General features: G+C 39.2%; 2 protein-coding genes across 7 annotated transcripts; one reads left to right on the top strand and one right to left on the bottom strand.

The window, feature by feature from the left end:
- The first annotated feature begins 5,251 nt into the window (after window positions 1-5,251).
- KCNK10 (potassium two pore domain channel subfamily K member 10) lies at window positions 5,252-59,386 on the top strand. The gene is made up of 7 exons (XM_066322301.1): window positions 5,252-5,303; window positions 28,476-28,804; window positions 37,795-37,912; window positions 40,514-40,674; window positions 52,751-52,937; window positions 56,052-56,194; window positions 58,060-59,386. The coding sequence occupies exons 1-7, from the start codon at window positions 5,252-5,254 to the stop codon at window positions 58,669-58,671; spliced, it is 1,602 nt and encodes a 533-aa protein (XP_066178398.1). The 3' UTR covers window positions 58,672-59,386.
- A 56,433-nt stretch (window positions 59,387-115,819) lies between these two features.
- GPR65 (G protein-coupled receptor 65) lies at window positions 115,820-122,521 on the bottom strand. 6 transcript variants are annotated; one of them, XM_066321952.1, is made up of 4 exons: window positions 122,208-122,521; window positions 120,422-120,517; window positions 119,392-119,446; window positions 115,820-117,559 (listed from the first exon to the last, which is right to left on the bottom strand). In XM_066321952.1, the coding sequence occupies exon 4, from the start codon at window positions 117,436-117,438 to the stop codon at window positions 116,440-116,442; it is 999 nt and encodes a 332-aa protein (XP_066178049.1). In that variant the 5' UTR covers window positions 117,439-117,559; window positions 119,392-119,446; window positions 120,422-120,517; window positions 122,208-122,521; the 3' UTR covers window positions 115,820-116,439. The 6 variants fall into 6 exon arrangements, with proteins under 6 accessions (XP_066178049.1, XP_066178050.1, XP_066178047.1 ...); XM_066321953.1 differs by lacking the exon at window positions 119,392-119,446 and having other exon boundaries at window positions 120,422-120,487; XM_066321950.1 differs by lacking the exon at window positions 119,392-119,446 and having other exon boundaries at window positions 115,820-117,938; window positions 120,422-120,487.
- Window positions 122,522-124,888: the final 2,367 nt, after the last annotated feature.

Genomic DNA, 124,888 nt, shown 5'->3' on the forward strand with positions numbered 1-124,888 from the left:
CCAAATTTCCTGTTTAATATGGAGGAAAGTTATCAGATGGCTAAGATAGAGTTTCATGTATCTATCAAATGAGAAATCTTGGGAAAATGACATGAGGGAAGAGAATAGTACTGCTTAAAATGAACTTGGTGGCTTGTTTTTAATAATCAGGCTTGCTATTTTTGTCAGATATCAGCCTTTGATCTTATGAGCATTCTTCAGGGACATAATGGAAAAACTGAGAGGCAGATTGTAATTCTCTCATGACTATGATGCAGGAGTAATTGAACTGAAGTCAAATTAAACTAATGTGAAACAGATGTAAGTGAGTTCAAACAGACTCAGTACTCTGAAGCTTTAGTTAATATTTTCTTACGTGGCAAAAAAACCCCAACCAAACAAACCTAAAATATGCTAGTACACTAATAATGTGCATGCACTTTTTCAAATAGAGCAAAAATGTGAGGGAACTACTACACTATAGGCCCTGCTGGCCATACAAAGGGACTGATATAAAATGTTTCTGAAAGCTGGAGTCTGGCTAATGAGGAATGGGTATCAGAAAAGAGCCAAGACTGGTGAAGATGATTACAAACTGTGAACAAGGTACCCCCCATCCTCTTCTGGCACTTAAATGATTGATATGTTAGGATGTGAGAGGCAGGATCAGAGTGGATTCTATTTAGTGTCACTGGTCAAAGGAGCTTCAGACAGGCTGTGGTACCATCCCAGCATAGTTTATTGCTGATGTGTAGTTGCCTCAGGCAGATTCACTGCTTTCACTGCAGCCATTTCTGCCAATAAGTAAATTTTCTGTTCTGTGGATTAATTCATGAAATAAAGAAAACATGGCACTGCATGCTATAAGTTAAAAAGTGATAAGAAACTCTGTGAAATAGAAGACAATAGAAATAACAGGTTGCCTTTCCTTGCACAGTCCTGATTTCTAGTTAACTCTCTGATTCCTAATGGCACTATAAACCTTCTGAAAACTATTTGAACAAGAAGTTTTCAGGTTATCCTAAAGAGAAGGCTTTAAATGTTCTTCTTGACAGAAAGCTTCCTAGAGAATAAGGAAATTATAAAAGGATTCTGCACAGGATCATGTACAAATTAGTACTATCACAGAATGGGTCAAGAGAATATAAAGAACAGGGTGCAACTCACTTGAGTTGCTCTCTTGATCTCAGTGTAAATAATAACACTCCTGTGGCAATAAACTGAATGAAAAATAATCTTCACAATTAGAAATACCAGATTTCAAACAACTATATGGTTAACCATAAACTGAATAGTTATATACTCAAATGAGTACATTGTTAAGTGACAGCACAAAGATGGTCTAGACTTCCATCTAGCCTGGTCTCATTTCTTCAGAGCATCTAAGAAATGGAATATACAAGTTACAGATGATTTCTATCTACTATCAAGTAATTTTTCCATTCCTGCTCACTAGATTTAAGTAGGTATAAAATGGATTTATGAATGTTTTTCTGTGGCTTTCTTCGAAATTGCATCGAATTCACTTCTTAATCACTCATGCCATATTACTAATGAACACTAAAAAGGCACTTAGCATTTTACTCTTTTTTCAATGAGATGGCTTGTAATAGAAAACCTTTTTTCTATTGTGTTGTGACTGTCACAGGCCCTGTCCTGTAAGGCACTGACTGTCAACTAACTTGAGCTCTGAGGACATGAGGTCAGAACAATAAACCCTGAATGAGAAGTAAGAATTTAGGAAGACAAGTCAAATCCTGGAAATTCTTATCCAGGTACTAAAATAGGCTTCTTTTTCTTGGTGGGCTTTCATTTAAACATTGAACATTACTGAATCCACTTAGTTTGTAAAAGTTGATAGAGTAACAGATTGAAACACTATAGCTTCAAGGCACCAGTTCTCCCTGTCATAAGAATATGACATCACCGAGGGGTGAAAGGCCTTTTATTTGCATAAGATAATAGTTACGTTTCTATGCAGCAGCTGTGCTGTCAGTGAAAGATGCCAAATCTATCTCTGGAGTAACCTCATTGATTTTAAATGAGTTACTTTGGGAATAAATTGGCCCACTCAATTAAATTGCAGGTTTGAGGCATTGAAATAATTTAGCAAGTTTTCCATGATAATAACATGGTTAAAAAAATTCGCAAAACGATTACATGATGTCATGCATTTATGTACCTGATAGAACAAAACTGATTTGCCACAAGGTTTTCCAGCCATATAACTAGAGCAAGTATGTAGAGCTTACAGACAGTTTTTGGGAATATGAGGACATTAAGGGAATACAAAAAAACATGAATATGGTATTGTGTCATTATTATCTATCTAGTATTACAATAAGTCAAACAAATATGAGATGTCTCCATCATATTATTTTCATGACAATTCCTCTTCTTTAGACAGTAACAATCAGGATGTGTTTCTGGTAATGAATCTGAAGAATTCACCTCCAGACTATAGATTTCTTGCATGTCTTAGCAGGAATTTAATGTTGTCAGCTTATCAGAGGACTGTTTTAGTTTGATTATCTTAGGTGAGTTCTCTGGACAGGTGTCTGTGGCAGAATATACACTTCATCAGTTAACTGCTGATAGTTATGGTGGAGGGGCAGGATAGTGCTTGGGTTAGGGTGACACAATTGGGTAATATTTGTTTATATGTTAGGTTTTCCCTGGTAATGTACAAGGGAGATGCCAGTAAGCTGGCAACTTTTGCATGCTAAGGAAAAGTTATTTACACCAATATATATATTATATACATATGCGTGTGTATACATACATGAATTGTTCTTTTTTTGTTACATGTTTGATAATTGATCTTGTTGGGGGTTCAGAAAGCTTCTGAAACCTTTTAGCTCACTGTAACCATAATTCAAGCAATTACACAGCACAATTAGCAAAGGCTACTCTCACTTTTGTTCCCACTCAGTTTGCAGAAGTAATGTCAACAGAAATCCCGAAGCGTGTTCAGAATGCATCATGGTTTGCTTGCAAAGGAAATACCTTGTGCTCCTGATGTCATCATTGCAATCATCTCAAATTGAAGTCTGACTGAGCAGGCTCATTATCATTCTCACCATGTCCTCCCTTAGAGCAGCCTCTCCCTCCTCCTGCTGTACAGCACAAAACAAGATCCACAGGGGTGCTCAGATTAGGGGAAGGAGAGACTCCTAGCATCTCCCCTGAGAAAACTTGCTGCATTACTTCCACCCAGTTTCTTCAAACTACATGCTGCTTCACAGGACCTTGCACACCACCACTAAATGAAAGTGTGGATGCCCCAGTAGTGATTTCCTCTTCCTGTTTAGGGTTGAACAAAGACTGGGAAAAAGCATGTATTTAGTTTCACAATGTGGATATGAAAAATGTGCCAACCTTCATAGTAAGAGTTTCCCGGGGAGAGTCACACATTTTGGACTGCATTGGGTTTGTTTTTTTTTTTTTCTTCACTGGGGCAGATTTCTTCTTTTTAGTCTTACGAGGCTAGCTAACATTCAAGCAACAGATGGAAGAACAAAACAAAACAAAACAAAACAAAACAAAAATCCCAGAAAAAGGGCAGCTGAGAAAAATAAGTACAGGGAAAAATACGGGGAACAAATTATCACAGGTGCCAGGTTTAGATCCCGGTCACATTTCCTGAAAATTCAGAAGGTCTGTGGACCTCTGGACTGATTCTGGTATAAATCTCTGACCATAACATGCGAGAATTTGTGGATCTCTCCACTAAATCATCCTCTGTGGACGATCCCCTTCACACAAAGAGTTGATTTCCACTGTGGAAGAGAATAGGCAGGACAGGGTTAACCTCACACAGTTTTCCTTCAGGCCCCAGAGGGGCTGGGGTTTTGTTTTCCTGGCTAAGGGAGGGGAGCTGGGGTGTATTGTAACTGGGATTGGAGACCTTTCTGGTGTTAACTAGCCTGGTTTGGGTTTGAGGGAAAGCCTGGAGAACGAGGAAGAGGAGGGAGAATGCAGATTTGGAAAGAGGCAAGTGCCTGGTAATTGCACAAGTGTCCTCCGTTTCCCCGAAGGCCCCTGAGAGCTTAGGGGGGGCTCTTCCCTCCTGCCCCCTCCCTGCAGCTTGGCCACATCTTACAGCCCGGCTGTGCCAGGCATTGCCTTGACGCGAAGTGTCCATCCCTGTCCACAGTGCGGATCGGGGACAGAAAGGGGAGCAGGGGTCCCCTGGCTTTGGGGTACCCGCTCCTGGTCCCCAGAGCCTGAGGGGGCTCGGACCATCCCCTGCCCTTCCCCTCCCCCTGCGCTGCAGAGCCTCTGGATGCTGCCGTACTCCTGCCATGTGCTGCCGCCACCGCCGCTGCTGCTCGTAGCTTAGTAGAGCGTGTCTCCGGCTGCAAACTCCGCCAAACAAGCCTGCATCCCCCTCTCGGGAAGGATACCTCGTGAGTACAGCCGGAGCCTGCCCCCTCCCTAGGCACCCCGCCACTGCCTCTTACAAAGGGACTCGCAGGCTCTCCCCACCCCCTTTTTATGCCAGTGCAGAGAGGGGCTCCGTGAATTCCCTCCAAAGCTATAGGGTGGCTCCCTCCTCTTCCTTCTCTTCTTCCTGCTCCGGCTCTCCTGGGCGAGCCAGGCTGCTGCTGCATTGAGCCGGGGTGGTCCCCAGCCTCGCCCCCGCCTCGCCCCAGCCATGCTGCTGCGGCTCACGCCCCACGGCGGACTTTTGCTACCCCTCTAGTGCCCGGGGCTGAACCGAGGTGCGCTCATTTTTGGGGGATGGCTGAGGCTAGGGAGCTTGTGCACGTGTGGGAGGTGTCTCTGGGGGCGTGGGGGGCTGGACGACTCCCCGATTGTTGCCAGCCTGCGTTCTCTCCATCCCGGGTCCCCCTCGGGCGGGCGCAGCAGAGGGGCCGCGCTGCAGCGGGGACCCCGCCACCCTGACATCTGCAGGTGGACGGGGCGAAACAGCTGCGGAGCCTCCCCAGGAGCCAGCAGCACCCTGGACCCGCTGCCTACCTGTCTGCTCCGTTCCTGCTCCTCCAGATTCTCTCCGGTCCTCAGTCCATCCCTTATACCCCTCTCTGTGCTGGGGTGCCTGCAAACCCTTCCGCTCCACTCCCCTGCCCGCCCTTCCCCACCTTCTTCGATTTATTTGTGTATTTCTTTCCCTGGCAACCACCAGTTTCCCTCTGTCAAACAGCGCAGGCTCCCTATAATTTGAAATTAATTTGTTTGACTGCAGCATCGAGACAGGAAGGTTGGGAATTCATTTAATTCTTTTTACTCCCTTTGCAAAAAGGAAGCGATGAAATTTCCAATTGAGAATCCAAGAAAACAGGTGAACTGGGATCCTCAAGGTTGGTGATTCTCTATTACTATAATTACTACCGTAATAACAATTATTATTATTCCTTGTGTCTATTGACTCATAGGGGACTATGTGACTCCAAATGGGAGGAGGCGTTGGATGTTTGTCTGCTTCCCATGAGCATAGCTCAGTCTTTCTTGCTCAGTTCTATAGCAGTGCATTAGAAAATGCTACTCAGATATGGGGTTGGGTGGCTGCATGGCTAAAACCTCTTCTAGGTGTAAGTTTTACAGTTTTGTATTAGATGTTTCTCTTGCCTCCCCCTCTTCCTTTTTCTTGAGTATTTTCAAGGCAAACTTGGCTGGCATGGCAGTGATCTCTGGCTCACAGCATTGTTTGTTTTATCAGTGGCTCCTTTGTTGTTTCTAGTGATCATTGTCTCTGCTAAATGGGTGGTACAGGAGTGGACATGGATGTGAGTGCTTGTTTGGGGCTCCTAGATGGCACATGTTTGCTGGCAGGAGTAGAATGCCGCAGCAATATAACCTTTAGTGTGGACAGACCTTTAGTCTGGATGGAATAAAATGACAGATTAAATAAGGGAGCCCGAAGGGACCTTTATGCTCTTTATTGTATCCTATTAATGCCTGATCGGCCCAAGTGGATAGTTTGATTAACTACATGGGTACATTTGCACTCAATCTTAGGGAATGTGTTTGTGTGATGGTGGAATGAGATTTACGCCAGTGCAGTGGTTTTCAATAAGATGATCCAAGTAGTATTTAAAAATAAATCATAGTCAAATAGTCTCCTAGCCTCTGGAGGGAGTAGGTTCATCTGCATCCTACAGAAGTGACTGAAAAAACTCTGTTGGTAATTTGTACACTGGTGTGTCATATTTCTGTGCATGGGTACAGGAGCAGAACCACTTGAAGCCATTGCTCAGGTTTGCAGCAGAACTGCCAGTTGCTGTACAGCAGTGCTTGCAGGAATTATGAAGTGATAACATGAGCTTTGATTATTCCTCTTTATTCCACAGGTTTGGTTTTACTGGTCGATTTGCCTGTCATCCTCCATGCCCTCACATTTACAAAATGAAATGTTAGTTTCTCATGTTATAGAAGGAATACAGTAGAAAAATCTGCTGTACACACAATTCAGGCTTAGTTTAAGCCTTAGTACATCTTTAATTAGGTGAAGGCTGAAATCAACACATCAGCCTCCTCCACCCTCATCCTCCTAATGAACACATGGATAGTAGTGCTAACAGAGATTTGATTATTTAAATAATGGTATATTCCTTAGCCTAAGGTCTAAATTCTTCGTGGTGAAAACTTGCTCTACCCAGGTGCTTTTCTAATGCGGGTCTGCTGCAGCTTAATTTAAATTCATTTTATGAATTGCAAAATCCATGAAATTAATTTAAATGTCTTTTAATGCAAAAAATATCTTTCCTTCTTTTGTCTGACAAGGCACACAGGAGGATGTATGGGTGACATTATCTGTGTAGCTTCTTTGCTTGGCAATCAGCTTTAAAGCATATGGATCCAACAGGTGGTTGGCCACAATTTACTGATGGCACAAAACCGTAGAGTACTGTAGCAGTTAAAAGACCCCAAACCCACCAAGCTGAATGCCTGCTGAAAACTTCAGAATCCTACCAGTTATTTCCCCTCAGTGTATTGACTTTGTTAGGCAGACAGAAAAGATGCTGATGTATTGCCAAGGAGGAAGCAAAAAAAGTTATTTTCTAATTCTCCAAGAGACTCAGAAAATAGATAAAATTTGGTAGAATGGAAAAAAGGCAATTTGGCAAGCAAAAGCTGTCTAAGTCCCAATCCTTTAACCAACAGAGAAACAGTGCAGTGACATTGTACTCTCATAATCCCACTGAAGAATTATGTGTATAGAAGATAAGGTAGATCAGAATTCTATTATTTTTAAAACAAAAATATATTTATGTAGATATAAATGTTAGCAATGATCTACGTGAAATAACTAAAAGCTCTGGAATGAATCTCATTTACATTCATGTATGTAGTCGGTTCTCTGCACATACAAGAATGATGTTATGTTTTGCATCCTGTGTGGTGTGTCTGGAGTTAAGAGCTGAAGTAGCTTTTCTCAGACACAAAGATCAATGTGTAGAAAGTTGGTGGTGAAGGGACGCAAAGAGCCCTGAGTATTAGAACACAGCTCATGTCCACTTAGTATTCACACTCTAATACCAGGCTCATTTCAGAGAGTATTTTATGGTTGTGCACTGTTCTGGCTGTCAGCCAGAGAACATGCAGTTTCCATAGTTTTGTCCAGTTTGAATTGTGATAACTTGTGCTAACAGTACTTGGAATAGATCAAGTGATGCTCCTGGCAAGCAAGCTAGCAGCCCAAGGACATAAGTGGGAGCTATGACATCTCTAAGACTGTTTAGACCTGGCAATATTTTCTAGAAAGTATACACATTTCTAAAGACTGGGACCCTTTTTGTGGAGATATGGCTGGCTTGGAATTGATGATATTGCTGGTTTGAACCCAGGTCAGAATGATAGTCATTGAAATGAATTAATGCTCAATCCCATAATGCTGAGCAAACTATAAATATTTACATAGAGAAGTGGATTAGGGGCTGCTGGTAACTTTCATCTGGCATAGAACTGGTATTAGTTCCCATCAGCAAAGACCAATAAAGCATAGAAAGACTTTTGGAGAGAAGATGTTTAAAGGAATAGTATTGGCATGAGGAATGGTCTGACAGACAGGTTATGGGAGACTGATTTCTTAACCATTACACTGGTACAAGCAGGGCTTGGAGATGAAACTGTGATTTTTCATGTTGTGTATTATCTTCATGGGTCTTGGGCATAAAGTATATCTCTGTGTCACATGTAAATGCTGAGTGTGTTTTCTAGATAAACCAAATATTTCATAAATCTGGAAGTGTATAGGGTCCAGATTCTTATGGTGAAGCGCCCATACTACATCAAACTCAATCACAAAACTCATTGGGACTTGGTCTTGACAATCCAATGTGAAATATGCCCTAGAATTTGATATATATTGATTAAAATCCATGCAATTTATATTCAGTGAAGGAATAGGATAAGAAATTACTCAGAAAGCCCCAAGCAGGTATTTCAAGAATGTTTTAGGGACCACTGGACATATTGTGTAGGAGTAAAGGATATCACAGTACCTGGCTTTACATTTTAAAAAACATGTTTGTTATTTTGTGTTACTGGTGGAATCAGTATGTATGTACTCAATCAGAAAACATTTGATCTGCCAATCTCTTATTGTCACTTCTCACAATAGGTATAATTCGGATAAAGTGGAAATAACTGAAATTAGTGTAAGAACAGATTTCCAGTTTCATACTTCATACAACCTCTCATCTATACTTTCTAGAATATAAGATTGGATTTTTAGCCACATATGAAGACTTTAATTCTCATAATTGTCATTCATATCTCTCCTTTCTTGCAGTCCTCCTGCTGTTTGTTACACCCACCTGTTTTCTGTGCTTGAATTAGCTCATAATGTCTTTGCAGATATATTTTTATATAGTACCTAAACCAGTGTGACTCTCATCCTGTCTGAGACATCTGGATGTTACAGCAATATCAGCTTTTTTCCTAAAAATTATCTGCCTAAACCTGATGTTACTTTGTAGAAAAAACCCCAAAAAAACCCAGATGAGACAGTTTCAAATAGGCTTAGAAATTATCCCCAAGTGTGAGTGTCTTTTAGGGTGAGGGCGAGATGTCTTTTTCAAGGGAGGGATGTCTTGTGATGCTCTTAGCAGGGAGTTAATGGAATTCAGTCTTGTTTGTTTCTTTGTGCCTGCAGTTTCTGCTGTCATTGCAGTGAAATGGATTGTCAGAGCCTTTTGGATATCCAGCTCAATGTTTACCTCAACACTAAAGTTTTGGAACTCTGAAGTTTTCATTCAAGTTCCTGATCCTTTCGCAAATGCACTGTTTGCAGTTTGAAACTCTAAAATCGCTTATTTATTACTATCCTTACATTTAGCATGGGTGTTAATGGTCTGTGGGAAATTCAAACTGTGGTTGAGGGTCTGGAGTTCCTTTTTAAATTTTGCTACTGACACTGTTTAACCTTCAGGAAGCCACTTACCCTTTCTTGTCTTCCCTTTTTCCTAGACTGGAAAACAGGAATATTAATACTTCCCTAATGCACAAGGGTGTTGTGAAATATAATTAACTTGTTTAGAGCAATCTAAAATCTGCTATTGAAAGGAGAGCTTATGCATTGCAATTAAATGCTAAAACAATTAGGAGGGAGCAAAACAACCTGTCATCATACACAGATCACATCAATTAAGAAATAAGGTTGTCTCTGCACTTTACAACTAGAGGAAACCAGTATCACTTAGTTCTTTACAGACACTGAACTGTCAATTGAGTTTCCCATTAAAAGTATCTAAACACATTTTATATTCCCCAGCTAATGCTTCAGAGGGACCCAAATTTTCCATAGGTCCTTTGTCACTGGCCTTGGGATTTCTCACTTCACCTGAGACATCTCAAGCATCACTGGACATCTCTGTGTGCAACAATGAACTGAGTCTCAAATGCCTTCATTGAAGATATCAGGATTGGAGCATTCCTTAACGATTGTTTGAAAAATCTCCAACATCAGCACTCAGTACAAATTAAATTGACGCTGCTGGTGAAGTGTTACAAATTGCTGCAGTACCTGATTTTTCTGTTCTATTGTTTGAAGAGACCAAAGCTGAAGGTCAACTTGATTAGAAAGGCCTAGATGATTAGAATAAAGGTGTTGGTTTCTGTCCTCTGTTTTCAAGAAGATAGGTAAAAAAGTAGCAGAATGCAACTGTGAGTTAGACAATATCTTTCTGCACTAGCAGAAGTTGGTTGTTACTAGCTCAGTAGATGAAGATTGTTCTGGGAAGCTGTAATGTGTGAAAAAGTAGGTCTGATCCCTGCCAATGACCCATGGTCAGAGGTTACTGACCCTGTGCTAATTGTGTGGCAAAGTTATATTGGCTATTTACCCACCCATCTGATAGACTGCGACTCTGCTGTGCCTAGTAAGTATGGATTGTAGAACACTGCAGGGAGTTTATTTAAATGAGATATCTGAAGGAGGGTGTAAATTGGACAAACAGGAGGACACTCCTGGAAGTGCATGGTGTAGGCATAATAGTGCCAAATACTGTAAGGTGAAAATTTGAAGAGCTTGGAAAACAAATAGAAGAGAATGAAAAAACGAGAACTTTAGTAAAGGGTATGTGGGGCCTGCAGAGAAGACAGATGAGTACTGTGGATGCCAGTGTGGTAAGAGATAGAAAGATACAATTGAATTAGGAGGAGAGAAAGAAAGACAAGCAGACAGCTATTAGTTTGTCATTGTTGTCTTAGGATGCCCTGCTAATGGTGAAATGAAGGATTCAGAAAAGTAAAATTAGTAGTAGGAAAGTGGCAGAGCAAAAGACTTGACAGCAGCTTTTTTAGAGTAGTGAAGGAAGACAACTCTAGTCGAGGTAAGAAAGATGAAGGATAGGGTACCATTAAGATGTCATCTGTAGTATGAGGAAAAGGGAATAAAATCAAAGGCAATAGGAAGCTGTAAGTCTAAGATAGGAAGAGCAATAGAATTGTCATCAATTGGCAGAGGTTAGGACAGGATTATGATTTCAGTGAAGAATACCAATGCTCTTTTTAGCCATGTATGTACAAGAGTAATCCATTAATGGCTTTTGGACAGAAAAGTCCCTTGGGCAACTCCTGAAAAAACTGATGCTACCTGAAGTGATGGAGGTTGCTCTTGGGATGAAGATATATGACACCAGTTGTAATTGGGCAGGTTTTGTTTCAGCTTTTGGCATTTATGTGGATTTATGTAGCTAGTGTGTGGACTATATCAGCTTCAGAGAGAAGAGTGCATATAGATGGTGCATTCTTACCCTCTTTATTTAATCCAGAGCTAGGACTTTTACCATTCACTTCAGTGTGAGCAAAATGCAATTCTTCCTTTTAAAAGAACTGTGTTATTGCCACAGGTTTTGCTGAGTTAAGAGTAAGGCAATGTCTGGAATTACTAGGAAAACAGAGGCCCTAGGTTTTGTGTTCTAAATAGGATAAGCACCTGGAGTGAAATGGGAAGGGAAAAATGAGAACATCAATATAAGAAAGGGATAAGCAACACACTAGTATTCAAGGTAGAGTATTAAAGAGCTCAGTGTGATGCAAGTACCTAACCATCATTTTATAATAATCTCAGTGTAATAGCAAAGGCTGAAGCAGAGAATATTATTGCTGAACATTGTCTGTTTTTCATATAGAAGTTTTATATAGAAGAAGTGACATTCAGCAAAAGGCCAAATAATATCTTTTAAAATCTCTTTTTCATAGGAATATCTCTGGTCTTTTTTTTCTGTAGGAATTAAAAACATCCTGGGACCTGGCCTTTGTCCAACAGAGGCTGCCTATATCCTGATTCCTGAGACAATGATTATATTTCTGTTGTTTATCTGTAGTGTAATGGGAAACATGCACCAAGATCAACCTGCTGACTTTCATAAATGATGTGCTATGCAGTTCTCAATGAGATAAAACAACAGGTGAGAACAGCATATATCCTACACCCGTGTACTTCAGGGTGGTAGTACCAACCCTTTTTAGTCCATCAGCCACTATTGTTCTCCAAACATACTTTCTGGGCTGTTTTTCTCAAAATCAAGTATCAACTCAGAGTATTTAAACAAAAATATATTTCAAAATTGAACTATATATCTCTTACCATGTTAATGAGTCACAGAATTTAGGACTGTTTCCTTGGTTTGGGAATGCTGAAACCAAGAATTCAGATTTCATCTTATTTAATTGCTAATACAATTCTTATGCTATTACAAATCTTACTGTTGGCAAAGTGTCTCAGGTACATGTGTTATCCAATCGTCCTAAAATATGAGCTTAGGAGAACATTGGTGCAATTTTGAGGTTAGGATAGAAATTTCAGTGTGGTTTTATATATCTCTATATCTATATATATGTCATGGTGTTGGAAGTTGAAATGAACGCTAGTAAGGTGATAGAATCTGTTATTAAAATTTGTATGAAGGAATAAAAAGGTGGAAGAGAATGCACAAGCCTGGCTTAATTTTAATTTTCTGCTTTTAAAATGGAAAAAGAACATCCTGGAAGCTGGAGTTGTTACAAAAGATGTAAGATACAGCATATATGAAAGGGCTTGAAACATGATGCACTTAGGATCTGGAGTCCTGAATAGGAGTAGTAATCAGTCGCAAAATCTGGGTGTGGCTCAATTTCTTTTTTGCAATCCAGACATACTTAGGTCTAGCATTTTCTAAAAGTTTGCTATTTGAAATTTTAGAAGGCATTTGGAAAGAAATAAAGACCTAATAAAGAGAGACAAAATAAGTTACTTGAGGAAGTATGGATTACAAAAGAGTGGGTCCAAAGAGTGACAGGGTTAGATTTGCTGACAGAAGTGCAGAAAATGCAGAATGAACAGAGTCTACCTGTGGTAAGGCTGAAAATGCTGTGAAAAGAAATGTGTGGACATAAAGATGAGTTTGGCTGCCTTACACTAGAATGCACAGTTTTCAAGCACATGATGCTATTTCTGACTTTTAGAAGTAAGCATGTATCATAGTTAATATTTTAAAAATTCCTGAAATATCTTTGTGTTCTCTATTGGTGCCTCAGGCATGTATCAAGGTCTTCCTCTGTGAGCAAAAATAAATCACATTATAACTAATCTCATGGACATATTACAAAATATTTTTATCTCATGTATTAGGTATCTGTCATAGATGATGATCTGTTTATTCAACTAGTCTTTCATTGGAGAAACATGCTTAATGTTTCTTCCATTTGTTCCTCTGTTTTGTCCCCAAATTGATGCATTTAATAGATCTTTAAATTGCTTCAGTTCTTTTTCTGGTAATCTGTGTATTATGCATGATTGTGTGATACTTTTTTTTTTTTTTTTTTTTTTTTTTTTTTTTTTTTTTTTTTTTTTTTTTCCTGAAGACAATAGACTGTTTTGCTAGCAGGCAATGACAAAAGACAACACCCTAAAGAATCTTCTTAGAAAGCAATACAAGTTATTATGGTATCACTATACAGGATCATCACAGTGCTTTAAGCACCAGGCTTTGAGTACCTAGGTTTTTAGAGCCATATGTTCATATCTCAGCAGGACTGACTCATCTTTTCTTCCCTAGGAAGAAAAAACCACATGCCACTGACTTTACTGGATGAGGATTTTGGATTTTGGCACCTTGCACTTGTGCCGCTGAGTTTTTGAAGATTCAGTGATATGTTGTTGAAGGATGTTTGGATTATTTCTTACTTGATGTTGTAATATAATAACATTAGCATGATTTGAAAACAGAAAATACATACGGACAGCTTGTCCAGAGCTTTTAACCTCTCAAATTTCAGCTTTTCATCTTAAGAAATAAAGGACAGTCACTAGGTACCGTGTGTGAAAGATCTCATTGATGAGAGAATTATGAAAGAAATGGTACACTGCAGAAGCTCCCAGCTGAAATGCAGGAAGCAGCAGGAACATCTCAAAGATGTCCTAGGTTAAACCAGGTCTATCAGTGATTACTCAAATGTTAACATTGCTAAGTTTGGATTGCACAAGACAGCATTGGGCAGAGAGCCTTGAGCAGCAGCAATCATGACAACTGCAGAAACACCACCAGAATTGCCTCTTTATGATCCTACAGCCTAATTTGTCTTCATAGGAAATAGAGTCTGTTTATTGGGTTACAATGATATACTGACATGTAACTTTGTGACCTGAATTTCTCATTGCTACCACACACTTTTTTGCTGATTCAGTTTTCTAAAAATAGGCATCTGCTGACATTTAAGGAGCTTCAAGGTAGCTGAGATATTTGTATAGGTATATGTGATAATAGATCTAAGGGAGACTTCTGCCCTTCTGGAACACAGCTTAAGGGCTGTTACGTTATCCCATAACTCTCATTTGATAGTGGGATGGGCAACTGAATTACACCATTTGAGTGTGACTTAGTTGGAGAATAAAACACCTAAATATAAGTAGGTATCTGAAATTCTAGGGAATTCTAAGTTTCTAAGGACCTGCTATGTTTAAGGGAGCTACAGTCAAATGTTGTTATTGGAGCTAGGAGAATTTGCAGTAAACCTCTGGTTTAGAGTCAGCAGAATCTCTCTAGGCTGCACTGATTGATTTGACCACATCTGCGTTGACAGATTAATGGGATGTATTCCAAGTTAGAGCCAAGCAAAGAAATGAGGCAAGGATTGTTTCTGCTGACTTACACACTGAAAGTGTGAATGAAAATGTGTATATTATAAAGAATTTAGAATAAGAGAATATAAAAATGCCTATGCTGAATAAATGCTTTTCAGATAGCAACTTTCTCTTGTGAAAAATCTTTTCTGCACAGATTAATTTTTTCCTACCTGTCTTATATGTATTCTTCATCCTGTTTCAGAATAGGTTTTTTAAGAGTTGGGAAGCTTTCATTCACTTTAACTAAGAGTATTAATGTGTATGAGAACTTCAAACATCAAAATTGATTGGATCCTCAGGCTATGCAAATAGTGTAGCTTCAGAACTAAAAGTGAGCCTGAGCAATGTGCTTCTTACAAGATTTCTGACCATTGCCACATGGAAAAATCCACTCTTATTGCTGTTGCACAGAAAATTTGAGAAATTATCACTTAATTAAAATGGTAAATCACTAATGAGATCTGCTTGAATTCAAAGTATTTTTCTATAGATCCCAATCAGTGGTCAAATTGGGGGAGACACCACTAGCCTAATGTCCAGTCAGTGGTGCTGCTAAAGTCCCCTTCTCATGACTGAGATGATCAAGGAATTCCTTAACTCCACTGTAAGGCTGTATCTTTGGCAGACAACCAGCATCAATCTTATGCCAATTGTAGATTAGATAGCTTCCTTCTAGGAGGGCCAGCATGGCCTTTGCTTTGTTGTCTCTTCCACTTCATTGTTTTACAGCTAGGTTTCTTTCATTAAGAATGTCCTATCCTTTGTACACAGGCCTTCTTATGCTAAATTCCAAGAGTTAGGTTTCCTTGACTATTTGGTATGGCCATGAGACCATTGGCTGAATCTCTTTTCTGAATCTGTGAGATAGGATATTTGGAAGATCCCAGCAAAACCCCTGACCCTACATCATCCTGTGAGTGCTTTGAAGTGTGCTTTCAACACACTGAAAACCTGTGTTGGGAGATTCAGACTCTTCCTAAATGTTGCTGTAATCCTGGAACACTTCCTATTGAGGAAAAACTAAACAACTCGTTTCATACAAAGCACATAATGATGTAATGAAAAATTTTGGTTTAGTCTGTAAAAAGAAGATTATGGATAAATAGCAGCATCACTGTTCAACCTGTCTGTTGGTCACTGAAGGATGAAATCTGCAGAGAACCAGAGAGCAGCTGTTTATTCCTTGGTGCTTGTACCATACTGATAAAAAAAAATCAGTTTTTCTATGTGTTCCCTAATGAGGAAAAACAATGGTATGGTCATTTCTTCTGACAAGAACTCTTTTTCATCTCTACATCTCAAGATCTTGAGCCAAAAGCACTTGCTTCCTATTTGGCAGAGCAGAGACCTGCATGAACTAGAATTCTCAATTTTAGCAGGAGCAAGAATTACCAATTGATTGCTAGGGAAACAGATTTTAGCATGTTCTATTGGTTTTAGTCTTATTTCAGGAAGAGAAAGGTGAGAATTTTTCACGAGTTTCTCCGTATTCAGTTTCTCTATAAATAGCCTCATAAAGCTGATGATAGCTCTGCTGCCAATGGGTGTGTTGGAACAAACACAGTCACCAATCTTGAAGCAGAAGGGCTCCATATTTGGGACTTGACCCTGTCAATCACTTCTAATCTCCCCTCAGTACTTCCTGCTCCTCACTGTATTGCTCTTCTGCTCAATTTTTCATTCTCCTGAGGTTCACTGATGAGCCCTGTCCCACATGAACGTGGGCTCAGGTGTTGGGGGTATGGGAAGGGTAGTGCCGAGAAGAGGAACTGAGCAGAGAGTTATGAGTGTGTTACCTTCCATGCTGCCAGCACAGTTGGAAAGAAGTGAGGGACAAGAGCAGATGGATGGATTTGGAGGAGGGCAGGGTGGAAGAGAGGTCAGGAGAGAGAGAGAAAGCAAAGCAAGGGAAACAAAATCCAAACTGCCCTCAGCAGTGAGTGTACAATCTCACTCCAGCACAAGACAAACCTCTATCAAGTATTCGTCTGGACTTGGCAGCTCTGTAAGTAGTGCTACAAATGGTGTCAGCAGCAAGTGCATCTTCATGCGAATGCCAGTGTTAGCTAGGAACCTCCCTGAGGACTGCTGTCCTGAAGCCAAACAGAAAAAAACCCTGATGCTTTCAGCTATTCCTGGAGTTCATGTCCTGCCTTAGCACATTTATTCTTTTGACCAGTGAGCTGTCACGTATGCATTAGAATAGTGCAGTGCCTGGGAGAGGGAGGAGGGAGGAGAAAGTATCCCAGCATCCCATGACCATGACTTTTGCAGAGATTTTTTTTTAATGTCAGTGGATAAGTCCTGGCAGATACCTGCTCAAACCAGCCTTGGGCTTACTGTTGTTTCCCTGGCATTTCCATAGCCTTAGTAGCAGGAGATCTTAAGCTGTGCTTGCAAGAGAGTAACTCTTGTGCAGTCCATTTTGAGTTCATGGGCACACTCAGACTGCAATTCTGACAGAGGAGAGGCTGGGTCAGAATCTGGAGGTTCTTGTAAATGATCATCTAGAGCAGATTACATGTGGTTACGATATTCTTGCTTTGTAACCAGCAAAAGAAAGGAATCTGATTTATGATTGTCTATTAATTTTGTAACAGATATAATGGCATTCTGTAATGTATAGTAAAGAACATGTCCTCTAAAAGAACCTGAAAATTTGCTAATACATTGATGAAAAATCGTTGTACCTTCTTAATGCACATATGTTGAAGAGCTTGTTTAATCAACTTTTGAAATTACCCTTGAATTTAATTAATTTGCTAAACCTGTGGCAGGGTTTACATGAGACAAACTGTGAACATATACATTGTTATTTCTTAGTGTCACAGGGTTAATCTATTATTTGTGAAATGCTATGAGATTTGGCACAACTGATACAAAAAGGAATGTTGAGGTGTGATTGACTGTTGTACATTGAAGGGGAGGAAAAGGATTTCAAGAGCATTTCCTGCTAGGAGTTGAGACTAGATTGTCAAGATGAAAGTTTGGGGTTTTTTTTTTAATATACCTTTTACATTCCATTTACATTTACAGATTCTGGATGTTGAATACAACATTAGGCTGTTTTTCTCTGTTAATCTTCACTAGCTTTTCTTCTCGGATTCACAGGGGTATGCAGGACATGGATAACACTGACAATTTCTGGCAGGTGATTTTATGCACTGTTCTTAGATACTTCCAATAAAGGACATTTCAATATATTGATGGCTGTTCCCATACTTAGCTCTCCTTGTAGCTAGACTTTTTCCTAGTGTGTATATTCCCCTACTTGGTACAGATTAATCTGTTATTTCCTGCACTGTTCTTAAGAGCTCCAGGAAAGAATTCATCGCCCTCTTTAGTTATTCAGAGTCTTATTGTCATTTGTGACATCACCTTTTTACATATAATCTAAACAGCATTTTCATTTATATTAAGCAAGTACTTTGGAAATTGATGTGGGTTGTTGAAAAGATGACTGTGTTGACTATTAATAAGGACATATACAAAAACTAATTTAGGAACAAACTTATTGGCATAGTGAGATTTTCTGGGGTTTAAATGATTAAGGGCCCTTAGATTTTAGCCCTTCAGACTTCTTATTTTCCTAGACCACCATTGTGAGTTTTCCCTTTCCTTGCTTTGAAAGATCCTGTGAGATGCTCGAACTGCCATTCTTCTGTGCTTTAAAACATTCACAATTAGAAATGGCACTGTCTTTCAGAAATAGAATAAGCATGAAAATGGTACTCAGACCCTCCTCTCTCACTACACTTTCTTGACTAAAATTAAATTTGCTGATACATACATTTTTCTATCTCTTTAGGGACAGTAGGTTTAGAACTGCTAAATTATAGAATAGCAGAGAGTTTTACAACAGCCTCACAAAGCAGAGGGACATGGCATAGCTCAGGGGAATGATAATTGCATAGACTTTTTAATCTTTTGCATACTTGTTAAACTGATTAAAACTAGACTAATAAGTAATCCAACTTGTCAGGTCTACCCAACACCCAATTTCAAGCCATTTAGCATCTACAAGAAGATTGAAGTTTTCTTATACTTCTTTAGAATTGTCAGAGACATCACATTGTATTGCTACTTCATTGGTTACGTATGCATGCGCTTCCTGCCAGCAATGAAATATTTTATCAATTTGACATTTAGCTTTATGTGAAAATGTGGGCTTCTGGCATCAATTTTTGAATGTGTGTAGAAAGTGAGTGATGTAAAATGCTTATGTTTGAGAAGGGAAAATTAGAATGAAAGGTGATAAAAAGTGAAAAAAATCAAATCCACTCAACAAGATAAATGAATGTTTTTATTCCAAATTGACCTAGCTCCAGTAGAGAGTGACAAAAATGCATTATTGTTTGCTGCCTCTGTAGCTAACTCCTGTTCATCATTGTTGTTTAAATCCTGATCTGTACATTGATATTCTTAGTGTTTGGACTGATGACTTTTTTCACCAAATCCATATACAAGTACCTGGTGAGACTTAGAGGAAAGCGTTGGTGAAAAATAGAGTCTGACTTGTGTCCTCATCTTTATTGCACCTGTGCAAACTCTCTGTGGTGAGTTGACCTTGGCTGGCTACCAGATGCTCACACAGCAACTTTCATTCCTCCTCCTCAACAGGAGAGGGGGAGAAAATAAGAAAACTGGAAAATTTGTGGGTTGAGATAAAGCCAGGGAGACCAGTTAGAGATTGCCATCACAGGCAAATGAGACTTGACTCGGGGAAAATATATTTAATTTATAGATAATTAAAATAGATGTGGATGATAAGAAATAAAGACAAAGGTTAAAATACCCTGCTTTACTTTTTCCTAGCAACTTTATTGCTTCATTCCTGACTCCTCTTCTTCCTCCCCACCTCACATGGTGCAGGGAGGATTTGGGAGTAGGGGTTTTTGGTGGGTCTAGCTCCTCTAGACTGCACCTTTCCCCTTATACTTTTTCCTTGCTCCTGCATGCGTCCATACCATGGGCTGCAGTCCTTTAGGATTAACATCCTCCAGCATGGTCTCTCCACAGGTAGCAGAACTTCAGGAAATATCATTGTGCCCTCAATTGGCATCCTACACATGCTGCAGTATGAATATCTGCTCTAGTGTCATCCTCTCCATGAGCTCCAGGGAAATACCAAATCCATCATAATTTCTTCCAAAATTCACAGGTCACAGGAGAATATCTCCTACAGCTCCTGGAGTGCCTCTTTCTCCTCCACTGACCTTGGTGTTTCTAGGATTCTTTCTCACACTTTTTTCATCAGTCTTCAAAGTCTGCACAATATTTTCCTTTTCTAAAGTCTGCTTTCACAGGAGTTCTACCAGCTTCCCTGATGTCCTGTTGTGGGTCTGTTGGAATCAGAAGGAGCTGGCTGTGTCCAGAAAGGGGCAGCCCTAAGCCTTCCACAGAGACCACCACTGTAGCCACCCTGCCCCCATCACCTTGCCACCCAAGGCAAAAAACACTGTCATGCAGACCAGATAGCCAGGTACTTGTTTCTGTCAGGCACTTGCTGCACAGGTGAATGGGAACAGTATATTCTGGTAGTATGGACAGGAAAGATTTCCCTCAAGATTTGTTCTTTGGAAAAAACTGGTTTCAGATGGAAAAAATTCATTCTAATTACTTACTGCATAACTAAGTTCTTGTCTGACACTAAAGAAGCTCTTTGGGAAGAGACAAGAGGCTTGGGTTCTCCTCAGTACTGATGACTTACAGTACCACCAGCACCACCACTATGTGAAGACTCTCGTCACCACTGCAAAGCTCTTCCTAAAGAGACACCTTAACTCAGACCATACTGATTTCTTAATTTTTTACCATGTTCCAATTTATCTGTCCAAAATTTTGTTTTTGCCTAAACTATAGTTTTCTAATGAAAAAAAATGAAAAACGTTATAAAACAGTGCCTTTTTGTTTTCTCATAATAACTATGTTCCACATTAATTAAGTAGCTGGGGGTATTCCAAGAGCTATTAATTAGTATGTTTCAATTATAACTAAAGCAGCAGAAGTATGTAGATGGTTTTGGAAGCTTACTAAGAATCATTACTTTGAGCACTAGATGGGAATATATCACAAATGGTACGGAAATTGCAGAACCCTTTTGGTATAACTTACTTCCCAAAGTTGCTGCCAGGGACGGCAAAACAATGGTCAGATATACTTCCCTCTGATACATATTGCTGACATTTCTCTCCCCACCAACAGGGATAACTCAGTATTATGAACTTTTACTCTATTTCACTAACATTACCCTATAATAGGAAGCAAACAGTGCCTTTATTCCTTATGCACGTTTCTAACCTAACATACTCCTCCCCTCTTACCACCCCACTCAGGGAAAGAGGCAATTGGGAGCAATCAATGCTACTTTTCTTCTAACAGCACAACCAGTCTGTTTTGTTTAATGTGTATTGCCCTTTCTGCCTTTACCTTTCTGTCTCATACTCCGTGGAATGCCTTGCTACTGGTGACTGCATTTGCAGCAGACAGCTGAGATGTTGCTGAAGTCAGCAGCATTAATGCTGCATTAGAGGATCTTCCTCGGGGAAAACAGTGCTAGATTTAACCCAGGGGGTGCTGCTGCAGTGAAAAGCTCTATGCTCAGAGGCACTCCATGTTTTCCTAACAAACAATATGTCAAGCTTTGCTTTCATGAACAGTAAATGCATTGGTAATGCTTCTCACTTCAGTGGCAGTTCTCAGCAAAACGCCATCGAAGCAGTAGGGTGAAATTCCCCTTGTGTGGCAAGCTTGTAATGGCTTTCACTGCTCAGTTTGTGTGCCTTGGGGATAGGCAGAAGGACTAGGGCCAAACTGGTGTAAAACATGTCAGCACTGATAGCAGTTTTCTTGATCCATGACTGTATGAGTCCTGTGGTCCCCAGACAGCAATTCTCATTATTCTTATTCCTCAATCCAGAACAACTGCCACAGGGATACTTGTGTTCTGTCCCATATGTAATCGTAGCCTGCAGGCAGGATTTTTCTCCCATTTCTTGATCACAGCTGTAATGTCACCTGTTAATTAGCCCACATCATGCAAAGATGCTGTACAAACACAAAGGCCATTGTCTACTGGGATTTTTGTTCTAAAAGCCAGACTTTCTAAACCAGCATCAGATTTTTGAATGCCCAGTTATAAAAATTCAGCATTCATTGTGCTGGTTAAATGGACTCTCTCTGCAAAACCTGTTAAAAACCACAGCAAAAAGAGGTGAATGGAAGGTGAGTGGGAGTGGAATAACAAGCAAACTGGATAGTGAAAATGATTTGCCATATCCTCAAAATGCAAAATTTTGATAGTTTAATGATTTTTTGGTAACATGGATGGAAACGTCAGTGTTTCATTACTTTCACCTGCTTCATGTTATGCCATCCAATTCCCTTTTGATTGCATTTTCTGGTTTTGACATATTCTTGAGAAGTTCATATAGATGATAGGTAATACACTGATTGCCTCCGCTATTTCTCTAAAATACCTCTTATACTTGCTATGATTTCCAGGCACAGCCCTGCTATCTTAACTCCAGCAGCCCTTATCTGAAGGAACCTGGGGAGTCTGTGGGAAAGATTTGAGACTGGAAGCATATGCCAGATACCCACATCCCCCAGGAACTTCTGTTTGGAGATGAGCAAGAGCCTTGGAGTGAAAGATTAATATGTTATCCACTGGTGGGCTGCTCATTTTCCTGCCTTTTTATATTGTTCAGTCAGGAAGCCTTTTAATGTTAAATTCAGTGTGTGGCTACTTCAGAAGAAGGACTGGGGGAGGAAAAAAACCTGTCCACTTAAATTGAGATAAATGACTCAAAACCAATTATGGCCAGTTAAGTATCTTCTCCAGTCCTTTATGATCCATTCTAAAGAAGGTGGATCCACCTACTTTTAGTGATCAGTTCAGGGAAGCTGCAGAGGATTTTGTTAACACCTCACAGACATTTCTGAGCTTTGGTGCATGAGAGCTCTGTCCGGCAACTTCATAGGAAAATACACTTGACAAAAAAAATTGTATCTCCATATTAGATCAGGAAGGAATGCTGGCTGATAAAGTAGTGCTACGGGAAGGATGTAGAAGTGCCAAAAACCCAGTGTACAATCTTGTAAAAGCTGTAGGGAAGACTATTTGCTCCTGAATTTTCAGCGAAACTGGACTACATGATGAGATTGCTTTATAATTCTACCTCTGTAGTTTAATATAAACATAAAAAAGGCTTCATGGGAAATTTTGGATATTTGAATATGAACATGTCTGAAGAAATCATAATTTCCTTTCTTTAAAGAAACCTCCTGTTGTATTATGAGGATTTTGGGAAAAAATATTGGTACTTACCTTTAGACCCGCATCAGCAAACCTTTTTACTTGAACTGAAAGTATTTTGTTTCCTTCCTTCGATAGCACCACTAAAATGGGAGATGAAATGTCCAGTTTCAGTTTTGATCAACTCATGTTTCAAACTCAAATCCTGTTGCTGAGGTTATAAATGTATAAGTGCATATGGCCTCTATGTAATTCTGTGTTGAATCCTGTGAAAGCAGCATTTTTATTAGATTTGTCTATTATTCTCTCTTTAAAATGTACATACATTGCTCTCTGCCTGTGTAACACAGGAAAGTGGAAGAAAATGAAGTACTGAATAAGACACTATTGAACCTGACTTATATTTTTTCACAACAGAAATTGTGACAGCAGTAACACAGAGAAGGACATGTTTATTAAAAAAAAATAAATTAGTTTAAACAATTTAAGAAACTCTCCTCCAAAATCTGGTTTCTTTGTATCTGTTATGTTCTTAGCATATTGAGTAAGATAGTTGCCAGGATACAGGTCACTGTGGCAAAGCCACATTTTCATAGTCAAAGGTCAGTTGAACATACGCTGTCACTGACGACTGAGGTAAAAAAGTTGTTGAGTACCCCAGCCTTCTCCTCATCTGTTGTTACCAGTTTACCAGTGTTGTTTATCAGAGGGCTACTGTTGTGTATCAGGGGGCTTTGACTTCCCTTTCCTGGTTAACATACTAGCAGAAGCCCTTCTTGTTATTATTGGTGTGCCTTGTGAGGTTCAGTTTCAGTTTTGCCTTAGCCTTCCTTACCCCATCCCTCCATCTCCACTGATGTCCTTGTCTCCGCTGTCTGTGCATTTGTCTCCTTACCTTTAGTTGGACCAGCAGTTCCCTACTCAGCCTCAGCTATACCAGTCTTTTGCTTTCCTTGTCCAATTTCTTGCTCCTGGGGATTTCCAGGCTGCCTTCCTAGAGGAACACCCCATTATTCTTTTCAGATATTTCCCTGGTGTTTCCCTGTGGCCTCTGTTAGGACTCCCTGGCTCATCTCCCTGTGAGTGGTATGATCCAGGGTGGCTAGCACAGTTCAGAGTCACTGCAAAGAACCCTCCCTAGCACCCTGTCCCTTTATCTGTCTTCACATCTTCTCACTTTTGGCAGGGACAAGCCTCATATTGCCCCTCTACCCCCTCACATCTAGTTCAAAGCCCTACCAGTTCCTGAGCAAAGACTCCTCCAATGCACAGCGAGGTGAATCCCGTCTGATGCCAGCATGCCTGGGGCTGTGTAGAGCTCTTCCATTCTCAAAACCCCCAACATTTTGATGATATCAGCCACGGAGCCATTCTGTGCAGTTTGTCCATTTCTTCCCATGTTGCTGCCTTCAACTGTAGCTAGAAAGGAGACCGTAACCCACACCCCAGGTTCCCTGAGCGAACATCAGAAGGCCCTGAAGTCCTTTTTGCTCGCCCTTGGACTGTGTGCTGCCGTTTCCTGGGCCCCTGACGTGGCAGACCAGGAAGGGCAGCAGTGTGAGGGCCATTCCAGCCGGGAAGTGTCCTGGTGATGTCCCAGGCCGCAGGAGGCAGCACGCCCCGCCATGGGCCCGGCCTGGCCACGTCATCCGGCCCTCTGCGTAGGAGGGAATTGCCTACAACGTTAACCTGTTAAGCTTTACCCCATCATCTTGATGATGAGTGAGAGTTTTGCTTCCTTAATTCTCATCAATATTAGCAGAAATCTGAGGTATTTAAGCTCTCCACATGTCAGGGGGAGCCCTGGCAGTGATCACCATTACAAGCGCAGGTAATGTGGTAATATCAGATGTGAATGACTGTACAGATCCTAACATTGCAATTTCACTTGTAGAATTAAGATCTTCAGTTGTTTCATTTTGAAGGTTATCAAAAAAATCAGGAATTTACTTTTCCTTGCTCTCTGGCATCCTTTTACTGGGAAAGGGCCTGTTTTGAAACACTGGAGTGTTCCTTTGAGGTTCCTGTACCTATGAGATTAGCTGTCAGCTAATACAGTGCATGCATGTGAATGGTTATCTATCATTGTTTTCTCTGAGGCTGATTAAGTCTTCTTTGATACAATTTAACAAACGTATGGATGAGGCTATGTTTGGGGAAAAGCCTGTTCTGTCTGCAGCTTGCCTTGAAAAAACATGAACAAATGAAGTAGGGATTGTTCTGTATTTATTGTAAACATGTCCTCTTCTCTTTTGCTCTGTTTGTCCTAAGCTATGGTCTAAACTGTCTCTACAAATGCAAGAATTTATGAAGTCCTTTATCTTTTTAAGCTGTATACCTCTGCACATTGTTGAATTGCCAATGTAGTTCATCCTTTGATTTTAGTAAAATTACTTGTTAAACTTCTGGAATTTCATGTAGCTCTTATTTTCAGAAATTAACTCTTCCCAGGGCACTTGTAGAAAAGTAAGCACTACCTTCTCTTTTTGCAGTGCATGAAACCGTGGTTTAAAGGCAAATGGCAGCACTTTTGTGAGAGTATAGATTCACAGAGACAGTGTTCCAATTAGAAATCAAGATTTCTGACTTCTTACCATGTGCTTAAGTCACTAACCCCACTGTCTTGTAAAGAGTGGGGTAGCTCCTTGATGGAGTATCTACACTGTTCTAATAACTAACTCCTTAAAATGTCAGCAGTATTGACTACAGCTGTGCCTTGAGCTTTGTAAGACCATTTCTGTTACACATTAGTTGTTTAAACTAGCTGCTTTAGTACAGTCTTCCTATGAATTTATTTATATAATATAAAATACTTTAGGATCAACAGTACTACATTCACTTAGGATAGCTATTAGTAACAGCAGAAAATGAAAAACTAAGACAGTTCTTCTTTTCCTCTTCTTTTCAGAGATAAGCAAGCAGAGCATAGTAATTCACTAAGCTGTTTAAGTGACAAAATATTTATAAGAAGGTTTTATGTTCTCCACTGTGAAAGTCCCATCTTGTTCTAAAATCAGTACAACGCATTTTTCTTAGAAGACAGAACCAAGCAAGCCATGATTTTACTGTAAGGCTGTTACTAACACTTTACCAGAAACATTATTTGAGTAAGAAAAAAAACATTTATAGTAGCAGACAGGAAAAGAAAACTCAAAAATGCTGTTTTAGTGATACCAGCTCTTGACTTCATCTTCTTGACTTATTTGTGTCATATTAAAGGCAGACATTGCTTTTCACTGAGAGGCTCACTCAGTCTACACTGGACTATGCCAGTAAGGATACCTGTTTCAAAAAATTGTAACATTCTGTCACAGAAATTCTGCTCCCTTCTTACCGTGTGAGCCTTGGATCCTGATGCTGAGTAATCCAAAGAGTGAAAAATCAGCCCTCAGGCTCGCAGATTTTGTGTTGGTCTACAGTACAAACAGTAGCTATAGGCCCTAACTAATTCAAATTGTATGAATTCTATGAAATCTATGGAAGCTATGTTACACTGGGTTACATCAGCTGGGCCACTTCTGTGAGTATGCAAATTTAGTTCAGTAAGGAGATGTTGTCACTCAGATTTAAGGTACTTGCCTATAGAGAAAGGGAAGTTCTAACTGCTTCATACAACCTCGATATTTTATATTTCTTCTGCATATTTTTCTGGTGTTTCCTGCTGAAATTCACTGTATTTATTAGAATAATACTTTCAGGAAACTTAGAGAATAAATATACTGATATCTTACAAAAATTGTGACTTCTTTCTAATTCTGTCACTCTTCTTCCTACTCTCACATAAAATTCTTAACAGTCACATGAAATATATCTGGAGATAAGAGAAAATATCCTTTTAAGTTTGATGTCACCCCATCCTGGTTAATAAGTGTTGAGAATCATAAAGGTCTTTTGATAGTCAAACTGAACACCTATGCCACATGGTGTTGCAAAACAAACAGAAAAGGAATCCACCACAAAGGCTTTTGCTCTGATCCTGGATCCTTTCTAATCTACTTGGTATCTGGACCTCTAAATCATATATGAAACAAAATATTAACTGTAAGTATAAATCAACTACAGATTTCTGTTGTTATTGATTATCAGATAAGCTGCAAGCTCTATCCTCCGTGCAATGCTTTAGAGTTGTATTGCTTGTAGAAAAACATGAGTGTAGTAAACACCTGAGTGATTACTGAAAATATTCAGAATCATAAAATGGTTTCTGTTAGGAAAGAATTGTGGCCCTCTTCAGACTCAAGGTATAATCATGTTGTATGTTTAAATTTTAGAGAGTGGGGTTGCAATGCCACTCTGATGGGGTGTTGTAAATATTTCTGCTTTAATTTCTAAGTGAAACAGCAAAGGCACATTGTGAATAAGTTCAGAGAATGCACCTAAAATGGCTGTATTGTAGCTGTAATCTGATTTAGGTCTTATATGCAAAAAATTAATCTGGTTTCAAAGAAATTAAGACCAGTGGCAGCTGCACCATGATAAGATTACACAGGAATTTGGTTTAAAATGAATCCAGCATCTTCAAATCCTACATCCTACATGGTACCATTATGCCAGTGGATGCTGAGGAGCCCGGCCACATCTGCCATTGGTAACACTGGCAACAGAGAATGGGGAAGTGTGATGATAAGACATCTGAATTATTTGGAGGTGACCCAGCTTTGATTTACATGTCTTGGCAGCTTGACACAGTGGTCAGGCTATTAAGTCCAACTGGAGGCCAGGACTTGTTAGCTCTGATGTATTGTAAAGGTCATCTGGGCTATACAGTGTCTCAGTCCCAAGGTGAGAGGTCCACAGTTGCACTTGGTGTGTGAATTTGACCTCAAACATCTTGTATACTCTAGCAGACACATGATTTATGCTAAACTTTGTGTTCCAGCCTTTAAGGACATTTGCAGGAGTGATGGTTTTGTGAATCCAGGTAAATAGTATGGGCCAGTTTATGTCAGTGAGCGAAACACCACTGTGGTTTGCAAAGCATTTTCTGTTTTTGTCAATACCAGCTCAGGCAGTGATAAGTGTTCATTAAGAGTTCAATTTCTTAGCACTATTAACACTGCTAGTTTTATGATTTAAGGATGTAAATCACTGCCAGAGTCCTTCACCAAACACCACCTTGTGTAATTTATATCCTAGGTGGTCAAAATTTTCATGTTCATTTTGCATAAAAGGTTTTCTGCATATTTCTGAACCTTTTGCACATGTAACTGGCCTGTCCAGTTTAGAGGTAATGGGTGAAGTTCTAGAGGTAATGGGCAAAGCAAACCCTTGTGTATCACAGAATGTGTAGATTGGAAGAGACCTTCAAGATCATCAAGTCCAACCCAGCCCTAACACCTCAAATAGATCATGGCATCGAGTGCCACATCCAGTCTTTTTTTAAACACATCCAGGGATGGTGACTCCACCACCTCCCTGGGCAGACTATTCCAGTATTTAATCACTCTTTCCATGAAAAACTTCTTCCTAATATCCAATCTATATTTCTCTTGCAATGTCAAGGCAAATATATGTATGTGTATGGATGGACAACCTTCCAGATGTATGTGAATAACATGACTTATGTAAAAGCTTGAAAATGTTATTTAGGGAAGATTTTATGAAAATCAAGGTCATGCCCTAAGAGATTTGATTTTGAATAAGGTTTTTTGCTTTGTGTTTCAGTGGCTGTTCCCTCACCAGTGCCGGCTTGTGAGCCTGAGCCCAAAACTAACGGACATTACCCATCTCCACAATTCTCCGTTTCCCCCCGAGCCACTGTTGTTGCTGCCATGGAAGCCCCTTCTCAAGGCCGGCAGAAAGTCATGGACTGGAGAGCAGTGGTGGCAATCTTTTTCGTGGTGGTAGTTTATCTGGTGGCGGGAGGACTCGTCTTCCGTGCCCTGGAGCAGCCCTTTGAAAGCAGGCTGAAGAACACAATCGCGTCGGAGAAGGCTGTCTTTCTTCAGGAGCACATCTGCGTAACCGAGATGGAGCTGGAGACACTGATTCAGGTAGGCCACGTGAAGAAGATGGTACTTCTTGGAAGTTAGCAGAAACAGCTCAGTGGTTAATTGACCAGCGGAGTTGGTGGGGCACAAAATTGTGCACAGAGGCCTTGGAATGGGCAGTGTGAAGAGCAGGCTCTTTCCTAGTCATTTTGAGGTCTGAGAAGCAAAAATTTTATCTCCAGAATATTGTAAATATAGAACTGTAGAATCATAGCATAGGCTTGAGTTAGAAGATACCCATCAGGATCTTCGAGTCCAACTCCTGACCCCATGCAGGACACCCTTAGAGTCACATCATGTGCCTGATAGCATTATGCAAATGCTTCTTGGACTCTGTCAGGCTTGGGGCTATGGCCACTTCTCTGGGGATCCTGTTCCAGTGCCAAACCACCCTCTGGGTAAAAAGCTTTCTCTTGATATCCAACGTAGATCTCTCACATCTCACATCTCTCAGATTCAGGCCATTTCCTTAAGTCCTGTCACTGGTCATGAGAATGAAGAGACTGGTACTTGAATTCACCAGAATAATGAAAGATATATGCAGAGAAAAGCAGAACCTAATACCTGGAAAAAAATTTTGAGAGAGGTGACAGATTTGCAAGACATATACCCTCATCTCTACAAATGGTCTTTCAAGTGGTCTTAAGTTCTTTATTCTTTTTCAAAAATTCAACACAGCAACTGGGAGGGGCACATAGAACAGGACAGGTGGGATTTTTGAAATAAATATTTAGCCAAAAGTTCTGAACTTACAGGTTTGCTGCTGTAATTTTTAATTCAATTAAGGAGGATGAAGTATACAAATCAAAATAGAAATTAATTGTCATTTAAAACTTTGGAAGTTTTAGTCCAATGTAGTATGAAAAGTTTTATAATCAATTATGAAGGAAATGATTATCAAATGTGCAAAGGTAACCAGAAAATGTAATAACATGCAAGAAAGGTCTATCAAGGATAGATTTATTTCTCATTGATTAAAACTCTAGACAAGAAAATTATTATGGATCTTACAAGAATTTCAGTAGAGTATCTTCTGGGATTCCATGTGAAAGCCTATCAGATAGCCCAGAGAAAAAAAATATTAGATAAGAAATGTGACATACCTAAGGAATATATTTAAACTTCAGCCTCATATTTCACATCCGAAATCGTGTCAGCCTTCCAAGAGCACAGTGTTTCCCTTTGGGGTGTTGCACCAGAGCTCTCTTGTTGATTTCAGGCTGTTTGAAAGAACGTGGAGCTATCCCCTGAATTCTTGTGTCCATCTAGTCAGTTGTGTTAAAAATCCCTTTCTATAGGTGAATCAAATTTATAAGCTTGTTTCTTTTAATAAGATATTCCAGTATCTCAGTGATGTGACAGAAAAGGCCTTCTCCTACTTTTCAGCCTAAACTTTTTTGCAAATAGATGTGCTCTTGTGCTCTGTGTTCACGGAAGACAGAACAGTCCTTCTTTAGCAGGAAGTAATATTGCTTGGATCAGGGGTAGCTTGGATCACATCCTTGATCTGTCTGCAAAAGACAGGTGAACATGTTTAGTTGGCAGGATGCAGGGATATTGGTTCAGATGTGTTTCTCTTGGCAGTCTTGCAGAGATTTGTATTTCCCTTTACTCCTTAGAAATAATGATTAAAGGATGTTTTGAAAACATTAAAAGCAAGAAGCTTTTATTCATTTGGTGGGATTGTCACTAGTAAAAGATACGCAAAATACATTCTTTCCAACCAGAAAGCAGAACTAGTGTAGGGTACAACAAGGAAAGCACCTCAGCAGATTGTGGACTTCTGCATACCAACTGCAGCAGTAACAGCCCTTATTCTCTAGCCTAAGTTATGGACCAACACCAATTCTTTATTTTACACAATATTTTTCTTCTTTCACCTCAAAAGTGGTTATACTAAAATAAAGAGCACACATACTCTGTCATTAGATATTCTGGACAAATTGTATCATCTGAGATTTCAGTATGGCCTCAGGCATTACAGTGGGTAACTGGAAGTCATTGTTCAAAAGTAAATTAAAATGAGTTTAGTAGCTTAGAATTTGAAGGCCTTAAGGCCAAGTGATGTGAAATATTGAAATAGATTTGTCAATAAACAACATGTTTCTTTGGATTCTTCTGTATGTCTGGAGGTGAAACTGGCTCCAGGAATATATTTGGGTGTGCTTATACAGAAAACTGATTGTAACTAACTTGCACAGAAGAGCAGTGAATGAACTTGCTTGAAGATAAGGTCAGAGAGTTAATGCTGGGCTTCCACAACTTCATGTCAATGATCTCAGAAGTGACATCCCCCTGGATGCTTTGCACATTTCTGCATTGCACCAAATGCTGTAAATGCAACAGCCTTTATAGCTGTGAGTTCAGACTGATGGGGCAACTTGCATGGGTCCTAGCTGCTGTGCTGTGTGCAGTGTACCACTGAAGGAACTATTCATAATTAATGTTATTTGACTACCTGAAAGCTCTTAGATGAACACAGACCATACTCTGCAGAATGACTGTGTTGATTCACTTCTGTGCTTTGGAGAATGTGGAAAAATACAAAAAGGGAAAACTTTGAACTAACTTGTATTATTTTACTGTGGGGATGGCTCTGGAACAATCTTTTAAGAAGACCAAGGGAGTATAGTGGTCCTTACAAGACTAATGATGGAGAAATGTATACCTTTTCCTAAATTTCAGTCTTTCAAAGGATTCTGCTTTGGGAAGATGTACAGCACTGTATAAGGAAGCTGTTAAAATTTAGTGGGGATGACATATACTTTTCACATTTATCACCAAAAATCTATTGCAAATATTAGCACTGGTAGCACAAATGTGAATTGCTGAGTTCAGACTTGGAAGTTCGTTCTCAGACTTCAGAAGAAATACAGTGATGAAAGCAGTACAAATTGTTAGGAAGATTCAAAATATTTTTAATTTGTATTTACTGTTGGATTTTGGTTCAGGTCTATCTAAAACTAACTCAATGACAGGTGATTTTTTCATAACAATGTCAAGTGTTTCACAGTGCAGTCCAAATTTTCTAAAGCCACCTCAGGTGGAAGTTCTTAAATGGAAATTTTTAAAGGCCATTTCTGCATCTGAAGGTGTTTGTTGCAGTGAAGTCAGTACACTGTTCAAGGCTGTAGGTGGTCTATAGCTGGGCAAAATAGTGAATACCAGATAAAGAAAATGACAATATTGTGTATTCTATCTCAACACTTTATGAGTTGCTTAGAGTTTTCAGAGTTAGAAAAAATGAAACCTAGAACATGCTAAAAGATAATGAAGCTTTAGGTTCTTCAAGTACATTTAGCTGCATTGTACCTATTAGATCAAATAGCAGAAGACAGCAGGACTTAGGTGACTGGACATAGAGTTGAAAAGAAAAATGACATTGGTAGATATATTTGCTAACATACTACAAACCTTTTGTTTTTATGTGTTATAAAATAATCTTATTAGTAGCTGTGTTCAAAACCAAGTCATCCTGTTTTTGTAATAACACACATGGAGAGTGTATAATGGGGTGGTTACTCTTCTCAGAAAGATCAGATTTTATCTGTAATTAGGAGAGATAGGAGGACCATCTTTGTGTTTTGGAAAGGTAATTCCTATGGACCTGATAAGAGCATTCATACTCTGTTTCTATATATCCTGTGCACTGTATATGAGTAAAGACTTGCATAATGAGCCCTGCTTTCATAGTGAACCCTGCAAAATTATGCAAAATAGAGTGGCTTGCTACTTAAGAACTTACTTATGTTACTGTCGGGCTGCTTTCTTCTTCCTAGTCCATTTGGTTTAATTTAGGAGTGTGAGTGAGTGATTACAGTATATATGTATTTAAAGAAAAATCACCCACCTGGTAACTAAGTCATATTATTAATGTCCACTAATGACTACAGCAAGCTGAAAAGGAAGCAAAGCTGGAAATAAGCTAATCAGGCTTTACTGCCTAATTATGTTAGTAAGAATTGATATTTTGGATAGGGACTTTGGATTAATGTTCTGAACCAGTTTTGCTTTGAAGGTAAGTAAGAAAGGGAACATCCTACAGAGATGTTTAATTTTGCTACTGCTTGCTTGGTTCATTAGTGTCATAAGCCAGCTTTTCTTTCCAGGCTGTTTCCATGTCAAAGGAAAAGAATTTTCATGTTCTAGAAGATAACTCTAGATAGAGCAGGTAAAAAATAGTGCTTTGAATTAACTATAGAGAAGACTTGCATGTTGCTGAAGACAAGAAAAGACTGTTTGAACTGTGAAGAAAAACAGTGGTAAATATCTGATTATTGAACCTACTACCTGTGCCTCTGGAGGTCATCTTGTCCCAGCTTCCTTTCTGCCCCTGTTCCTATTTTACCCTATTCCTCCTAAAAGGATAGGAAAAAAGGGATTCAGATCTCTTGGGTCCTGTCCTAGTTGGTGCAGGCACCCTCGTTTGTAACATCAATCCAGAGCTGCTCAGCTGTGTAGTAGGAGACATACTGAGCCTAAGATGGTTCACAAGTCTGCAGCTGTCCTGTAGCTATGCTGCTTCCAGGATTTAGCTGATATCTTTGCAGGGAGCTAAACCTTTTGGACTTAGTTCTCTGTGCAGATCCCTTGTTGAATGCTGGAGATCTACCTACAGGTAGGACCTACCAACAGGTAGGACACAGTACATGCACAGAGCATCAAATCACTCCAAGTGTAGGTAGATCACTTTGTGGCTGGTTGGCTCCTAAAGTCTTTTGTGGGATAGGGAGAAATATTTAAGGAATGGGCTTTGAAAGCTTGTTACTTTTGATTCAGCCTGAAAAAAATTGCTGGCCTTGATCCTTAGAAAATACTGTCATGGATAAGTGAATAAATGTGAATTTATATTGAGGGTCCTTAATCACTGTGTAAGAGGTGGTGAGAATAAGTAGAGAGTTAGGGAGAATAGAAAAAAGTTATTAAAGTATTAGTTATTAAAAGCTGCTTGCTAATGAGAAGCATCCTAATAATCCTAATAGAGAAATATTAGAGCATGAAAGGCAATTGAAGCAACTCTTTGTATACTTGAAAGGAATCTGCTTGGAAAAAGAATTGTAGAGGGAGATAATAATTATTGGATTAGAAGGATCTGTGGAGAGGAATTAATAGAGCTAGGAAAAAAAAACAAACCAAGAATTTTCTTTTCCTATCAAATTCCTATCCTTGATAACACAAGGATAGGTACATCTTTGACTGTCGCATCACTTGAGGGGAATATTGCACTTGTCCTTGAAAAAGATTTGTCTTCTTCATACTTGGGATCTAACTGGAGAAATTACAGAAAGATGAACAAATGAACCAGATAAAAACCTTTCTTCATGGAGAAACCAGAAGCAGTCTGTTTTTCTCCTCTCTCCTCATAAGCTGCACTGGCTTCCAGTTAATCTTGTTGCTCATGCAAGCAAAATTGATGAAGTGTACTGAGATGCAGTTTGGTTTCACTCTCCTTGGGAATACAGGAGTCGATTGTTCCAGTATCACCACAAATGCTGAGCTTCTGCTCTGGGATTTGCCTTTGGTCCCATGCAGACCATATCACTAGGCCATGTCTTTTTTTGTTACAGAAGGACTGTACTGGGCTGATACCTAAGGGGCTGAGAGTAAAATACACATCTATGCAATGATAGGGAGCAAACCAGAAAGTTAAGATCAGAAATACATGTTCTTAAAAACAAATAATATCAAGTACTTTTATTTACTTCAGTAGTTTTGTCATTCTCTTCACTCCTATCTGCCTATTTGCTTTAGCATACATCCATTACTAGAACATCCATAAAGAAAATTTCCACCCTTTGAGGTATTTCAAATTATTGAAATGGGTGGCATTTCAAAAGAAAATATTACCATATGTTGTTAGTTATTCAGTAAAGAAGATTGCACTTTCAATTAATAAACTATACTGGAAAAATACTGTGTTCTTGTATACTGTGCTTGTAGCTCCTCTGGAGAAAGAAAAAGGGATCAGGAAAGGAACAAGTGTGAAACAGCTTTTGTTACTTCCATGACCTGTTACTTTCAACAATACTTCAACTATAAAAGTAGCTGAAACTACTAGTTTAAAATATCTTAAATATGTGAGGTTTGTTTATATAGAATTTAGCACTCTGGAAATTCGCTTTTTACCTACTCTGAGATAACCTGAGGATGTAGCTCTTTAGGTCATTGCTGCAAAGCCCATCTGAAGTTTCAGACAGGAAACTTGTAAAAATTTCATGGTCTGTGTGAAATGGGAGAGTCTTGTCAGTAATAGTATAGTTGTTTGAATTTTGTGTCAGTTTTCATGAAGCAGCATAGTTCTGTGTTGGTGGACTTGTAGTGGTAGTAGTAAGGCATCCTTTTCTCATACATGAGCTGAAATTGGTTAAGTGCTCTTCGCTTGCAGGCTGCTGGCTACTTTTGCTGCTCTCTTTTTGTCCTCCATCGCTGTATTCTAAATACTATGCATTAAAAGACAGCATTGGAATAGTTGGATATTTATAAATGGATGATGTCAGTGAAGCTTTAATGAAAAAATGAATTTGTTCTGGATGAGAAGGGAGCCTGAGAATCTCGACGCTGTCTAAGGCAACAGTACACTCCTTCACTTCAGGGGTTAGTGCTTGGCCCTGAACGACTTGCTAAACTGTGTAAACTCAAGTGTGATTTAAGTGTAATTAGCTTGCTGACATTCAAACACTCAAGGGGAGGACTGTCTGCATTCCTTGGCAGAAGTAATCAGGGTAGCTGACAGTGTGTCATGGCCTATTTAAACGGGCAACCTGTCTTTATGGTGATTTATGCTGTTCTGCATAAACCAACAAATGATCTCTGCTTTCACACCACCTGCAATATGCCAGCAACTGGTACAGAAGCCCTTCCAAAGGGTTTGGTCCGAAACACGCCCACTCTCTATATATCCCTATTTCTTGAGGTATAAACATGTGCTGAGGAGCCCTGGCTTTCTGCCCACATGAAATCAAACCAGTCCAGCCTGGAGCTTGCTCATGCTATAGTTTTCACAATCAGCTTAGCCTGGCATGTAGTAGCTCTGCTTTTAAAAAAAGGCTGTCCTGTACTCATCTCTTCAGATGCAGCTGTCTCTTTTCTTGCCCATACACCTCCTCTCCCACTCCTTCTTCTTTTTGTGAGGCAATGTGATGAACAGCTAAAAGCCGGGAAGCAGATTAGCTGAAACTCACCCAGGCTAAAAAAGCAGTAGAGGAGCATTTATGACCATGAAGTCAGTTGGAAATACAGGCAAAGAATGAATCAGAAAAATGGAAATGGAAGAAAAGAAAAAAATATGCTAAATAAGCCATTGGTGGAAAGAGATTAACAAGCAGAAAAGTCTATCATGAAGGCTAGGGAGAGACGCAATGTTAAATGGATGCATTTAGAAGTCAATGCTAAACCCACAAGAGAATTAGAGGTTATAAAGAAGATCAAGAGAGAACTCATAGACATGACCAGGTAAGAAGTAGGGCAATGATAAAATAGAATGGCTAACATTACTTTGCACATGGACTGTATAGGAAAAGGTGAAACAGAAAACCACCATGACAATTCATAGATCATAAATCAGAGGGAAAAAAGAACTAGTTAAAGAAATGGAATAAGAAAATTCAAACCTGTGTTGTTAGGTAGGAATTCCGTGTTGAACAAAGCCAAAGAAAAAGAAGATGCAAGAGGTAGCACTTTGCTTCACTTGTTGAGCCCAGCAATAAGTTCACTAAAACTACAAGGGCTAAAGATTGATGGCAATATTTAGGAGGAGGAGCAAATAACAGAATGAGAAGGAGAAGGTCTGGCAGTAGTGTGAGCAGCTGATACAGCAACAGGAAGTGAGTCTGAATCAGAATGGGAGAAAAGCAAAGAGCTGGAAATTTTAGAAGGTAGAAAAAAAAGAAGCTTGGTTCCTCTGCAGTGGTTTTATGGAAATTGGACTCAGTTTGGAACACTTGGAATGGAGAAAAGCAGCCATTTCGACTGCTGTTCTAGAGTGAGATCTGAATTTCTCTATGATGAAGAATAGCTTGCATGAGATCTAAAAGCAACTTGAAAATACATACTAAAGAGCATCTCAGAAGTGAACTTAGAGCAATTCAGGTGGATATACCAGATGCTGGTGAGAGATTTCTGTGCTTTGTAAGCTGATGTATTCAGCTATGTCTTCCTTTGGACTGTAAGGCTGCAATGAAAAGTGAATGTGCATGTCCCCATGATACAATATGGTGCATTTTTAGAAATTCCCCACAAACTTTCAGGAGGCTGATGTGTCTGCCTTGTTTGGTTCAGCACTATGTGAGACACAGGACAGTGATAAGGAAGCAGTACAGCTACCTCAGCTTCTATCCAGGTTATGCTTCACTCAAGAACTGTCTGGGAGACTCTGTCATGCTGTATTTGTGGACATGAGATCATGTGTGGCGTGGCAACTGGGAAGTTTGAGATGATCACAAAGATTTTTTATGTTGTTTCCATAGGTATCTTATTTGGTCTTTTCAAACTGGTTATGTATATGCCATTTTTTCTTTAATTAGCATAAAATGTAAATTACTTATTAAATTACTGATTGTCTGGGAATTTAAATCCTTGGCTGACTACCTTCAGTTGATTTCACAAACGTCATTTGTATATACCTCCTTTCTAGCTGCTTCTAACATGATCTGTTCCCATTAAGGAATTTTTCCTTTGGCAGTAGTTGCTACTAGAACGATATTTACGCATGAATTTGTGGTGTTGGTGCTCTACTTCTCAATTGCTTCATATATTTTGTCATTTGTTTAGGCATTGTATCTTTCTTCCACCTTAATGGATATTCAGTTCAGTAATATATTCAACTTATGTCTACAGAAGAGGCTACTATACTTTGAGTACATATTAAAAACTTAAATTGAAGCTGTTTCCATGGTCCTAGAAATTTCCCTTTGGAGCCTGTACTAACTTGCATAGGATGCAGTGAGGCATTCATAATGCTGATTTTTTGTATTTTCTTTGCATTTTCTTTGCAGCATGCTGTTGATGCTGATAATGCAGGAGTCAGTCCCGTTGGAAATTTCTCTCAAAACAGCAGTCATTGGGACCTTGGAGGTGCCTTTTTCTTTGCTGGAACGGTCATCACAACTATAGGTATGTTTATTGTTTGTTTTTTTTAAATAAATAGTCCCACTGAGGCATGGATAATGAAATAAATTTGAGGAAGGCAGACAACAAAGGAACAAAGTAGCTGTAGTGTATTTCTCTGTTAGCAGAACACATGACTCCAGCATATTTCAAAGGCACTGAGTCTTTGGATAAGTGTCAGAAGCTATTTACATAATTAGAGTAGAATAGTAATGCTGAGCTGAAAACAGGTAACACTGATGCAGGCTTTATAACCCTTCTTGATGTAGATGCAGATGGTCTCAATTTTCACCAAAAAGACCACGAAGTTGTACCAAATAAAATATTTTATGGCTGTTGGGAATTCAAATTTTTAATATTATAGAAGTGTAACTTTCTTCCTAAGTACAACAATTAATTTTGGTTTATGCTCTGAAGTTTGATAGAAGCAATTCTTCTCATACCTTACTCCTTGTAACTGGAAATGTATTCTCATAACTATTACATCCTTTGTAAAATTCTTACTTGCTTTCATACTAAGGAATTCCACAAATTGTGTAAAAAACCCTAGTCTTTTTCTATCTAGAATTCCTGTCCTTGATTATTGACACATTTCTCTGTGTTAAATGAAGAGTATACTGAACTGCTCCATTCACTTTTCTTGAACTACTAATCTCAATAAGATCATTATTCAGGCTCTTATCATCTCTCTCCCCGTGCATTCTGTCCAATGTATTTAGTATATGATCTCTGAACGCTTGCCTTAGAAATGCTAAGGTTTTTAATCTCTCCTCTCTGAGCCTTGAAGAATGTTCAACAAGCTTGGGTTTCAGAAGACAGACCGAAGGAAAAAGAAAATAAACCAATAACATTGATGATAAAGTTAATCTGCTGAAAATTATACAGTAGCTTTATAATTTTAAGCTTGATTTCAGTGCTGTCGTAATAATCAGATCAAGAGATCTAATTATTTGGAAATCACTAGCAATTTGTTGATTTTTATTTGCATTTTCCATGAGTATTATTCTGCTTTAAATGTTGTTTGAAGTGCTTCTCCACATTACAGCTGTGATGCACACACTGGTGCATCAGTGTACAGACAAAAAACTTGATAGTCACATAACTCTTCAATAAAGTGTGAGAATCTCACTGATTTATGTAGGCTTTTTATGCAGGTAATACAAAAACAATAAAAAAAATCCTGTGGCAGTTGAAAGACTTGCTATGGTGATCATCTCTAACAGTAGAGTCTGTGCCTTTCTGCTCTGCCTTTTCTTTGCTGTCAGAGTGAGGGGGAAAGAGGGATTGTATAGAGTGTACAATCTGTGTTCCTCTATATTTAGCTACATTACCATGTATTTTTGATGGTAGCATAAAACCAGCTGGTGGCAAGAAAGAAAACATTTCTGATTCATACGTAAGAAAACCCTCCCTTAGTATTTGTTTACTCAATAGACACAAGAGACAAGCTTTTAGATTACTCATTAAATAAATGCTGCTATGTAGGCATAGTTTATGCAGGCATCATTGACATCTGCTATTTAAATAACTTATTGAAAAGACCTTGTATTTTTGCCCATATTTGTTTTATTCTCCATGAATGAGATTTTTATAGGCTGCATAAAGTCTGTGTATTGTGTTAGAGCATGAAAATGGTTTTATCCACCAAAGACCTGCTAGGGCTCCTCTTAGGCAGAAACTCAGCAGATTATCTGGTCAACCTCAGTTCAATGGTCCATGGAGCCTGGACTTTCAAGGGATTTTAGGAGAAATCTGGGATGATGATGGATGCACCTGTGAAAAGGACGGTAGGTTATGGGACATGCATCATTGTGTATCAGCATAGTTCTTTCAGAGCTATTCCCATGACAGAGACATTTATCTGCTGCCAGTGTCACCAACCCAACAGGAATAGGACCTGACACTTTCATAGATTTCCTCCTCTCTGGATGCTTTATTGCGTCAGTGATTAGTAGTTGTGTGATAAAATTTAATATTTAAGTAATTATGAAATCTCTGTGATTTCAATATAAATACCCAATCTTAAATAAAAAGGTGCAAGTATTACTGTCACAATTCTTGTCGTTTTTTCTCTTTAACATTTTAACAGAAACACCATGCCTACTGGAGTAAAAATGCTTTACTGAAAAAAGAGTTCAAGGGCAGATTTGCATAGTGTGGGTACAGTTTGGAGGCTGTAGTGTAACTAGTCAGTGTGATGAGGGGCTGAGGAAAGTATGAACTAACTACTGAAAATGAGTTTTGTCAGGTGAATCACATTCCTGTCAGGAAACCATTAGCACAGGCCAAGAGGAACAACAGCATGCAGGCACCAGGCCAGCATGGAGGGATTTTTGTGCTGTGACATCAGCTAGATCAATTGAGCAAGAGCAATTTTAGATAGACTGAATCTACAGAAAATATGGGTAACTGAGACTTTAGAAAAATGGAATAACAGAGGGTGGCTTGGCCAGGAAATGGCATGATGTCATTTAAAGTCTATAAATAGAGATTACAGGTGGAACAAAGGTATACCTGCAGGAAGAGCAGTTTTTTAAAACCTAATTATTTGTTTTCTAAAAAGCCATGTGTAAGTTCTGAGACTCTGACAATTGTTTTTCTCCTCAGGGTATGGGAAGATGGCCCCAAGCACTGTTGGTGGCAAGGTTTTCTGCATCTTGTATGCCCTATTTGGGATTCCACTGTTTGGCTTCTTGCTTGCTGGGATTGGAGACCAACTTGGAACCATCTTTGGGAAGGGTATTGCAAGGGTGGAAAAGGTTTTCAGAGTAAGTTCACTGACAGTTTTTTGCTTGTGTTGTATAGCCTGCTCTTAATTTTATTGCTGTTACCTGTGGCATTTTTTACATGTTGAACACCATGAAACATTTACATGTTTAGTTGAGATGATAGTTAATGTCTGTAAGGGTCTCTGCAGTCAGTGGAGAGAAACAGACTTCTCAAGATGATGCAAGGGTTATAGATCTGACTCTGAATTTCCTTATTGAGAGTATTGATGAGGAATGTATCTCCTAAGTTAGGTTAAGGAACAATTAAGGAAAATTTACAATAATTAAGGAATTGTTGTAAAACAGTCTTTAAAACACCACAAGGTGCTTTAGATATGTACATCTATTCACTTAAAATGGGAGAAGATAATGGTTCCTTGAAGGAACAGTGATGTGGAGTATGTTCTGGCTGTGTTACTGATACAGCCTAAAAGACTTGGAAAGCAGGGTTGCTGTTGTGAATGTGAGACTGGGAAGAGAGATGGTTGAGTGATATGCCTTCAGTGCAGGATGACAGATGTTGGAGTAGATCTGCAGCTCTACTACAAAAATTGCTGTAATGCCACTGGCTGAAATCATGCTCATTCTCTGCCCTGTCTTCCATGAAGACATCCTACCCTAAATTTTTGTGTAGACTTCCTCACATATAATTTCACTTTATGTTGCCAGTACCCTCTGCTTTTGAGTCTGAATTGCTGTAAGCAGTTCTTTTGCAAGCAGTGCCATAGACCTGGCAAATGCTGTCTTGCTAACTTGCTAATGGTTCACTTCAGGGATTCTCTCCTTGAGGCAGAACTTCTAGAGGTGACCTGTGTGACACTTTCTTTGGAAGTGGTATAACCAGAGGTAAGTCTTTCCAGGGATGGGAGTGGATGAGAAGCTGCTCAAGCTGGTTAGTTTAATAGTCATCTATTCCTAAAACATTCCCACAGGTGAGAGCAAATGAATTGTAACTGTTTTTGAAAGGAAATAATTAGGTATTAGACTGAAGAATGAGCACTTTCCATTTTGATTAAATGACTTTTAGGTGTCCCAGACCAGACATAAATAGTACTTCAGAATAAATGTAGAAAAGGTGACTAGTGATTATTGGTGAGTAACATGTACATGCCTGTCTGGAGAGCACTTCAAAAGGCTGTATTTTCATTTAATGAAAATGATGTTATTGAAAAGTGTCTCAGTTCAGTTTGGCAAAAAAATGCAGCTAAGATCCCTAGTTATTTTTTGTCTACCTTTTTATTACACATGCTTCACTTAAATGGAGTCTCTGAACATTCCAGCCTGCTTCTGCCCAAGAAAAATGACAATCTTGAAGTGGATTGAGAGTCAGAAAATCTTTGATTAATTGTTAGCTGAGTACTGTATTTCTGAGTGACATGGAAAAGACCATTAAACTGTTGGTGTGATAGTTTATGATTAAAATAATCAGAGAATCACAGAATAACTGGGGCTGGAAGGGACATCTTGAAATCGTCTAGTCCAGTCTCCCTGCTAAATTACAATACATACTTTACTTGAAATACTTAAGATTCACAGATGAATGCTGATACTAATGTTTCTCACGGAATATAGTCCTTTGGCGCATAATGTGAGTTCTTTTGGTATTCAAAGTATTCCTTAATTTTCTTGAGTTAATGCAGTTACTTGTTGCTTATAGACATCCAAAGTATTTGTTTTCCTTGTTGGTATTTTGTCAGCTTCCAAAGGAATTTAGAGATTGTGGTCTTCTTTTTTAGCCAAGATGTGTATTTATTCCTTTTGTTTGTCATAAGTCCATTACATGCTATTACATCTATTATTTTATGGTTTGGTGAACAGGGTTATACATAATTTCCTTCATTACTCTTAGTAATGAGTTTCAGCTATTTGAAATATTTCTGATAGTGTAGAATTTGCATGCTTTAATTTTTTAATTTACATCCTTAATAACTAGTCTTAATACCAGTTGTTTAGCTTTAAGTGATTATTTACATAGCATTTGGCATATGCAGAATATAATCATTATAGTTTTAGTTATTATGTAATTTAGTTTCATATTATATTTACAGTTAGGCTTCATAAATGTTTGGACCTAATCAGATGAAGCCTCAGGCAGAGTAACAGTTCTTGATTTAATCCTGAGCACTGAGCAAATTTTAATTCGATGTGTAACTCTTGTTTCTTATTTTGTAATTATCTTCTTAGAACTGAAATTCAGCATGTTCGTGGGTGTAAAACAACCCATTACCACCTTTAAAGAGAGGATATGAAAGTTAGGAAAGTAGTTAAACTACTGTGTTACTAAAAGGAACAAACATAGGCTAAAAAGACACTGAAAAACATAATAAAACATTGGGTGGTGTCCCTGACAAATCTTCTGGAGGTAGCTGAGAAGTTATTTAATGTATCAGTGCTCTAGAGAGTACAAACTAGCTACCTGTATTATTTGTCCTCACAGGCAATTTGGGACAGTCCAATTTCTCATGGAAAGAATGGAAAGAAACTTAGCATGTGTATAATGCATCAAATTTCCATGTTCATATGCCTCAGCACTGCTTCTGTATGTATCCAGTTGCCTTTGTTTATGCCCTTCACTCTTACCAATGTTGCACGGCTGGTGTCAGGGCAGCCAGAGTTCCAGAAATCCTTGCAACTTTGTCATTGCCTGTACATGTGGAAGAGATCTGAAGGCAACTTGATCTTGCATTGTGGTTAGGACCGTTTCTGAAGCTAAGTAAGACATGGTATGCACACACTGGCAGGTGGGAAGGAGAGGAAGAATTTTCTGTTATCACTGCAGTCCTCTCACCCAAAGCATTTCCCTAACAGCTCTCTTGCTTCATCCAACAGTGTATCTGTGAGCATGCAGCCCAGGCCACATTAGGGACAGCTTGCCTCTGGCATTCCTTGGCTGATCTGGAAAGATGGAGGGAGGATTCCTCCCAGAGGACTTGTGCTAGTGCATTTCTGCTGCCTCTGACGTGACCTGTGCAGAGCCCCACCAACCCTACCTTAATTAACACCACAAATTAGAGCCTAGGAATCCAACTTACAGCTACTGCAGTAATCAGCCCACGTATTCTGTGGGAATTTTAAGAACAATTTGAACTACATAAAGTGAGAAAAAAATCTGCTCTTATCAAGTACACACTGCCTTAACAGTATTGACAGAATATTTCGCAGAGGAGCTGGGCACATGCCACCACTCATCTTCTAATCCAAAATATCATCATTATTTCAATGTGTAACTAGCCAGGAAAATAACTACTCATTTATGAGTAGGTAGGGCTGGAGGTATTTCATTGCAAAATAATGCTTTCTAAAAAATAGAACTTTTCATGTACCATTTTAGGGAATGGAGGCACTGGCAGGATGATGCTATCCCAAACACCATGCATTGAATAGTTTATGCCATCTGTCCTACCGGAATGATTATATTTGGTACAAGTAAATAAGCATCAACCAGGTCAGAGATGTAAACCAAAGCTTCCCCCACAAAGGCCCTGTTTTTTCAGCTCCTGATTATTCCTGGATGTTCCATCTAATAATCAGAACCTGTGTCCCAGTCCGTTTTTACATGCATGCAAGTCTGATTCCCCAGAAAATGAATATGTACAAGACATGCAGATTCACTATATAGACTGGTCACAAGCATCCAGTTTCTGGGTCCAGTGATGAACCAGCCCTCCCAGACCACATATAAGCACATATACACCCAAAATTTAATCTAAAAGTTGATACTTCTTATAAATAGATTTTCACCCAGTGAAACTTTCCAGACACAACAGAAATGAAATATGCATTTCAAGGTGACATTATGCCATAAAAGTAGTATTTTTATCTTGCATGCATGAGGGATCTTATGAACAACTTGTGAATGTTTCTATAATAAACAGAAGAACAAAGCCCCACTCTTTTGGCTTGCTCTGTACACACAGAGTCTGCAAGTGTCTAAAGATAGAAAGCACTCCATAGGCAGAGTACACTGTTACAGAATACAGCAGCTGCTATTATCATGAGTTAAATATAGGCTATTTTGGATAATCCTTTTTTTTTGAAACCTTGAATGAGTGTTTAGATTCTCACCAGAAGTAGATGGGCTTAGCATAACCTGAATGATCTTCCCTTGCAGTTCAGTACAGATCCCAGGAATTCAGTCTGGGCACAATGTTTTTCTGAGGGCACTCCAGGATTTTCTGGCTTCTGAGGTGAAGCCACTGTGAGTAGTTCCTGAGCTTGGTTGCTGCTTTCACGCCTCTGGTTTCCAGCTAGACACAGAGGACTGGTCTGGCAATACAGCTGGTAGACTGGAATTGCAATACTGGGATGTGAGCAAGCAGCCAGAGACGTGAGGGGTAACAAGGCTGCACCACTGAAAATAAACTGCTTTGTGCAGAAAGGCAATGACTCTGTAAGCAACTTGTGCTTCACTGAACCAGGGACTTGTCAGAATAGACACATCTGCTACTTGTCTTTCAGGTTTTCAGCTTAGAGAACATGTTTTACTCCAGTTTTCAGAGACATGCTGTGGAAGTTATCTGCACTTAATATTTTCCTCAAAGAAAACAGCATATATCACCTAACCTTGGAATTTTCCTAGGAAAAGTAGTTCCTAGTAGGCAGATAGTGATAGTGTAGCCGTAAGGGTAGTCCCATTGAGCTGGTGGAAAACTTTTTTTTAGCATCTGTCAAAGCTCTGTCTTTCCTAAACTTTATTGTTTGTTTTTCTGAATACAGCTGATCAACTCTAGCTAGTCTTTCACTTAAAGATTCAACCCCTTTTTAGAGATTTTTGGCTTCTCTGATGTTTTACAGCAAAAGTGGCAGGAATTTTTTGTACAAATTCTTTCCCTGAAAATGAATGGAAAACAGAATCTGGGAAAGAAACTTAGTAGAAGACAGCATCTGTGTAGAGGAGAAGAACTTAAGAATACAAAATACAGTCTTTTCTCACAGTCTCCCCTCTGTTCATGGATTTGCTCTGTTCAAGACAATCTCTTTTATTTTGTATAATTACATCACATTACTATCTGCTATCTAGCATCAGTGTGTTATTACATCAGCTGCTAAAAACCCACTGAGGATTTTAATACTTTTTTTTTTTTTATTTTTTTTTTAATAAAGAGTTATTCACTGCAATTTTCTGTAAGGAAAAAAGTAAAAAAAAAATATATATATTCACTTAACAACTTCCAGAGAATAACCGTCTGATGCAGTGATCCATCTGCCATCTGCTGGCATCCTGTCTCTGGACAGAGCTGTCAGGACAGGGTGTGAAAGTCAACCTACTGTTGCACATTCACGGTAGCATTCCAAAATTATACAAGGTTTATGAGCTGAAAGTTCAGGCTTCAGAGCTCAACCTAACAATTTGCTGACAAAAATCAGTGATCAGAAAGGTAATTTACAAACTCAGAACAAATGCATGTAAACAAGACCAGCTCATGATCTGGTCTTTTGCGTGTCACGCCTTAACGGTTCTTTTAAGAGTCACGTTTCCCTGAGCAGGGTTAAAATAGAGGTGCCTGTAGGCTTGATGGTGACTGTTGTGACTTCATTACAGGTGGTGGCTCCTCATCGACCAGAACCAAATTTGTCTCTGAATTCTGTTTTTTGCTAAGCCACTGTCTTGAATATGTTGAGTTTATTCTTTGGATCACTTACCCTCTCCATTACATTTGAGCTACAGAAAAGTATCTTTTTCTAAGTACTAGTAAGCTAGTACTAGAAACTTAATTAGAACATCTATGGATCCCATATTATAGGCCCTCTAACTGGGTATTTAATTTAGTTAGTGATGCTTACAGCTATTCCACTTCAAAGAAAGCAACTTAAGTGTAGCAGACATTTTGCTAATTTTGTTCTCATCCTCTGGTCTTTGATGGTGAGGATGTTATACCAGGAATGGCAAGATCAAATCCATTCAGGTACAGGGAAGCTATGTGAAACAATCATTATTAACCCACTCATGCACTCTCTGGATGGGGGAATTAACCCATTCTTGCACTCTTTGGGTAACTCAGATGTGAGTTGAAGGAGTGAACACATTACAAATCTTGCCTCTGTAAAATTGCTTAAGTCTATGCCATCAACCTCTGTTGTCCTTTGTCTTCTCCTGTGTTTGAGAAAAGAATATATATACATGAACTCTTCTTATTCAATTTGGTTTTTTGCTTCTTTCTTATCCCCTTGGGCTGAATACAGCTCAGCCATAACAGAGGTTTGGGAGCATAATTTTTATTTTTGTAATAAGCAACATGTAGAAATTAGTGGGTCCATATCAGAAAACCTTATGTGTGCTTTCTAGCGAGAAGAAGAAGATTAGAAAGAGGTATATCAAGCCTAGAAAATGTCTCAGCCAGTGTTTCTGTATATTCATGACACAGTACTCACATTAAGACTGCAGCAAGATCCATGCACAGAGATTTATTTACAGAAATGACATTAGAGAAAGCTGCTGCTCTGTAAGATTGTTGCGTATTCCATCTGGGTCTAGACAAACACCCCACAGAAGTGTGGTTTTATGGCGAAAAAAAGATGCAACAAATAAGAAAATCTTCTTTACTCTGACCTGTGTCTTGTATGAGTTCAGGATTGTCTCTCCCAAGCTTAGTAATAAATGTGACTCCTTACAGCTTTTAATATCTGTCTTCCCTCTGGTACTGACTACAGTTAAAAAGCAGAGGGTGGATTCTGCACCTTCTTATAGCAGCATTCTTTATAAAACATGGCAACTAAAATAAAACTGAGGCACCAAGAGGTTAGAGTGTAGGGGAGGACCATATCTAGTAGAATGGTTCAACCCCCTCTTCATAACCCATGGAGGTGTCTGAAATGCCACCTATATTTTAATATATACTATAATTCTGCTGCTTGTTTTCAAGGAATGTTGTCTTCTTCACTGGTGTGGTGAGTAGGTCCTGGCTGGCAGCAAGCACCCACACAGCCATTTGCTCACTCGCCTACAATGATGGAGAGAACATGGGAAGAACAAAAGAATGCTCTCTGAGAAACCTCATGGGTCAAAATAAAGACAGCAAAGTCACTTACCATGTACTGTCACAAGCAAAACAAACTTGACTTGTGGAATTTAAATTAATTTATTGACAATTAGCGTAAAAAAACTACTGAGTTGAGTGTCTGGAAACAAAATCCCCACAAACATTCAAAATGCCTTTCTTCCCCATTTTTCAAGCTCAGCTTCAGTCCTATGCTCACTTCACTCCAGACACCTCTCCTCCACCCATATGGGTCACATTCAGTCCCTCTGGTGCAGCAGCAAATGGCACAGGGGTTGGAGTCAGAACACAGTGATTTCTCTGCTATTCTTAACTCTTCCTCTGTTGCTTTGCTGGTCCTCCATGGACTGCAGGCCCTGCAGTACCTGTGTTGCCATGGAGAAGCTCCCACTCTTCTGACCTTGTTATTCCTTTGTTCTCTCCTCAATTCACTTGTCTTCTGCCTGTCCAGCATTGCTGCCCTTTCTTAACCACACTTTCCCAGAGGTGCCAGCAGTGCCCTGAGGTGGGTCTGTTGGAGCTGGCAAGAACCAGCAGTGTCAGAGAGCAGAGAATAACAAAATATTGTCATATTGTTCTTAGAGGTTATGTCCAAGTCAGTGATATTTAAAATACATTTAGTTTCAGCCTCATTTTGAATGTGAAGGAGCTAGGACAAATTATGATGAAATCCACAGCGACTGTTTCAGGCAGCGCAGTGGCCAAATCACTGATGACCAAGGAGCTCTGTGAGCTGATGCTGTGCCAGTCTTCCCATGCAGCCTGGTGAGAAAGGAATCACACCTTGCTGAGGTGCCAGGCTCTGGACCAGGACTGGCTGTCATTTGGCTGAAAGACAAGCAGTGAACCTGTGACTGCCTTCAGCATCTACACTGGCTTTGCAAATGTATTTTGACTAAGGACATATCAAATGTTTGTGAGCTGATATATGTGATATTCTGGTTTATGGCTTAAGTACAAAGACTGTCATTCCTCGTGTTAAAATATTTTGGTCTGGAGAAAGTGATTTAGAGGACAAGCGGTTTTAATTAGTGCATAGGCAGAGACAATCTGTTCTGAGAATAGTTGGCAGCATGGGGAAGGGCACAGAGCTAAGAGTAAGTGAAGGGAACAAAAGAAATATTCAAGATATGTGTTTTGTTTGAAATGTGTTTTCTCTGCTCCAAAATACAGGGCCTTTTGGAGAGATGAGGACAGCATTTTCCATGCAAGTGTATTACATTATCTCTAAAACTATGGCATTGTTCATCTAGCCAAAAAGGTAGCCAACTTGCTTGGAGCCTTGGGGAAATCTGTCAGGAATTCAGGAAAGGAAAAGTTTGGAAGATGGAAAAACCATCTGAGCTCACTGTGAAGCAGCAAGTGTTCCAGTGCTATTTTTGGTTTAGTAGTACTGTATACTGGGGGAGCTTTCTATGAAACGAGAGGTGACACTACAGAATCTTGGAATAAGCTTATATGAAAGATGCTGTTCATGGGAATATGTATGTTCCACATATTTAGCATTTAGTCTAGTCTGATAAATGACTACAGCTTCTTGTGATCCTCTACTTAATGCCTCCTGCTCCTTTTTCATAGGAATATACATCAACTCTATGGTCTCAGTTTGCAAACTTAAAAACACTTTTTGGTGCTTTTATTGTCAACCACTAGGTCAGAAAAACTGTACCTCAGTTAATTCGCCTGAAGAAAGCAGGAGACATAAAATAATCCACTACATTGGCTTTGATCTATTGGGACAGATAGAGAAAAAAGGAAGTAAAAAACTCACAGTTTATTTTAACTCCTGAAATTATTAGGTAAAACCAAAACTACTAAAACCTTTATGTATATAATAGAAAATAAGGAAAAAGCAAAGCTGCAGTTATTGATGGAAAAGATGGATAAGAAATTCCACTGATAAGGTGCTTTCATTACTCTGTCTGTCCTTACTCCTCTTGGCACCAGAACATACTGACAGTAGGTTCTTTGAATTCGTGTAAGAAAGATGACATCAGTAATGTAGCCAGTTTAGCACTTAGCCACCTTAAGAACAAAATCAATGCTGTCACTGGAAAATAGAAATGACCCTGATGGGTACACAGAAAACTCTTAGTTCTTAGATTCTTAGATTACTTCTTTGATGTTTTCCAGATTAATTCTAGGTGGATTTAAATTGGTCTCATTAGCAGGCACTAATTTATTTATATTTGAAGAATATCTTACAAACTACCTGCTTCATCGCTGTGGAAAGAATTTGGGGGTAAACAAACTTAAAAAGAAAAATAGTGGAAAACATCTCTTTTAAAGGCATTTTAATTCTACTTAAACAGCTATAAGATTAGCTGCCTTTCCTGGGGAAAAGGGCTTGTTATTATTTCTTTTTGACACCTATAGAAATGGGTTCAGATGATTTCTTAGCCTGGCAGAAGTTGCTCACTTATTTGACAATGTTTGGGCTAAGCTGAACATACTGTTTAAAAGAGAAATTTGTATAAATTTATTCAGATTTCTCAACCTTTAGTGATATATAGTGTGATTAGTTATTAGTTATTTATTTATTTAATTACTTTAATAATGACTTGGTGTAACATTGCAGTGGTTTACATTTTTGTAGTATGTCATAATTACAATGTCCATATTTGATTAGTAAGTACAATTATGCCTTAGCACGTTTTTAATCTGTAGCAGTTAGACTGTACTGTGAATTTCCTCTGTATGCATACCTAACTGTAAAAAACCCCCTTGTTCATGTCTATCCTGCATTTCATGTGTTATTGTTCATTAAGTAATTATTTTTCTGCATCCTGCTTTTGTGCTCTTTTCAGCAGCTCTAAAAATGCTGTGCCTGATTCACCATTGCTTTCTGCCTTCATTTGTATCCTCAGCTGCTCTGCTTTTGTGTGAGTGACAAAGGTGCACAATTACCATGAGTCAGGCCTTTTACAGATCCTTTCATTAACACTGTTACCATTTTAACTTAAAAAACCCAACAACCGTTGGCTGAGTTTATTGCTCATGAACAAGGGGATGCCCAGAACATTTGTTACTGATTTGAAGGCCGTTCTTTTCATTCCTGTTTCTCTCATGAGACAATTCTGACACATACTGAAAAACATTTTAATTTTTACTATGTGGGGGCTGGAGGAGGAATTACTGTGCATAATTGTGATGCTGGGCTTACTTTTCGTTCAAGGATTCCCAAGAGGCACTTGTCTCCTAACTTCCACAAGGCAAGGTTTCTGACGTTTCATTTTTACATTTTAGGAAACTGAAGCATTTAGTAGAAGTAAACAAGTTACCTTGGTCAAACTAGAAAATAAACATCAACTTGATTAAATCCTCATTCTCAATGCCAAAATGCAAGGGTGCCAATGTAGGACACTATGTAACATGATCCATGTGATCTGTTCTTTTCCTTTTACTACTCATACAATGAAAACTTGCCATTGTGAATGTGTGTCCATACCTCTCAAAGGAGATAGATTGTCCTTTGGTATTTTAGCAAAGTACTCAAAATGGCTCTTTGGACAAAGAGGCAATAAGGAGTGAATTCAGATTTTACATTTATGTTATATTTATATTCAGATTTTATATTTATATTTATATAATAAATATTTTATATTTTCTTACCCCGAGTAAGAAAACTTCACAACCTATTTTTGTGTTGCTCTTCCCCTTGGTACTTGGCAGTTTGTCCATGTCCTATATTTGGCATTATATTACTAATCTTATTGAACTATTTGTATTCATCCACACGCAGAAAATAGTGCACACATACACAAATAAAATATTAAGTGTAGGGATCATTTGAAACAGTTTCAGAAATAAAAGTACCTAATGAAACATGACATTTTAATGGTACCTGCTTTTGAATGCATCCCAGATCAGAGGAGTATTTAATGAGGTTCTGATACTGCACCTCTAAAAGAAATCCCGCTGTTATTAGGGGAAGCACAGTATTGCTCACAAGCTGGTTAGATATTAACCAGTTCAGGCAATATCCTTTCTATATATTACGAAGATAACTTCTGAGACCTTATTTCCTGTCTAGGCAATGCCTTAATCTGAATTGAGATCTCATTTCTGGGTTAAGGGAGATGCTTGATTTGGAAAACTAATTTGGAAACCTGACTTACAGTGACCACCACGTTGCTTTTCCAGGATAAATAGAGAATTTACGCTGCCACTGATATTAATCCACAGTAAGGTTTCTAGTAATTTACAGGTTTCTCATGAAACTTTATTGGATGCTGAATTTATTCACAGCAGAGAAAATCTGTAATAAATCCGCCAGAGTCAATTGTGTTAATCCAGGCTTGCATTATTATGAATAGAAACAAAATCGAAGTATACATTAAATATATAGAGAGTTTATATGATTTAGGAGTGTAAAATATTACAATTACACTGACTATATTTGAATTCAGTTTATAGAAACCGGTAACATAGTCTTTGTTCAAGAGCTTTCCAGTGTGAATTTACATAGGTAATTTTATCTCAGGCTGTTTGATATTTGACATAAATCCTTTTGTTTCTGGTGTAAACCAATAATACAACTTTCTATTTTTGAAAAGGAGATTTAACCTTCATATTTGTGAATGAAAGATGGTAATCCTGAGTTTAGAAAACCCAACACATGAATTATTTCTACATGAAATTGCAGCTTTTCAGTGGGGGAAAAGGAGTTTATTTTCATTTTAATCTTAGTCCTGTTTGTTGAATGCTTGGTGCTGGTGAGGGAATGTAGGTGTACACATACTTGTATGGAGGTGTGAATGTGCACTTTTTCTTATGCATTGAACCTAATATGGAGCATATTGATGCCTTTCTGAAGCTCAAGAATGTTTTTCCAGGTGGTGTCTGGGGTAGATTGGTCACTTCATAGTGCATAGAAAATGGGAATCATGATAAACTGGTTTACTATTGAAGGTTTACTATTACCTGGGCAGGACAGTTACTAACAGGAGAGAGAGTTGTATTCCACCCAACAAACTCAAAAAAGGCAGAAAGAGACACCAGCACAATCATTCATGAAGAACACAGTTCCAGAAACCCACACAAACATTTATTTTTTTGCTATTATTTCCTTTTTCTAGAATAAGCAAGTGAGTCAAACAAAGATCCGGGTGATCTCCACCATCCTCTTCATCCTGGCAGGCTGCATCGTCTTTGTGACCATTCCTGCATTTATCTTCAAATACATCGAGGGATGGACAGCCTTGGAGTCCATTTACTTTGTAGTTGTCACTCTGACCACTGTTGGCTTCGGTGACTTTGTAGCAGGTGAGCAGCTTTGAGCCGAGGTGCTGAGCACAAGGACCTTGGCTCTCAGAATTTGTTTTCTGGTATAGAGGCTCTTGACAATATTCCAGTGAAATGATGCCGGGTGTTTCTGCTGGGATTACACGACAGCAGGCTGATTTAAGGTCCAGGTGCCTCACCATTTGTAGATTGTGAGCCTTCAGCAGTGTAGATAACGGGAGCCTGGAAAGTCCTGATTACCCTTTATCATGCAATGAATTATGCAAAAGTAAAATTACTTTCCCATTGAATTAAAGATTTGTATTAGTCCATTAGCTCTCAGTCTCAACTGACTACAGAAGCAAGTAGCCCAAATGATGAATGGAGGAAGCTTTTGCAAAGAATGACTGAGCCATCAGTCTGTAGAATTCTCTGGTCAGGTGCTGTAGTGGGCTGCTACGACAGGAGCTGCAGCATTTCAAAACCTGCATTCTGTTTCCTAACCTTAGCATAAATTTTGACATTGTAGTTGCCCTGTTAAGGAAAACTCTTTTAGGAGAAAAGGACTAATGGGATACGCATCTCAGTGCTTGGAGGAGACTCTCCAAGATTAATACAGTACAAGCATGAACTATAAATATCTACCCATGTGCAGTTTCCAGAGAGGGAATTGAGACAGTTGGCTGAAGAGATGAGAGACACTTTTTTTTTTTCACACAACTGCTTTGCTAACAAAAAAGGTGGTTAAAATAAGTGGATTTTTTCCCATCAGTGCATGACCTCTACTCCTTATTCCTGTTAGTGGTCCTAATTAAAGGTATTAAGTTGCCTCTGTTAAAGGCAGTCATATTGTGCTTCTTAGTCCCTATAAACAGAATGAGTTAAAAGCATCAAATAAAATGACAAATTTTCTTTGCTGAAAGATGGTAGACAAGTCTTTTTTGTAGAGAAGACTCTAATCTTCCTTTTTTATGACAAACTGGCATAGAAGACATGAATTATTGAGAAAAAAATATCACTGAACAAAAAAAGACACAGAGAAAAAAGAGCAAGTTTTATGATGTTACAGAAGTGATTGTGTGAGCTTTGTCCAATTTAACCACTTAGACCTCTAAAGCAATTCAGTGATATTCTTTGAGGTGTCACAGCATGAAATAAAAATAATTTACAATATTTTTCTTACATTTCAGTATTGTTTAACAATGTGAGAGTAAAAAAGCTCTAAATATTAAATTGTTCTATATGTACATCATTAGGAGAATATAACCCTCAGCTGGGTGGCTATTAACAAGCAGGATTTTTCAAAAATTGTATGGAAGACCCCGAGTAAGAAAACTTCAGAGGCATTTTCATGATAAGAGTATAAAGCAGGTGATCACCAGGAGATTTGGGGTTTATTGCTGGTTTTGAGAGAGATTTTCTGCCCCTTTTATTTTCTTCCACTTTAATCTCTCAGGATCTCTGTTCCTTCAACAGCAAATCAAAAATACTATATCTTAATGGTTAGAACAGTGTCAATGGAACTCTGCTGGCCTAGTCCACCTAGAACAAATCCCAGCTCTTGGGAAACTGGAAGGTTTTTGTACTACAGTTGGAAATAAAATTGTGCATGGAGCCTGAAAAAACAGAGTATCTGATAGGCTGAAAAAAGTGGTCTCATACTTTCTCAGTCACCTGATTACTCTGCAAGATAGATCTAGACAATCTGTTTCCTAGTGAGCTTCCTCAGGGACATGTGTGATCAGAAGAGGCTTCTTGTACCATAGCAACAGCAGTCTCTACCTCCCATTGTTTCAGACACTTAAAGACTGGAAAAAAAGAGTGTGATTCATGCAGTCTGTGGGGAGAGATTAACATCAAAACCAATATTTGGGTCCCTGCCAATTCTCAAATGTCTGACCTTCCACGGGGGTTTTCAAACACTGTAACTATGCTCAGATTGAGCCTTGATAAAATTAAAGAGTCATAGAAATGTCTCAGATTGCGAAAAGCAAAAGATAAAATGATGAACTCTGTTGTCTGGAGATTTTAACAGGGAAAAACTCTAACATCTCTCTGCAGTCATACAGAGGTATAGGGGTCTAGCTCTTTCTAACCAAGGCTGGAGTCCAGGAGATATGCAGGCTTCTGCTGGCTCTCCTGGTAGGCTTGCTCTTTGGGCAGGGATTGACACAGGTACCATTAAGGTGATCTTCACTTGCATTGAGGGATATGGGAGTGCCCATGGGGCTCTGCAGATTCTTTGCTGCTCACTCTCTTCCACTCAGAGCTGTGCCTGCCCCTCATTGGCTCTCATTCTTGCAGTGCACATAGCCCTGTGATGGGACTGAGTGTCTTGAAAGTGAGGTTGTGGTTGCTTTCTTTTGTGAAAATTTCTGTATTTTACTCTGAAGTAGGCAGCAACCTGGCCACTACTGCGCTTATTGAGGGCCTTTGTAGGCCATTATAATTTCTTAAAATGTAAGAATGCCAAATGTATGATTTCTTATTTTGCCAGCTCATCCAGAGACTTGCATGAAGAACAATATAGTATAATTGTTGTTTGATTTGATCCATATTTCCTATGACATCACTAGCCAGAAAATGCATCCCTCTGAATGATACCTAAACAGACTGTATAGCCTTATTTTCAGGGCTAACGCATGGTTGGCTTCCAGCCAGATACCCTGATATGGAAGACAAAGCTATATTTCTTTTTTTCTGCACATAGATCTCTCAATCCTGTAGCTAAATCCAAAAAATGTTTGGAACCTCTATAATTGAATGGGGTTGATCTTTAAATTTTCTCAACTCTGAGGGTGCAGGCAGTTCAGAATAAGGAAGACTAGCTGTACTAAACTTTTTTGTTTGGCATGTGTTTGGGCTGTTGCAAGTACTATCAAAGTAGAATTTCAGAGCTGCTTGTGTGTGAGCAGTACAAAGGAAAGTGCTTATTGGGTGCTCTGGCAGGTCACATAGCAATAAGTAATTTTGAAGACTCTTAAATTAAACCAGACTGGGTTCCTCCCATCTGACAGGCTTCTTGTCTTATTGTCAGAACTACAGTGCTCTTGACAACAGTTAAGAAATACTTTTAGACGTTTTTCAGAGTTGAAGATATTTTGTAATAATTTTGGCACCTCATGATTTGTAAGCATAAGTATATGCTTATTTCAGGAGGAAATGTTAACATCAAATACATGGAGTGGTATAAACCCTTAGTGTGGTTCTGGATCCTTGTTGGCCTTGCCTACTTTGCTGCTGTCCTGAGTATGATTGGAGACTGGTTAAGAGTCCTGTCCAAGAAGACACAAGAAGAGGTATGATCAGTAATTTCTCAGTGGTTTGTCATTTTACAAGCGAGATTTAAGTGCCTGATTCCTGCTTGTTTAAATAAGGATGTTGCTTACATGACCAGTGCTCTATATGCCCTGTGGTTTACTTCACTGTCTGTTTTTGGTATACAGTTAGCTCTGATCTTCAGCTCCTTCACAAAGGAAGAGCAAAAAGCAACGAAAGCAACCAAGGTTGTTGCACCTCTATCAGGGCTCAAAAATACACAGAACACATCAGTAGGAATGCAATTATGGAATGAGATTCCAGCCTTTACTCTGGAACTAGCTATGACATTGTACTAAAAATTTCAGTGTTCTCTCCTTAAAAATTAGGAGATTTTCCTGTCTTTTCCTATGTCAGGGAGTATGGTTCTGAATAGAAGTTTAGATTCAGGTCCTTTACTGTGTACTGTTTTTAAAAATTGAGGAAACCGAGTAGTCAGCATCAAGGAGAACATTATTAAATTAACTCAGAAACCTCCATGATTCAAAGAGAATACTGCTAATGTTTCACTAAAATAAGTGTAGAAAATAGAAAGGCAATTGCCATGACTCTAGAGCTGTAGCCTCTGGTGGAGGATGTTAGTAATATAATTTCAAATTTTAAGGCAATCTCCTTCGGCTTTTCTAGCAAAGCTTACCTGGCAGGGTTAACAAAACAGCAGTCAAAACTTGGTGGGGGGTAGCGCTATTTCTAACTTTTGAAGGCATCTGCACCACCTAAGGCCTGGTGCATCCCCCATGCATCTCCATTAATAAAGGGGATTGCAGAGAGTGTGGCTGTTCTGTTGATCATCAAGGCACCTCTAGTGGGGAACCTGGTCCCTCACATAGATGCAAGATGCCTTCTGCCACAGTGCTAAATAGACACCTGCAGAAAAAAAGATGACTCCTTGTGGAGTCAAAGTTATTGGATGCAAAAACTTGAATTCAGCCAGCAGCAGCACAAACAAACCACTGATCATAGTGGGCTCCTGCAGACACTGTACTCCTGAATCTGTTCTTTAGTCGAACATGGAGAAAGGCCTGTTTTAACTGAAATATTGCTTGGTCATTTATCTTGATTTTTCTCATTTTGGAAGGCATATTTATTGAATACAGCCATCAGTTGGTGCTTTATTCTTAGCCATTATTCCAGCCTTCAGTGCAAAGGAGTAAGACAGAGAAAGACAGTAGGAGATTCAAGGATACGCTCATAGTGCCCATGTAGAATACGTGTTGAAAACTCCTCCAGATGGCTTGACAGTGGGGTATTTGGACAGTTGTGCAATGGAAAGCTCCACTAAAGACAACTACATTTGTCCCTGAAAATGAACCCTAGACTGGAGGAGTCAGAGGGCCACTTGAAATGATCTAGTGGGTATTTAATATTAACTGCTCTCTGACTCTGTGACTCTGAACCTTCAGTGGGACTGAAGCTGCATCCAGGAAAACACATTCCTGTACTGCTGCACTGGTTGTTGGGGTGTTCTGAGGCGTATTGGTTTAACTATATGTGATTAACTTTGCCCACTCTTGACCATCTACTGTTGACATTATGTGTCAGGAATTTTGTTCTTAATGAAGAATGGATTAGCATGAACATGTCCCATCATGTAACACAGCTATAAAATGTGTGGGGTGGCAAAGTCACATGGTCAGATGTCTCCTATGTCACAAAAGCCATCAGTTGGTGCGTTTAGAGTTTGCCCAGTGTAAGCCCTTTGCTACCAAAGTTTGGGTCCAGGTGGATGCAGTGGAGATGGGACCACTCCCCAGTTTCCTGCCAGAGAAGAAAGTGTTTGTGCTACTGTTTGACACGAAAGATTTTTCTTTTTAAAAAAAATTAATTTCTCTTTCTTCTTGTAAAGGTTGGAGAAATAAAAGCCCATGCAGCAGAGTGGAAAGCAAACGTGACAGCTGAGTTCAGAGAGACCCGGAGACGGCTCAGCGTGGAGATCCATGACAAACTCCAACGGGCGGCCACCATCCGGAGCATGGAGCGCAGGCGGCTGGGCCTGGACCAGCGAGCCCACTCCTTAGACATGCTCTCTCCTGAGAAGCGCTCTGTCTTTGCTACCTTGGAAACAGGACGCTTCAAGGCCTCCTCTCAGGAGAGCATCAACAACAGGCCTAACAACCTGCGCCTCAAAGGGTCAGATAAGCTCAACAAGCATGGGCAGGGGGCGTCTGAGGACAACATCATCAACAAATTCGGATCGTCTGCTAAGATGACCAAAAGGAAAAACAAAGACCTCAAAAAGACCATGCCTGAGGATATGCATAAAATTTATGAGACCTTCAGAAATTATTCCTTGGATGAAGAGAAAAAGGAAGAGGAGAAAGAGAAGATGTGTAATTCCAAGAACACTTCTAGCACTGCAGCTCTGACCAACTGCATCCAGCAGCACTCAGACCTGGAAAATGGAGTGATTCCCAACGAAGCCAAAGAAAGGGAGCATAAAAACAAAGTGTTACTTTAATACAGAAGTTAAATGTAAAAGATGCTTGACTTGAACTAACAATGTTGGTGTTTTTATATACATATATATTGAGACACGTGCCTTACACAGACTCCCTATTCAGTCTGAATTATATAGCATCGAAGAATATTTCACTGTGCCATAAAGACTCAAGCTTGCTCTGCCAAAACAAATCAGGAACACAGCACTGCAGATTGGCAACAGAAAGCTACGCACATGGAAATTTCAGCCTGTATAGGATTACCAGGGCAAGACACAAAGGAAGGGATTGAACCATGGCAGTGTCACCAGAGGGTTCCTACCATGGTGTGATATTAGACAAAGGGCAGCTATGCAAGAAGAGCCTGTGAAAGGGATGAAAAACAGTGTATCTTTGTAACGGAATATGCATCCATAAAGCCTTCCCCTGGTGATTAAAAAGACGACAAATGATTGGAGTGAACTAGAAACTTTGAGTAAAGCTTAGTTTATGTTTTGGCACGTGATCCAAGCTAGATTTTTTTCCTATATTTGAGTCAGATGCATTACCTTTCTAAATGCCAAAAGAATGTTCATGGACAAAGCCAGCAGCTGGGTGCTGGTTGGAAAATCAACACAGACATAAGTAAGGGTTGCATTGATCTTTTCATTAAAAAAGAAAAAAAAAAAAAGAAAAAAGAAAAGAAAACAAAAAAATTGTAGGTATTTATCTTAAGCAATGAAAAAAAAACAAACAAACAAAAAAGAAAGAAACGAGGATTTTTTTCTCATGTAGGAAAATTCAATGTAAACTCACAGCAAGGAAGTGCATATGAAGAAAAATACAACATCTCATGCTATATTGTTTAGAAGAAGAGAAACATCAATTTAATGATATTTGGCCAAAAGTGTAAAACAGTAGGCCAACTTTTTTTTTTTTTTTTTTTTTTTTTTTTGGAAAGAATTTCTCATTCACACTTTTTACCACTGAAAAACTCCCTTCTATTTTAATGCTGTAAGACTATAGGGACAGAAGGGAAGCTATAGCTTTTGCATGTCAGCAAACTGCTGTTCTCTAGCTGAATCTGAATTTTTAAAAATAGACATAAGAGCATATACATGATTCAAATGAGGGCCAAGGCTACCATAGAATCTCAGGGCTCTCTGCTCCCTTTTGTTGGGTTTGGTTTAGACATAAACTGCTGTCATACTGTCATAATCTAAAAAAAAAAAAAAAAAAAAAAAAGAAATTTAGGAAAAAAATATTTTGGTAACCTTTTAAGTGCTTATAGCTTTAAGTGCCATTAATGTCATATTTTGTAACTTTTTAAATAAGTATTTTGAATTATTTGGTTTATTTCCTTTCAAACACTATCCTTGTTGGAAATTTTCTGTCCCTTTTATTGATAAAAACTAAACACGAGCTCTCTGCATTTCTAGACGAAAGTGAAATGTAACTAAACTGCGGGCATTTTTTAAAAAAATTCTTTGTGCTGTCTGGGCATAGGGATTTGAAAAATAGAATCGTGTCAAGACTTCACAGTAAATTTTCAAAGAAAATGATGCAAAATAATTAATGGGAATTGCAAAACATACTACATTTTTTATATTGTCAGCCTATGGGCTACTGGGTGGGCCATTGCAGATAGAAGATTTTGCATGCTGGAAATGAGATACACATGATTGTACCAGCAATGCTTTCCTTGAGCTTTCACAAAATCCTAAATATTCTGCAATTCAAACTGTAGACTTATAGGTAAGGTAAGCATGGATGTTGATTGCAGAGACTCTTGCAAGCTAGTCAAACATGCAGACATCCACAGGTCATGCAGACACAGACTTTTGGAATTGCATGCCAATGTCTACATACACAAAAATGCAGGTATCATTCCCTGATACTTTCTGAGATTTTATGCACAATAAGGCAACTCAACATCAAACTGGCCATAAGAGTTCAAGATTGCCATGGCTATGAATGGAAGCATGGCCATGGGAATGCAAATTCTGAGTATACATATTTGCATATCTAATGACTCTGCTGGATTTACAGGAGTGAGACAAATTCCACTGGTGCAGAGGAGGAAAGAAGTTCTTAGCCTGTTTTCTGCTGGTTCACTTCTCTTGAAAATGTCTTATCATCTTTCTAATTTCATTATTTATTTGTCAGAAAATCAAGGATGAAAAAGCAATGTTTGAAAAATTTCAGGTCATTTGAGATTGCTCTAACTCAATAAGATCCAAGAGAAATTGAATTCTGCTTACTTCACCAATGAATCTTTTAAGGTGCAGGGCTGCACTCTGGCTTCACCTTACCAGGGGCAGGGCAGTAAGCCCAGTACCTAGGGAAGGTTCCACTTAAATCCAGAATTGCCGTGGCTTCTGGAGACTTTTTTGCCAGACTGTCCTGTGCTTGGCTTCACAAACACACAGATGGCAGCTTGTGACTCTCCTTCTCAAGCCCTGGCAGACACTAGCAGGGTGCAGGTCTCCTCAAGCACTGGAGCTCTTTACCCTGCTTGTCACTGCTGGTTTTGGGCAGGCCTTGAGTGCCACTTATGAGCAAATGTTCTGAAGTTTCATCCATGAGCATCACTAATTCTGTAGTGCCAGGATGGATGAAGCATATCTGGATGTACCAAGGCTGTTCAGATCTGATGTTTTATTGGTAGGAGGTTAGGAGTGAAAGTTACAATTTAGATTTGTGTTTGAATTCTAGAAAAGGTTCAGAAGTGCTGGGACATACAACTTGGGTCTGAGAATTGAAGTAACTCCTTGCTACATCATCCTTTGCATCTATGAAGGATCTGGCACCCAAGAGCATCTCATCTGACTCTGAAAGCATGCAATACATTCAGTTCTGCAAATAATTTTCCTTGGTTACCAAATGCCAAGATTAATATCATGCATGCAGGGTTATCTGTTCTTCAGATGAGTTCCCCTCACAAGAAATGCTTGCCTGCAATAGGAAAGTTCTGCATAGTCACACAGACATCTATAAAGATATGGGAGAAGCATTTTCTGTATGTGAAGTATAAAGGTTAGCCATAGCCAGGGCATTTCTTCTAATTAGGGTTAGGGAAAGTAAAGTCTGTCTTGTTGGGATTGTCTATGTGAGCAGGGAGTTGTACAACAGGCAACTCACAGAAAACAAGTCAACATGGAGAAGTGAGGAGGCAAAATTTGTTGGGCAAATTCAGAACTGTTTTCTCTGATACAAGAGAAGGACAATGACATCTTGGCATAGTTTTAATCTTAACTTTCTGAGTTCTCAGTCTGTCCCCTGTCCAGATTCTAGGTGATGGTGTGTGTCTCACTAGTTTCTGTGTGGCCATGCCATGCAGGAGCCCCTGGATGATATTTTATCAGCTGTTTCTTCAGCATCCCCTGGTTGGGTTATAATTGTTCAGGGACAAAAGGTGATGCTCAATAAACTCTCAGTAGGATACTGAGCAGAGCATTTGATGACCTTTTATATGAAAGCAAAATGCTCTTTCATTCCTCTCCATTTTTGTGTCCGTGAAACTTGTTGAGAAAGTTGCCAGGCTATGACAAGAGTAAATATTTTCTGCTAGATGATTGCTTATTAAATACCTCAATATACCTAATTTTTATTATAATATGAGAAGTGCAAATGGTGTATTTCATAGGGGGCCAGACAGAAACATCTCAACACCTAAAATGACATTTTAATGAGCTAAATTGCTTTTCCCCTTTTAAAGGGCATCCCTTGGTTTTAATTGTCTGCAACAGCTAAGAGAGAATCTCAGTTCAAACATCAAGTGTTTTTATGGTTAAAATTCTCATCCTCTGGCATTTAGCAACACCTATAAAAGACTTGTCATGTTAATTCCAGTGAGGCTGTTCCACCATTATAGAAAAGTTTTAAGAAAAGTTGTCTGAAAATATCTAAAACTTCTTTCTCTAAATTATGCTCTTTCCCAGCAGCCTGAAAATAAGAAGTCAAACAAAAGGCTGGGTTACTGACTTTAACTCTCTGATCCTGCCCTGAGCATAACATGACTTGACATGGGAATTGGGACCTGAAAGAACAAAGGAAACATGGATTTTTTGTAGCTGCAGCCCTCACACATAGAGGATGACTCAGCTGCTGTATCCCTACAGCTTTCAGCTCTGCAGTCCCACTTTCCACTGCCTTGTGCAGGAGAATTCTGCTGTGCCACTTTGGGAGCCCTTCTGAACCATTACCCATCATAAGCATTGTTGACCTTTTGCAGATACTGGTTTTCAAAAGATTTTTAATTTCATTGCCACTTAATAGAAAACATTATTTCTAATAAATCCTAGAAATAATAGTAAATAAAATACAATAATCCTCCCCCCACAGTGCTTTATATTCATCAAACCTGATTTGGATTGTGGCCATGAAATTATAAATTACCCCAGCTTCTGCTGCCTGGCTTTAGGATGTGTCTAATACCAGTCTGCTTCCTCCAAAGCCATTAATGGACTACACCAGAGACTTTCTGCAAAAATCTCTAACCATAATAAATGAAATTATGTCTGAGTTCAGGTTATAAAACCTTGTCCTTAAAAGCCCTTCATTTTTCTGAAGTATTCGTATTTATGCTGTACATGGGCTGTTTGTTTGCCAGCTTTGGTTTTCTCAGGGGTTTATTCGTGTTGTCAGGTTGCATGATGTCTGCTACTCTCACTTTTCCCATTGTCCACTAGAAATAAATTACAGGTAAAGACCAAGTGTCATGTCATGTTGTGTACTAACCTAGAGCAGGATGTCTCCTACTAAACAGATATGAATTTGAAAGGTGTCTGGGGACTGGTTCAGTCCTCCCTGTACATTTACTTGTTCTAAGATATTTTTTGTCGAATCTAGGCCAAAATCTGCCCCTGTAAGTCTGTGCAGTAAAGTGAAGCTTGCTTGTTATTTTTAAGCTTTTTATAGCAAAGGCCTGCTGTTATAACTCATCTCTACTGTGCAGTTCATACTTACTGGAATGACATTATATTAATATTAAACACAAATAAGCTCAGCCTCAGAAACAGTTCCCTAGACATTTAAATATCAATGAAAACACAAGGCAAATCACCACAAACCTGTGGAACTCAAATAAAGGCTTGTAGATTAATGTATGTAACTGGTTGGCTGAAATGTATTATCAAAAAAAAAATAGATCTGAAAATTCATTGGGTTACTGAAATTTTCTCAAGGTCCTCATCTCCTTTACTATCAGTAACAGTTGCTCTCCTTAATACCACTGCTAACTGGACTGTATTTTTACCTCCTGCCACTGCAGTTCATAACATTGTTAGTCTCTGTTGGCTTGCGCTGCTGAAATCAGAGGAAGCAGTTGCAAAAGCTAATTTGGAGCTGTCCTGATGTAGCCAGTGCACAGCCTGTGAGCTGGATCAGGGTGGGATGGGAAGGTCATGCTAAAGGCAAGCCTTATCCACCACATTGGTGAGTTCTCAGGAACCAGATGAAGAATGGCCCCATGCTAACATCCCTCACATGGCACATGTCACTGGGTCTTGCACACAGATTTACTGGTGATGTGTCCTTGCTCCATGCAGATAAATGTGAACTTCCTCTCTGGTTCCAGGTCATATCTGAGCTAAGTCTGATCAGCAAGAAATAGCAGAGCTGCTGCTTTTGTGGGAAAGTGGACATTTCTATAGCATTTAGCCTTTTGAGGCAAAGAGGATCTGCTTTGCCTTGCTGATCTTGAGAGCAAAGCAAAGGCAGGTGATACTTGGCATGTGGGAAAGAATTCTTTTGTCTCCTGAAAACATTCTATCTCCAAAGTCCTTTTTTATTGTGGGAGTTATATGCTCTCAAGAGGAAAGCTTATGGTGTCTGCTGTGAGATGTAAACCAAACATACCAGCTTTCAGCCTACCATTTAGCAGTTTCTCAGATCCTGGATTCATACAGTAGCTTTAATTAGAAAAAATCAGTTTGTAATATCTGGATAATATCTTCCCAACAATTTAAATTTATTCAGAGCAGTGTATCAATGTAGTTTTAGAGTGATTTTTTTCCCAAGTTCTAATAGAACTTGATCTGGACCTTGGACAGTACTGAGAAACCACTATTAGTCTTTTTCAGCTTTGTGTTTAAAAAAGAAGTTTCTTAAAATTTGGGGAAACATTTTTTTTGAGATGCTGTTCTACTATTTTTTCATGATCAACTTCAAATTATACTATAAACAATCAGTAAAACCACTTGCAAGGATATTCTATCTACTTTCTTTTTTGTGTCTCTCTTTCACTCTTTCTGTAAGATTCAATGGTGCTTTAGAAAGGCATTCTCAGAAAAATGAATATTTCAGAAATGTCATTACCAGGGTGCAGAGCAGAATGTGCTTGTACCAACTTGATAAGTTTTGCTGCTATTGTCTTTATTTTATGATGTAATGTTTTAAAAGATTAAAAAAAATGCAACAAAGACCATCCAGTTGAAAACACTTTTTCTGTTGATTTTTTTCTCTCTTTCTGTTGTCTTATCATCCAGCAAGGGAATTAACCTCTTTTGTGTATCTCTAGAAAACTGTGCATTGCTGGTAATACCACTTTTGCTGGACCTTTGAGATTGTTTTTTGTCCTTTCTACCTTTTCTCCCTGGTTGATGATCCAGATTCCCATATTTTCTGGGTGTCTGATTTGGGAAGCCATGGTCCTGGGCTAGTTTCAAAAGAGAGACACAAATTTCCAGCCATACTTCTACTCATACCTAGCCATTTCTGCATTTAGTGGCCAGTCAATAGGGAAGCAAGAAATCAGAACTTTCTTTACATAGAAATTATTTGCCAGAATGACTTGAAAAGTTATGGATGGAGAGATGGGATGAAGATTTTTGACCTTGGGAAACACAGACAAGATTGGCTTGTCTTTTACTGTGAATTCTTTTGTCTTTTTACAGCTTTTTTGATGCTTCTGTGTTGACTACTTTCTACGTTGGGCCTCAGATTCCCTCACTGTTTTGTTTTTCCTTAGCTTGGGAAACTGCAACAGAGGCCAGTCCACTCACGGAGAATGCAAACTCTTGATCTATGGCTCCTTTTGTCAGCAAATCACAGTGATAAAAAATTCAATAATCTTGGTTCATAGTTCTGCATAGCGTGAATAGAGATACTTCATGGCTGAGCCTTTGCTTCACTTTGAGAAAAAGAAAAAAAGAAAAAACCTTCTCTGGACTGAGCAAAACAATCTCCCCTGTATTTGTATAAACTGTGCATGTCAATCCATATTTCTCCAAAGCCCATCTCCATCTCCTAATTTCTCTCTCTCTTCCCTTGGAAGCATGAGTCTCTTATTTGGACCTACTTTAGCTACTCTGTATCACTCATATTTTTCATGCAATCATGGTTATTTGCATTTTCTGGTTTATGCACATTCTGCCTCACTTGATTTCCAGGTCCAAACTTTATCAAGCTACATCTGTTTGCTCTGACTTTGTGACCTATTGCCTGGGATATAGAGATGGTACTGAAATTTCTGGAGTCCTCCAGAAATAAAATAAATTGATCTATTTAGCAAACTGACCCAAGTCAGCCTCAGACCCTGTTCTGAGAGGTGATTGAGAAAGACAAAGAATATAAGAAGCCCCAAAAAACTAGCAAAATATAAAGGGTGGATGTGTGACAAATTGTGAAATACCTTTATTTGTCCAAAATCTGTATGCAGGATGGTGAAGATTGCACTAAGATTCTTTCTCAAAACAGATTTTCTCAGTAGTCTGCTGTTTTGCATAATACCAACTATTTTTGAAACCAATTGTTAAATTAAAGTTGCTTTAAAAACACTAAATTAGTATATAATAATAAAGTAACATGCTTTATTATTATATAATAATACTATATATACTCAGGAAGGAGTATCCCAAAGAGATTTCATAGTACATTTTTTGGCCTGGCAGTTGTCACTGCCTCTAGCAAAGCTTTGGATCATTTCCACGAGGCACCCTGGAGACTTTCCCCACTTAAGGAGACCTCTTCTGGGTCATCCCTTCTTTTCATTCTTACACAAGGTGCTGATGGGTTTTTTTTTTGATGGAGAGCTCTTTTGACATTGCCATTTCTGAAGCAGAGCAATGTAAATGTCATTACTGAATGCAATTTAAACTGGATGGATGGATACCATAGGTTTGACTTGAAGCAATTAGCTAAATGGACCCGAGCTACTATTTCTTTTTAAGTCCAATTATCTGACTGGGAAGAATAAAGCAGTAAATTAAGATTGTATTACATTCCAAAACATGTGGTGACTGTGAATCTTGGATGTTCATACGAAGAATTTGCTTCTCCCTTGCATGAATATCTGGACAGAAAAAGAGACACAGAAAATTCCACGAAGGACTGAGGTTGGGCCCACATATCTCTTCTTCCTACAGAGGTTTGTGGGAAAGAAACGCCCAGTGAGTTCCAGGGCACAAGCTGGGAACACTGTCTGAAAAAGAAACAAAACAACACATAAACTGAAGCTGTTTTGCAAAGAGTCATTAAATACAGACAAGAACCTCATGAGATCATTTTGGAGATGTCAAATTAGAGACCTGGGAGTGACTTTTCAGAGGCTGCAGCAGGAAACGCAGGAGCTCTGGCGATCCTTGTCACATCTGTTGACGTGTGGAGAGGCTGGAGCAGGGCTAATCGATAACTCCTCCACGGTGAATAGAGCAGCAGGCGTTTGAGAGATTAAGCACAAACGAATGATGACTGTGTGTTTTGTAACAAGGGAAACAATAGGCACTATCTGAGTAATAACAAGATTTCAGGTGCGCCTTAGGTGCCAAGATACAAGGTGTGCTGTCAGATTTACACCACAGTGTTTAATCCTCCACGTTTAAACGTGGGTGTCTGTAAGACAGCAGCCTACTCAAGTGTTTAGCCTAGCCCAGACTCTATCCTAGAGCAGGTCCATCTTGTGGGGAATTCCTGCTGGGCTGGGAAGTCAATTATAGTCTTTCATTTCCATTTCTCAGTCTGGTGTAGCTCAATTTGACAAAACTAAACATATTTTGTCAAGCTAAGAAAAAACACCCAACTAAATACAAAATAGCAACAAATATCCACTTAAAGGCTGCAATTGTCACTTTCCCCCCTTGGATTCCTTCAGCACAGCGGCCTGCTGAGAATGATTTACAACAGCATTTATAATGTTTAGAAACAGCAAGTCTTGCTGTTTGAAGAAAGGTGTATGACTGCATTTCTCATGAGAAGGAAAAGAGAAGGAATGTCTCTGAAATCAGGGTTTGCCTTAAACTGGAAAATATAATTTTTACTCTCTCATCCTGCACTATGATTTCCTTTTTAGCAGGAAGTTATTTTATATTCCACAGCTTAACAAGAGCTTTAAATGAATAATTTCATTCCTGCTTTTGATTGCTTAAGTTTCCTGCCTTGCTAAGCCTTCACTAATCTATGAAAACAGGTGGCTTCCTCTCTGTAGAATGGACCTCCCTCCCTCAGGCTGAGTACTAATAAATTAGCCCTGCCCAGTTGCAATCCAGTATGAAGCAATCCTTAGCTCTTACTTGGCAGTTCCCAAATAAGACAATTTAATGCAACAGCAAAAGCTATTCAGCCTGTGTTTGGCAATTTCTCTTGCCCATCATTAGTCACACATCCCTCCCTGGGTTTCTAAGTCCTGCTTGTCTGCTCCTCACTAACACCCATGGCAAGGGGGTTGCCTACAGTAAGTTTAATCTGAGTTCTCTGTAAGGGGGTTGCTGATGTAGGTTTTTTTGTGTGTAAGGTCAAGCTGCGAAGGCCAAGAAAATGGAGGTACCTCCTATAAATATGATAGTGACCATCATATTTGTGGTCCTCAGGCTTTTTGTCTTAAGCAATAACCATCCCTGTTGCATGGATCCCTGAATATTGGTCTAGGCACACTTATCTTCTATTAACATGTATAGTACACTTCCATTGGGCATCCAGATGATGGGGAAACGAGTTACACTGGCGATGCTCTCAGGTGCTGAAAAAGGTTCCAAAGAAATGAAGTATTAGGTGTCTAACCTTGTAGCTCAATAAGAGGAAATAGTGAAGTCTTTTCCTCCCTGTGTCTGGTGGTATTGCTTAGTTATTCAATCCATTTGCTGGTCAGTCTGTACAAGGAATTAAAAGAAGATTACAGGTGCTTATGGGGCCCAGAAAAGGGACTTTGTTTCACAGTGTTGTGTGGCTTGGAAAGGAAAACTGTCTTATAGGGAGAAAGTGAAGACTCTTTGGAGGAGGTTTTCATGTCCATTAATGTAATCATCAATAACTTGAGTTGCAATCAACATGTATCTGGGGTGCAGAAAGTCAGAAAAAGTTGGTTGAAATGTCAGCCTGTCAAGCCACACATCTGGATACATTGAGGTCCCTTGGCCAGGCAAAGACGTGAACGTGTTCCTTACTATGACACGGGCTGTGGGGACACTGCAGGGCCAGCTTTAAGCAAGGAGTACTGCAGGATAGGGAGGTTTCTTCTACTTTGATCAGGGCCCTTCTTTGGCATCTCTAATCCATTTAGAGGCAGAAGTACTCACTTTATTTCTAAGTATTTTAGCAATCATTACAGCAAAATTCTTACCTTTTCATCGCAATAAAAAATTCTGTTTGTTGTATCTTAATGGGTTCTAGGAGTAGATTTCCAGGTAAGCAAACTCTGCTGAATGGTAAGATTTGTTTTTTTTAATGTATTTTAGGAAAGTAAAATAGGAGTGGATGGTATTAAGGGATGCTGTGTTTGAATCAGACTTGAAATAGAGATTTGATCAAACATTAGATGCAGTATTGCACAAGACTAGCAAAATACTAGGACAAACCTGGGCAAAAATCAGACTGGAAAAGAGATGAAATCTTGTTTAAAACTGGAGCTCAGAATTACTGATCTTTTAGTTCAAAGATAACCTCTGGAAGACAAAAACCATAAAAGTACCATCTGTGGGTCAAACCAAATTGTAGTAATATCTTCTCAGTGAAATAGAAAAGCAGTAAAACAACTCCACTCCAGTCAAATTCAATTGGAATTAATTATCGTTTCAATCTGAAAGCAAATGTCACATTTCCATTGTAAATGAACTTTTCTCTGAAAGTTAGAGAAGCCATCTATTACTTTAAAAAAAAAAAAAGTCTTATAAAGGGGAAAAAAGTGTTTGTTTTTCTTTTTTTTATTCTTTTTATTCTTTTTTTTTTTTTTTCTTTCAGATGAACAACCAACATATAATTCAACTGAATTTGGTTTGTCAACCCAAATGAGAAGTCAGATGGTTTAGCCAGCAGGAGGCATATATGGCTCAAGTAGGAGCAGGCTGGTTCTTTCCTGTTGTACATGAAATTTCTCAGCAGTTCTGAAGCCTGCTCTCACCAGTGTGCATTGAACACAATCACTGTATCACTCGAAAAAAAACCAACAAGCTAATGTTTTGGAAACTGGCTTTTCCCATTAGGAGTTTAATGTAAGGAAGTAATTTTCTACTGAGCAGCCAATGCTAAGGTTAGGGCATGTATGCACTCCTGATAATTTGAATTATCTTGTTAGCATAGTAAGTGCTACCAGTGTATTAATTTGAAGTCTAGACAGAGGGTGTTTTCTTCCTTGAGGCTTTTGTTTCAGCTTCATATTTAATGTATGCTATTGTACTTTTGAAGTCAGAGAATTTACATGAAGCACTAGGAAGACAGGAGAATGTGAAGTGCAGAAAAAATTGTAGTGTTGTTAGTGATGTGATAATTAATATTTACCTACTTTTTTTTTTTCCCAGTGGAACACTTCCTTGCCAGATCTCATGTGCTAGGAAATAAAAATTAATTGTTGTCAAAATACTTAGGAAATGTCCTTATTCATACTTTATAGCATAGGGAAGGAATTAGATTATTCAGGTTACACAGAAACCAGTGTCCAAGAAAGGGTTTTAACTCTAACTTGTTACTGTGTGCTCTAGTAGCAGACCAGACATGTTTTCTTGACTATACTATGGCTCAGGTACAGCTTTTCCTATAAATAAACTGCTGGATTAAGCCATATATATATATTTTTAATTAATTGCTAAATTGTAGTCAGGCTTTTGCAGATTCATTAATTCCTCTTATGTCTGCTTTATGGGACAATCTGTGATTTACATCACCTCATGCTTGTCATGGGGTTTCTGTCTCGTGACGTGTGTTCTGATCAGTTATCAAGCACTTTATCTTTCTTTCATGTTCACCACATAAACCCTGGCCTTATTTACTGAAAGCACTTCCACCCACACTCTAGATTGATCTTTTCTCATGTGCTTTTCAGTAGTGTTAATCACATACATGTGCATCAGCAATGATTCACAAGCACTGACTCCCCTTCAAGGGTGCTGCAGGGAGGTAAAGCAGAGCTATTCCTCCACTCAGAGGGCAGAATGAAGCACAAGAATTGTCTTTCTATTAACATCACAGGTTCAGTCTGAGGAGTTTGGAACCTGAGATTTTACTGTAGCACTATGCAGCACCTTGGGGTATAACAGCTTGGGGTATAACAGCTCCAGGGGTAAATGTCCAGAAAATAAGGATGAAATAGATTCTGATCATATTAGAAAATCTTGGTTGTATGGCTTCAGCATTTCCAAGGAGAGACAGGAGAAAGAATGCGGTTTTCTATGGTGGCATTTAATTTCCTAAACCAGGAGACCTCTTCTAGTTTCTGTATCAGAGTTTTTGAACATATACCACATCCTGAGAGGATACAAGTGTTTTCATTAAAGCAAATTGCTTGAAGAATGACACTTGAGACTTTTTCCTTCATTTAACACAGAAGCTAGTACTAGGCAAGGCATCCAGAATGCTTGCTATTACAGCAACAACCTTTTAGATGCCAAAGAGGTTATTGGATTTGTCCTCAAATTCTTTCAGAGTTCTGAAAAGATCATCACATTAAAAGCCTGGCATATCTTGACCCATGTTGGAGCAATGGCAAAAGAGGAGTATCAGTGTATGAAGACACTAATCCATATGTAAAAAGGAAATGCAGCATAGTTAAAGAAAAACAGTACCATAATGCAAATATTTCCCTGGCAGGAGAGTGAACTTTTGGTGACGTATTACGATAGTCAGCCTTTCTGTGCCCTGGGTGTACTGCATACTGCTGCTTTGTTTTCATGCTGTGGAGAAAAGTGAAGGGTATAGAAAAGACCATGGATGTTTCAGAAAATATTTCATGTGTGCAATTCAATTTACATCCTTGTATAAGATTTTAATTTGCAGTAGATAGTACACGAAATACAAAAATCTCCACAAACTTATAGTATTTTGTAGCTAATCAAAAGCTCAATGAAAGAAAACAGCAATTTTCCAGTTGAAGTATTCCAGAAAGTCACAGGGTTCCAGGTTTCTAAAAGGCCATTAAAAGGAGCACCCACATGGATTCGGGACAATCAGATTCAGAAACAGCACAGTTTGCACTCCTCTTGCTTCAGGCAGAATTTTTATTTTGGCTTTGCAACTGTGAGACAACATATTTGGGGGTATTTTTCCATCTTAAATATTTCATAAGTTTCTCATGGATTTTGAGTAACGCTGTAATGCTTTCGTCAAAGATGGAAACAATGGATTAGTTTTGGAACTGTCTTCCACATGGGCAATGCACTGAGACCTCACATTTCTTAACATTCTGTCCCCAGTTCCATCAGTTAATGAGAAACAAGAGAGTAGTAAGTGAGGAAGATCCTGAAATAGGACACTTCTCCAGAGAGTCCTACTACACCAGCATTCAGTCTCCTTTTTCCCAACACTTATCCTCTTTTGTCTTGCCAAATGCAATATTTTTAGCAGTAGCCTTTTTTTTCCCCTCCCCCAAGTCTTGTGAGCATCAGATGTTACCAACACAGATGTTATCAGTCCTTTCAACTGTGCCATCTGGTGAAGCTGATACTTAGAAGACGAGGGGTTCTGATATGGTCAGTTGTCCTGGCAAGGGGAAAAGGACAGGAGCTTCTGGCAGAAGAGAGAATAACAGGAGGGTATGAGGAGAGCCCTCCTGAGGCAGTCTGGCCTGTCAGGAGCTAGGGAGTGGGCCTTTCAGTGCCCCTCAGTGCCTCTTCTGCTGCTTAAGGAACAATCTTGCAGGAAGTAGGGGCTCTCCTGTTTGTCTCCAATGCTGTCCTTCCATACACACTATAGAGTCTTCTGTGCAGTTTATTTTCCTCTAAGCTTGACACTTAAAGATGTCCTGGAAGCCACTCCTTTGTACTAGACATCTCCATCTCTATCTCCATCTCCATCTCCATCTCCATCTCCATCTCCATCTCCATCTCCATCTCCATATCCATATCCATATCCATATCCATCTTCACCCATCCCAGAGAAGTCCTTTATGAGCAGATACCCTTATGGAAACAGCTTAACTCTGAGCAGAAATCTCCTTTTCTTTTTCTCCTTTTGTTGTAGTTAGTTATAAGTTCAGGTAGATTTAACCCTAGACCTTTTCTTCTGTTTCATTCTATAAAGGAAGAAAAAAATTGTGTTGAAGTTCCAGGGAAAGTGTCTTTTTTCCCCAAATCATTTCTCATCACAGATTTTAGTGGGAACTGAATTTAGTTTGCACATTTGTAATCTGCATTGAAAACTTAAAATAGTGCAGAACATTTTGCTTTGAAACAGGGAATCTGTTGCTTGACCTCATTTGTTTATACTTCACTGTATTTCCTTCAAGTTGTACATAATTATTTCTAGATAGAGTAGCAATCTGTTCTTTTTCTTTAGTGCATGCATTTTTCTGTGGCCTGTGATTAATTATTCTTATATGATTATTTGATTTTTTGCTTTGTTTTAAATGTCCATAATAATGCCTCAATTCTGGCAACTTTAAAAAATGCTTTTTTAAATGGCTCTGGCAAACTAAGGTCTTGAAGTCTTTCATCTGGAACATCACACAGTCATTTCTTTTTTTTTTCAATATCTTGTTAAAAGTCTGCTTATTAGAGGTCTATCAACCTTAATAGGCTGTTTCCAGCTGAACTTCCTGTCGTGGCTGAGTCACTCCATTATCTCCATGATGCCCAAGTAAAATGCAGAAAAGCCTTGGTGCAGTTCCTTCTCCCTTGGCTGCATTAATTGTGTTGAGCTAATAGGGGTAGGATGTAGAAAGTTTTTAGTTCTGGCATTGCTTTGCTATGGCTTGGAATACACACCACAAAACGGATAGGCTCAATTACCAGTTTTATATAGCAACTTGTCAGAGTAGAACCACACTATCAGCCTAATGTTTATCAACTGCCTTAGAGACTGAGTTCCTTTTGCATCAACTTAGTCTTTTCTAGGGCAAAAAATATCATTCCCTAAAATGAAGAGGGCAGAACATTTAAGGTTCATCCTGTAATTTTTTACAGTCTATTATAAGTATTGTAACTGAAAGGATTGGAATGAAAAAAATAATTTCCTTTTTGCCCAGTTCCAAAAGACTAGATTTTGAAAACCTTTATTTCTGAATTCAGTAGCCAGTTAATCATGGAACATAAAGCTTTTCAAAGAGCCCTGATTGTTGTTCCACAGATTTTTATACAGTAAATGTTTAGTTCAATTTCAAATTGAGGAAGTGTCTTGGACATAGTATTATGAAAAGACATTTCAATCCTTTATGAAAAATGTGGAAAAAGCAGGGGAGTAAACTTGGAATTTTAACTCTTATATAAGTAATTTAAATTTAATGTAAACATTTCTGAACCTCTGTGAGCAAAGATGAATGGAGACACTGTTCACCCTTCAATCTTATGGGGAAATATTTACAGCCATAAATTGCAAAGACACTGAAGCAGCATTTTCAAAGGCCTCTTTATGCATTGCATTTTCATGTTTATCTGATGACTGAATATGGCAGAGCCAGCGTGACACTTGTCAGGGATGGGGACTGGCCTTGGGTACAATGGGGACTTCATTACAACATGGCAATGAATCTCAGAGGACCTTTGCTAATGGTGATAGATAAATAGGGCTGTGCATGTCCAGGATCATAAATACATGTTATCATGCCATGCCACTTCAATGAGTTATCTGTTTATATATGCATCAAAGGGAGCAAAAAATGTTAACTTGCTTCAGTGAGCTTTAAGCAGAAAGAGAATAGATGAGAGTTGAGGGTTTGGTGCACACTGAATCATATCTCATTCAGGAAATCTTCTGAATTATTGATTATGTTTTCCTTTCATTTTTTCATTTTCTGAGTCACCACATTTGTGTTAGCCAGCCATAGTCTTCTAAGGTTATCTGCACTAATTTACAAGTGGCTTTAACCATCGTGTAGTTCAAAGTGGGGTGTGCCCTTTTTTTTCTGAGATGATCAGCAGCCAGTGTGGAGTGATTAATGTGGATTTCTGCCTGTGCATAATGGCTTGACAGCAATGCCTCCTTTCTGCTGTCTCCTAAGCAGGTACAAAGGCAACAAAGACCTTTGCTAATGAATCAAATTCACATATGTCATTTAGAGGTATTCACATCTGCCTCTCTCAAACAGACCCAAGAGGCTTCCCGTCTCCCTCCCCCTCTTAGGACTTCATACATTTTTACTGAAGATTAACTTCAAAAAGGGCTTGTGCTGTTTCATCCAGAGGGTTGTACTGCCACTGTGCCTGGCAGGTGCTTGTCGCTGTTAGGGACACAAAAGAACGAGGTAGGCAGCAGGAGGTCAAGCAGGAAAGCTCTATTTTAATTATTCTGACTCCATATACATGTACTTTATCCAAAGGGAAAAGATTGGCTTCACAGGTTGCCACCTCTTTGACTTCATAGGTGAACATCACCATCAACCGCAAGACTCCTCCCAGAGGAGAAATATGTAAACAAAGGAGATAATTCTAAATATTTACATGAAGCTGTGTGAGAATCTTGACTATAAAGATTCAAACAGTCAGAAGGCAAGAAAACTTAGGGCAACAGGTGCTGACTTTCTGCCATGGGGACCAAAACATCCAAAAAGTGAGGTCTGAACTCAGTAACAAGCCAGGAGAGTGGATGAGCTCTCCAATTGAATGTGGACTTGACACAGGACCTGGGACCTGCTGTCCTTTGTGGCAATGCTACTGTGCATTCCAGATGCTTTGTGGTAAAGTGGTTTTAGGCAAACAAGGAGATGACAAACCTGTTCTACCCTCCATGGCTCAGTGTAGTATGTGGCTTCTGGTACCTCTTTCAGTCCTCAGTGCTGATGAGCTGTGGCTCTGAAGAGTTTGCCCAATACTGATGAACTAAATGCTGGGCTTCCTTCTAAGTTCAGAGGATCCACAGGAGAAAGAGAAGGAATTATCTCCATGCAAGTGTCACTGGCTCTGTAAGGTCTTAGTGTTCACCTAGACAGCTGAGTGATTCCTGATGAGCCTGCAGATAATTCAAAGGACTCTGGAACACATATGGCTTGGTCTTTTACTTTTTCAAATGCATTTCAGTCTTCACTGTACAGAAAATATAGAACAACCAGATGGTAGGAAAACAGAATCTACTCCCTGAGGTGAGATGAGAATTTTTGCATGAACATGCCTTTCCGTGTGCTGGGGTGGTTCTGAGCTTTATTGCTAACCCTTGGTGAGAGCAGTCCTGGGTGGCACTGGGTGTTCCTCCTCTGACCCACCTTGGGGTGGCAGCTCCTCCCCACCACAGGCTGTCCCACCTGCCCTTTGCACGGTGTCCTCATGGCTCCCACAGTAAGGACAGAGAGGGTAACAGATGCTCTTCCAGTCACTTGAAAAATGCCTCTTCTTTCAGTGTGGGGAAAACCACAGCCATTGTCTGAACTCAACAGAAGCACAACAGTGATATAATTGTTCCTTGGACCATACCTTTTAGAGTATTTATTTACCTCCTTTTAACATAGTTTGCAACTATTCTGTTATCAAAGTCTCTAGTCCAAACAGGTCAGATTGTGTTGGTTTTTATACACAAGTTTTTGATATTATTTCATGTTGTTTATGATAAATTTCTTTTAAAAGAAGCCCCAGGAAACTTCCTATTATCTCCCCCCCCCTTTTTTTTTTTCCTCAGGGGAAACAGAGAAAAAAATTCCTTGTCTTATACTCTGAATACTTTCTAGAGCCCTCACCACTTATTTAAGAATTTTTAAGTTACTCAGCCCACCAGCTGATGGAAAAAGCCTTTTGCCTCGGGCTCCCAAACCATCTCTGCACAGTATGTTCTGCTTCTTGCTCCTAATTACATCATAGCTAATTGCAGTGCCTGGTGCTGCATAAAGTGCAGCTGGGGAGAGCTGCCACCTGATCCTGGGGAAAGTCACTGATCACCCAATGGGTGTCTGGACAGAGATCCTACTTGCCTTAGAAGGAGAGGGAGCATTGCCAGATAAGCTTGTGGGCATCCTCCTGGGTAAAACTCATTGTGCTGATGGCAGTCATCACCTGTTCAATTCAGGGAGAGGGAGAGCTTTAGTATCACAAGGCAATATTGCCGAGGTTTTCTATTCCAGGAGAGGAAAGAAGTGAGAAATGCCTTTCTCAGGTATTTAGTGGAGTCCTTCAGAGAGGAGACAGACGTGCAAGTGATGAGTGTCTCTCAGTTATTTGCCTCAGCCTCAAAGGGCCTAGTGCAGTTTAAGCTGTCCCATCAAAGAAGAAAACTAACGCTGTGGGAGCAGGATTAACACTTCAGATCAAGTCACATGCTTTGTCTGCTAAAAACTATGAAGACTGAATTAATAAAAACTCTTGTCTGGGAAATCCACCCCTCAATGTTCAGCTGAGGAGATTTAACTAAGTGTCTCAGACCCACTGCAGCAGCACAGAGCATCCATGCCAGCTGTGGGTGTGCTGCTGTACTTGCTCTCCCCAAAGCTGCTGTGCCTGGATCAGTTTGGATGGTCCATCTAATACACTCCAGGCTGCTCGAGGTACTCCTCCTTCAGTTTGGAGAGGAAGGGGAATGGCCACGAGGAGAGTCTCCTCATGCTCTGGGTTAGGAGAGCTGTGCTCTAGGGAATTGAACAAGCCAGGGGAAGGAATTGAGGATGAGAGATGGCTCCAACTGTGGGTGGTAAAAGACTCAAAGGTCCTGGGCACTGTTTTCAGCACAGCTATTTATAACAGTGGTGTTACTGGTATCAACAAACCCAATGCGTCTCAACAAGAGAACAGAGACTTTTTCACATCTCAGTAAATAAACCCTAATTAACCTCTTTGCTATATTTCAACCAGGACACTGCTAGTCTTGCACCGAAATTCTGAATTCTGTACTAGAAGTCCTGGAACATAAGTTGAAAATCCTGGTGGTCTCAGATTGCTCAGTGCACCGAGAAGCAAAGCTGTGCCTCTACCCTACTGTTCAGGATGAGTGCATGGAAATCACCCAGGCCACTGCTGCTCCAGCCAGCACACAGGACTTCATCCATGACTGACAACACAACAGAAATGTCTCCACTTGAGAAAATCACCATTAGTTGTTGGCATATTCCCTGGGGAAACCATGTGGCTGAGACTGACTGAGAACTGGTGAACAACCAGATGGTAAAATTACTAAGTTCTCTGGGGAGGGGACAAGCTTCTCTGCCTGAGCATCCTGCCATATTGGGCTCCTACTTTGCTAATCTTCACTCTCTGGTGTTTTTTGGACTGTTACCCTGACTGAGATTAAGACAGAGCTACAGCATTCAGCCCCAAGTGGAGCGAATGTAGTTGGATATGGGAAGGAGACCAGCTGTTCTCTGTGCTCTGTCCCCTACCTGCCACTCAGCATAGGGATTGCAATCAGAAGAAAACAGGGAACTCTGCACTTTGCACAGACCAAGGCCATCATCCTCCTGGGGAGAAGATTGCTTACCTATTCAGCCCCTTGCCTGAGCGTTGTCATAAATCCAAACACTTGAAAGAAGCTTGGCAAAACCCAAGTGGTTTATAATGGTGTGTGATTGAACCTCAGAGGTTAAATCCAGGGAAAATAAACACTGAAGAACACTACCCAAGGAGCTAGTCCTTTATTTGGGAATCACACACTTACAGCATTTTAGAAAGGTGCTTCAGCTCTCCAAATCAAGTAAGAATATTGCTGTGCTGGGCCAGACCAAGTGTCTCTCTTGGCTTTATGCCTCACTAAATTATCTGTAATATTTTACATGCCAGCACCATGGGATACAGAAGTGGAACATGCATCAAATCCTTCTCCTCCTGCTTTCTGCTTCTCCTCTGCCTCCTTGTTTGAACTGCCAGATAATATAACTCCATGTTTTTCCTTTCCCACTGAGACCTCCTGCTGATTATTACTATTAGCAAAGCACCCTGAGTACACTTTTCTCCTCTTTGCTGCATTTTAGCAAAGGTCACCAATGTTAATAATTGAAGCAATCATTTACATTAATGCTTATCATCCAGACAGCTCAAGGCAGTAAAGTGAAAAAAACAACGGAAAAGAATTAGAATTTTTACTCTGATGCTGCAAGTAGAAGGAGCCAAAACTTTGGAAGATAACACAGTGCCAGTGAACCTTTAAAAATACATGTCAGAAGCAATTCCAGGAGATCTAGGCAATTCCAGTAGCAGCTTTTAGTACCTGGTGCAGGTAAATTGGAGCAGAGCGAGAAAATGAGGGTAAGGGCTCTGTTAGAGGTACAGGAGACTGCAGTATGGACACCAGCTAGTGCCAAGGAGAACAACCCCAGCCCTGGAAACTTGCAGTGTGCTTAGCTTGCAAAGCTGTGTGTGAGTGGCTGTGTCTGCACTGCCCCTGCACCTGCTCTGACCTGTGGTGCCAGGGGAGAGCAGCAGGACACAAATCCCTGCTGACATGAACGTGCACTCGTGTGCATGGACCTGCTCAGGCAGGTCCAGATCTACATGTCTCACACGAGCTTGCAATGAAGATACATCTCCTCATTCTTTATTTAAATCACATATGGGCTCAATTTCAATGTTTCTTTTTCCTCAGCCAGAATTTTATCAGGGATAGGTGATGCATCTGGTTCCTTGGGAAGTGAAACAAATGATGAGGAGGTAAATGTGCTGCTCTGTAGAAATTGCCTTCCCTGTGGGGAATTGTCTCTGATCGCAATGATCCTATCTGAAGCCAGATAATGTCAAAAACCATAAAATGCAATTGAAATATCAGCTCTTATCACTTTGGAAATGTCATAAATGTCTAAAAATTCTGGGTTTATTCTTTAGGTTAGGTCTTTCCCAGACTCTGAAGGACCTGCCTGTTCTGCAGACTCCAGCCTGAAAAGCCTACAGTGGCCAAATGAGAGTCCTCAGAGCTATGCACTGATCATGGCACAGGGTAAATCTGTGTGCAATTCCTTGCCTTTGTTTGCTTTGCTTTTCAATGGCCCAAAAGTTCATAATTCCCAAAAATTCAGTCATGGGTAGGTCATTTCTGCTTGAGTATGATCATTACAAGGAAGGAAATACTATTTGTATTTTTTTTTTTTTTTAGTTTAAGCCACTTAAGTAAAAAGCTTTCATGCTCAAAGTTACATAAATATCACTTTTTGTTCAAGTAACAAAGGAATTTATGGGCCTATAGTTTCGGATTCATGTTCATAGCTGTGACATCCAGGGGTTTCTCTGTCTCATGGCTGCTAAACAGCTTATTTAAAGACCTTGATTTAATTTATTTTTTCCTAATCCCAAGACAGTTATTCATGCAGTTACAAGCTTCTTTTCCTTGTCAAAGTTGAAATACTGGGCTGATCCCAGACATGAGCTGGGAACACAAATGGAATCAATGTGCCTTTTCCTCCCAAGAATCCCACAGAACTGATTTTATGTCATATTTATGAGAAACTGTTAATATCTGAAAACAGTGAATTGAAACACTGTAACACCAACATTGCACCCAAGACATTGCGCAATTTCTTTGCAAAAGAAACGCTGGAGGTGGAATCGTGCGCACTCTTAACACATGAAGCCAAGCATCATCTCCTACTGGAACCCTTATAAATTTTGCAATATTGAGGAGTACCCATACATGTCTTGGCCTCTAGAGCTGCTGGGCTTGCAGAGTTGAGAGGCAACCAGGGCAGGACCCTCAGCATGACTGACCTGAGCCCAGGGCCACAGGGATGCTGTGCCTCTCAGGGAGGGTTTCCTCACCTGAGATTTAGATTGTTTAAAGTCTTCGGCCCTCTAAAAGCCCCGAGTCACGTTGGTATAAAAAAAGCAGTCCTCAAGGTCTGTTTTCAGGTTTCTGGTGATGTTTATTATTTGATATCTCAGAATTTTCTCTGCTCCCAGCTGAGGTCCGGAGAGTGGCTGGGACATGAGGGGACTGTCCCACAGATGGGATGTTCCCTAACATTTATACAGATAACTACGTATTGGTAATTTACTATTTTGTACCAATGCCTGGTTCCCACACTAAAGGTGTCATTTCTACTTTGACCCAATCCACTCTAACTACTTTGTGCCATCACCACCCCAAAAGAAGGAGGATGCAGAAGAAGGTACATGAAGTACCACCCAAATTCCACCATCTTGTCCCCATTTACCTCTATTCTATAAACCATAAAACTACTGAATTCTGTATCTTCTACTGTGCTAAACTACTGTTTTCACATCCCAGTGGTTTGCAATTCCTTTCTCTGTGTTGGAAGCCTCTCCCATGGACTAAAATCAAACCCGGTGTTTTCCTGGGCTCTGTGCCAAGGTCTCTGAGCCCCCTGTACTGGCTCCACACCCCCCTGTCCAGGGTTCAAATTCCCTTCCTCAGGTCCCAGGTCATCCAAGGGGATGTCCTGGACTCCAACAGTGCCTGGCACAGCCCATCGTTACCACCTCACCACTGATGGGCACTTCACCCTACAGAGATCAGAGGGTGCAGATGAGCTGTCAAAGTGCTGATAAGCAAACTAGTCCTAATCTTCAGGAGTACTCTTTTTTTTTTTTTTTTTTTTTTTTTTTTTTTGTTTTTAATAATACACTTGAAGTTGTCTGCAATTACTCAAGGCAGACAGGACAATTTGGTTTTTTCCTTCATGTTTTGATAATGAGTTGTCCCAGTGTAAGGATATTTTCTTTTTTGCCGATCACCTAAAAATTACCAAATTGAGATATTAAGATTTGGTAATAAACTAAAAATTCAACTGAGATCTACAAGGTGTGTGTGGGGTTTTTTTTGGGTTTGGTTTGGTTTGGTTTGGTTTGTTTTGGTTGGGGGTTTTTTGTTTTGTTTGGTTTTGGTTTTGGTTTTTTGGGTTTTTTTTTGAGAACTAATGGAGTATCTGTGCAGATGAAATTCATCTAGCTTGAGCCTCAACTATGGAGCATCAGATATGACTCGACTATGGAGCATCAAATACTATTTCATAATGCATACAAACTGCTATCCTACTGAAACCAAAGCACAAGAAAAAGCACTAAATTTGCAAAAAAACTTGTGACTAACATATTTCAGCTGAAATGTAGGGCAAGGAAGAATTGACTCATGTTAGGTTATATCATAATACTACAGCATTAGATATAGCTGCAGAACTAATGTTTCATATGTATGTAATAAAGTACATTAAAACAAATTTATTATTTTTTGATTAATGTGTATATAGGAATGTCCAAGGTCAGGCTTTTATATAATTTCCTCCTTAATTTCATCAACTGCTTGAATAAAAAGAGAATTATTGTAAAACTAACAAAAATTTTTTACCAAATTCTTACGAAATGTGTTTGAAAGGCCACAGTCAAAATCCTAAAAACCCTCTCACTCCCCAAGGCCTTCCTGAATGGGGATTAATTGCAATATTTACTTTGATGAATTCTGCAGATGCATTCTGCTTTCAGTAGTGACCAAGAAAGGGAGATTTTGGGGGAATCAATCATTTTGTGGAGATAATAGTTTGTCAATTCATCTAAGCTGGTAATTAATTTGCAGGAAGTGTATCCATAGTATTTAAGTAGTAGCCATATAAATCTAAAATTACTTTGGGTAACCTACTTCATTCAACAGGAGTGGCTGTGGGAATATGCTACCCTTAGCTCAAGTCTGGCTGAACTGCATTCCAAGGATTCATTTGGAAAGTTCTGTTATGGGCATGTGCTCCTGGCATACCTACAAAGCCACAGATTTGTTGCTGAGATGGACATTTTCACAAATTTAGGAACTTGGGGAAAACAGGCCCAGCCAGTTCTGGAATGAAGTAAGAGCTCAAATACAGGTTACACTTGTCTGAGTGAAGCAACAGGAACTGTGCTGTGCACATTTCTGTGGTGACCTTGCTCATGCTCCTGTGTGTCACACATGGCTTTTTACCTGTATCAAAAGCACCACATTAGATGTATATTTTGAGGTGATATGGCAAAGGACTCTTTGTCTTAAATGGTATATGTTACACAGGAGTTGTTGAAAAGTGCCTCTGCAGTGTGTGTAGTTTTTACGACTACGTCTTTTTATTTTTATCCCCCAAAGAAGCCTATTTTTCTCTTCCTTAAAAGAAAAGTTTCTAGAAGTCAGATGCTTATTATTTCTTCATGTTTCAAAAAGTTTGTTCTTTGTTTCTTGTACAGTTCCTTCTTTCCCCCCTCAAAATAGAAGCATAGTTCTTACCCCATTTTTCTTTATATATAATCTCTTTTCTCCTCTCCTCATGATACGATGTCAAGTGGTTCAAAACCCAGACAAAAAATAGCTTGTGCTGCACTCCAGCAGAACAGAGTGATAGTGTTGCAGAATGGAGTGAAGGTTAACGCCATTTCAGTTCTGGACCACCAGTGTGCTGACACAAGGTTGATTCAGAAGGGCACTGCAAGAACTAGATATTTCTGTCCACACAGGAAGAGAAAAGGGGCCAACTGAAAAACTACAGAGGGTGGTGAAAACCCTGCTTGTAGTGACTTGCTTGGGTCACAAATGGCTCTGTTTCTGAGAACAGGGTCTGTTGCTTCGCTCCCTAAGAAATTTTTCATTTATCTGCAGGGAAGAAAAGGCTGTCCAGCAGAGCCACTCCACTGGGTAAAGGAGCAGGTTGTTATGCTCTTTCTCCACCCACCATCAGTTGCTGGCTTTCTCTCGTCAAGGCTCCAAACATGTAGCAGGCAAGGTTGTCCAAACAGATTTCAGTGAGGCTTTTTAACAAGCACTGCTAAGTTTTATCCTTTAGAAACTATTTTACATGTACTCTAAGTCAACATTGGAAAGAGCCTAAAAAATCCCCCTAAAGATCAATAAGGAATGCTATGTTCTTATGGTAAATATTTTAAAACCCCATTAAAATAAAAGGTAAAATCAGGGCAAACTTTGCCAAAGGTCAGTTTTTCTGCCATAGAATTCAGCTGGTCATATTTTAAAGAGCCTTCTTGAGCAGCCTTTTTCATCTGGATTGAAAGCAGAAACTCAGGAGAAGCTGTCTCAAAGTGAGGTTAACCTGAGCTGTGTATTTTGTAGCACAGCAGTGATTGTAAACTTCCTCTGAGGCCAGGCATATTTGAATCCCATTTTTATTAGTGCCATCTTTGCATGCAGTCTTTCCAGTACTTAGCTTTTCAGTGATTTTCTCCCACATTTCACCTTTGCTCACTGCCCAAAGATTTGAGCAGGCCACAGTATTGACGTGGCAGATGTGTTAATCATGGTTATTCACTACCTCAGGCTTCAGAGCTCTGCCTGGACAGCACCAGGCAAGCCAGCTTTGGAAGGTTTGGTCTTGCTGTGAGTGTATGCAAATACTCCTGCAAGGGCCAAGCTGCAGAGGATTTGGGTTCAGAGACAGCAAGTTTAGAGATGCTTAGGTTTCTGGTCTTCTACAGCGATGTTCAAACCTCAGAAGCTCTCCATTTACACATCAAAAATGAATATGTACTGGGTGATGGGCCAATTTTCTTGTGAATAATAATCATTGTTGCACAAGTCATGCTGTTCTTGTTTGGGGGATTTAATTCTGTGACAAGCAGAAGGAAAACAAGGAAAGGCAGGAAAATATTCTTAAATATCTATAGCTAGCAGAAGAAGATAAAAGATCAAGGAGATTTCAGTGATGTTTTATATTTAAATAGCTTATGAAATCCACTACATTGCTCATTAGAAAGTGTCAGTAAGATTTAGAAGTACCAGCTGACACGGACAGATTCTTAAGCATAGACTGAGCACAGGAAAAATATCTTAGTATTACTAAGTTTGCATTTAAATCCAATTTTGCAGGTGTTTCCATGATAGATAAAGCAGGGAAATGGGAAGTGCCCCATAGTCACTCCTGCAGTTTTGGAATGAAAGCTCATTGAGAAATGATCAGTGTTTCAGGTGTCAGTGGCTATCGCAGGTACATGATGCTGTTTTGCTTTAGCTGCTTGTGCATTACAGCAATACTTAGATATTATTTTAATGATAATTCTGCATTTGTAGTGGAAAATAATGTTCATTTTTGTTGTCTGTTGAGGACTTTCCTCTTCAGTACCAGGTTTATGTGGCAGTATGTATTTGCTTTCTCAGTAAGCAGGATGAAGCCTACTGCTGGAGAACTCATGTGATGGAAAACAACTTTCAACAGTACTTAAGAAAAAGCACTTAAGAAAAAGTGCTTAATAGAGGGATTTTCACATCTTCACAAACTTTAAACAGAAATATACATTCTTAATAATTTGCAGAGTTAAATACTACATCAACCATTTCCAGCTATCCAGAACATAAAGTTATGCTTACCTGTGTCATATGCTACTCTGCAATTACAGTATCTGACAGCATCTCTTATAAGTGTAGGGAAATATTTAAGGAGAAATCTTGACTTTCTGATGGAAAACACTGCAAGGGGAATAGCTATTTCATGAAGCTATTCCTCAGTGTAAAAAAATTGATGGTCTTCACTTCTCATAATGAACTGGTGGATTTCATTATGGCATCAATTCCTGTGCCTCCCTGCAGCCTGTAAAAATCATATCACGAGTCTTCCAGCAGAAACCATGTGAAAGTGGTTTTGTCTTGCGTTCTTGGAGTGCTGGTACAGAACTCTAATGAATGTATGGTTAATTTCATGGTTTAAACATTATTCAGTTGGTCAAGAATTTGCATTCTGAAGTCCTCCTTAATGTCATCTGATTGTAGTAGTGTGCCAGGTAAATTAAAACAAACGAAAAATTCCCAAAGATATCTTCATTAAGGCAAATCATAAGTCCCTCTTGATCATGTAAATGAGTTTAAATACTAATTTATGTTTCCAAATGTATTTATTAGCAGTTTACTTTCAACATGTTCTTCAGTGAGCTGTTTTCTTTACTAGACAGCTGTTTAATTATACATTTTTTGTATGTCAGCAAGTGATATCTTTTGTCACTTAAAATGTTAATGGGTAACACAGGACTGATACAGCTGTTTGAATTGCCATGAATGTAGGAAAAATCCCATAATGTGCTGGTAAGTTACTTCACACGACTGTTCCCACTTCTTTAGTACAAAGATACTGAACTAATTCAAAAGATTTGCTAGTGAAACAGTCAGTGTAGATGAATCATAAAATTGCAGCTTTGAAAAACCGTAATGGCACAATAGAATAAAATTTACATAGAATAAAAGTCACTTGGGTTAGGTACTCTTTGAAGTTTAGATGATGTTGGAAGCTGCATCTACACTTGAATCACAGCCTTGGGACACGCTGCCTTGTGCCTGTTTGCCTTGGGTTTACAAGCCGTGCACAAGTGTTTGCATCCACCACCCATTCTAGTGCTGCCTGTAACACTGAACCTTGCAGTTCAAATTGTGTGCTCTTTTTGGCACAATGCCTCATTTGCCTGCTTTGAAGGAAGCTGGTTGCTGGCTGTCTGTCTGTCTCCAAGAAGCCTGATAAAACAGGCTGTCAACAACGCCAGTGCCAGGTCACATCCCTGCTGTGGCTGGCAGGTGGGTACAGCCCCCACTGGGGGGGACTGGCCCAGCCTCTGTGAACCAGGAGGCCCCGCATTGTGCAACCTCTCAGCTCCTACCCCACCCTTCCTTCCAGGAGGTAGGACAGATATCTTCCCGGGATGCAATTTCTTTCATCTTCCAGAAGCTGCCTGAACTTTGACTTAGTCCAGGTTTTCCTTTAGAAAGTTTTATTTTGGAGACAGTCTGTCAATATCCACTGAAAGGAGCCTCTTTTCTAGTTGAGCATGCAATGACATACAGAAGAAGTCTGGATGAGGTAGGCCATGCTCAATCCCAGGTACCTGTCCTGCAGATATAGCATTTTGCATTTCTGGAACGATTGCCTCATCTGTGGGTTCCCACAGAAAGAATTAATCCAAATCCGTTGATAGGAGTGACAACCAAATTCCAAAAAATACAGTTGACTGTTTAGAGGACACTTTCCACAGCTGGGTTCAGTCGGAAAATGGTGGAAAGCCATGCAGGCAGTGAGAGGAGAAGGATATCTTTGCAGCTGCATATCTTCTTCTCATTGCTGTCAAAGGGAAATGAAATGAGCAACAGAAGTCATGAATCTCAACTTGTTGCATGACTAAAGCAGTTGGGCTATGACTAAGGCTGTTGTGAGACTCCACATACCAAACTGCCAACAATTAGTAGAAGGCTGAACTGTGTTCCTAACAAATACTAAACCCACAAATGTGCAGTTACCAAATATGGCTGGTTTGGAAGTTCATTCTGATTTATTCGAGCTGTTATGTCCCCATCCTGCCCACTCACATCGTCTGCAATCAGTAACCCGTCTGGTGCCTAGAACAATGACGGTTCTGCATGACTTCTGAGATAATCTTAATTAACAGGAAGATTATTGTGAGGGTTTATTTTATGGAAGATGGCTGTGGAAATAGCCCATACATGCCTGCTTCATCCAGATTGAAGATAATCACTGGGTGCTGGCAAACAGAAAACTGGAGAATCAATCCAAGGGAAACTTAGAATATTTTGATCTATTTTGATGGGCATGTTGAAAAAGCACTTTTTCTCTTGCTCATTTCACCAAACCTTGGCTCTGGTTTCCATAATCTCATTTTTTCCTCAATGAGAGTTTAAGATGCTTTTGTTTTTCTCTCTTTTTGTACAGTACTTAGCAGATTTGGTGCTCTCTTGGTGTTCAGAGACTGAACTGTGAACAGAATGGTTCAGATGAAATCTCCTAATGGCATGGTCCATGAGGCAGAGCAAAATTCTGATGAAAATTAATTTAGAGAGTATTAAATCTAGTTAAAGAACAGTAAGGAAATTTAGAAATTTACAAAGAAAACGGATTCAGGAAATCCTTTACTGGCTTCTGCTGCACAAGTCAATGTAGACAGGCATCTCATGGAGACCAAGATCAAAACCAAGACTCCAATATCTCAAAATCATGAGGCAACCATGCCTGAAGTCAGAAGGCAGTGAAATGAAAGCTATGCTCATTTTAAGGCTCTGTTTATTTACATTTATTTTAAAGCCATGTTGAGTTTGGTGCAGCAAGTAGAAGTTTACCTGCTGTTCTCAAAGGAGGTGTCACACAACGTTTGTGTTTAGAGCAGCTGTACTGGATTCAGGTAAGGGAAGACCCAAAAGACAGTCCACATGAATGTGTTGACTTTATGAATGAATCATGCAATATGTTTCAACACTACATTGGACACATATGTATGATAGGACACAAATATCCTATGACAGACACATAAAATTGTTCATGCGTGTTCTCACCAGAGAAAGCAAAAAACCCCATAACCTGTGGGTAGGTGATGCTGTAAAAGCTTTTCTTTTGGTTATAGATATTTTCATTAAATATCTTTCCTGAATGGAAGAGACGAATGGAAAAAGAACGACTTAAGATAATTCCTATTTACAAAGATTAGGCACTTAGATATTTATTATGTGCTGGTTTTCTCAGTTTTGACTCTCATCTACTCCTCCCACTGTCACATCCAGACTATTTTTGCACAGTCTTAGAGCAAAACATTGCTATGGAAGAAACACTTTCCCTGCAGGCATTTGGAGAATGGTTTGCAGAGGTGCCTAGTGAATGGGTACAGGAGAAGGATCTGTGTAAGGAATAAAAATGGCTACTGCTCCATAAAAGCTGTGTGACACTAAAAAAATCTAGTATGCAATGGAGGACACAGGAGTCTAATTAAATAATATTTTGAAGATTTCTACTTTGCCTGAATTGTTGACTGGCAGATAGCAAAGCTTTACATCTGTTAATTATTAGATTTGTGATTTTCTTTACTGAATAATTCTCAGGATGCAATTTCCATGTAATGCAATAAATAAGCAGCTGACTGTGTGAGTTTAGTTATGGGAGTCATGTTTTGTCCTTACATTCATAACACAAGGTTTATAGTATATCTTGCCACTGACTGCCAACAAAAGCAGCAATATATGAAACATTTCCTTGGAGAATACTTGGGCTAACACTGATCTTTTAACATGGAACAAATGCTATCAGAGGTCAAGATCACAGCCTGCCCAAAAGAGAGTATGTTGTCAAAAAGTCTTGGGAATGGTAGGTATACTTAAACCAGAAAATTACAACAGTTGGATTATTTGATGAAAACCCTTAAGCATGGTCCTTTATCTTCCTCTCTCTCATGCTAACTGCAGTAGAGTGGGGAAGTGTGTCTCAGTGAATGCAAGAAAATCATTTCAGTGAACATAGCTGCATTATGCAGGCTATATGAGCAGAAATGTGTGAAGGATGGGGCCCAGATCCTCCCAGCCTCTCAATGACCCCTGAAATCAGGGCTTCTTTATCTCTCACATGGATGAATATTTTTTCTTGCCACCCTCACTTTTGGAGTCTATGAAGGTCATGACAGAAATTAAACTTGATGGTTCTTTCACATCTGTAATGGCAGGTGATGCTATGAAATGTGGTCTCCTAAAACCCTGCAACTGAGTTTTCATTCTGGACCCATATTCAGATTTTTTTTGGAGTTATTATGTAGAGACACACAGCCTGACACCAGAACTTGAATGAAGATAAGGCGCAGAAAAAACACTGAGAGGTGTCATGAGGTGACATGACTTTTCATAGGAAAAATAATTAATTGCATGTATCTACCAAAATATATTTCTGCTCTTGCTTACATTACTCAGTTTCCCATCATCTGAGCTTGGAATTAAAAAAAAAATTAGCTTTGCCTGATAAATTTTATCATAAACAAGCACAGGAGCAAGGAGACAACCATTTTTTAACTTCAAGAGGGAATCTGAGGAATTATACTGTCATTAGAGTGGGAGCTTGCTCCAGGCATTGAGCTAGTTATTCTGGTTTATGCAATGTACAGGCATGTCCACAGGTACACCCAAATTTCTGTGAAAAATGCAAGAGATATTAGGTAAAAAAAACTTTGGTTAAAACCAAAGCCCTCACACCTCAGTATCACCTTACCCTCATCACCACCACAGCTTTATAAACCTCAAGTTTGAAATCCTGAGCAATGTGGTGGTGACACACCAGCTAGTACCTAATCATGTCATGCCAAGACATCCAAGCACACCATGCCCCCACAATACCCCTGTCAGCCAAAAGACTTTGGAGATATCATGAGCTAGAAGTGACTTTTTGCTGACCCAGGTGCTGTACAAGAGCCCATCATCACCTCTGTCTGCAATGGCAGTAACAGCTGGGACATCTGAAATGACCTAGCTCAAGCTTTAACTTGATTTTTATTCCACCACTCTTGCACCATCCTAAGGGATTTGTTTTGTGGTGTTTTAGAGGGAAGCTGCTGACATCTGAGTCACCATTTCCTGCAGCAAGTAGGTGTTTCTTGGAGCTCCATCAAACAGGAGCCCATCCCGACATTGCTCACCATGAGAGCTGGCTCTGAATCACAGCCACAGCATCACAGTACTGCTTAAAGCTGGAGCATCCAGGCCATTTGCATAGGCTGAGAAAAGCACCTTAAAGTAGCTAAATGCATTTCTGCATTTATGTCTCCTGTTTTTGTTTTATTTGCTTTGGTTTTGTACTTTGAAAACAAAGGATAAAATAGAATTTCCAGTAGAACCAGAGTTGTTCCATCAAATGGCTCCTAAAATTTGATTCACTCTCTACAAAATTAAATAGAAAAAGGATTATACAAAGTGTAGAATGCAAATGAAGCTTTTCCTGCCCATCACTAAAAGTTAAAATTATTGCATTAAATAACACGGTTGTCATGGCGATCAAGTGCTTGTTTATGATAAAATGTATCAGGCAAAGCTAAAATGTTTTTAATTTAAAGCTCAGATGATGGGAAACTGAGTAATGCAAGCAAGAGCAGAAATATATTTTGGTAGATACATGCAATTAATTATTTTTCCTATGAAAAGTCATGTCACCTCATGACACCTCTCAGTGTTTTTTCTGCCTCTTTCTTATCTTCATTCAAGTTCTGAATATGTTTGTCTTCTGACAGTGCAATAAGCCAGCACAACAGGTTTCAAGGAAAATGGAAATGGGCACTACTCACAGGCACACACCTGGTAGTAAACAGACAATAGGCCCTCTTATAATATATTCTCATTCCAGAGAAGAACAATTCTTAAATCTGACTGCTTCATTCTGTGGTCCTGGCACCTGCAAATACATAAACACTCGGCTGAATAGGCTGCAGCATTGCATTAGTTCAGCATTTCTTTCTCCTGAAATTGTCAGATGATTCAATTGTCTGAGCACTAGAGACTAAAATTCAGTTTTCTTTGCCTAAAAATAGAAGTCATTAAAAAAAGAAAAGAAACGTCATGAAATATTAAATTTGCTTCTATTTAAAATGAGGGGGGAAATCCTGTTAAGGGAGGAAGTGTCTGACAAACTACAAGATAGTTTGCTACATGATTAATAATTAGCTGCATGTAAATTATTCTTGTAAAACTGCAATAGGACTACTTCTTCAAGGAACTTTATGAAAACACTGGGACAAAGCTGCCTGCTTGAATATGATGGCAAATTTCCCAGAGACTTCAGCACCTCTGGGCTTTGCTGAAGACAACTGGAAAACAGCATCCTCACCTACAGCTGTGTAATTCCAGATTGTATTTCATGCCCATGGCAGAATATCTAATGGACTGTAACAGGAGATTTCCATGGGGTCTGCCACACAGAGCTCAGTTACTGAAGTGTAGGAAGCAGGGGTTTTGCAGAGAGCCTAAAGAACATCCCAATCACCTTGTCTCTACTTCTCTCCACCTCTGATTAAAGGCAATGAATGTGATAAGCAGAGATGAGTGAATTAATTGTGTCTGAGGACTGCTGGCTCACAGGGGAGGCTTTGGTGGTAACAGTAGGAAAATAGAGTTTCTTTTGCATTTAATGATATTTTTTGCAACATTGTGCTTTATCATTTTAAATGAACTGGTAAAAAATAAGCTAGTAACAATCATTACAGATTAATGGTCAGAATAATCTCATTGAATTCAGGAGGAAGGCATAATAATTTTTACAGGCTTGAGATGAAGACTTTAACTGTACATGATACAAGCTAGATACCTTTCGAAGAAGTCACTTCTGAATAAAAGAGGAAAAATGTTTAAAGTTCTCATCCTATCAAGGAGGAAATATGTGGTTTTAAGTTGAAAAACCTTTCAGATGACTTTGCTAAATGATTTCATTTGTTAGCTAATTAGATTTGCAGATACCTATATAGATCATAGGAATTGTTGTCATGGCGTCATTAGTAACCACAGAATTATTATTATCATAATGAAAATAGCTTTTGGATGAAATTTCTATCTCTTAATGCTCCATCAAGGCAGTATCAATTTCACATTTATTGAAAAACAGTCCTTAGGCATGGATGAAAGTGAAGGTAAAATTTATTATTTGGCCTAAGCAGATATATTAAATCAGTATAGCTCAAATGATTTCAATAGTTCTATTTTTCTTGCAAGCCAAAGTGTGTGCCTTTTAAAAGAGCTGAGAGTCCCTCAAGGTCTCCATTTTTCAGAGTACAATGTTCTTGAGATGCAAAACTAGAAAGTCGTATGTAATTAGATTAAGGCTAAAATTCATCCAAATAGAAATACTTGACTGGTGAAAGCTTGGTTTTGGTAAGAGCTGCAAGTATGCATCCCTGGGGAAGTGAGTTAGGAGGCCTGTGTGACCATTTTAATCGAGAAAATTTTAAGCTGCCTTTCTCAGGAGGTGATACAGAAGCCAACAGACCTGAGAACTAATACTCATTCTCCTGGCTACACACAGTCCAGGTAGGACATGTACAGGTAAATAAGGTAAACAGCACAAATATCTGCTTTCTTCCACTGGCCTTACCTTTGAAGCAGAAGAAATATTTACAATAATAAAAAGTTTGTCCTTTTGTCTTGATCATAAAGGTACTGCATGATGCTATGAGCTCTGTCATAAGGATATCTGCTAGAAGGTCAAAAGAGATCTCCTTACCCTTCTCTCATCATCATCCATATCACATTAAACAGGAATTGCCTGCAAAATTTTTTTTGAGCACTACAGTCCATTTTTCCTCCCCCATCTCTTACAGATTTCCCCTCCTGTTCATCACTGTAATATCTGATCATATTATCCATGTGCCAGTCAGGCACCAGTGGCAGCATTGTGGAGAACAGGAATGGTCGAATAAACATAATTTTCTTTGTGTTTTTCCGTGTTTGAGGCTGCTATTTTGTTATAACCATTTAATTTCATTACTCAATTCAGAGCTGAAACACTAGCCTGAGAGTTTCCATTGCAGTCTGCTAAAAGGGTATCTGATTTCCCTTCTGTTTCCCCTGCCTGCTTTATGATTTTTCCACAGAAACAGATACGGATACAGCTTTTCAGCAAAATGGCAAGGAGAAAGCTAAGACTCTTAATGTGCCAAGGTTTCTTTGCTAATGTGAAATGAGGCATGCTCCTGCATTTGGCATGGGCTGGGCTCTGGGGCAGCTGCGAGTCCCCTGCTCAGCCTCAGACCCCAGTCACACACCCTGCCCAGCATGCTGTGATGGAAGGGGCACAGGAGAAACAGGAGACCTTTTCTTCCTAATCCAGGGTAAATTTCCTTTCCAATAAAACGTGGGTGCAGCTTTCAGAGCATCAGAGCTTAGCCACAAAGGTTAGGTTATTCAGAAATGACAAAAGCAATGACACACATTGAAATGTGCACTTGTTTTCTAAGAAGGATGAATACTGCACCTCTTTGGAGCCCAGATGGAGCACTCCTGGAAATCAGGGGTTTTATGCTGAAAGGTCAATCAAAGAACAAACCCAGGAATATTAAGCAAAAACGCCACTTTGTAAAGAAATTTAAAAATAGGCTGGAATTTTGACAACTCATTCATTAATTTTTTGTTTTGATGGAATCCTGGTCTTCAGCAATTTTTCTTAGTGGCTTTCTGCCTCAGACCTAAAGTAAGGAAGACTGTATTTAAACTTAACTAAATGTCTTCTGTTTACTATTTACAAAGGCAAATACAATGGCTAAAAAGTGGTAGCATCTGTACAGAACAAAATTATAAACGCTAAAAAGACCAGATACTCTTTGTCCAAACACTATTTTTTTCATGATGAACTTTTGCTGCATTAAGAAATGATTCCTTAGCCTTTTTATTCTGAGCAATACTGGTCTAGAAAGGCAAAGTATTTCTCAGTAATTTCAGAATGCTTGAGCTCCTCAGAATATGTATTCTTTTGGCAGCAGGTAACATGTAGGCAAGTCCCATTGTCTTATTTATTTAAGCATTATACAGTTTTGACTAATCCTTTCATAATACTAAAGGTTACAGCACAGGGAGTTTCACAATCTTGTGTGGGGTGTTTATCTGTACCTAGACAGTCCCAGACCATCTGCCAGGATTGTTTTTCCTTGATTATGGATCAGAAATATTATAGTGACAATGAATAATTATTTTCCACAATAAACCAGGAGGCAGATGACTCAAAAGACAAGCAATGCCTAGAAAACAAGTGTTTGTCTTCCAGTTCACTGGTTCAAATGCAGTTAGAGTCATGATAAACCAGAAATCAGGCCCAAATAATTTTTGATATACCTTATGGAATAAGTTCAGTTGTATTATTTTGACAGTTGTGGCACTTCATGAGAAAGTGTGGAAGAACCTCAGGACAGGCTGAGTCTATACTACAGTAACATTAAATATCTAACTCCATGGCAGCAATATGATGCACCAAGAAAAGGACCATGGAAAAATGAAAAATGTGCAGTGTTTGAGTGTCTCTCATGGACACATGAGAACCTGGCAACAGCTGAGGACCATCAGCAAAGCCACTGAAATATAAATGTAATAGAAGAGAAAGTAAGAAATCAGTCCTTGACAGTGGTTGCAAAAATAGTAACTCTTCACACATTTAATGTATAAGCTATCATCTGCAGGTCTCAAATTGTTTTACAGACATTGATGAATTAAGTTTCAATACACCCATATGAAGTATTTTATTCTCATTTCCCTCTCATAATTGATGTATGAATAAATGCACAGGGACATGAGGTGATGTGGCACTAAGCCCACTGTAGGTTTATGTGATATAATATAAAAATTAGGCCTTGTGGTTCCAGCAGTCCCCACCACAGCCATTAGAGACTTCAGCTTCCAAGGGCATCAGTTACAATGCTCAGGGCATGACGGACTGTTCAGCTGCCCTCTGCATAAAGGATAGAGAGAAACAAGGGAAATGATTAGAATTTCTGTGCAACGATTACAGATTATGTTCCTATTGATTAACTGAAGGCTAGCTTGGTCCATTTGTTTTACTGGTCACTTAAAGGGATGGTTCCTCATGTACAATGCTCCCATTGAAAATAGACGCAATGATACCACTCTGAAATTGTTTAAAATCAACACAAAGGTTAGAGAAGATTGTTGTATGCAATAACCAGCAATATCAACAGGGATTATGGATAGAAAAGATTCAGAGATTTATACCTAATTCTTTTTTCTGGAATTTGCACTATCTCCAATGTATTTTAGGTTTGGAATAGTTACAGAGAAAATGTTTTATAGGATATACAAATCTTTATCAAACAGGAAAGGTTCTTACTCTTTGAAAAAATTGATTCTGTGTAAAACCAAAATCAGCTGCCTTCCTGTGATCAAAATCCCTTTTCTTTTTAATGACTGCTGTGTGTATACACAAACTGTTATATCTTCTGGGTTTGACTTTTGGTTCAAAGCTTAGGTTCACTTACAGGTGCTGTTCCTGTCCTTTTGGCTTGTTTAGTGAAGAATACTTTAAAACAAGCTAAAATCAAGTTGGCTTTGATAAATAATTAAAATAACTGACTAAATAACTGGCTTTGGTAAAAGCAAAGCCTGGCACTATCTTTTTTTTAAAATTGATATTGTAATTGAAGTTTCAAAATATCTTTTTCACATTAGAACAATTTAGAAAATTGGTAATTTTAAAAGGAGAGAAATGTGCTTTGTCTGTGGTTTATTTTGTTCCCACTGCTATTGTTTAAGGTTTTGTTCTTTTTCACCTTACATGCTGCAGTTCAGGGGTGCTGTCTTTCCAGAACAGCCCTTTGAAAGACAGGTCTGATTGTCCATGCCATTGTTCTTGCATTGAATTTCCTGCTGTTTACATGATTCCAGGAGAGCATTCCCGATGTACATCACTCTGGAAGGAGGAAATGAGAGCCGTGGGTTAGATGGCATGACTGGCAGCTCAGGAGCCCTGAACAGCAGCTCTGCATCTCAGTGACAGCCATCACTTAATGCTTGATTCTGGACTTCAGTCCTGATCACTCAGAGCCTGTCTTGGGTGTGCAGGTAATTAACAACAACAAGCACTGGCTGAGGTTTGAGGGGGACAAAGCTCAGCCTTCTGCACAAGTACCTTTGGCTACAGTACATGAGGGGAAAGTTTATGCACAGTTTAGGTGAAAGCACTGGCTTTCTCTCTTCCTTCCAGTAAGGCAGGGATGATGTTAATAATTATATTTGTAAGGTTTTGGTTTTTTGGTTTTTTTTGTTACACTTTCAGATTATTAGCTGCCCTGTGCCCCTAAAAGCTTGATCAAACCTAGAGAGAAGCACATACCTACTTCTAGAAATGCCAAATGCCTTTTGGGGAAGTTTATCAAAGGCATATAAAAGATTCAGGAACACAAATTATTGGGGTTTTGAAACTTTTGACTCCTTTTTCACCTATAGATCTGACAGTTCTAAACAAGGCAGTAGTTTTATTTCAGTTTTTTTATAGCTTGGCTGGCTAGCCACTATGAGAGCTGTCAGTCAGCTCTCAGAAGGCACCTATGGCAGACCGGTGAAACAGAGAGCCATCCCAGGTCCTTCCTATTTTACTATTTTTCCACTCCTTTAGCCACTCTTGTCATTGAATACCTTCCTTGCCTTTCTTCTTCAGCTGTGAAGGCCACTGCTATGGGTGCAAGATTTGAAAAATAAGCTCTTAGCTGCTGTGTTAAAGGATATATTAGTAAGCAGGATTTACATGTTTAACTGGACACATCATGCTTTGAATACCTCCTGTGCAGATCCCTCAGTTACCATGTTCCTGTATTTCTGTCTGCTCCTCTGTGCTGAAATATTCTCCCATGAGCAGTTGTGTCAGCAGCTGGAGAAGCTGTCATTCAGGGAGAAAATGGGGGATGCACAATGAAAGGACTCCAAAGACAGCTTACCTTCCTCACCTCAGCAAACTGGACCAGTTCTGAAGGAAGGCAGCCCTGGTTGCCCTGTAGGGAAGCAGCACTGCAGCATAGCTTGAACATACTCCTTCAGTCAAATAAATCAGCCTGGGTTACAAGTTTTACACATATATACCAAGGGATTAAAGTTTTTTTCCAAAGGAGACTCCTTTTAAACTGTATATTAATAAAATAAACCTTCAATGACAGGGATGCTACAGGGTAATTAGACTTTATATAGTACAGTAGACTTTACACTCCCTGCAGGGTAATTAGACTTTATATGATGCATCACGTAAGCTGATGAAGTTTTCTAATTAGTAAATTTCCCCCACGCAATTAGAAGTATAATGTGAACCTGAAAATAAAAAAAAAAGATTAAAAAATTCTTTTCATGACTGAGGCTTGGTAGGAAGCTTTCTCCATCTCACAATGGCAGTAACTGGCCAGTCTATGCCTCATGTCTTCATGGTTTTCTCCGTGGTGTAGGATGGGATTGCAGCCTTGGATCTCTTTTGTTGCACAGTTCCCTGCTGGGAAAAAAACCTGGAGCATTAACAATGTCTTTGAGTTCACTCGCTCTCTCCATGTTTTAATTTATATTTGTGCCTGTACATATTTTATTAAAGGTTTAAGGTTGTTAGGGAGGTTTGGGGAAATGTTTTATGCTGTTTGGGAGTAAGGGGGAATTGATACTCCATGGCTGTGGCTGTGCCTGCCATTGTGCAGTCACGTTTTTGAAGCTCATATGTTCACTTTCAGGCTTACATTTCTACTGTCCCAGTATCTTTTTAATTGATCTGGAAACGTTTTCACATCTTTATTTGAAAATAGAGTCTTTAATGAGGTTTCAAGGGTTTGAAAAAGAGAATACAAACTGAAAAGAGAATATGAATGGTGAAATGTACAGCTAAGACCATTTTAGATAGCAGGCACAAACCTTTCTCAGATGCCATGGTGTGGGGAATGTTGTGGTAAAAAAATCTGCCCAGGGCAATAAAGAGAACAGCCATTTCTCAAGTAATTGTAGGAACTGGACTTAGGAAGTGAAGTAATTGAAATGAGACACTATTAGCCAGAAGGGGAAACATAAATCACTAGCTGGAGAAAAATGAAATGACAAATGGAGACAGTGCTGGGGAATAGGCACTAGTACAGCTAAAATGACAACAATAACAAAAGATAAAATCTATAGCTGCTCTACAGAGCCAGTTTTGTGGGTAGAGAGAAACTAAGTATCCTTTATTAATTTAGATAATTTATTAATTTTATTAATTTCTGCCTACAAGCTTGCTACTTTATTTTGTATTTATTTTGTGGACAGATCATGGAGAACATATTTGGAAAGCCTCTTGTGATGTCAACAGTTTATTCTGCATACCTACGTAACCACCAGTATTTCCCATATATGTAATAATTTCACTGTTTTGAAGATGGTGGCTGTTTTGTAGTAGATTCAACTGCTGTGTGCTCCAAACTTATATCTATTGTTCAAGCTGACACTCTCTCTCATGGAAACTGGTCTCCAGATTTTAACAGTTTTTGATCGGAAATTACTTCAGTTAAGATTCCAAAATGCCTTTGCCTTCTGTTGTTTTGCATTCCTCTTTCATCAAACTTCTCCTTAAAGGTAATTCTTACCTACAGATTGCTGTTCTGATATTACAGAATGTAATAAAATTTGTAAATCTGGTATAGATGTTTCACCAAAAAAAAAAAGGACAAAGGAACAAACAAATCCAACAATATTCCCACATTTATAGGGTATAATTGCAATACAGAAAGATTAACCTTACCCAGCACTGCTCTTTCAACTAACTTTTTTTTATTATATGTTTTAAACACAATGTTACATAAAAGCAAAACTGTTTTGTCTTCCTCACAGGAGGCTTCACAAAGCATTTAGCACTACTTCAATATCCTTTCCTATGCAGAGCCTCCTGAATCTCAGGTGAATATCCCATTTCATTCACAGGCAGCAATCATGCTGGGGGAACCAGCTCATCTCTGCTTTGGACCTCTGACTCCTGCTGTAACTCTTCAATCTGTCTTTCTGTTTCTGTGTGTGACATTTTATGCCCTTCCATTCAAACCAAATAGGTTTTCTCTTTAACCTTGTGGTACCAAAACATTTCATTGTATTTGAGACTAATGGCATTTGGTAATTGGCAATGCACTAAGTGGCAAAGGGCATCTCCAGTAATTTACTTGAATGCTGTTTGAAGCTGAAAGAATTTGATTTTCAGCAAAGGGCTATAAGCATACTAGCAGTGTCTTCTGAGCCATTAGTGTAAAGAGGCTGTCTTGGCTCTACACTTTGATTGCTTTAAAATCAACAATCAACACCTATTGATAAGGAGGATAAATAGTAAAGGCTGAAGGGGGTTTGGAGGTACTTTTCATAGCTATTTTTGTTGACTAGGTTATATAGTGATTTTACTGTAGCTTTACATTCCAATATTTAATTAAAAATTCAAAATACTTTTCAGTTGAAATTGTAGTTTTCTGACCATTCCTAGGTATTATCTGTATGCACACATGGCAGAGAAAGAAAATGAAATATAAATATACATTTATGTGTGAACACAAAAGGGCATGTGCACAAGATTCACTGTGGATTAAAAGGCAATGTGAGCCCTGGAGCTGTGTATAGGGCTCAGAGTTGGACATTAAACCTTATGAAGCTTGAACAAAATTATTGAAAGATATGACTGACCATATGAACTTTATGTGAAGCGAACAGTGTGTCCTAAGTTTCTCCTTCTTCAAAGTGGAAAGGATGAATTCATTCTGTGGAGCATTTTGGGCCTTTAAATACATATTTGAGGCAAGGAGGACAGGCAGAACAAGGACTCTTGCTAGCTTCTATAATTTTCCTCTGTTTACATAAAAATATAAAGATTTTTTGGCCACGTCTATCATATTTAAGCTAGTTTTCTTAATCTAAGTAGGCATTATTATCTAGTAATTATCAAAACATAAGTTAAGTATATCTATTTTGTTAAGTTACAGGTGGGAATTACTTGCCTAAGCAGAAAAAGAAGGGAATAAGGACAGAGGCACAGGTACCTGAAGTGAATTGCAAAAAGATCTGGCTGACAACCCCCACCAGAAATAGAAGAACTTTCTAGATGTATACTTTGATATGTAGTGCAAATTTTTTTTGCCTCCTATTTCTCAAACCCTTTCATTTTCATTCAGAACAATTCTTCTTCATTTACATGTCATTATACAATGCTGATGGTATGTTTAGTGACAAGAATCCCATAAGCCTGCAGGTTCAGCAACAGTTCAACTAACAGATAGATGTTTGTTCCTTCTTAATGGCATTAATTTGGGTGACATTTGGCTTTTAGTGCACATTATTCATGCTCAATTATGGTGGAATAGATAAAGAATTGAAAGACACAATCACATCTGTGTTCCTGAATGAAGAGTCTTTGTGACATGCTTATGGAGATTGAAGTGTCATCCAAGTGAATTAATTATAACAATCTGTTTCCCAATTCAATCTGGCAATTATTTCCTTTTCAGAATAGCCAGCTTTGATTTTGTTTACAGATTTTACGAAAACTTTGCAACAGACCCATACCATGTCACCAATTCATTGCTTTTCTGAAGCTGTAGGGAGACAACTGTGCAGCTGCAGAGGTTACAGCAGAACCTGTAGGAGGTGGGGTGCTCTCCATTCTTTGCCACTGCTGGAGAGCGTCAGGCAAGTCCATCTATCTGAGTCATGGATCAAATTTCTAAATATGGATTATGAGGGACCACAAATGACTCTGGTACTCAGTCTTTCCAGTTCTGAACTCTGAGCATGTCACAGGATCACAGGATCATGGAATAAGCAGAGCTGCAATGGATCCACATGGATCATCCAGTCCAACTCCTGGCCCTGCACAGCACCACCCCAAGAGTCTCACATGTCTGCCAGCAGCACGTAAGATTTGTATGGCAAGCTATAGTTTGATTGCTTGTCAAAAAGGATTTTTATCTGTTCATGTTGAAGTCTACAGGACAAAAAAAAAGGCTGAACTTGGCTCATGTTTATCAATGTGGAAGCATGGAAGAGTAATGATTTTTTGTCAGACTCAAGTTCCTTTTCAAACCCATAACAGTGTCTTGCAATGCTAATTGCTCTGAGATTGGTCTTCAAACCACAGCTGAATTTCACACATGCCTTTACCATCAGCTTAGAATACATAGTTTTCTGCTAATATTTTTATGGACTCCAAATCATATTTTTAAACTGACTCTTTCCTATCTTTACCCACTTTTTCTTTAATGAGATATCTGTAAATTAATCCTGCAAAAAGACAGTACTAAGCTTTGCCCTATTCAAGAAAAATTCAGATCATGAAAATACAGGATCTGGATTTACATCTCATTACAGCAAGTCTGAAATTTCTCTTACATTTCTTTGATATCTGATGTATTTTAACTGATGGTGATTTGAACCAAATGTTAGATGGATGTCTGCATATGTGTATGAAACAACATAATTTCTATCAAAAGGTATTTCATCGCATTTTCCAAGAAGAATGGAGAAATGCAGGTTGAGGAAGGGATTGTTTTTAATTGAAATGTTAGGTGTCTCATGGTTATTCAGTAAATGAATCCATCATGACAGTGCTGTTTCCAGAGAAACTTGGAAAGTTATTCCCTAGAAACAAGATGAAGATCAATTATCTCCTGCAAAAGTGCAATACACTTACAGAGTGGCAATGGCATGCCATGGGAATAGTGGCAAAGACAGGTTTTTTCCATTTAGTATATCATTCATAGTAATCAGCTGCTTCCTTCTTTGTCCAAATAGATGGATTATGAGGACAAAGTGTTATTAATATAAGGAGAGATGCTTTCTTGCCAGTATATGCTCTTTTCCTATATGGCGTCGAAGTATTTTAAAAAAGGTGTACTCTGTGCCAGTGTGATATCAAAAACAATCTCACAGCAAAGGAAGCCCTTCACTAGTTTCTACCACGGGGCAGACTTCCCCTGATGACTCAGCCAAAAGTTGTGTACTGGGTTTGCTTTATCTGCAAACACTGCTAATGGCCACCAATAGCAAGTCATAGGGGGATTCAGAGCTCTTCCTTCAGCAATGTAAGAGAAAAATAGATTTTTACAGGTGAAAGAACAGCATTAAATACTGCAGAAATAGCTCCTTTAATGATTCATGAGTCTAATTATTGTTATTAATGAGGATACGATGCTTAGAGCCATTAGTACAAATCTTAAATTAATGCAGGGAAAGCACTTTTTTTTATAGCCTGGAATTACACAGTCTAAGGGATACTCAGAAGTGGAAAGCTGCATTTTAATAATATGCATTACAGTTGTTACATCAGTTAATTCTGCTGAATTTGTCTAATTTTTTGGATTTGCTTATAAATCTTAATTAGCCACTGTGGAATTGAATGCAAATAAAAGATTACCGAAAACACGATAAAATATTTATATAAGGCCCGTTAAATTATGAGAATGAATTCTGTCACTTCTTAAGAATAATAAATTAATGACTTTAGGTTTTACCACAGCCATAGCACAAAAGCACATTTCATTGCTGGTTTTCAATATTAAGAGCAAGTTGGCTTTGTATTTGCCTGGAAGCAAGGGCCTAGGACAGTCTACTCCTATGGAGATGCCATCAGTGTAAGTCAAGGAATCTACTCATTTAGCAAAGCCTTCCATCCTCTGAAATTAGATGGGCAACTGTCTTCAAAAATCATGTGCTTATGTAAAATGCATCCTGGTTGTGTCCCTTTCACCACTAAAGTGTCACATGCACCACCAATTGCACATATACAGTAACTGTTTCCTTTGGAAATTTTGAGGTGCTGGTGAAAAAAAATCCCATCACCAATGAAGAGATCTACAAAGTAGCTGAAAAATTGTTTATCCTCAGCAGAACTGGAAACCATTTGCTGTATTCTGGTGACCTGTCTGAATACCTGCACACCCCACACCCCCTATCCCTCACATCCAGTGGCAACAATAAATCTAAGAAAAAACCTGATAGCCCAATGGGAACCAGCCCCTGCCACTGTTTCTGGACAAATGGAAACTCAGAGATTTTCATAGTGAGAGGTGTGCTCTTTGATTCTGAAATGCCTCAGCAATTCTGTATGTTAGCCTATAATGTGTTACCAAAAAAAAAAAATCCCCAAAGCAACAACAACAACAACAAAACCCCCACAAAAACTCTCCCACAAGCAAGCAAACAAAAACCTTACAAACCCACAGCTCTTAGAATAATGTTTCTCTAACTATCCCCTATCATAAATACTCAGTTTTATATCACACACTGCACACACTGAGCCTCGTGCTCTTGTGTGTTTTTGTCCCTGTCCTCAGTATTGAGTTACTGATTTCAGCACTGGTGGCTGTAGCTGCAACACTGAGGGAACAGCAGGAATGGAACTTCAAGGCACAGTCTGTTCCCCCCTTCATGTTGCACAGAGCGGATAAAGCACACGTCTGTGCTAGCTGTGCAGGAGGAGGGGCAGATGTAGCTCCTTCAACCACTGTAGAAACCTCTGTTTGCATCCAGGATAAATGGCAAGGATTCAGTCATGGGCCGTCACAGTCTATCCTGCTTATCCAGCCTGCATCTCTGAATGCAGAATATTTATGGGAAAAAAAATGGATTATAGATTTTTTGAAACCATATTGCCTCATTTTAGAGACTACAAGTGACAGTGCTGCTGCCTTGGAGCTTACCAATGTTTAAATACCACTGTGGTAAGGAAATGGCCTTTTCCATATGTCAAACTGCAGCTTCTAAGGCACTTGAACCTGTGATCCTTTCTGGATAGCCAGGCAGATAAGCTTCTCCTGTCACACACACCTTTTCCATGTCTAAACATGTAAGAAGGTGATCAAACTGCTCCTCAGCTTTCATCTTGAGTGATCAAATATCTTGAATCCTTGAGACATTCAATACATTTTTCTAGTCCCTGGATCCTCTTTTGTGAAATTCAGACTGTGCAGCAGAAAGAAATTCACATCTTTTAAAATTTGACATGCAGATAAGATTTTATCATACAAAACAACCAGCAGAGAGATGCTTCTCTACTGCTGTGGACTCATCTGTATTTCACCCCTAATAAATATTTATTTCTCTTCACTGATGTATTGCCAAAATGTCATAAGTGTTGAACATTACATTTATTTAGCCTTAGTGCTGCTCATAAGATGGCACTAATTCTTTCTAGGAATTACTCTGCCAGAGTTAGTGGCACTAACAAAGAAAGATTTGAATTATACCTCATGTATCGATTTCTAGTCAAACCAAGAAGAAATGCATTATTTCACAGGTGTGCCCCTTCGCTGGGGTTACTAACGCAGACTTGGATTTATGGTGGTTTTTTTTTTTTTTTTTTTTTTTTTTTTTTTACCTGAAAGTTCAGTAATTTAGTAATGCCAGCTAGTTGGCTTTTTTCTTTTTAACTCATTCATATAACAAAGGGCAGCTTCATCCAGAATGGTTATTAAGGAATATATGTCATGCCCATCTGTTACAGTAGGATATCGAGAGCCTAGAGAGAATGATTCATAATTCTGAGGCAGTGTCCTATGGAAAGCACAGAGAATGGTGGCAGATGGGAAGAGATGGATCCAAGCAGATGGATCTGGGTGTGGTTCATGTCTCACACACTGGTTTACACTGGGACAGAGTGCTGGGGCTAATTTCTTGCCAGCAGGAGCAGCCTGCAATGTGCACGTGTAGCAATCACCAGCAGAAACCAAAATAATTCCGCTGAGGAGGCAGGCGTGCTCACAGTGCTTCTTATCCCAGCACCAGCACAGGCACAGCAGCTGCACAGGAATAGCCAAGGGCAGTATTTTGCTTTCAGAATAGAATGCCTCAGTGAGAAACCACAGAATGTGTTCAGGTATGACTGCTGATGGTGTCTGAGTGGATTGTGGATTGACTGACAGGGCTCCCCAGACGCCCACAGCCACCAGTCAGTGACAGTGAGGTGACAAGCACATTGACTGTACTGCCCCATATCACCTCCTGAAATGGTGATAAGTACAGGAATGCCAGAATTTGATTGAAGAGGGCAGTTCTTGGTAATGTTAGCGATCATAGTTTCATTTGCAATATAGTGTTTTCAAACAATATATTAATACTTGTGATGCTCCATAAAAGCAGCCTAACCAAATGAAATGTTTAGCAATGAATGACACTGTTATGGAAAAGTGAGTCACACTGATTAGGTACTCCTTTCTATTTAAAATTTGAACTTGCCATTACTAATATCACATCTGCTACTTTTTTGATGAAATAGAGCATAGCCCAGTGCTCACCAAACTTCCCAGGAATCTTTCCTCACAGTCTGACAGGAGCTAGCTTATGCCTTTTGTAAACTCATATTGATTTTGGAAAGATAGTTGCTTTATGAAAAAAGCATTAACAAGGTGAGACAAGATGATGAGAAAGAGAAATAAGTAATCTACCTTGCCACAGGTGCTTCCCTTCACTGTTGCCATACCCAAGAGAAACAGCTATTTTTACACTTAGCCGAATTAATTTATTGATTTGGTGCACACTGTAGTTAAAAGTCAGCATGTACATTTAATTTCTAATAGCTGCATATTTTGTGTGAATTCTCAAGTGCCATAGATAGAAAAATGAGAGCCACATTGGGGACAATGGGGCTCTTCCATTCTGTGCAGAAATGATGACTTTTTTAATACCCTCTTTATAGGAATCCCTGTGGTTTAGCACCTCATATGAAATTTAATACTTTTCCATAAATAGCTGACAGCAAGGAAGAAATACAATTATCTCAGGACAAAGAAGTTATTTTTAGAGCTCTGTATTGTCTGCTTGACATCAGTTTTTTGTAACACTTGATATGTGCATGACATGTATAACACATATATAATTGGACTACTCGCTGCACTTGTATTCAGACTGTGATTTTATTTATATCTTTGCTGTGGGAGATTTATATCCAGGTGTGGTGGCTGACCAGCTCAGCCACAGCCTTTTTTTCACTCTCTGGCACGGTCACTGCTAAGGCAAATGCTACTGGTAGTAGAAAAAAAAGTGTATTTGGAAGATAACAGCCATTAAATCTCTGCTTTTAAATTCATCAGAAAACAGGGACTGTGCTGGTGATGTATGTTTAAGATGACATACTACTGGTTAGGTAGGAGTGGCCATGCAATACAGGATCATGGCTTCCCATAATTCAGGGAAGGGAATTTTCTTGGCTACAGTGATTCTCTGCAAAGCCATTTTCCAACAGTCTTGGATGTCTGTGAGTGCACATGTGTACCTGCACCCATGCTGCTCCCCTGCTGACTGCATGCACTGTGCCCTCAAGGAGAAGTGATGCCCAACACAAGAAAAGAGCAAAACAACATCCCAGGAGAGGGGAGAATGTGGGCATAGTGACCCAGCAGACACTCAGCACACCATCAGGGCCCTCTGATTCCTAACAGATTCCTTTAGTATCTGTTTCATATGATCATGTTCCCACAGAACCAAATGGTTCAGGTACCTTCCTTACTGATAAAGCTTTTGGGCACATATTTTCTTTTTCTGTCTTGAATGGCATAGAGAGAAAATTATCAGGATGTGTTTTTCTTTTGGTAAATTACACAACCATTTGTTCTTGAAAAAGGATTGTGGAAGTGGGAAATAATAATAGTAATATTAACTATTATTATTATTAATAACATTAATAATAGTAATAGCAATGGTAGTAGTAATAATAACAGTAATAGTAATGATGATGGAAGCTACTGAGAACATTACTAATCTGTATTGTGAGATTGGAAACTAAGTCTGTTTCCAACACTTCAACAATTCTTGAAGTTAAAGAGCCTGAAGCTGAAATCATGTTTTCTTGACAAGGATTTATATTCCCAGCATCTGAACATGCCACTGGTCCTCCTGACACATTATTGATTAGTTCTACTTTTGTTGTTGATAAGAATTGTTGGCATTGCTGGCAACTACAGACCACAACAGAGTCAATACTGATTGAGGTGAGAGCAGGAATCCTCCCTGCATTCAGCTCAGCACATCACAACTATTCCAAGATTGCAGAAGGGAAGAATGGAAAGGTTTTTTGTGTGTCTTGTGTGAAGCACCATGGTCAGTAGCTAGGAGACCATTTAAATGGGTATAGCTCATATAGTTATTTGAGCACCTCATTGCAATGCTTATATACCTACAAAAAAATTCCAAAGCAAATAAAGACATTTAATACTTTTCTCATCGCTACTAATATCTGGGAATATGGAGAAATTTTCTTTTTTCCTTGCTTTTCATTGTAAGAGGGAAAATAATTTTGTTTAAGTAAGTAGTTGTTATTGCTGCCCAACATAGCAATCCACAGCTATTCTGTGTTTATTTGCATATAATAACTAATAGGATGTAAGAGCTTAGCAAGATTTTTCTTCTTCTTTTCTGATCAAGCTTATTTATGTCTTTAGCAATTTCTTGAAATTTAGTATGAATTTAGACCATGCTCATAGAATTATAAAGTAAGGTAAATACATAATGCTTATTCTGGTAAAGAACTTTTAGTTTTAAAACTTCACTTTCAGTTCCATATTAAAGAACTCTCCAGAGAAGTAACTAACAGGGACAAAAACAGGGTGGGGGTGAAAGCACAGAAGATTGCAGTAACAAGGAACCTGGGCTGCATGACTTCTGTTTATTTTGCCTTCACACTGATATGAAACTTCATGGTGGTTGGCCCTGGAGTTCATTTAAGCTCTGATAAAATTCTCCTGAATCCTGCTTGTGGCTGCCATTATGGTAAATATGTCCTTTTTGACCTAGCCAAGATACTCAGTGATCTTATTTTTTCCTTCCCCAAAAATATGACAGTTCCACATATTGTGCCATGGCTCAGGCTTGTGTTAGTAATAAAGATGTGAGGAGTTGAGCAGAGATTTTGTTATAAATATTCTTCAGGACATATAATGGACCAGGGTGGAGCAATATAAAGGAATGAACTCTGGAGAAAGAAAAAAGAAGCAAATGAACATAAGGACTAGTGAAATGAAGGCAAAAGAAAAAGGAAGGAGAGAAACCTAAGGCTTCATATTGGATGGACTGCACAGCATAACACCGAACATTTTTCTTTGTTAAATATGTTTAGATACACATAACTGAACCAGAAAAATGAGAGCTGATAGTGTACTACTGTAGACGGCTCTCAGGGCTCACTGTTGGGACTTTTGTTTTTTGCTCCTGGGTTTGATGACTGGCAGCCTGACAACTTTCTGGAGCTCTAGGCAGAGGTTGGAAGGACCGCGGTGGCTCACCGCAGCCTCACGGGAACTCGGGGCGCAGTGCCCAAACTTCCTTTTCTTGTTCCAGAAACACAGCTTTAAACTAGGGACCTTTTAATGCTTTTCCATAAAGCCTGCCTAAACAGATCAAAATCGCCACCTAGTGAGGATAGTGTCTCAGCTCACTCATTTTACACAAGGCTTTTGTAAATGCAACTGAGATAATTGTAATATTCCACTGCGTCTGAGTGATAATGATAAACAATATTTTGCAAGGGAAAAAACCCAACAATTTAGGGAAAAAATATTCGCTGAAGTGACAGGAACACAGGCATTTTCCATAAAATAATGTGTATCCAAGCACAGGTGTTCCTACCACCTCTCACTTCAATCATTAAGGTGCTTACTTTATTGCCTTCAGAATGTATTTACAGTAATCTTGAGTGAAGAGGCAGATTTAATGTCTGCATTGGGTGTCTTCCCAAGGTAGTGCTTCCAAAGGCCTTGAGTTCTTGATCCTGGTTTCTCTGAATGAATACCTAAAAATCAACAACCTGCATAACTGGCTAAAACCAAAAGAAGTATCCAGAAGGGGTTCCATTTTTAGTATGCCTGTAATGAATTGGAGTGAATGTGCAACAAAGAAGAGATAAACCTATATCAACCACCTTAGCAAGTTTTTGAAAGGCTTCCAGCTAAACCCATTTTGTAGAGTCTTTTTGCTTGATCTGAGTGATGAAGACACTTTTCTATAATTTCTGCTATGACACACCATATATAAGTTGTTTCCTGTCATACTGACAAAACAAACTGACAATTAAGGTTTAAAGAAATGCATAGCAAATCACTCTTAAGATTTTATTTAAAAATCAATTATAGTTAAATATACTATAGTTTAGATTCTTTTTTCCTGTCCTACAGTTAGTCTTTTAAAATTAACATTTTGAAGACTGTTATGTTATGAACATAAAACACAAGAAAAAAGTGAGTGAAAATACACATGAACCTCCAAATACAAGAGCTGTGACTTTCAGATGACCACATGAAAGTATTCTAAAGAAATCATGAGTATAAACAACAGTGAGACAGGAAGAATTGCTTTTTTTTTTCCCCTCAGATGAAGTTATTTTTCTTGATTTGCCTTAGAAAAGAGAGAGTTATGGTGCTTACTGCTGATGGATATTTCTAGATCTTTTTGGAAGAGCATATGTCTGGCTTATATAAAATCAAAATTGGAAACTACTAGCAGTGTACTAGGGATCAAAAAAGTCTTCAGGATTTATTTTTTCATCTCCAAACAGGTCTAATTTTAAACTGTTAAATGTTACTGCTTAAATTTATTTCCTCCTTTCCACAGAAGTAAACCATCCTCTAAATTTGAGCTTTCGTGATGAAATGGTTTTCTCAAACAGAGCATGGGGAATTTTCACAGCTGCAAAATTCAATGCAAAGTTTCATGGGGAGTCACAGGCAATACACAGTGCACTTCAGAATAAACTAGTATCTCACTCCTGTTATGAGGTCTCAGTCATACATGAACAGGGTTGAGACCCTGCATTGTGAGCCAACAGCAATCAGATGGGGAAGGAAGACTGGCACTGATCACATCAGAACAGGCGTCCAAGAAATTATATCCTGTATTTCACACATTTCTGGCACAAACTCTGTAACAAATGTGACTGCAGCATTGTTTCCCTGTATAATGTCTCAGGATGAAGCTTTTTTCCTAGGCTGGTTGTGCTCCACAGAACCTATATTAGGTTCACACACACTGAGCTGCCAGACAGTGACATGTGCTTGTTCTCTGCATGCCAGGAAGGAGAGCTCACACGTGTGCATGAGGTTACCATGAATACATCAGCAGCCCTCAATAGTTGGACCTCTTCTGTTTCTTTTTCTTCCTCAATACATTCTGAGAAGGAGCAGGATCTTTGGTTTACTGTGGATTATTTATTAAGTTGCACTACTTGAGGATAAGCAAAGGCAGCAAAGCCATGTGTTTATCCCTTCATTTTGAGAATACAATGAATCTCAGGAATTGCTTGGTAGATATTTGGCAGAGTTAACAGTTTCTTTTGCCCACCAAGAACTTCCTTTTTGCTCAAGAGTCCTTGGGTTTCCTGTGGTGAAATGATAACTAAGAAGATGAATTGCCACAAGACAGACCACCTTTTCACACATAGGAGACTTGGTACCTCAAATTAGGATACTCACCTCAGTCTCACCAGTTCATATCATTTAAGGATGTGAGCCTAAGGATGTGAGCCTAAGGATATGAGCCTAAGGAATTCCTGATTTACAGGATCAACAACATTTTCCTCACAGTGTTTCCTCACACATATAATTAAGTTTGTGAAACAGAACACAGTGTATGGATCCCTCATTCAGACTGTAGCTTTCTGGATTTAGTACTTGTTAGGACATCTGGTAAGGTACCAGCTATCAGATGAAGGAAACTGGGGTGAAAATTTCTCCAATCATTCAATATGTGCCAGAGACATGACTAAGACTGAGATACAAATACCTCCATGTTAAAATGCTATAAATTTGAGATAAGATTGTTTCTGGGTGTAGTTCTTCATGTGGGGTCAGAAAAAAAGCCATTACTTTGTTCCCTTGTTACTAAAAGGAAAGAGTGTTTAAAACAGGGAGAAATGGCAGGTGAGGCCAAGACTCTACAAGAAATCAAAATAAAACTGCAGCTGGTATGAAATATAGCACAAATTTAGGGATATGAGAACCATCTCTCCCAAAAAGCAAGTCATTCTTTATGTTAAGTGAACTTCAGTAAGTCATTTGAAAGGCAGCATGCCATATACAAATGATCAGAAGAATTAATATGGAATCCCAAAATGTCTTGGGCTGGAAGGCACCTCAAAGATCACCTGGTTCCAATGCCCCTGCCACGGGCAGGGAAAGTTTCCACCAGACCAGGCTGCTCCAAGCCCCATCCAACCTGGCTTTGAACACCTCCAGGGATGGGGCATCCACTAGTTCTTTGGGCAGCCTGTGCCAGTGCTTCACCACTCTCACACTAAAGAGTTTCTTCTCAGTATCTAGTCTAAACCTACTTTCTCTCTGAAGCCTTTCCACCTTGTCCTATCTCTACATGCCCTCATGTAAAATCCCTTCCCATCCTTCTCATAGGCCCCCTTCAGGTACTGGAAAGCCACAAGTAGGTTGTCCTGAAGCCTTTTCTTCACCTAGCTGAACAAATCCCAAATCTGTCAGCCTTTCTCCATAGGAGAGCTGCTCCATTCTTCTTATCATCTTGAAGACCCTCCCCTGGACTCACTCCAACATGTCCTTCCTGTGCTGGGACCCCAGAGCTGGATGCAGCACTGCAGGTGGGGTCTCAGCAGAGCAGAGCAGAGGGGCAGAGGGGCAGAATGTCCTCCCCTGCCCTGCAGCCCACACTGCTTTGGATGCAGGATAGGATTGGCTGGGCTGGGAGTGCACAGTGCAGGGTCATGGCCAGTCTCTCATCCACCAGCACCCCACAGAGGTTACATGTGATTGGGCACTAGTACAGTGCTTTTACCCTATCTGTCTTCAGCTCTGTTTTTCACCCAGCAACATGTCTTGACTTTACCAGGAAAATTAAACAAAAGAAAAGAAAAGAATCTTTTATCCCTGTATTGAGCTTTTAGCAGTTGCTATAGCAGTCATATTTCTCAAAATGCTAAATTCAGAGTAACAGCCACCTTTGCTCTTGAGACATCATCTTTTATTTTTTCAATTTCTTTCACACTCCATTTAAAGAAGCTGTGAGTCTGTGCTCCCATCACCAAAATATTCAGTTAATTTTGAAAAGAAAACAAAAAAGGGATTGACCTATTTTCCCACTTTTTTTTGCACCTCCCACTGTTTTAGCACTTCCATGCCACTTTAGTGATACGATGTGTGTGCTCTAATATTCAGTGGGAGATGCTATAGGACACACACTCTGCTGTACAGAGGCTGGATAGAGGCTGTAAGTGATACACTGCTGATAATACCTCTGGGTTGGCAGAGATGAGACTCTGACTCAGTATCTTTGTAATTCACCTGGATCAGGCTTTTTACATATCATCTGATGCAATCCTCTTCTTAACATTTTCTGGTTTGTTTGTTTGTTGGATTGTTTGTTTGTGGAGTTTTTTTGTTTTGTTTTGTTTTTTTTTAAACTGTTTTGGTTTGTGTTTCTCTTTTCTGAAGTACTAGTCTAGAACATACTTTATGCCTTTCTAGGGTATTAAAGGATTTAGGTGAAATAGCTTGGTTACTTTTAATTCATAGCTGAACAGCCAAAACTTCCCTGTGTCAGCTTAGGCTAGCAATTTCTTAGTAACACAGCCACTGTGGTGCAGTAATAAAATAAAAAAAAACTTTATGAAAAACACATGCACAATGTGTTTTGCTCTTTCCCCCTTTGCTTTCCTTCCCTGCAGCCTTGTTCTGGGCAAGCTGATTGTTTGCCACTGTGGTCCTGCTGGTCCCAAGAACTCTCATACTCCCACCCATGTTCTCCCTCTCTGCTGTGTGGAGGTGGGACCAAATGAACAGTTCCGTTCTTTACCACCTTAGAAAACAGAACTAGACTAAATGATGACACTAACGAAACTGGTAGTTAGTTTGGAAATTGGCACATGTCTAAACTAAGGCCCCCTGCTGCCTTCTCCACTGGCATTTAATCAAGAGTGACAACGCTAAAGATTTGTCACTAGACTTATCAGAATGATTTCAGTAGCGTCATTCTCTGTGAATAGAAACAGGAAGTGGAATATGTTATCTTTATAACTCAAACTCGTACTTCATTTTTTCAGTAATTCTGCAGTTAGATGTGTTAGACACTCAAAAAAAAAAAAAAAAAAAAAAAGCCATCAGCTAGGCAGGTGTCTCTGTTAGCCTTGAACCTTGGAGGTGGCATTAACAAAGTGAAGCTTATGTGCAGCTACATCAGAACAACGATCTGCAGAGATGTAGGTTGTGGCTGATAGTTGGGCTAGATGATCTTAATGCTCTTTTCCAACCTTAATGACTCTAAGGTTCTGAAAAAACCCAGATTACATGATGTCTGGAATTCTACCAGCTAGGTCACCACAATTCATTGAAAATCCCTCAACTTATGAAGCTGAGATATACATTTGCTGGACTTTTGGCAGACAGATTCTGTTTTAAGAGAATTATTGACAGACAAATTCACCCCTGCTGCTATTAAGCTGACAGCAATATTCTTTGGCACTGACATTCATACCCTGTGGATACTAATTAAATTACCATCACAGCCCTTTTAATTATCCACATTCTTAATATATTGATTTGAAGTGAGATAGGAACCATGGTGACTCACTGAGACCATACACTATTGTTTGTAAGCATTCTCTGCAAGGAAAATGGAATTTGAATGCATGCCTTTCTTCTTTCTGTTAAATAGATGTGAATTTCATGAACTCATTTGTGCAAGGAATGTCATTTCTTTGGGAAGAGTTCCTGTGGATTAGCATTTTGTTTTTGCCTGTAGAGCCATCAGGAATTTTAAGTGGAATATTCAATAACAATAATACATACCATGGATTGGAACTTGGACGACATTTTCCATATCCTGTGCCTTTGTGCCTAGTGAAAAGTAGCTCTCCTAAACACTGCAATTTTAAAAAGAACGTAGATGTCTATTTTCATACAGTAGACTTGGTTCAGCTGGGACAAATTAATTTGGAGAGAGAATGAAAAGAACTTTAATTTTTTATTTATGTAAGAATAATGAGGGAAATACATAAATGATTGAAGAACAGTTCACGGTAGTCTTTCTATCTAGATGTCTCTTCATTTCTCCAGAGGGTTGTGATTTGAACATATAGAGCATTTTTGAGCAATCTAAGGAATTAGGTACTTACATTTTATTATCATAAAGGGATAGGACCCTGGACTTATATGAGCTTTTTCATGAAGCCCAGCCTATGGGCCAGCCACTGTCATGGTTTTCCTTTATCTTGAAATGAATCTTCAGGGATGCAGGCAGGTACCATAGGAAATGATGGTATGGAAAACATCCACAGATACCCATACCCAAGCTGGCCCATGCTATGGCTTTCAGGAGAATTAGTGGAATATTAAAGAATATAAAATCTCAGGGTGAAATTTTGTGGAAATTAAGCTTTTTGCAGAGGCTCAGGGTCACTTTACCAACAGTCTGTGGTGTCTTCTCCTACTACATTAGGAATCAACTCTCTGTGCACAGGCCAATGCTGACATGGTGTTGCCATGTCCAACCTTGTTTCTTGTTGATCCCAACCCTGCCTCCCTGACCTGGCTTCCCGGCTTGACCTCTGATCTGCCTTGTCACCAGAGATTTGTCTGGTGATCAGAGAACAGTTGGTCAGACCTGCTCTTCTGCCTCGCTGGGGTGCCATGCAACTGTGACTTGTTGGCGACAATCTGCCCAGTCTGCCTGGCTGTCACCCTCAGCTCCTGGCTCACTGCCCCCTGAGGAGCTGCCAGCCCTCACTACTACCTGACACAGATGTTAAATTTGACCCAGTTTTGTGGTTTAGCTTCAGTTTTCATCACTCTTTAATTTAATTCTTAAAGTCTTTAAATTATAAGCCCAAATAGAATTAACTTTCCAACCTTTATGGCATGTGAAAGATTTAAAAATCAACCACTAAGTTCTTTTTTCCATGAAGTTACAGTGAAGTTTGGTTCTGCTTTTATTTCAATGCTACTGTGAAAGTCCATACTCTGTTGCAAAATGCATATGTCAGCAGTGGAAAAAATTAATGATGAAGTAACTTGCTCTACTGCTTGCATAATTCTTCCTTCATAATATATAAGAAGAAACTACAGGAACAAAACCCCAACAAACCAACCAAATCAGAAACACAAATCCACATCAAAACAAAATCCAGTAAATGGAAACAAAAAAGAGAAGGGCATGTAATTTTCTAGAGAGGAAGGCAACAGCCAGAATACTGACTACCCATGGGATCACAGGACAATTGTGGTTTGAAGAGACCTTAGGGAATCTCAAGTGCAACCTTCTGCTAAAGGGAAGGCCAGTTACAAGGTCAGATGTTGCTCAAGCTTTGTTGAGTCGGGCACTGGAAACTGCTGAGGATGGAGCACACAGAACATCTTGGTGCAACCTGCTCCACTGCTTGTCAGTTCTTCATAGCTCAGAAGCTCCTCCTTATATCAACTCTTATCCTTGTTGCTTCAAGTTATACACAGGATTTTTTGTCCCTCCTTGTCCTGATTTCACCTCAGGTAAAGTTCCTTTCAATAGCTATCACAGTGTTTCGAATTCAGAATGAGGATGATGTTGATAACACGCTGATGTGTTTTGGGTTTTGTTAAGTGTTTCTCCTAAGTAAAGAACTTTTTTCCTTGTCTCATGCTCTGCCAGTGAGAAGGTATGCAAAAGAAACTGGGAGGGCTCATAGCTGGGACAGATGACCTGAACTGGCCAAAGGGACATTCCACACAATGCATCTTCAACTATCTGAAACCCAATACTGGATTTGTAATGAAACAGCATGACAAACAGTTATACATTAGAACATATATTTTTCAAGAAAAACAAAAGCTTAAGGGCAGGTAAGTGCCCGTACACAGGAGGTAATCAATTTTAAGAAGTGTCTGATCTCAGGAGTATGCTAAAGTAGAATTTGACTCTTTAATGAAACACAAGAACCATCATAGCAGCATAAATAACACCATGAAATTACAGAGAAATATACCACACTCCCTCTTGTCTGCTCCTTTGCTAATCAGGGCAAAAAGGACTTCAGCCTTTCTCCAGCTTAGTACATTACAGTAGGCTGGCTAGCAAGCTGCAGCAGGAGAAAGTTCTCTGGGGAATCCTCAGTAATTCCGTCAGCATGTCACAGCCATTCTTGACTGCGCGTTTGTTTGTTGTCATTGATTTATAAACCATATATGATTTAAAGATATGCGTTGATATTCCATTGATTTCATTGATCCTGTAGTAAGTTCTTATTGGCTTCAGCTACTGGTTTTGCTTAGACTGGTATCTCAGACTTTTGGGGCATTTCCTAGGTACAGACTGGAGAAGAATTTTTCTTTCTTTTTCTTTTGGTTATCCAATTTTCCTTTGCATCTGCTCTTTCATGAATTTTTGAGAGACTGTGTTTCACAGGAAGTTCTTTAGGTGATCAGCGCAGTGCTCTTTGTAGCAGAACTGCACAGAGCATGTTCTTTCACTTGGTCTTCCTCCCGCTTTCGTAGGCACAAGCAACACCTGAGCAAATTCACTATGTCTGTTCGTGCAGTTTCACTGACAAAGCAGTACAGAATGGGATCCGCAATGCAATTCAAACTTGTTAAGGCCTGTGTGATTCTGTAAACCTTATACATCAACAACAAAAGACGTGGGTCAGAGGTGGAAGGTTCTTTGATGCTGCGGATAAGCAATACAACATGATATGGAGTGAAGCAAACAATGAAGCTAACTGTGATGTTCAGAATAAGCTTCCTCACTTTTTTCTTCTCTTCATCTACTGTGGCTTGGTTATACCTCACTACTTGGTAGATTTTATGGTAGCAAAACAGAATGATTATCAAAGGGACCAAGTACCCTGAGCATATCCGGAATAAATTTATGTTCGCCTGCCACCTTTCCAGGGGGTAGTTATCATAGCATAATGTATGATTAGTGAAATTGCAAGGGTCATTGAATACTTCTTTGTACATCAATATGACTGAATTAAAGACGCTTTCCAGAAGCCAAACAATTATGGTGACCATCAAGGAAAATCTTCTTGTGCGCAAGTACTGGAGCTTCAAGGGGTGAACTAATGCCAGGTATCTGTCAAGAGAGATGCAAGCAAGGAACGCAGTGCTGGTGTAGAAATTCATATACATAAGGAAGGCAGAAATCTGACAAAGCGAGGCAGAGAGCCTCCAGTCATCTCCATGCCAGGCATAATCAATCCACAGAGGCAGAATCAAAGAGTACAGAAGATCAGCCAGGGACAGGCTAAAGATGTAGACTGCTAACTCATTCTTCTTCCTCACCTGAATGCAAGATGCATAGAGGGATATGCAGTTGATGGGAATACTGATCATCATCACAATGCTGTACACAAATGGAAACAAATACTTATCCAGGGTGTGATCATCATGGCACTCAGTGTTGTTGCTCATTGTCCACCCCAGTAGTATCCCTGAGATAATTCCAGATTGGGTGCAATAAAATCCCCTGCTGTAGTCTGATGGGTTGTCATCTGTTAGTTCTTCAGGACCTCATTGATGAGATTCCAGCCTTCTGTTACCAAAAAGGAAAAATGTCAGCTATAACATTTCTGTTGTTTTTACAGGATTCTTTTGAGTTTTTTTTAGAAAGAAACTGTGTTTGTAGGAGATCAGAAGATGTTAGTGCTTCTGAAGTTAGGAATAGAAAGAGGAACCCAAAATCTAAAGTTGTCAAGGTCAGTTAGATGGACACTTCTACAGCAGCAGAAGAAGACACTTCTTGTAGGAGTGAGGTGGTGTCCTGCAATCCTGGGTCTCTCTTGTGGGAGAGTTAAAGGAGATCCGAAAGTGGACCACAAATGAAATAATAGATGTACACTTTCTATTATTCTGGTAAGCACTGTTTTGGGAATATGAATGTGGCAGATTTCTTATCCCAAATAACCTTCTCCCTAGGAAGGTAACAGAGAGACAAGGAATAGAAATACAGGGATTCAGGTACTGTTGGGTTTTGGGATCTGCTCAGAAGAGGGAAATGTGTGTCTGGTATATGTCCCTGCTGCAAATCACTCTTCTCTTGTTTGCATCCTCACACATCCCTGCTTCCTCTCTTCTCCTTAGTATGTGATCCCAAATGAACTCACCATCAACTGTGCTGTTCCAGCAAGACTTACTGCATGTACCAGAAACCCTCCTGTGAAACCTGCCAGGCTATTAGGTTCCTGCACGCACATGACAATCTGCTGGGTGTCCCTTTGAAAATGTGAGTTGGAGATTGAGTACAGTGTTTCATTTGCACTTCTTACCTCTAAAAATTGCAGCTGCGATGCATGAGCTTATAAAGCCATTAGCAATTAAACTTAGTCACTTCCATGACTGTGGTTATCAACAGCTTCAACATGAAAATATCAGTAAAATGGCAGCCCTGACTAAAGCAGTGGGACTGGAGGAGTTGAGTGTGTGAGCCTTAGAAACACGTAGAAGATCTGACCTTCCAGTAAGAAGGGATGTATAACTACAGCTGTGAGACAGCTCACAGCTGGTACTCACTGATTCTATCACAGCTCTGACACTCAGCAGTTCCCTTCCCTAGAGAACTAATTGTTACGTTCAGGAAATACAAGAACAGAAAGTATTGATCATAGTTCAGTTATATGGCCAAGTACACTAACTGCTTGAGAGACTGCTGTGGTAGCTCATCTGTGCTTTGAGCCTGGACTGCAGCAGAGGAGGTGAAGAGGCTGAAGAATGAGTAGGTTGCAAGATAGCACGTCTACAGCAGTTCCCATGTGAAAGAACTTCAATGAAATACATCTTGTGTGCAAAAACTTTCCCATGTGGTAAGGCAAGTTCAGCCTTCTAGGTCTGATGTGTTTGTGGATTTATCAGAAAAACCCAAACAGGTTTATTGCCTGTGCTGAGAGGTTATTATATAGATGTCTTGTGGACAAAAAAGCCCCTTTCACAATTATTCATAAAAAAAAGGAGCAATGACAAAACTACCCAGAAGGCACATATTCAATTTCCTGCAACTGCATTATTTGATCAAGTTGCCTAACTTATCAGCAAGAGCTAAACTCATTCAACAAGCTTGAAAGCCACAGAAAATTCTTGAGAAGGACTTGCCAATTTGGTCCATTGAAGAACTTTATCAACATGATGACTAATTTTTTAAAAAAATGCAGTGTCTATATGTAAGACATACATAAGATGCCTGCATTTCAGCTTGGTTTCATAAAACTGCACAGTAAATAGGGCATTACAAGCTTACCAGTATAGATAAGTATCACACACACAAAAAAAAATCTAGCCCTAGAAACTAGACCCTAGGGTTTTGTGCCCCACTTCTTACCAAAAAGAAATCAAAAGTATGCAGACAGACCAGATGAATCAAAGATTACCTACCTCTTCTCCTAATCACACTTTAGCATCTCTTTTCCTATGACAGGTCTCTCCATGTCTAAGAGGGAAACATGCCCTTTCAGAAGCATGTGGGTAATGCAGCAAGTGTATGAGGTACTGTTTCCTAGTCTCGTGACTGTGAAATTGGAATTCCTTCTTCCTCCCCCATAAACACTTTCTCTTTTGTTAGTTAACTTGTTGTATTACAGACTTACCATCCTTCTAAGCTCCCAACCTCTCTCATTACTCACAATAGCTTTTTTTGTATCTACCTTTAGACCAACGTGTCAATTTCCTCATACCACCTAGGATTTTTTCAGCTTTTTCATTTTAGTTCATTGTTTCTAAGAGTTTTGCTTTGTTGATCTTACTGATCATAAGGTAAAACACATGTCCTTATATTGCTCTAATCTGAATAAACCACATGTTCTTTGGGGCAAGACTTACTTCACTCTTCTGCCATCTGCCTTAAGGAACTATTATCTGAAGGTGTAATTGGCTAATTGCTGGCTGGGACACTAAAAATGAAATTCAAAACGTGAGTTGAGACCACACGAAAATTGTCACCTCAGAAAGTTTTTTTTTCTGTCCTTAATATTCACAAGGCACTGTACCCCATTGCTTTCTTTTCTTCTTAAGCAGTGTCTTTATTAGTTCCTATGAACACTGCCCTGGAGGCTGTGGAGCATTCCCCAGGTAATCCATGTCCAAACTTTGATGACACATTGATGGTACTTACATGAGGTCATGCTTTCAATGATGGGAATAATGAGAAGTGTGTCATTCTGGCATGTACTGATGACCTACACTCAAATGTGTCAAAGAGCCAGCAAATGAAGCTTACCGCTTCATGCATGCTGCAGTTTCTCACACAGAAATATCAAAGCAGAAAACACCACTTTGCCCTGATTACAACACATCTCACTCAAATTGCTTGGGGCTTCATTTCAGAGGAAGTAGTCCATATCATACTTTCTTGCTGAGTTGTTTTTCTGATAATTAGGACTTTGTAATGCAAGATAATTTTTCTTACCTGAATGCATGATCTGAAGCATTCCCCGGTTTTCTTTCTGCTACTGGGCACACCTGCTGGTTTTGCCTATGAAGATGGTATTGGCTTACAGCTATCCTAAAAAACAATATTTGATAATTTTCCCCAATGATATATATATTTTTTTAACCATCTAGGAATTTTGTTTTAATGATATGGTCTAATGGTTTGACTTTCATGGTCCAAACTCACTGTGACTAATTCCATATACTTGTGACTTATTTTATAGACTTGTTTTCATATCAGATGTTTCAAAGAATAAAAATAAAAATTCTTAGGAGTAATTTTTTTCTTTTAGACACATTATTCATTTATTATCATACTTCTTCCCTCTGTCATTTTGCTACAGAAAACCCACTGTACAAGAATTCTGAAGATTCAGTAAGACATAAAATTTAGAGAAATGCACTAGAAAACATTATGCTTGAAGTACTGTATGCAAACAAGCCTGTAAAGGAACCTTGTGAGATTTTCTAGGGTAAAGTAGTCATTATATATTGTATTTGTATCAATACATTTCTACAGCATCTTCTTCAGGTTCATAGAGAACTTTATGTGGTCTCTCCAGTTATAACATTTTGAAAGTCACAAAGTTCAAAGTTTTCATAAGCATAAGTACAAAAGGATATTCCATACTCTTATCTGTAAAAAATCTTCGTAAGGGAGGAAAGGAACAATGTTGTGTGAGCTAGTGCAGTAGTAGCTGCTGTACTGGTGATACTGTATAGCAATCATAAATGGAAAGACAGATTATTTTCCTTTTTCTCTTTAAGCAATTTCAACAAAGTAGATTGTTTTGTGTTCTTAAAATAAGTTCTATTGACAAGCTGAGTCCTTCAAGTACAGGGACATGCCATGGCTAATTCTTTTTACCTAACAAGTAGATCTCAAAACTCAGCTCTGAAAAACTTCACAGTTTAGGAGAGTTGATTTATGCTTTTCAGAAACATGGCCTTTTTTTGCTTAAAATTAGCAGCATTTTTCGTCATGCAACATTAACTTTCACCCACAGGTCTCCATGAGATTCTGTAGAGACTCAAACAGGTCTAAAAGAGCTCAGATTTTTAACTTTAAGATACACTTCATGGACTGCTTCATTGAGCATAAACTTAATGTGAGCAAATAGGAAAAAAAACCCCACGTTTTTTAGAATATAGGCCATGCAAGCAAGCATTATTTAGCTATATCATTAAGTGAATCATGTTTTCCTCTACGCATACAGAGAGATGTACAATATATCTTCACATACATTATACTTGGCATTTTAAGAAGCTACTTGTACCAGAGCTTACTTTTCTGCTAAGTTTTAAGCATTCAGCATATTCATATAAATAGCACTGGGTATCCTGATGGTGTCTGAAAATACTGAAGAAAACTAACAGAAGAGTTACTGGAACCCTCTGTGAGGCCTGAGGTACTTTTTGCAGTGATGGGTCAGCTCAGAATGTTGAAAATTCAGCCCCAAATACAGTTCTTCTGTCATTCTTCCCCCCTTTTGCAACCAACAGTACCTTGATGGCATTACAACAAACAATGCCATTACAACAGAACAATGAATCAATTTCTTTCCCAGTCCTCTCTTTTGACGTCTTTTGCCTTAGTCTCATGTTTTGGTTGTGCTGGGATTGACATAATCCTTCCCCCAAAGCAATCTTTTCCAGCCCCTTTTGTGTCCCTTTTTTCAGATGTATGATAGCATCCCAAGAGGGAGAGCTAGGTTGAAACCTGTCCCATAATGGAGCTGTGTCCCTGGCTCCTGAGCACTTACCTTGGCAGCCACGTGTGCCTGAGCAGTGTCCCCGTTATGCCACTGGCAGCGTAACCCGTGTCTGCTTCTAAGAAAAGCGTCTGCTTCTGTTTGATCAGATACAGAGACAGGAAGCTGCTGTTAGATAAACAGGCAGCACTTCACACATCTCTTGGTTTTGCTTCCTTTTTTTTTTTTTTTCTGTACCCAATTCTTGTTAATCTAAACTTATCCATGAGAAAAAAAGAGGATGAACAAGGATGGAAGCAATTTCAGTAGACACAGGAATACTTTTCGAGACTTTATAAATAAAGTTTAACTTCAAATATTGCCTAATTATACGAGCATAGTATATTTTACACCCCTTATCTAGGAGACATAACATTCTGCAGAGAAACCAATCCACCAAAATAAAATGCTGTGTTTTATTTGTGTTTACCTGTATAAATTCAAAATGGGTATATTTAATGTTGACTGAAGGACCTTGTGACAGAGGGTCACCACTTGTGGCTGCTGTAAGGAACACGAAAGGTCGAGGCAGGCCAGCAGGAGGTCAAGCAGGAAAGCTCTACTTTATTTTTCTGACTCCATATCTATACAATTTTACAAACAGGCCAAGATTGGCTACACAGGTAGCCACCTCTTCAACCTCGTTGGTGAAAATCACCATCAATCATCTTTTTCGTCCCAGAGGAGAAGAATGTAAACAAATCCAATATATATATATAGTTTACTTGAAGCTGTGTGAGAACAAAATGCAAACAGCGAAAAGCAGGCAAACTTGAGGCAACAGGACCTCACCTGCTTTCCCCTACAAATTGATCACAGAATCAAGTAGGAATCTGCCCGAGAAGAGCTCCAAAGTGTTTTACAATGACTTTAGGAGTTTGTGGGAAAGAAGTAAGCATTTACAGAATTTATGAGAATTTTGTGAATAGTTCTAGTTAACAAAAGAGCATTTTATGCACTGTGACAGGATGCATATTTATCTATTTTTACATAAACTGAATCTGAGTCTGGATGCAGTTTTCAGAGGAGTGATTCTTTTAACAGATAATTCTATTCAATTAGACTGGTGGAAAGTTGTTACATAAGCATAGATCTCTTCCCTTTCTGTCAACAGAGTAATTTATTTTGTGTGTTTTTTCTTAAATTCTGTTTGTAACAATACAATTACGCTTTAAAAACGTGGGTAGGAGTTTTACTTCAAATGTACATCAGTTGAGTAACATCAAAACTGTTGATGATTCAGATGCTAAGGAGAAATGAAAGAGAACAAATTGAAAAGTTCTAAAAGAGTGGCATACTGACTTCCTTGAGAATACCAGGCAGCTCTACAATATTTAACCCCTGTATACAGAGATTTGGTTCCTTTTTTTTCAGCCAGTGTGACTTTTTCACCCACAGTTTTTTAGTGATCTCATTGTTACATGAAGCCTAAATGATCAAATACTCGTGGCCATTCTCAAATTTATAATAGCCCCTACCTGTTTTGTGAATGGAAGACCACTTGCTTAGATAAATTTCTAAAATAAATTTCAGTCACACTTTCATTTGCACTGAGAGAAAAGTCATTAGACGAAGACCTGTTTCATCATTTTCCATGTGCTTTTTCCTAACATAGCACCTACTAAGTGTCCAGTAGGCTGGTTCTGGAATTGTATTGAGTATTCCTATACTTTGCTAAAGAAAAAACAGTTCTTATCATTATTAGAAATAGAGAAACATAGTTGAAACTTTTCTACAGTTCTTTGCTGTGATGACAGCAGAATTGAAAGATCAAAGAAAGCAAGAGAGGAGATGATGCCTTTTATGCATTCTGGAAGTAAAGCTGTATGTTAAAATAAATCCTTAATTGTGTCCATATGCAAAAATTTAATTTCTCATGTAAGCAGCACAATTTTCCAGGGTTTTTGTGAATTCTAGACATACACAGTATCTCAGATCAGTCATCCAAGAACAACAGATCCTAGTGTTTGCTAAGAAAAAAACCTCCCAACCCTGAAACAGAAAAGCATTAACAGTGGAAAACTATCTTCTCTAGAAAAGAAGCAATGAGTAAATCTTCAATAAGTTTATTGGTTAAATTTGGATTTACAAATGATCCATGAACAAAGGTGTTTTCAGGAAAATTAATCCACAAACACCAGAGGTTTATGTCCAAAAAGGAGACAGAGGAGTCCTGTAACTTTATTCAAATAAAGGGAGAGGTCATGGGGCATTCCCCAATGCGGTCTCTCAAAATTTCTGGGGGACGCATCCTCCTTTTTATCCTCATTTCCCGTCTGCATTTCCCTCTCTCTTTCCCCATTGGCTAAGGTACATGAGAGGTACAGATTTCCCAAAATGCCTAATTCCCCATTCTATTGTATAACCCTCACTGTTTTTCTTTTTCTTTGTGTCTTTGTTTTTTTTTTTTTTTCTCTAAATCCAGACATGTAGCACAGTCTTCAGTGAGTGACAGTCTGTGTCATTTAGTGGAATTCCTATGGAATTTATGGTTCCCCCCACTGCTTCTTTCACCTCTCCATATCTGGCTTTATCTACCATCAGGTCTACATTCTATTTCTAAAGACACTTCCTTCTCATTCCTTTCAGTGTAAAGAAAAAAAATGGTTCAACACAAGGTCAAGCAGAATCGAAGTTGACAGAGTCACATCAAAATGTCCTTTTCCTTCCACCAAAGATTCTGAGAATGTTTT

The sequence above is a fragment of the Sylvia atricapilla genome, chromosome 6 (genome assembly GCF_009819655.1).
Source record: "Sylvia atricapilla isolate bSylAtr1 chromosome 6, bSylAtr1.pri, whole genome shotgun sequence".
Lineage (NCBI taxonomy): Eukaryota > Metazoa > Chordata > Aves > Passeriformes > Sylviidae > Sylvia > Sylvia atricapilla.

Excerpts from the sequence above, each read along its gene's own strand:
- KCNK10 (XM_066322301.1), top strand. The coding sequence starts at position 5,252 with ATGAAATTTCCAATTGAGAATCCAAGAAAACAGGTGAACTGGGATCCT. Across the intron at positions 37,913-40,513 it reads AACGGTCATCACAACTATAG|GGTATGGGAAGATGGCCCCA; the intron begins GTATGTTTATTG and ends TTTTCTCCTCAG. Across the intron at positions 40,675-52,750 it reads GGGTGGAAAAGGTTTTCAGA|AATAAGCAAGTGAGTCAAAC; the intron begins GTAAGTTCACTG and ends TCCTTTTTCTAG.
- GPR65 (XM_066321953.1), bottom strand. The coding sequence starts at position 117,438 with ATGAGCAACAACACTGAGTGCCATGATGATCACACCCTGGATAAGTAT.